Source organism: Drosophila montana, unplaced genomic scaffold, assembly GCF_035044405.1.
Source record: "Drosophila montana isolate Dmon_TW-CO22-7 unplaced genomic scaffold, ASM3504440v1 contig_2241_1, whole genome shotgun sequence".
Lineage (NCBI taxonomy): Eukaryota > Metazoa > Arthropoda > Insecta > Diptera > Drosophilidae > Drosophila > Drosophila montana.
In genome coordinates, this window is record NW_026997131.1 from 1 (window position 1) to 143,140 (window position 143,140).

Consider the following 143,140-nt stretch of genomic DNA (forward strand, 5'->3'; position numbering starts at 1 on the left):
TTTGTTGATGGTGGCCAACCATGGAAGATTTTCCTTTTTAGTTTTACGCATTAAACAATATTAACCTATCCTTATGTACTTTTTGTTTTTTATTCTTCTTATTCTTTATAACTATGTTATTGTTGGGTTCTATTTCTATGACCTCAAATGGTCCTATACATACTGGGTCTAATTTATGACCTGTTTAATTTCTTAGTAATACTTTATCATCTATGCTTAATTCTATATCGTTTACTTTGCTGTCATATATAAGTTTTTTTTCTGCTTTTTTTGTTCAAGCATTATTCTAGCTCTTTTATATGCTACTTCTAATCTATATTTTGACACCATAGCGTAATCATCTGAATTATATAAGGGTTCAATGTGTTCATTTACTGTTAAATGCCCTTTTATACCCTGAACCCATTAAAAATGGGTAAAAAGGGTATAATGTATTTGTGCAAATGTATGTAACAGGCAGAAGGAAGCATCTCCGACCCCATCAACTATATATATTCTTGATCAGCATCAATAGCTGAGTCGATCTAGCCATGTACGTCTGTCTGATGGTCCGTCTGTCCGTCCGTCCGTATGTATGAACGAAAGGATATCAGAACCTATAAGAGCTAGAGACTTTTAGATGTAGGTCCTCTTAGTGCTCGCGCAGATTAAGTTTGTTTCCGATATTCGATACCCCGTTTCCAAGTAATCGATAGAAATCGTTATCGAAATCCTGTTTTTTAAAACAATTTTGGTAAATAATAAGAGCTGGAGTCACCAAACTTGACATGTACCTCCTAGAATGGTATATATATATCGAGTATCTTTCATTTTATAGCTATCGCCACCTCCCCGCTACCACCACAAAGCTATAAATCATGTCAGTAAACCAACTTGTATTGCCTACCTAATTAAGCCACAATTTTAATGCAATTGCCATTTTGAGAATATACGAATATTTTATAGTACAATCAGATCTACTACTAAAAACTTCATCAAGATCGGTTAAGAAACACGGAAGAAAATGTGTTTTGTCCTGCAAACACGTGCAGCAGCAAGCGCAAATTCCAAGAATTGCTGTTTACATGAACACACACACATTCATGCGCGTCTGCTTTGAATTCTATTAACAGCATTGCAATTGCGATTGTATTGTTTTCTGTGCTGCTATTTAAATTAGTTTTTTTCTCATTAAGACTTAATTATTGGTGTGGCTGTTGGGTAGAGGCGGCGGCAGGTAGTGCATTCTGCTGTGAGTTCGAGACCTACCGAGGAGATCATTCAAGCCTTGCTCTGATTTTGGTAGTGGGCCGATCGTGTCTACTATTACTCTATCAAAGGCCATTAGTGGTGTCTATGTCAGTGTTAGAGGAGTTCGAGTGTGTGTTGACACTTTTGATGTTTGGCATTTCGGGCATTTTTTTACATAATTTGTGATATCACTCGTCATATTTTTCCAATAATAATAGCGTTTTATTTTAGCAATGGTTTTCGTTGTTCTCGTAGACAGTATTTCTTCGATTTCTTTATTATTTTTTAATGTGGTCACCTGCCTGAGTAGTGCTACTCTTAGTATTTTCATTGTTTCATTGCCCATTTCTTTAAAAAGATCTATTGAAACGTATTCGAAGATTTCTTCGCACGGTTCCATTTTAAGTTGTTTGATACTTTATATACCGGCTTCTTTTTCAAGCCTTAGGAAAAATTGATCTATATCAAAGACTTCATTTGTATAGAGATCAACAACATTAATTCTTGTCTTTGCTCTTGAGATATTCTACAGTAAAGTCATACTCTTCTAATTCTAGTCTTATTCTCGTTAATTTTGAACTTGGATTTAAAATTGAAAACAGATATGTCAATGGTCTATAGTCTGTTTTAATTTTGAGATGTTGACCATATATATATGGTCGAAAATGCGTTATTGCCCAGTGGATTGCTCCCAACTCTTGTTCGGTTGTACTTTTATTGCTATTTCCCTTTGTAAATGAACGAGAAGCTTTTGCTACGGGCAATTGTTTATCTCCATAAGTTTAAATTAAAACTGCTCCGCAGGCTAGTTTACTGGCATCTGTTATGATGCAAAATTCTTCGCTAAAATCTGGGTATTTTAGTAAAGTAGGTTTTATAAGAGCTTTTTTTAAATAGTCGACAGCTTTTTGGCATTCATCGGACCACTCAAGCCTTAAAGTCTTTTTACATAATCTTGTTATGTGACGTGAATAATCTGCAACGTTTTTTATAAAACGTCTGTAATAATTGCAAAATGCAACGAATCTTCTAGAGCTGTCGGCGTCTGTAATGACCGGGTAATTTTCAATGACATTGTATTTTTTGTCATCTGGTAAAATACCTTGATCAGTACACTTACGACCTAGAAAAGTCACTTGCACAGTGCCTGAAAAATGAACAATTTTCTGGATGTAATTTAAGGTTGTGTTTCCTACACAAGTCAAAAAGCTTGTTATGTTTTTGTTCATGTGGTTTTTGTTACAACCGATGACGATTAAGTCAACCATGTACAAGAAAGCTTGTGAAGGATGTAATCCAGAAATACCGATGGTCATCATTCTTAGAAAAGAATTAGGCGCTATTATTAGACCATATGGTAATCTTGTAAAATGATAGGAGCCATTGCTCGTTGAAAAAGACGTTATGTTTTTAGAATTTTCTTCTTATTCTATTTGGTAAAAACCGGACATTAAATCTAAGCATGAGAAATAGTTTACTCTGCCCAGTTGGTCAAGAATATCATTTATTCTTGCAAGTGGAAATTTATCAGAGAGTAATTTTTTATTTATTTGACGATAGTCTATAACTAATCGCCATCTCTTGGTATCGGAACCTGGGACAAGAAGTATAGGGCAAGAAACATACCTGCTCGTTCACTTTTGGCCTCCATTCTCTTCGACGCAAATTGTAGTTCCTCCCCTGGTCCTGGGAAGCATGCTGAAGGTTGTGCCGGACGATGTTAAACAACTCCCTCAGACGCCCGGCCTTTTCCCTTGGCGTTTGCTGAACAGTGGTGGACCCAGGCGTAACCTCGTCGTCGCTGCGGGGAGACGAGGCTCGGGTCCTTGCACCAAGAAGGCGGGCGAAAATCTGGTCGAGTCGGCCACGGACGTGTTAACCGCCAACGCTATTGCGGGTAGCATCTCGTCCCACGAGCTCTGATGTTCTTAAATGAACTGGGCAATCATCGTCTTGACCGTCCGGTTCGTCCGCTCGGTGGGGTTTTCCTGAGGGCAATACGGCGCCGTGTATTGCACCTCTACGCCGATAGAAGTCAAGAAAGCCTTGGATGTCCGGCTTGTGAACTGCACTCCGGTGGAACTGGTTCCACTCACTTGCTAAACGCATCGTGGAATACTAGCTGCATAGTGTTCCCGTGCTCGAGCATGGTAGGGGGCCCATAGGATGGACCACGGTTCCGTCACTTGGCGCGTCAGCATTCGTCCTGTCGTCCTCACCTGTTCTACTTTAAACTTTTGACACACCTCGCAGCACCTCACATGTCGTGCGGCGTTCCGGAACATTCCTGGCCAATAGTACCTGAAACTTTGCAGAAGTGCCTCTGTCTGTTGCACGCAGTTCATATGTCAAAACCAGCTGGATCGGACTACTATATCATATAGCTGCCATAGGAATGATCGGTCGAAAAGTGGGTTCTTGTATGAAAAACATTTATTAGTTTTACTATGCTCCTCATATATATGCAAAATCCCATTAAGATTAAACTACTATATCATGTAGCTGCCATAGAAACAGTCAGTCAAAAATTTAGTTCTTGGATACAAATTTTTTCTCATTTTCAAGATATGACCAAGATTGACCAAACTCGGCTTTTATAAGTTTTACTGTACTCCTCATATATAAGCAAAATCCTATCGACATCGGACATCTATATCATAAAGCTGCCATAGGAACGATCGCTCGAAAATTAAGTTGTAGTATGGAAAACATTTTTGTTTATCAAGATATCGTCACCAACCTCGGAATTTATTAGTTTTACTATGCTCCCTCCATTTAAGCAAAATCTTTTTAAATCGGACTACTATATCATATAGCTGCCATAGGAACGATCGGTCGAAATTAAGTTGTTGTATGGAAAACTTATTTGTTTTTCAAGATATCTTAAAAATACTCGGCAATAACTATTTTCCCTGTGCTTCTTAGATACGGGCAAATCAGATGAGCATTATGAGCGTGCCGAAGATAGCCCTTCTTTCTTGTTATTATATTGACTTCATGGTATTTCCTTAAATCTAATCAATGATTTTCATCGTATTTCCTTAAATCTAATAAATAATAATGGAAATTAAATCATAACATTTTATTAATCTATTAAGCAATAATGGCCATTGTAACCCTGCGTCACTATATATCTAAGGAACAGATAAAACATGTTAAATCAGTTGTATGCCATTAAATAGGTTATTATTATTTGTGTAACGCATATAAGGAGACATATCCGACCCCATATACATATATATATATGTCCATCTGTCCGGCGGTCTGTAACTAACCTCTTAGTTTTAAAGCTATCGTCTTGAAATCTTGCATAGGTCCGTCTCTCTATTGCAGGTTTATGTCGTAAAAGTAGGGTCTTGTATTTAAAACTTTTTTTCTTATCACGATATTTTAGCCAATCTTGGCATTTATAAGTTTATTCTCATATATACGCGAAATCTTATTAACATCGAACCACTATATCATATAGCTGCTATAGAAAAGATGGGTGGAATAGTCTTAATCTTATATGGCAAGATATTCTGTTTTCAAAAATAGTTAAAAAAATTCAGCATTTTCAACCTGCACTATTCTCTCATATCTGCAAAAAGGAAATGGCGACAAGAGTATTAATTATTCGTGGTCCCGAAGATATCTTAACTCTTTCGTTAATATTAATTTTGGGATTGATATACTTATTTTTATTTTTATGTATATATGAAAGCATATGGATGATATTACAGACTGGCAAGTGTTATGCACTAGAAAAAATATGCGTTGTAAAAGTAAACGAGCAGGAATCAACCGGCTAAGAAATACACGGCTAATTGGAGCAAAGGAATTACCCCCTCCATATCCAAATGGTTGGTATGGAATTCTTGAATCATCGAAACTTAAAGCTGGAGAATCAACACATATATCTTGTTTGGGAGAACATCTTATAATCTATCGATCTCAAGGAAATAAAATTTATATTTTGGATGCGTATTGCCCACACTTAGGGGCTAATTTGGGCATTGGCGGTCGAGTTGTTGGGGATGATATCGAATGTCCCTTTCACCAATGGAGTTTTAGAGGGAGTGACGGAGTGTGTACCAATATTCCGTATAGTACTTGTGGTAAGTCAATTACAGAAAAAGTGTTACTACTCTAGAACAAGTGCATGTTATTTATTTAAACATTTCAGTTCCGCAGGCTACAAAAATAAAGAAATGGACCTCTACAGAAGTAAATGGATTTGTATTTGTTTGGTATAGTGTCGAAGGATCAGAAATTCCCTGGACTATTCCAAAATCAGTCGAAGTTGAAAGCAACAAATTGATATACCACGGGCGGAATGAGTTTTATGTAAACTGTCATATTCAAGAAATACCAGAAAATGGTGCTGATCTGGCACATTTCGGAGCGATTCACAATGATAATATTGTAGCTAAATACCGCAATCAAAAATTAAATATTTTTCGCAGCCTTGGATATCATCAATGGAAAGCAAGGTATATTTTACAATGGAACAATACTTTTAGTCGAAAGCTTTAAACTTCTTTCGCACCGTACTAAAAATGAAATAAGTTCTAGAAGGTTTTTAATGGAAATGCATTCTTGTTCTAGTTGTTCTTATCGTTGGTTTTATATTTTAACCATGAAGCTGGGTTATATGAGGTTTTTAGGGTGTTAAAATTCTGTGTAAGCAGTTAATCGAATTTTGAAAGAACTATAGTGCTCACAGAAAGAAGAATGGAACGTTTCCAAATTACACTGCTGGATTTTATTAAATGACTAGTTAACCAACTCCAAAATAAAATGATCAGGATAAAGTTAAGCACTTTCCTGACTTTTGTATCCATTTAATGAAAAAGCGATATAAATAGCATTACTCAGAAAATAAAAAAAAAAACGAGAAAGTAAGGATATCTTCGTCTCGCCGAACATTTAATACCTTTCCCTTTTGCACATATGTGAGAATAGTACAGCTCGCAAATGACTATTATCCATATATCTTTCAAAACAGAATATTTTGCCTTATAAGATCAAATATCTTTCAAAACAGAATATTTTGCCGTATAAGATCTTTTTGTTCGACCGATCTTTCTAAAGCAGCTATATGAGAAGTGATACAATGTTGAGAGTATTTTGCGTATTTAGGGTATTTATTTAGTGGAACTAATAAACCCCAAGTTTGTTCAAGATTTAATATCCTTGCATATCGTACTTTTTTATAATACTCATAATGCTTTGCCCGTATCTAAAAAGCAGAGGGAAAATAATTAATGCCGAGTATGGCTAGGATATCTTGAAAAACAAAAAGTTTTTCAAACAAGAACCTCATCTTCGACCGATGGTCCCGAGTGTCGAGTAAGACCAAGATATCTAGAAAAACAAAAAATTTTTCAATAGACAGCTTAATTTTCGCCGGACCGTTCCTATGGCAGCTATATGATATAGTGGTCCAATGTAAAAAAGATTTTGCATAAATATAGGGAACATAGTATTACTTTTAAATGTAGGAGTTGGAAATAAAACTAGGAGTGGTCGAATTTAAAATGAGTTAAATTAAATAGGCGAGTACAATTTTGACATTATACTCATATTACATTACACTCAGCACATGCAACCCTGCTATGGCTATATCGATAAAAATAGAAGAAGAAGTATCAAGTTTAAGCTAGACCACTAACCAAATAGCATATAGACTGAACAAACAGTACTAATGACGGGGACAAGCGTTTTCCAAAGCAGTTTCCTATAGAGTGAGCGAGTAAAAAGACAGCGATGCCGTTCTACGACACAGGTCATATGTATTCTTACTATCTAGCTGTGAGAGCATGCGGGTATGTCTCGAACCCGAACAAAAACGAAGGCGACTTTGGACCAGCCGCACGGAAAACGCTTGTCCCCGTCATTAGTACTGTTTGTCCAGTCTATATGCTATTTGGTTGGTGGCTAGACAGAGTCAATGTGAAGATGTGTTCGCTGTTGCTCGTTGTCTTTTGAAATACATATTGGAAAATGTAAAATAATTATAAGTTTACGTTTATTCACTAATATCTTTAAATAAAATAATAAGAACAAAAAGAACTCAAGTGCTTGTTAAATTCATAAATTTTTAACCGATCGTTCCTATGGCAGACGGAGGGTCGGACTGACAGAAAACACGAGGCCAGCAAAAACAAGTTTTTATACCCTTGCAGAGGGTATTATAATTTTGTCGGGAAATGTGTAACGCATAGAAGAAGACATCTCCGACCCCATAAAGTATATATGTATATTCATGATCAGTATCAACAGGCGAGTCGATATAGCCATGTCCGTCTGTCTGTTTCTATGCGAACTAGTCTCTCAGTTTTAAAGCTATCTTTATGAAACTTTGCAGCTTTAAAGCTATCTTTCTGTTGCACGCAGTATATACGTCGGAACCAGCTGGATCGTACCATATAGCTGCCATAAGAACGATCGTCGAAAATTATGTTGTTGTATGGAAAATTTTTTTGTTTTTCAAAATATCTTGAATAAACTCGGCATTTATTAGTTTTAAAATGCTCCCTCCATTAATGCAAAATCTATTAAAATCGGACTACTATATCACATAGCTGCCATAGGAACGATCGGTCAAAAATTATGTTGTATGGAATACTTTTTTTGTTTTTCAAGATATCTTTAACATACTCGGCATTTCCTACATTTCCTGTGCTGCTTAAATACGGACAAAGCACTATGAGCATTAAGAAAAGGTTAGATAGGCAAGGGTTTTAAGTCTTCGGCGTGCTGAAGATAGCCCTTCATTCTCGTTTTATAAATGTTTATTGTATTGAATCAAAAATAGCATACATTTTTACTACCGCACTGCTTGCCACCGCGTCTAGTCTACAGCCACACCAATAAGTAAGTCTTAATGAGAAGAAACGGATTAAAATAGAAGCACAGAAATCAATACAATGCTGTTAATAGAATTCAAAGATGTGTGTGTGTGTGTCTACATGTATACAGAAATTCTTGCAAATTGAGCTAGCTTTCGCAAGCACGAGGCCAGCCAAAACTCATTTTCTTTAATAACTTTTGTGCTTCTTAACCGATCTTGATGAAATTTACAACAGTAGATCTAGTTGTATTCTCAATATGACAATTGCATTAAAATTGAGCCTTCAATGAGTGGGCAATACAAATTGCTGGTTTTAGGGGTGGTGGCGATAGCTATAAAATGAAAGATGCTTGATATATATATATACTATTTTAGAAGCTACATGTCAAGTTTGGTGACTCTAGTTCTTTAAACCTAGAGATTCGCACACAAAACAGGATTTCGATATCCATGTTGATCAATTACTTGAAAACAGGGCAAGCTATCGATTATCGGAAATAAATGCGATCTGCGCATTGCCTAGGAGGACCTACAGTTCAGTTCAAGTCTCCAGCTCTTATAGGTTCTGGGATCCGTGGGTTCATACATACGGACGGACGGACAGACAGACTGACATGGCTAGATCGACTCGGCTGTTGATGCTGATCAATAATATATATACTTTATGAGGTTGGACACGCATCCTTCTGCCTGTTACAAACATTTGCACAAATACATTATATTCATTTTAAACGGGTTTAGGGTAAAAAAAATAGCTTAAGTTGCGACTGATCGCTAACGCAGCTATTTGATATAGATGTGCGATCCGGCCGGTTCCAACATATGTACTGCCTGCAGCATAAAATGGCCCTATTAAGGTTTAACGAAGATTTTAAAAGTGAGAGACTAGTTTAAATAGATTTATATAGGTGGACGGACGGACTATCTGTCTACCTACTGTCTATCTACTGTCTATATCAACTCGGCTGTTGATGCTGAGCAAGAATTTATATTTTATGGTGTCGAAGATGTCTCCTTTCATGCGTTTCATGATAACATTTTAAATCCCAATAAAAGGGTTTAAAAATAAATACCATTTGCTAGGTTCGAGCTCGCGTCCCCATCAACATAACGTACTACTACTATCGCCCAACGCCTTACCTCTTAAATAAAATTGTAACACACACATAGCACAGTGTATTATATAATAATATATCACAATTGAGATTATATTATTAGATTTAGAAAAAGAAAAAATACCCTTGGAAGGGACGTAACAACATTGGCTACAGGAATTGGTACATTGACCACTTGACCACTATTCTTGAAGCGGAATAGTAAACTTTCGTTCATTAAACCTTTGAGCCGAGTTAACGTATCAAATTCTACCAAAGATCTTTGAAAATTAATTTAAAACTGATAATAAACAAAAAAGTTGAGAATTGTTTGCCAAATTTCCACAGTGTCGGATGGGATTTCCAAAACTTTTTATAGCCTGAACCATGTCCGTCTGTCCGTCCGTCCGTCCGTCCGTCCGCCCGTATGTATGAACGCAAGGATCTCAGAACCTATGAGAGCTAAAGACTCGAAATTTTAGCTGTAGGTCCTCCTAGTGCCCGCGCAGATCGAGTTTATTTCCGATTTTCGATAACTTTTTGATAATACACGAATACTCTATAGTACAATAAGATGTACTTTTGAAAATTTCATCAAGATCTGTTAAGAAACACAGAAATGATTAAAGAAAACGTGTTTTGACTTTTTTCCTATCAGCGGCAGCAAGCGCAAATTCCAAGAAATTCTGTATACATGTACACACACAAATTCATGCGCTTCTGCTTTGAATTCTATCAACAGCATTGCAATTGCGATTGTATTGTTTTCTCGGCTGCTATTTTAATTCGTTTTTTCTCATTAAGACTCAATTAATGGTGTGGCTGTTGACTAGAGGCGGCAGCAAGTAATGCGGTCAGTTACGAGTTCGAATCCTGCCGAGGGAATTTTTTTTTTAAATTAATTTATCTTTATTACTACTAAAGCAAACGAGCGAGTAGCGCGAGCTGCATTTGGGGTTGGAATAAGAGGGTTCAGGGTATCCCCTATTCGGGAGCTCCCGACTAGAACCCTTTACTTGTTTTATTTGTTTTACTATGCTTCTTACAATAAGTTGGGATAGGAAGTAGCATCTGGGCAAGTTTTTGCTTCCCAGTTCAGTTTAGAGCCGTAGTCTTCCACCCAGTCGTTTTCGTAAGCGTCTCCAAACATACATTTTAGTATGCTCCTTACATATTAGTAAAATCTTGTCAACATCGTTCAAATATATCATATGGCTGGCACAGGAACAATAAGTAAAAGATATACGCTTCACGCAATGGAGAAAAAATAGAACTGCATTAGTATTGAAGGTGGGATGTTACAGAAGCTTAAGGAATATCAATCAGGATATACCAATTGTATTTTTTGACACCAGAAGTATTGCCTCTTCCATGGAGAGGAGGTAAACGATTCCATATGGTAGGAAAAAAAGTAGGTTTAAAGTGTGCTGCAGCAGACTACCTACTCATACTATATAAGCACACTTCTTAAATATACAAGCGGGTCCACCATCGAGACCGAGTGCGTACATTTTCCATTAAGGGCAGTAAATTTATGTTCCTGCAAAGCTAGCCTCATTTGAGTCATTTTTGAATCAACCATTCAAAATTAGAATGTAATTGGACAATTGTTCTGTTTAGAGAACAAAGAATCTCCCATATATGTATGTGTATTCGAAAAAGATTTGAATCCAATGAGCCCATTTTAAAATTCTTTAGTACATAATAATATGCACGAAAAACTGGAAAATTAGTTTTGTAATATTTAGTTGTGTCTATTATTTGTGTTGTCTTTTCTAATAATTATGGACGATACTAAGTTATTCAGTCTTATTCACAGCCCTCATATAAATAAGCACATAATGGTAACCCACTTAATTCATTAACTAGGATTTTAGGTTCCTTCTTAATGCAGGGTGATTGTCTATTATATATAGAACTGCTACATCAAGAATTATGAATAATAATATACCTTCTTGCGTCTTATTGCAATAATTTCATGTTTTAGAATATTTAAGGTCTTTTTAAAAATCCGGGGCCTCTATCAAGCTTGCCTATTTTCTTTTTTGGTAGAAGGTGGCCTGGATACCTTGTTCAATGCCTAAAACTGTTGAGCGTAGAAACGTAGAAACTCGCAAGCACGAGGCCAGCCAAAACTCATTTTCTTTAATAACTTTTGTGCTTCTTAACCGATCTTGATGAAATTTACAACAGTAGATCTAGTTGTATTCTCAATATGACAATTGCATTAAAATTGAGCCTTCAATGAGTGGGCAATACAAATTGCTGGTTTTAGGGGTGGTGGCGATAGCTATAAAATGAAAGATGCTTGATATATATATATACTATTTTAGAAGCTACATGTCAAGTTTGGTGACTCTAGTTCTTTAAACCTAGAGATTCGCACACAAAACAGGATTTCGATATCCATGTTGATCAATTACTTGAAAACAGGGCAAGCTATCGATTATCGGAAATAAATGCGATCTGCGCATTGCCTAGGAGGACCTACAGTTCAGTTCAAGTCTCCAGCTCTTATAGGTTCTGGGATCCGTGGGTTCATACATACGGACGGACGGACAGACAGACTGACATGGCTAGATCGACTCGGCTGTTGATGCTGATCAATAATATATATACTTTATGAGGTTGGACACGCATCCTTCTGCCTGTTACAAACATTTGCACAAATACATTATATTCATTTTAAACGGGTTTAGGGTAAAAAAAATAGCTTAAGTTGCGACTGATCGCTAACGCAGCTATTTGATATAGATGTGCGATCCGGCCGGTTCCAACATATGTACTGCCTGCAGCATAAAATGGCCCTATTAAGGTTTAACGAAGATTTTAAAAGTGAGAGACTAGTTTAAATAGATTTATATAGGTGGACGGACGGACTATCTGTCTACCTACTGTCTATCTACTGTCTATATCAACTCGGCTGTTGATGCTGAGCAAGAATTTATATTTTATGGTGTCGAAGATGTCTCCTTTCATGCGTTTCATGATAACATTTTAAATCCCAATAAAAGGGTTTAAAAATAAATACCATTTGCTAGGTTCGAGCTCGCGTCCCCATCAACATAACGTACTACTACTATCGCCCAACGCCTTACCTCTTAAATAAAATTGTAACACACACATAGCACAGTGTATTATATAATAATATATCACAATTGAGATTATATTATTAGATTTAGAAAAAGAAAAAATACCCTTGGAAGGGACGTAACAACATTGGCTACAGGAATTGGTACATTGACCACTTGACCACTATTCTTGAAGCGGAATAGTAAACTTTCGTTCATTAAACCTTTGAGCCGAGTTAACGTATCAAATTCTACCAAAGATCTTTGAAAATTAATTTAAAACTGATAATAAACAAAAAAGTTGAGAATTGTTTGCCAAATTTCCACAGTGTCGGATGGGATTTCCAAAACTTTTTATAGCCTGAACCATGTCCGTCTGTCCGTCCGTCCGTCCGTCCGTCCGCCCGTATGTATGAACGCAAGGATCTCAGAACCTATGAGAGCTAAAGACTCGAAATTTTAGCTGTAGGTCCTCCTAGTGCCCGCGCAGATCGAGTTTATTTCCGATTTTCGATAACTTTTTGATAATACACGAATACTCTATAGTACAATAAGATGTACTTTTGAAAATTTCATCAAGATCTGTTAAGAAACACAGAAATGATTAAAGAAAACGTGTTTTGACTTTTTTCCTATCAGCGGCAGCAAGCGCAAATTCCAAGAAATTCTGTATACATGTACACACACAAATTCATGCGCTTCTGCTTTGAATTCTATCAACAGCATTGCAATTGCGATTGTATTGTTTTCTCGGCTGCTATTTTAATTCGTTTTTTCTCATTAAGACTCAATTAATGGTGTGGCTGTTGACTAGAGGCGGCAGCAAGTAATGCGGTCAGTTACGAGTTCGAATCCTGCCGAGGGAATTTTTTTTTTAAATTAATTTATCTTTATTACTACTAAAGCAAACGAGCGAGTAGCGCGAGCTGCATTTGGGGTTGGAATAAGAGGGTTCAGGGTATCCCCTATTCGGGAGCTCCCGACTAGAACCCTTTACTTGTTTTATTTGTTTTACTATGCTTCTTACAATAAGTTGGGATAGGAAGTAGCATCTGGGCAAGTTTTTGCTTCCCAGTTCAGTTTAGAGCCGTAGTCTTCCACCCAGTCGTTTTCGTAAGCGTCTCCAAACATACATTTTAGTATGCTCCTTACATATTAGTAAAATCTTGTCAACATCGTTCAAATATATCATATGGCTGGCACAGGAACAATAAGTAAAAGATATACGCTTCACGCAATGGAGAAAAAATAGAACTGCATTAGTATTGAAGGTGGGATGTTACAGAAGCTTAAGGAATATCAATCAGGATATACCAATTGTATTTTTTGACACCAGAAGTATTGCCTCTTCCATGGAGAGGAGGTAAACGATTCCATATGGTAGGAAAAAAAGTAGGTTTAAAGTGTGCTGCAGCAGACTACCTACTCATACTATATAAGCACACTTCTTAAATATACAAGCGGGTCCACCATCGAGACCGAGTGCGTACATTTTCCATTAAGGGCAGTAAATTTATGTTCCTGCAAAGCTAGCCTCATTTGAGTCATTTTTGAATCAACCATTCAAAATTAGAATGTAATTGGACAATTGTTCTGTTTAGAGAACAAAGAATCTCCCATATATGTATGTGTATTCGAAAAAGATTTGAATCCAATGAGCCCATTTTAAAATTCTTTAGTACATAATAATATGCACGAAAAACTGGAAAATTAGTTTTGTAATATTTAGTTGTGTCTATTATTTGTGTTGTCTTTTCTAATAATTATGGACGATACTAAGTTATTCAGTCTTATTCACAGCCCTCATATAAATAAGCACATAATGGTAACCCACTTAATTCATTAACTAGGATTTTAGGTTCCTTCTTAATGCAGGGTGATTGTCTATTATATATAGAACTGCTACATCAAGAATTATGAATAATAATATACCTTCTTGCGTCTTATTGCAATAATTTCATGTTTTAGAATATTTAAGGTCTTTTTAAAAATCCGGGGCCTCTATCAAGCTTGCCTATTTTCTTTTTTGGTAGAAGGTGGCCTGGATACCTTGTTCAATGCCTAAAACTGTTGAGCGTAGAAACGATTTTTTGTGGCTTGCCATAGTCAAGTACCCTTCAGATTGTAGCTAAGAGGTCTGCCATGAACACAAGGTGAGTTCCCGAATTCTCCGAATCGTCCGCTGTCGGGACTATCTGCTTTTTTAGATACAACGGCTGATAGTTTCGCACTGTCACATTTTATTTCAAGCCTTGCATCTCATTTCTTACCGGATGATTTTAAAGGATTTACACCATTTGCACCAATCTTTTGTTAAGTGCTCTGCCAGGAACACTTAATAGTTAAAGAATGCAAGCCAAAGAGATAAATAGAGCTCAAATACAATTCTATTTGTGTGTATGCATATGTGTGTATGCCTGAACATGTATACAGAAATTCTTGTGCTGTGCGCTTGCAGTTATGTGGAATGCCAATATAATCACACGTTTTCTTTAATAACTTCTGTGTTTCTTAACCGATATTCGCACAGACAAGAAGTAAAAAGAGAAAAGATGTACTGTTGTTGTCATGGGTGGGCCATACCCAACTTGCATTCGGGAAACTTTTTCAATGTCTATCCCACGCTACCTGAACTGTGTTTTGTCGGAAAAAGTTTTAAATGCGTTCTGATGAGGATATTTAATACCAGCCTGGTTATCTGAGTATTTTTTTTAATGTTGCTTCTAAGTTCCCTTTCCCGTTGCTAGCTTTAAACATTGGGTAGAATACGTGGAATACGGTTGAATAGTCAGGCAGATAAAATACGATTCGTTCTTTTAGTTCTCTATGTGCAATCCTGCTCCTCTTGACAAGCCCATCTTAGAACCGTCTTTTTAAAAGGAAATCTACCATATCTCTCTCCCATTTTATATATATATGTGGTCTCCAGTTTTCCGTGATGAGTAACTCTGAGACGACGTTGTATTATTTTAATGTTTATTTATATTATTTGGATAATTGTAGCTTTTAATGCTTAACTAGATATAATAATGCTGTACATATGTAATTTCTCTGTAAATTTAATAGACTTTAACGAGTCAATAATGCGTGTGTAGCATACAAGATATCGGCATCGACTGACTCTCTGATCGTTTTCTCTCAGAGCGGACGCTCTGACCGTTTGCTCTCTCTTGTAGCCTTCTGGTCTCTATTGTTGTCGTCGTTCAATAACGGCGACCACTGCGCGTTGCTCGCTTGGCTACTTGCTCTTCTGGAACTTTCCCGAATCCTACATTCGGCCCTCCTGACATGGAATTCGTCCCGAATTCTTTCGTGAAATCTGCTACCGTAGACGTTTTACGAGGACCTTCTCCATCACCTACTTTCTCTACGTCATATCTGCCTTGTTTGTGTATCTTTATCACTTTATACGGACCAAGATATTTTCCCTTCAACTTCTCTAAACTTAGTTTTGTCATCATGGGCACTACAATTTTGTTCATTCGCTCGACTTGTTCGTTACCGCGTGGAACACCGGTGGTTATCAGCAAATGCTGTATCATATGCTTGTCGCAGTAATCTTTGAAAAGATTCGCTGTAAACGCCGCACCTCTGTCTGACACAATCCTATATGGGTTACCAAAATTAATAGCCTGCCGCTCTAAACAAGTTATAATTTCTTCGGCTCCTGTTGGATATAACCAGACATACTTTGAAAATCCATCGATAATAACTAACATGTGAATGTATCTCTTCTTGGTTATTTCCATCGGTCCCACGTGATCAATATGATACGTTACTAATGGCTTATCACCCTTATCTATCGCACTTAGGTATCCTTCTTGTCTGCCAGACTTTGTATTTACCAGAATGCACTCGACGCAACTACCGGCTATCCGAGGAACTTTTTCCTTCAGTTTTGGAATAAAATATGACTTTTCTATCAAGCATTGCGGTTTCTTTGCCGAAAAATGTCCCTGTCTGTGAGCAATTTGGATTATCTCTGTCTCCATTTGAGACGGAACTACAATCAATTCTCGATCTGGATCCTTGAACAAAATCTGATTCGCAATGTAAAACTTCTCGTACCCCTTACTTTCTACCAAATCTCTCACTACTTATGTCCAATCGTCAGCTAACTGCGCTTCCTTTAACCGATGCATCACACTGTCAGTCAGAACGAAGCAAGCTATTCTGCTGAATGCATCCCTACATGTCTCATTTTCGTACCTGAGCGGTGCTCCATTTCGTAATCAAAGTCTTGTAGAAACATCGCCCATCGTGCTACTCTCAACGGCACCTCCTTCTTTTTCATCGTCATGGCGAACGCATTGCAATCGGTTACTATCTTAAATTTCGTTCCCAAGATATAGACTCGCCATTTTGTCAAAGCTCCTATGACTGCAAGTACTTCCAGTTCGTATGATTGATACTTTTCCTCGCTAGGCTTTGTTTAACGACTCATGTACTTTAAAGGATGCAATAAGTGATATTCTGAGTTTTTCTGCAATAATACAGCCCTAAACTTAGATGCATCTGTATGAATATCTGAAGCCAATTTAGGATTATATAACATAAGAACTGGTTTACTAGTTAACGCCATTTTTGACTGTTTGAATGCCAACTGCTAAAGGTCCTTAAATTCAAACTTTGAATTCTTCCTAAGCATGTCTGACAACGGCTTAGCAATTACTGCATATCCCTCGATGAATTTCCTAAAATACGAAGTCAAGCCAAGAAAACGTTGAACACCTTTTTTATCACGGGGTATTGGAAAATTTGCTACTGCCTGCGTTTTCTTCTCACTTGGTTTAATAGTACCGTTGTATCCTAAAAAATTTAACTTCTTCTATAAAATCTGAGATTTGCTCCAATTAATACGCAATCCATTTCTTTCGCCACTTCAAGAACTCTCTGTAACTTTTGTAAGCCTTCCTCAACATCTATGCGTGGGATGACGATATCATCCACGTACACGACTGCATCACCATTGTTTATTAGCTCACGCATAACAGACATAATAAATCTCGTAAATACTGCAGGTGAGTTTGAGATAGCAAATGGTACATACGAAAACTCATACTGCCCTTTCTGCGTTACAAAAGATGTATATTTCTGTGACTGTACCTCTATTGGTACGTGGAAATATCCATTCGTCAAATACAGCGTTGTAAAAATCAGTGCTCCCTGCAACTTCTCAATGACACTGTCCATTTGCACCATCGGAAAGCTATCGCGCACTATCTTCTCATTCAACCTGCGATAATCGCAACATAGCCGCTTTTTATCGTTTTGCTTTGCTACCAGAACAATGGGTGAAGCATATTCGGATGTACTGGGCTTTATAATCTTGTCCGCAAGCCACTCTTCAACTTGATCGTCTACATCTTTCTGCTCACTGAACGCTAAGCGCCTCGGATGCTGCTATACTGGTATCTCATCCGTTAACACTATCTTCATTTCTGCGGTACATATTACGCTTTTCTTCGGATTATACTCGTGTATTCTCACTTTATTTGACTGCGTCTGTGTTAAACCTGACAGGAAAACCTCATCACCTGCCTCACTTTGCTCTGAGCTCAGCATACATAGGCTTTTGAATTCATTAATTAAATCGGCGCATGGGCCCTAGGCTTTCTGTTTACCATACCTCTGATTCCTGAATTCACTTTCACTGGCCCTGCGTACAAACTCTGTTCCATGTTTTGCCACTTTGATATCGATAGTTTCAAGAATCGTTCTTCCCAAACTGAAACTCGACATGCATATCGATTCCATCTATCTGCACTGGGATTGTCAAACTTCCAAATGTTACTATCTGACTCTCGCCAATGCTTGTCAAACATTTCTCATGACCCGATAACTTGTCGACTCTTAATTTTGCAAAAACATTCCGGCGTAGTAAAAACTACATTTGAATGAACAACAGACTTCAGTTCTAGCCCGGAAGGGGTAAACAAGCTTGCTGGATTTATTTTGCCCTCATTCTGAACAAGATTTGTTCCCTTTTCTTTTTTATATACCCGTCCATTTTGCAATGAGCTGATCTATGCCCTGGTTGATTGCAACGGAAACACTTGAATTCAATTTACGAACAGTCCTTGCGTAAATGTGATAGATCACCACACTTGAAACATTTTCTTACTGGTTCCGAATTTTTCCCTGCGACGTTTTCATTTTTGCCGAGCTGGGAGTTATTTTTATCTACTTACTCTAACGGCCCTCGCATCTGTTGGTACCCTTCAATCTGCATCTTCAACTGCCTCATATTTCTGGATTGGTACAATAGAGCTTTATTTGCTCTGGTATACCATCTATGAAATATTCTATTAAGCTTTCCTCTTCCAAATCTATCGGCTTCGCTATCTCCATCTGCGCATACAAATATTCATGCAGTGTTTCGCTCTTCTTCTGCTGACGGTTGCTTAGCCTACGATGTAATTCTGCCGATGATACCCTAACACCAAACTCATCGCACAGTGCAACTTTGTTCGCTGCGTATAAATAATTTGGCCGCACCAACGAGCAACTGCTTTGCATAAATGAACAACTGCAACTGGCTCCACTCTACCGTAAGTGCACATTCCTCAAATTCTTCAATCCACTGATTTATGTCTGGGGTGTTCGACCTAGAGAACTGTGTCACACTATCTTCGACATCCTTCAAAGTGAACCATGACCTAGCCAAACGCGGAGTTTCTATTTGACGGTTCTGACCTACATCACTATCTATTTCTATCCTGATTCGATACGTTATCGTTCACCGTTATAAATGAATCCTCATCTCCCTCAGCACTGTTTCCTTGATCATTATTAACTGGAAGTCCATAGTGAGCAAGCAGCCTATTTTGCAATTCCGCATTTCTACCACTTGCACCAAGGCCTATCTCTGTTAGTTTAATACGCAAATCCGCTACGAGCAATGCCAAGATCTCGTCTCTACTCATTTTACAACTTAATTCTTTAATTTAAATGTATTGAAAATATTTGCTAATTAAATTAAATGCTTCTAAAATGTATCAAACTATATTTAACATAAATGTATATCGAAATACCAATGTTACTTAACAGTATGTTAATGACAAGTATAAAATTAATTTTCGGCAGTCTCCTTAACTTCGTCTCGCCGATATCGCAAAACTCACGAATTATTTTCGTTTTGCCTTTGGTAATTATTTTTTTGTTCTTTCTACTCACGATCACCAATACAAAACTCCAGACCGCTCTTCTCGTCTTGCTTGACCCACCAGATATTGACCACAGCTGCTTGTGTTGAATTCACTCGTTTATTTAACTGCCACCAACAGCTTTTCAATTTCTGCTCTCGTCGTTTCTTCTTCTGATTCCGTTCACATCACCAGCTTTTGAATTTCTGCTCTCGCTGTTTCTTCTCCTGATTTCACAACACCAGATTTTCAATTTCTGCTCTCGTTGTTTCTTCTTCTGATTTCACAGAACCAGCGAGCGGTCTCTCTCGTCTTCGATACACGCCTGTCCTTTCTCCACAGCACGAACGCACCACCCTTTTGCTTACTTTGTCTGTATACACACAAGTTGTCGTGTCTCTTTCGTTAACAAGATTCGTCTCTCTTTGATCGCCTTCTTCATGGTCGTTTGAATCGAATTATCGTGCCTCTTGATGTTGCTTTGGTTCTGCTGAATTTCACAATCCTACTTTTCATCTTTGAAAATCGCAAAAGTTCAGCAGCAGAACTAGTCCACTACAGCACCGCACAATTTACACAATTTTAGCATATGGGTATTAATAATTCAAAAATCTCGGTTGAGCCCCCAAAAATGTGGTCTCCAGTTTTACGTGATGAGTAACTCTGAGACGACGCTGTATTATTTTAATGTTTATTTATATTATTTGGATAATTGTAGCTTATAATGCATTGTAGCTTATAATGCAGTACATATGTAATTTCTGTGTAAACTTAATAGACTTTAACGAGTCACTAATGCGTGTGTAGCCTACGAGAAATCGGCATCGACTGAGTCTCTGATCGTTTTTTCTCAGAGCGGACGCTCTGACCGTTTGCTCTCTCGTGTAGCCTTCTGGGTCTCTATTGTTGTCGTCGTTCAATAACGGCAAGCACTGTGCGTTGCTCGCTCGGCTTCTTGCTCTTCTGGAACTTTCCTAAATCCTACATGAATTTTTTTATTGTGAAGGTCAGTTCTGGAGTCTTGTAATCTGACTGTTCCTGTGCCTTCCTTAGTTAGTGTTGAAGTGTGTGCATAACAATTTTTTTTTCCAAATACAACTGCTTTTAATCTTAAAGCTCTCTGTGCTGCGATGGACCGTTAAAGTCAATTGGAAGTGGGTTCAGTAGTGTGTTAAGAGCTGCTGCGGGCCAGGGTTCAGATGCACAGGTTGTTTTTTGTAATCTCGGTAGTCTCTGGCCATATACTAGGCCAGCGATTCGCACGTGAGAATAGACTTCCTATAATTATAATAGTACCATTATTGGGTTTAAAGCCCAGTTTTTGCCAAAGAGATTACTGGTGAAGTCAAATACGATGTATGTCCTACGTATCCTCTCTAATATGCGATATGCGAAGTCATGTTCTTGGGTCTAGTTGAGCTTTGTATTTTCTTTCTCTTTACTATGAAAACACAGTCTGTTAATATAGTCAGTATGGGCAAGATCCCGAAATACTGGTTATAGTTCTAGCCTTTTTAACATTTAACATTACATTATTGCATTTAATTATTAAGCCTCCACTATTTAAATTTTATTTTATTATGTTCTAAAGGGACTAGCAATAAATATTCAAATATTATTTAAGTTGATTTATTAATAAATTAGTAAATTGTATTCGTGTAAAACTGCCCAACAAACAAATTTGCCATTGGGCAATTTTCTGGTAGTTGCTCTGCAGTGGAATGTAGTTGTAAAGTCGCTTTATAGATCTTGATAATGGAAAAAAACGAGTTTTAAGTGGTGTTTCGCTTTCTTTTCCGATATCTCTTCTCTTAGCGGTTTGATGTGAAGGTGGTGCAGGTCCTGTGAATGTGTTCATTACGTGGGTACCATGGCGCCCCAGGGTATTAGATGTGCTCGCTGGATAATATCGATGTTGCCTTTGCTTGCGTTACCCATAACTCTTCTTTTCTTCTATTGGCTTCTTGCACCAAAACGACTGCTCAGGTGGAGGGCATCTTTATTTGTTATAAGTAAAGATTACTTACGGGCATTTGTTTTCTCTATTCATGTCTGCAATTTTCTGCAAGTCATTTCCTCACAAATACTTGGTGGCGGACTAGTTGCAGTTGCCTTTACTGGGTATCTGAAACGACTATGTATTGCAGTGTCGTCAAATAACGCTGATGTTAGCTGGTAGTCTGAAGAGATGTCCGCCGTGTACAGTATGGAGAGGAATGGCAAGGGAACGCTGCATTAGGGCACTGCAGTTTCAATAATGTCATGCGTCTCACTGTGAAGGCTTATTTGTAGAGACACGATTCTATCAAGTTTTGTGTGTTCTGAGCCAGCAGTAGTTTTCTTAAGTCCGTGCTGCTTAACTCTGTCAGATGCTTGAGCGAAGTTGAGAAACACTTCAGTGCAATATTTTCGATGTTTGAATGCAGTGGAAAGTTGTAATGTGATGCGATTGACTCCAAATTGGGGCGCGCATTTTTATGTATGTGCAGTAAGAGGACTTTTTTAAAAAGCTTTATAATAAAGATAATAATCCTATTGGTATATATGAAGATGGTTGCGTTTTATCTCTTCCTAGCTTAGGAATATTGACATTGATCGACTTTACCCAAGTCTTGCAATTACATTAAGAAGACGGCAGGTGTGTATTACTGCAAACCTAGGGAATTTGTTCATTTTTGGAGTTATTAGATCAACACCAGGTTATTTCCTGATGACTTTCGATGTCTTTTACAATTTCGGACGGCCGCAAGTCATCTGGTTCTAATGGTTCTACGAGTTTTTTACTTGATGGCAGGAGTTGGATGAAACAAATTTTGTGGGGGTGCAGCAAACGCATTTGCTTGCTGGCATAACTGTTTTAATTGGAGCTCTTAGATATTTCCACAATGAATAGCGTGAACAGATATCCTGGTCTTTTGAAGTTTCATTTATTTATGAGGCTTCTCTGCAGCAGCATAACATCGATAGTTTTATGGTAGTTGCATATGTTAAAGTTTGTACCGAGAAACTCTATTTTGTAGCCACAAAGCCATTATGTGGATTTTTACGATAGCGAGCAAGTAAGTAATTTTATTAGCATATTTTGGTTTTAAATCAGTTCTTCCAAAGTTGCTTGTAATAATGTCAAAAACTCTTTCATGCTTTGCTTTAACATCATAACTTCAATGTAAATCAGTTGCAGCTTCTGAGCTGATATGTATGATAATTTATAATAAGTATTTGATCAATTTACGGTTATCTGCCTCTGTTGGGACTAGCACTTTTTATCATGTATGTGACCCGTTTTTAAGGATTACCTTTAATTATTGCAACTAGTTTATTCATTATTGCACTTAAGCTTTGTTCTCGAATGTATATTGGTGTATGCTCTAATTTCTTAGCTCTCCTCCTATTACAAATCTATTAGAGTTGGGTGCCTCAGGTGCTTCGCTATCAACATTGCTACGGTTAATTTTTGGTTGATTAACAGCCTTTTAGCTTTGTGTGCTAAGTTTATCCTTTGCACCCAGCCTAGTCATCTTTTTAATTAGGTTTTGGTTCCTGTTGTTGTATATGGTTGTAATAACCGTTATTGGAACTGGAGTTTGCATTTGATATTGCAAAAGTTGAGAATGCCGTCGATATTGAGTTGTTGGTGACGAAGAACGTTGCAGTCATCGTAGTTGTGGTTGGTGCGACATTTATTTTATTTCTTTGGAGTCAATTTTAATTTAAGAAGTTAAGTCTTATGTTTATTTATTGCAAGCGATATATCTTTCGGCTGATATTTCCTTATTTATAATGGGATGTCCTATCGTTTTTTTCCCGCCGAAAATTAATCTATATATGTTATCTCCGTAAGATTGGTTGAATGCTATCTTTGCTGTCAAAAGAGTTTGCGTATTGTTCTATATATGTAACTCAATTTTTCATGAGTCACAGAAGTCTTTAAAAGTATGATTTTCTTTGGAATGCCATAAGCGGATAAAAAATTTGTCATAGAGCTTACAATACTTATTGTGTGTCTAATCAAAATGTTAAACCCTGTTTCGTATTTGTATGTGCTGATTGTGTATAGATAAGTATAAATTATGTCTAATGGTACATTAGGAATTTGTGAGTGTTGAAATTTAATTTTGTTGGGATGTCAAACCTATTCGAGAACTTGGCAGATTGATTGATTGTCTGCGGATTCTTGTGTTTATTGTAAAGCAATTTTTTTCCTTTTAGGTGAGCTATCATTTCGTCGGAACCCCTGTGGTTAAATTCTTCTTTAATACATTTTTATCCTGAACAAACTGAAAATGGATAATAATGGTTTAATGTAAGTGTATGTAACAGGCAGAGAGATACACAAGTAAGTGGGTGATTGGGCAGACTTCAAATGAGCAATAAGCTATTACAAGTGAACAAGGTTCAATCAGGATTTATTGTGATATCCGTCAGGTTCTTGTCCTGGTGTTTTTGGCTGATGAATACCGACATGCGGATACAGCGGAACAGCCGGGTGCTGCACTCACATGCCAGCTGGTCGGCCTCATATTTCACAGATGTTCTGTCCAACTAACTTGCATTCTTCTTGGGGTGATAGTCTGGCTTATTGCACTATATGTCACTTGTGACACTATTTTTGCGGAGTTTCCCTCTTCGATGAATGTGCTCCCAATTCGATTCATTCGACTGGTTCTTCTAAGCCACTCTGGTTTACTTCCAGACTATCTAACTCTAAAAAATTGTAAGTCTATTTTTTTAAAAAACCTTAAGAAGTCTGGTTCGAGTATTGACTTGGCTAAATTCTCCATAGCCAAATCAAACATATTTTTTCTGATATATTATTTACGAGAATTATCTTACTTGTAAAGGTAACTTGCTCAAAGTATGTATAATGTGCTGTGTTCATGTGTTTCTATATTAATTGTTTTTTTATACCCTGAACCCATTAAAAATGGGTAAAAAGGGTATAATAATTTTGTGCAAATGTATGTAACAGGCAGATGGAAGCATCTCCGACCCCATAAAGTGTATATATTCTTGATCAGCATCAATAGCCGAGTCGATCTAGCCATGTCCGTATGTCTGTCTGTCCGTCCGTCTGTCCGTATGTATGAACGCAAGGATCTCAGAACCTACAAGAGCTAGAGACTTGAAATTAAATTGATGAAATGATATTTAGCTGTAGGTCCTCCTAGTGCCCGTGCAGGTCGAGTTTGTTTCCGATTCGAGTTCTTGCACCGTTTCCAAATAATCGAAAAAAATTCGATATCGAAATCCAAGAATTTCTGTATACATGTACACACACACATTCATGCGCGTCTGCTTTGAATTCTATTAACAACATTGCAATTGCGGTTGTATTGTTCTGTGCTGCTATTTTAGTTGGTTTTTTCGCATTAAAATTCAATTATTGGTGTGGCTCTTGAGTAGAGGCGTCGGCAAGTGGTGTGGTTAGTTGCGAGTTTGAACCCTGCCAAGTGAACTTTTTTTTTTTAATTTTAATTTTTTTTTATTACTACTAAAGCAATCGAGCGCGTAGCGCGAGCTGCATTTGGTGTTGGAATAAGAGGGTTCAGGGTATCCCCTAGTCGGGAGCTCCCGGCTAGAACCTCTTACTTGTGTTATTATCAAAATTTAGCTTTTGATATGACTTCCGAGAAGAGTGTCCGACTGAAGAAAAGGAAACGAGCTCACAGCGCGAACTGCAAGAAGAGGGTTTAGAGTATTGCGGGTCGATTTAAGCCTCTTACATGTTTTTTAAAAATTAATTTCATTGATGTAAAAGGAAATGAGCGTTTAGCGCGACTTGCAGTTACTATTGACAGAAGATGGTTCAAGGTATCCCTTATTCGACCACTCCCGAATAGAGTATTGTTACTTATTAATGAGAGTTTTTATTATTAATATTATTTTATTTCAGTTGGAGCTCATTAGAAGACAGACACATAGCTGAAACAAAATTGAATCATATATTCAAGTTATTTGGAAAAATTCAGTGTTTTCCAATTGATGTTATCGGAAAACAGGTTATTTTTCAGTGATGTTGGAAAAAATCAGATAATATATATATATTTTTGCAGATTGGACCCGCCTACGTTCATCTCGTTTTGCACTCTCCCACATTTGGAAATTTTCAAATATTTCAAACAATTACTCCAGTAGAACCACTTTTACAAAAAGTAGTACACAGATTTTACGCTTCCCGATTCATGGCACCAATTATGAAGTTTTTAATTTTTGGAGAAACCGTTATGGTATGTAAAATATTTTCAAATTTTGAACTACATATTCAAATTACGACTTCTTTTTTTTACATCAAGTTTGAGCGAGATTTGAATATATGGAATCATAAAATGTACCGGAGTAACCCTATGCTTGTAATAGAAGAATCCTCCCTAAAAAAATTTCGGAAATGGTATGCACAGTTCTACACAATAAACAGTAAATCATTTCAATTAGAAACCAATGAAAATTGGTAGCAAACAAAAAAACAATAGTACCGAATATGTCAATATCTAATAAGAAACTTTAAAATTGTTGGATTACCAATGTATTTGTTTTGGTGTAAATAAACATGAAACATGAAAATATAAAAACGGATCCTCAGCTGTTCAACATAAAATGCAACAGCATCACGAATGGAGTAAGCGGGAAAGACTAAAAATAGTCCGTGCCATTGGGAGTTGTCGACTCGTAAGTTATGCCTTGCTTTAGTGGTTGAAATATTCCATTGTTCTCTTTTCTTTTGTTCGCCAAAGCTTACAGACGAGTGCCTTCAAGTGATATACGTTTAGCCGTAGAATTACGATTAAATTAAGAAATAAAAAATAATAATAAATAAAAAACAAGTAAGAGGTTCTAGTCGGGAGCTCCCGACTAGGGGATACCCTGAACCCTCTTCTTCCGACAGGCGATAGGTATAAAATGAAAAATGCTTGATATATATATACTATTCTAGGAGCTACATGTCAAATTTGGTGACTCTAGCTCATATTATTTGCCGAAATTGCTCAAAAAACAGGATTTCGATATCGAATTTTATCGATTACCTGGAAACGGGACAAGTTATCGAATATCGGAAACAAACTCGATCTGCGCGGGCACTAGGAGGACCTACAGCCAAAGTTTCAAGCTCTTATAGGTTCTGAGATCCTCGCGTTCATACATACGGATAGACAAACGGAGAGACGGACGGACGAACAGACAGACGGACATGGCTAGATCGATTCGGCTGTTGACGCTGATCAAGAATATGGGATCAGAGACGCTTCCTTCTGCCTGTTACATCCATTTGCACAAATACATGTTACCCTTTTAACCCATTTTTAATGGGTTCAGGGTATAATAAATAATAACAAGCTACTTCAACACCAATTGAAGCTCGCGATACGCCCTCGTTTTCTTTAGTAGTAAAAAATAAATAAAAATAAATGATAAATAAATAAAAAATTTTTTTTGGCCGGGTTCGAACTCGCAACTGACCGCATTACTTGATGCCGCCTCCACTCAACAGCCACACCAGCCAAAAAATAAGTAGTTCCCTCGGTAGGGTTCGAACTGACTACAAACTGCACTACTTGCCGCCGCCTCTACTCAAGAGCCACACCAATAATTGAGTTTTAATGAAAACATAACCAATTAAAATAGCAGCACAGAAAACAATACAATCGCATTTGAAATGCTGTTGATAGAATTCAAAAGCAGACGCGCATGAATGTGTGTGTGTACATGTATACAGAAATTCTTGGAATTTGCTCTTGCTGCTGGTTACACGTGCGCGCATAACCTTTGTGCTTCTTAACCGATTTTAATGAAATTTTCGACAGTACATTGTACTTTATTGGGCCATAGAATATTTGTGTATTCTCAAAAAGTCACTTGCATATAAATTGGTGGGCAATGCAAGTTGGGTTATTAACTTGATTTATAGCTTCTCGGAGATAGCAGGGGGTGGCGATAGGTATAAAATGAAAGATACTTGATATATGTATACACATATACTACTCTAGAAGCAGCATATCAAGTTTGGTGACTCTAGCTCTTTTTAGTTACCCAATTTGCTTAAAAAACAGGATTTCGATATTGATTTTTATCGATTGCTTGGAAACGGAGTAAGTTATCGATTATCGGAAACAAACTAGTACTGCACATGGACAAGGAGGACCTACAGCTAAATTTGCAAGTCTTTGGCTCTTATAGGTTCTAAGATCCTTGCGTTCATACATACGGACACGCGGACGGACGGACAGACGAACATGGCTAGGTCGATTTGGCTGTTGATTCTGATCAAGAATATATATACATTATATATAAACGCCAGGAAATGTTCGACTTTGTCTAGATGGCGAAAAAGTTAACGAGGTGACGATCAAACAAGGATACTTAATGCCCCTTATTTTTGTCGTTTTAAGTAAATTGCCGAGGGCGAAGTATTTTACAAGCATTGATCTAAAAGACGCTTACTGGCATATTCCCTTAACAACGGGAGCAGGAGAAAACCCCGCTTTCACGGTCATGCCATTTGGATTATCTAATACCCCTCAAACCATGTCGAAACTAGTGGATAATGTCATTACCGCTAAGCTACGTTACGAGATCTTTAGCTTAATGAACGACTAGTCATCTCGGATTCATTCGACAGGCGCATAACAGTGCTGAAACAATTGGTATAACTATCAATGTGAAAAAGAGCAATTAATATCACGGTCATGTAAGAGGGCATGGTACCATCCAAGCAGACCAGCAAGCAAAGATCTTCAAGAAACGGGCTGGTATCCCAAATTTATTAAAAATAATGACGGCATTGCTGAACCCATATCTTTTACACTCAAACAGCTAAGCAATTTTATGTGGTCAGATGAAGCTCAGAAAGAATTTGAGATGTTAAAGCGGGAAATGTGCAAAGCTTCAGTTTTGCATAGTCCTGATTTTCATTGCCATTTAAGATACACGACGATGCCAGTCATACCGGCGTGGGTGGCGTGCTGATGAAAGGATGAAAAAGGAGTCAGTTGGTAATGATGTCACGTAAATTGTAATCAAAGCAATTATTCGACATGTCCCAATCTGAGCTGAGTTCAAGATTAGCAAGGTGGGCTTTCAAATTACAATCATTCAAGTTATAAATATATCCACGCAGTAATTTAGGAAATGTTGGAATATTAGTGGTAGTTGATCATTTAACGAACTATCCATATTTTAAGACTATCCATATTTCTTGTGGAGGGGAATGATATAAGATTCTTTCCAAAGAGATGGAAATATAGAAGATTCAAGGGATAGATTAAAAAGCCTTAGCAATAGGAAAGAGCAACACTCCTTGGGTAGACACCTAGGAATCATCAGGCCCAGGAGAGTAAAAAGATTTTAAAAAATTTAAAGCAAAAAGAAGAGAAGAATGGGAAATAATAGGAGCAGGTATAGAATCAGAGGAAGTAATATTGTAAGGGCAAGAATTATTATTGGGACAGTCGGAAGAGTAAGTTGATTAGAAAAAATTAGCATAGAGGTTAGCAGAATCAGAATCATTGCGAGCTTTATCCGTCCCGAGAGAAGGGGAAGATGTCAAATTTGAGATTTACGCTTCAACTTTACAAAATTATAAAGCTGTCTCGGATTTTTAACTCTCATAGCACTGAGAATTCAGAAAAATAAGTTCGGAATATTTAGACAAGTCAATGCTCGAAAAATACTTATTAAACTTTTTTAAATATTTAGACTTAATATTTTTTAGGTTTGAAGAAGCAATTGTAGAAACAGAGTTTCGAATACAAACATCTAAGATAGAGTTCAGGGTGTTATACAAATATACAATTAATAGCTATATTCATATCAACCGAGTCATATAAAAAAGACCAAGCAGTTGCATGAATACGTTGATTAAGCAAGGAATAGTTTCGTTTGCGAAAGCAACAGCGGAGCATATTAATAGGTGATGAATGAGATATAAGAGGATTGCAATTGAACATTGCAACCTCTTAAGTAGGATGATGTACATCCTTAGGAAAGATAAAGGAGGAGACCTGGACATATTAGCCATGAGGTAGTCGTTAACAAATACAACATCAAGTGTTCTATTCAAATGATTAGAAATCGAATTGATTTGAAAAAACATAGGTCTAGCATGCAATCTATAAGGTTCTGCTGTGCTGAGGGTACTAGATCATTTTCGGCAGTGAATAATGACCAAGAGATGTTCAGTAAATTAAAATCACTCAAAACTATAAATAGGTCAGTTTCAAGTGTATAGAAACAACTTCAATACAATTAATATGTTTTAACGTGAATATCAGAAGAAGGAGGAACAGAGAAGCATGTAATATAAATATCGCTTGACGGAAAAGACACCCTAACTGAGACAATCTCAGCGTCAGTAGTAGTCAGCAGGTTTACAGAATGGTTCAGACTGGAGAGTGGCTTTAACGCCAATTAATACCCCACCACCTCGAGTCGGCCGATCATTTCTATGCATAATGGAATTGTGCGGAAAAGCTTCAAAATCAAATATTGATGAATTTAACCATTTTGCTGAAAATGCAAGTATATTCTAATCGAAGGAAGTGCTAGCCATAAAAAAATGTTGATGCTTAGAAATAAGTTTTCTTACAATCTGATAATAAATATAAACTAGGTCGTAAGTCGAAATTAGTTTTTTGCGGCAGTAACGGTACGTTGTATAGAAGGGACCGGAAGGGTGACACTGAAAGTAATATTTGGACGCTCGCTTAGAGAAGGCAATAATGACAACATTAGGGATAAATCCAAGTTGCTAGCAACGGACAAAAGATGCGTAGGTTATTGGACAGACGGCTAGGGCTAATGCAAAAATTGTGACTTAAGCCGAATTTATATTTGCTAAGCAACTCGAAACTCGAGTCAAAGTTACTCGACAGATACTTAGCCACATTATTAAGTTTTAAGAATTGATTTTTCACAGAATTTTACATTCTGGAGAAATCAATCTGCTTGTCGATGCATTCTGGGCACGACCAAAGCAAGCCGTCGCAGCCCTTCTTGGCAATGGCAGCGACCTAGCCGCAATCACGCCCAGTGAGATCTGCACATTAAGCATGCATCATATTCTCAGCCAGCAATTATCAAATTGCGGCTGGGCAGAATCTTCAGCCTGCTTGAACGTGCAAGGGTTCTTACAGCAGGACATTTTTTATACCGGCGTTAAAAGTTAAACAGAAGTTGCGATAGCGCAGAGCGAAACGAAAAACGGTGCACAAAAATAGAGCAGCAAACGCTCAAAAATATTCGAACACAAACTAATTATTGTTTGCAACAGCAAAAATTTGTGAGAGCGCGATGCACAAGCAAAAATATGCACCAGCGAACACACGCACAAACAAGTGTATGCACAGGGGAGCAAAAAAGAAACTAAAGAATCAAAACAAACACTAATAACAGCACGGAACTGACAGCCGCGTTCATCTGCACAACAGATGGCACTTTGCAAAAGTTATAAAAGCTTTTTATATAAAGCACAAAAGTGCGAAATTTGGAATAAAAAAGCAGAAGCACAAAAATATATAGAAATTTTGGAGCATAAGTAAAACGTCAATCACTCTCGATTGAGTACTCTCTCTGTTTGGGCAGAATATGGTTACAAATGGAAAGATTTATCATCTTTTGCAAAACTTGTAGCAATTAGAAGACCCAACAACTAGTTTTAATCTGGAAGGCTTACACAATATTACACGTGAAGCAGCGAAAAAAGGGATAGGGCAACAAAAGGGTCAAAATGTTAAAACCTGCAACCGTCGGACCCCTAATGTATCTTCCAGTGTTGAGTAACTTTGAAAAGCATTTAGTTCTAAATTTGTTCCAACTTTTGTGAAAGCTAGAATTAGTAAGGTACTCGGCAGAAGCTGTTATGAGATGGAGGATTTACAAATTAAATTGGTGGGAAAGTTAAGCAGTAGATTTTGTTGTTATGTATTCAAGCGGGTATCCCACTTTGCCGTTTTTAGCGCCTAAGTTTGATTTTGGTAGGTGGGATTTGTAACATGTCGCTTGATACCTAAGAGTAGACAGTAAAATATTGTCCCAATAGCGTCTATACGCTTTGCTTGTAAAGTTAACAATAACAAGAGGCTCTAGTCGGGAGTTCCCGACTAGGGGATACCCTAAACTGTCTAATAAGAATAAATCTAAAAAAAAATAGTTCCTTCGGTAGCGTTCGAGCTCGCAACAGACCACACGACTTGCCTCCGCCTCTACTCAGCAGCCGCTCCAAAAATTGACTCTGAATGCAAAAAAAAACCTATTTAAATAGCAGCACAGAAAGCAATACAATCGCAATTGCAATGCTGTTGGTAGAATTCAATGAAGATGCGCGTGAATATGTGTGTGTACACGTATACAGAAATTCTTGCAATTTGCGATAGCTGCCAGCCAAAACACGTTTTAGTAACTTTTGTGTTTCTTAACCTATCTTGATAAAACAGTAGATCTTATTGTGCTAAAGAGTATTTGTGTATTCTCAATAGGTCATCGAAATTGTGGCTAAAATTGGTGGGCAATACATGTTGGTTTATTTTCTTGATTTATAGCTTTTTCATGGTAGCGGGGAGGTGGCGAAAGCTATAAAATGAAAAATGCTTGATATATATATACTATTCTAGAAGAAACATATCCAGTTTGGTGACTCTACCTCTGATAACTTACGAGATTTGCTTAAAAAACAGGATTTCGATATCGATTACTTGGAAACAGGGCAAGTTTTCGATTATCGGAAACAAACGCGTACTGCGCGGCCTCTAGCTCATATAGGTTCTGATATCCTTGCGTTCATACATACATACGAACGGACAGACGGACATGGCTAGATTGCATCGGCTATTGATGCTGCGGAATATATATACTCTATAAGGTCGGAGATGCTTCATGCTGTTACATACATTTGCACATATACAATTTACACTTTTAAAAAACAACGCTAATATTTTAACAAAATAAATAATTAGAATAATATGTATATATATATCTATTGTAACGTAGAGTCACAATACGGAAGCTAAATAGTATTAAAATTATGAAGAAAACTAAATCTAAGGTCACAATTGAATTAAAATGTATAATACTAAGAACAAAAGCTAACTTTAAGATAACAATAATGGAGAAAATGAATATGAATATGACGATACATTAATATTAAGAATGAAACAAACTCTAAGAAAATAACGAATGAGAAACAGAATATGAATGGATCGATTAACATTCAAGCTTTATTAAAGCACTTACCAAAGAACATATAGATGGGACATGCCGTGTTACCAAAGTGGGCACAAAAAATATCGGTGCATCTGGTCCAACGAGCGAGTAAGATATGATGTCTTTTGATCGCTTACACAAAAGGAAACTGCCTTGGCTTACTCTCTTCCATATGATTTGTGCGATAGAACGGCATCGCTGTTTATTTTTATCTCGCTCGCACTTACTCTCAGTGCTCTCAATGCTCTCTTTATGTCTAGGTACCGTTTAAATGTTTGTGTGTGTATATGTCGCTAGTAGTTATCGATAGATCGGTGAGGGCCCTAAGCACCTTAGAGCGACCCAAATTTCGCAGGGGTGGCAACGTCTAGCTCAGGAACCACTGCATTGAGCGAAAAAAAGGTGGGAGTGCATTGACGGTCGGCCGCCCTATTCGCTCGTAGGGTAATAAGCGGAAATATACCCTTTATGGTGCCCTTGGCCGACGACAAACCCATGCCGATGCTGCCTTTGGGTAGCGATGCACTGAAAATGTGAGTGTATGGGTAGGCAAATTAGGGTACAAGTTTCCTTGCTGCCCATAGCAACAGGGAGTAAAATTTGAGAGGCGGTAAAATACGGTCGGGTTGTGCGCAAGGTGCGTTTTTAATTTCGGCCACACAAAAACAAAATTAATACTTTAAAGATTATATCTGTCGAGAACCGACAGTAAACGCCTGTGAAAGTGAGCCAAAAATAATACGTCCATTATAGCCTAGATAATATACCCAACTATATCATTCCGTGGCGGACCATCAAAGAAAAACTTTTTGTCGGGCACCAAAATTTATTAGCACATTTAGTGCCCAGCCCATCCTCATAATTATCAGTGGCTGGTAGCACGACGATGAAAAATAAAAAGGAAATAAAATTTTAATAATACGAGTGCCAGCCATGGAGCCACGCGTAGGACAACATGCTGGCCCACCCACCTCGCAAGCCCGTCATCTGTGGCCCGGCCAATCTCATCGACGAGAGAAGGATCCAAGCATGAGTGCCCGTCGACGACTACCGGCGTCTTTTCGCCCCATCGCGGACACCGAGAGTCGACCAGGAGACGAAACTTTAGTTTTGTCTCTCAGTCTTATGTGTACATACGCATATATACGCATATCTATATATATTACCATTTAAGAAAAACTTAATTGATCTCCGACAGTGAGTGAAAGGCTCCAAAAGTTACTGTGTCTGCAATCTGAAAAAAGAAATAAAAAAAGTAATTTCGATTCCACACCGTCCATACATGTATTTCCATCGCCATTAGCGCCCCAGAGAGCTATTTAGGAAGGCTAATTGTATTTAAGTGATTTAATTCCTACCAATTTTTTTTATATAATGATCTTTCCATATAAAAATTTAAAAATATAAAAATTTTAAATTATAAAAATATAAAAAAGTGAAATGTTTAAAAATTCATTAAAATAGTTTGTTTTTCTTTAAAAATATTTCTTTCTTTTTTTCATTTGGCTGATCAAGCCGTAGTATATATTATTTTATGTATATATATATTTTTTTTTTTGAGTTTGCATTCGAATTCATAAAGAAAATTTAGATGTATTATGTATTCAAATTTTTTAATCTTTCCTTATGAACTTTTTGTTCTTTACCCTTTGTATTTTTTATTATATTATTATTATTTTCTATCAAGCATTATCTTTTTCTATCAAGCTTACTATATGGTCCTAGGTATTTATTTTCTAATTTATGACCTACTTCATTTTTTAAAAGTACTTTATCTCCTATACTTAAATTTAGGTCTAATGTTTTCCTATCATAAAGTTCCTTATTTTGCTGCTTATGTTTATCTATCATTATTTTAGCTCTTTTATAGGCTATTTCTAATCTATATTTAGATTCTGTAGAATAATCATCTTTGGTTATTTGGATGGAACTTAATAGTCAAATTCTACATCCGTTAACACAAGTAAAATATCTCGATTTAGCAATAGTGCTTTATTTATTATATACCAAGAAAGTTAATATTTAGATGCGTGTAAGCTGAAGGTTAGAGAGCTCGAGCTAGAAGAAAGTTGTACGTGCTTTTTTGCAATATGGTGAAATTCAAAATTAGTGAAATTCAAAAAACTTAAAATGTATCAGTTCCTGTGCTGCCAGATCGCCACAGTACCCCCTTCTAGACTTCAAGTTCTGAAACGAACGGGGAGTCTAATTGTGCGGCGATGCCTTGTAGATTGTTGAAGCGGTATAGGTGTGTTGGGAGCATCCTTGGATGCGTCTTGTTGTTGACCTAATGGCGATGTTGCTTCTGCGTTGGTTGTCGTTGATTGTTGCTGTATTTCCATGAAAGCAGGTTTGAGGCGATCAATTGATACTTTGGTATCGTGACCATTGATAAGTATGTTGAAAAATTTGGTTTGTTTTGATTTTACTTCAAATGGTCCGTCATAGGGCGTCTGAAGCGATCCACGTACCGTGTCGTTACGCAGAAAAACATGAGTTGAATCAGCTAATTGCTTAAAGATGAAGGCTTTGATGAGTCGTGGTTGGATGTTTGAATTGGTCGGATTTCGCGCATCATCTCTGTTAGATCCTTGGCGAAATCGGTTTGTGGTTGAAATTGACTGGAGTTATTGAAAAATTCTCCAGGACGACGACGAGTTGTACCGTAAACAAGATGTGCTGCTGTTGTTTGGATGTCGGGCTTATATGCTGAGCGGAGGCCAATTTGGATGGCCAGCCGATCCTGTTGTGACACATTATAGCTGCCTTAATCGTGCGGTGCCAACGTTCGATGATTCCGTTTACCTGTGGACGGTAGGCGGTCGTTCGTAAATGGTCACTGCCGAGGAGGCGCGATAGCTCGTTAAATAACCTGGATTCAAATTGTCTGCCTTGGTCCGTGGTAATGCGTGCTGGAACTCCAAAGCGAGAAATCCATGTAATGATGAGTGCTGCGGCTACTGTTTCAGCTTGGATATCCTCAATGGCGACTGCATCTGGCCATCTGGTATAGCGATCGATAATCGTGAGACAATATCTAAATTGACCAGATTGAGGAAAGGGTCCAATGAGATCTACATTGATGTGTTCAAATCTGCGTGAAGGCAGAGTGTATTGTTGGAGTGGTGAATGAACGTGGCGTGTGACTTTAGATTTTTGGCAAGGGATGCAGTGTTTGACGAAGTGAGCTATATCTTTATGCATACAAGGCAAAACGAAGCGCTGTTTGATGAGTTTAATTGTTGAACCAACTCCTCCATGGGCAATGCCATGTATCTTGCTGATAATATTTTATCGATGTGGCTGCGGTATGAATGGTCGCACTGTAGAAGTAGAAAAATCGCATAAGATTGGAGGACTTGATTGCGGTAAGTTGATAGATTTGATTTGAAGTGAAGTTATGTTGTCATTAAGTAGCTTTTTTAGCTCTGGACAACTTGCTTGTGCAACAGCAATCTTATTGTAGTCGATGATGTTGGCTTCAATAGTTTCGATGCGAGAGAGTGTGTCAGCAGTAATGTTATCGACACCTGCTATGTGTAGAATAGATGTCGTGAATTGTCCGATAAAATCTAGCTGTCGAACCTGCCGTGGAGAAGCTTTTTCAGATTTTTGCGTAAAAGCGTATACCAATGGTTTATGGTCCACACTGACCATCAAACATTTTTCCTTCGAGCATGTAGCGGAAATGCTTGATACTAAGGTAAATTGCAAGAAGCTCTCGATCATAAGTACTGTACTTGCGTTGTGCGTAAGTAAGCTTAACGTTAAAAAATCCCATTGGCTGAGGTTCATTGTTGACGATTTGATGCAGTACAGCGCCAACGGCTGTATCGCTTCCGTCCGTGCTGAGAAATAACTGAGCATCTGGAGCAGGATGTACCAAAAGGGTTGCTGCAGCTAGAGAACGCTTGCATTTCTCTAAATGATTCAGCGTGTCACCTGTTCAAGTTATTGGAGTTGAGCCGTTTTTTTTTGTTACCCGGTATTAATTGTACCAGTGGTGCGTGATGGGTGATTGCTTTTGGCAGGAATCTTCGATAAAAGTTAATCATTGCCAAAAAACGTTTCAGTTCTTTTGCGACTGTGGGCAAGGGAAATTCGATGATGGTTTTCACTTTGTCTGGTAATGGTTTGATGCCACTATGATCGATCAAATGCCCAAGAAACTCGATTGATGTTTGACCGAAACGACATTTGCTAGAGTTGATTTTGAGATGAAAACGTCGAAGTCGTTCAAAAACTTGCCGAAGATGGATTTGGTGTTGCGCCATATTGTCTGATGCAACGGCGATATCATCTATATAGACGAAAACAAAGTCTAAATCCCTCAGTGCGGAATGCATGTACCTTTGGAAGGTTTGTGCAGCGTTGCACAATCCAAATGTCATGTGTGTTAACTCAAATAATCCAAATGGTGTGGTTATTGCAGTCTTTGGGATGTCGCCTGGTTCGATGGGGATCTGTTGATATGCACGGTTAAGATCAATTTTTGAGAATATTTTCTTGCCATGAAAAATATGTGTACAGTCTTGTATGTGTGGAAGTGGATACCTATCCGGAACAGTTTGTGCGTTGAGGGCGCGGTAATCACCACATGGCCGCCATTCGCCTGTTTGCTTGCGGACCATGTGCAACGGCGATGCGTATGCGCTTTTCGATTGTCGGTACACACCTATTTTAAGCAAGAACTCGAATTCCATTTTGGCAGCCTTAAATTTGTATGGAGTGAGTCGACGAGGTCTTGCGAATGTTGGTGGGCCTTTTGTCTCAATGCAGTGAGTTACACTAGATGTTGTGTGCTTCGGTGATAAGGCATTGAGTTGTGTGATGTCCTTGAATTCCTCCAGCAGCCGGGCGAACTCACAGGATGCGTTAAACGTTTTTAACGTTGTTAAAGATCGAAGGCTGCAGACACCTTGACGTGCTATCAAAGTTTGAGCGTCGATTAATTTACCATCTTTAATATTGACAAGAAGTTTATAGTGCTGTAGGAAATCTGATCGAATGATTGGAAATTTTGTATGAGCAATGAGAGTGAGACGGGTTGAGCCATATGTTTTAATGGTAGTGCCGTTAGCAGCAAAAAGAGGGTTTTCGCTGGTGGCTAAAAAACGTCGGTTTATGGCTGCAGAAGGTATGACTGACACATCAGCGCCAGTGTCGATAAGGAACTTTTTACCAGACTTTGTATCTGGAATAAATAGTCGATTAGAGGTTGTGATACTGTGAACGTTTAAACTAAGCTTGGAATAATTTTTTATGGCATGAACAGATTGGCCATCGAAGTGGCCAATTTGATTTTCTTCGACGGTGCTAGTTTTTTTGGTTGTTGGTGTTTGTTCGATTAAAGGAACATGGTGCAATGCAGTGTTGGGCACTGCAGCCATACTTGTTATGATACCAGCAATTTTGATTTGAATCGGCCTGTGCGATCGCCTGTGCATTGCTGCGGTTGGTTTGTAATCGATTGCGACTGCGAGTGCGTCGATTTCCGTTGTTGTTATTGCTGTTGAGCAGCTGACCAAGTTTTGTATTGATCTTTTGAAACATTATGTCCTGGGCATCCAGACGTTTTTCAATCGTACTGATGCGGTTGTCCATTTGATGCTCAGTTGCAGTGTTGTTACGGGAAAGCACTGCGACGTTATCACATGAAGTATAACTTAGTGTATCCATTACGGCGTCAGCGGCTGTTGCAAGTTGCGATAGTGTTGTATTTGGGGAAGTCTCAAGAATACCTGCGATGACAGCGCGAGCTGCAGGAGGTAGGCGTTTAATCCAATAACGACGTACAACTGATTCGTCGTTATTAGCGTTGGTTTGCTGTAGTTGGCTGAGGAGATGGGTTGGACGTCCATCACCAAGTTGAATGCCAGTGGCAAGTTTGTCGAGGCGTGTCATCTCTGACTCAGCGAACTTTGCCAGGATGGCTTGTTTGAGTGTAGTGTATGGATTTGTTTGAGGCTCGTTTTGAACAAGATCGTGAACTTGATCTAAGTATTTGGGATCCGCATATGTGATGACGGCTGCGTACTTCTCGTGTTCCTTTCGTAAGCCTATGCCTTGTAAAAGAAACTAACTTTCTAGCTTTGTAAAAAACATTTCAATGTTTGTAACCGTGTGTAGTTGAGGAAAGGGCATCTTGACGAAAACAGAATTTACATTGTTTGCAGCTTCTGCATTGCTGTTCTCAATGTGAGCGCTAGCATTATTCTCGTCCTCCATTTTGTATTTTAAGCGTCATGTATTTCGTGGAACTGCGCAAAATGTCTATCTTTGTGTGAATATGTCGCAGCAAAGCTATGTATATGAGTGTGTCAATTAGCTTATAATTCTGAATTGAATTGGCGAAAACTTTAGTATGATCTTGAAGTATGCCTGTTGGTGATGTTTGCAATTTAAGTAGGCGCTCCGTCTCTCCTGAGTTGCGCACACTTTGGTTATTGTCGGGGGTCACCAATTTGGTTATTTTGATGGAACTTAATAGTCAAATTCTACATCCGTTAACACAAGTAAAATATTTCAGTTTAAACTTTATTTATTATACACAAAAAAGTGAATATTTAGATGCGTAGATGTCGATAGGTAGAGAGCTCGAGATAGAAGGAGGTTGTACGTGCTTTTCGTAATATGGTGAAATTCAAAGTTAGTGTAACCAAACTTATCAAAGAGAAAAAACTTAAAATGTATCAGTTCCTGTGTTGCCAGATCGCCACAGATTTATACCGGTCCACCATTGAACGTGATGAAGTTTATTTGAAAATTTGTCGATATGTAGAGATGGGTTGGCCAAATTACCAACTGGACAAGTTTTCATAGGTTAAAAATCGAACTGCATTTTGAGAATGGCTTACTTTTTTGTGATAATCGACTCGTAATTCCATCAGAATTACAGGAGAAAGTAGGAACGTGGTTACATGCACCACATTTGGGAATTGAAAAAACTCTTGCACGTGCAAGAGCGCTTTATTATTGGCCTAAGATGAACGGTCAGATAAAGGAGATCGTTAAATCTTGTGACATTTGTGAAAAATTCAAACGAAACAATCAAAAAGAAAAGCTGGTTCAAGAAGAGCTACCTAAGTATCCGTTTCAGGTAATCTCTGCTGACTTGTTTGAATATGCAGGACAGGACTTCTTGTCAGTTATTGATGCATACTCAGGATTTTTAATTGTGGAACATGTAAACAATAAAACGGCAAGTCACATTATTAGCAAGTTGAAGAGTAATTTCAACAAACTGGGATATCCAACTGTAATCAGGGCGGATAATGTGCCATTTAATTCTCGGGAATTTGAAACATTTGCGGCTGATCATAATATTGTTATGAAATTCTCAAGCCCTCGGTACCCACAAAGCAATGGGTTAGCTGAGAAAGGCGTTGCGATTGCTAAGAATATGCTGAAACGTTGCATTGAAGCTAGAGACACAGAAAACTATCAATATAGAATTTTGGAATATAACACAACTACTGTTGCAAGCATGGGACTGGCACCGGCCCAGTTGTTTTTTGGTCGGCTGGTAAATACGAGAATGCCGATTTCGCATTCTCTATTGAGTCGTGATAATTTGAGTGAGAAAACTATCCAAAACAAAATTAAAGAAAAAAATGAAAAGCAAAAATATTATTATGACCGGAATGCAAGAGCACTACCAGTATTGAATTTGGGTGATCTAGTTATCTTTAAGACAAATGGAAAAGAATGGAATTATGGAACAATTGTGTGTAATGTAATGGTCGATCGTATATCATTAAGGACAATTTCGAAAACTATTTTAGACGCAACCGACGGTTCATTGCCAAGACTAAGAATAATGAAATGAATGGGGGAGAAGTAATGTTTGAAGAAAATGTCAAATGTAACGTAGCTGGTCCTGATAATTTGAAACCGATTGAAATAGTACCTCCACTTGGGCGCAACAGACAAGACAACGTTAACAATGGCAGTGAACCAATTATATGTGGATGAACCAGGTCTACCAGTGTTGGATGATAGTAATGTATCATCAGATGAATATCAAACTGCTGGTAGTTCGGATTCAGAAGCGAGTCGGGAAGCGACCAAGAGACACCCGAACCAGTGTTAGTTAATGAACCAGATGTTAGGAAAACTCGTAGTGCTCGCGGTAGTCGTCCACCTCAACGGTATGGTTGGAATTAATATAATGTAACAACCATGTGAGGTCAATAACTTCTTATCACATAGTCAAATAGAACTTTAATTTAAGCCTTAAGATCTTTTAAAAGAAAAATGCGTGTAATAATATTGCTTGTTCAATAGTAAACAAGTATAATCGTCACAAGGTGTCGCTGCTAGTCGATGTGTATGTAGTTATAAGGAATACCCATCAATGCAAGTCACTAGATATATCGAATAGCAAGTTGAGCGTCAACCATCACCAAGAAAAGATGCTGAAGATAACAAGACAATAAACTATGAAATATCATACAGCTTAAATAATTAAAGTCTTTTAATTATAATAATACAACAATTATTACATTAAGTTTTACCAATACTATTAAATTTAATCGAACATATATACATACATTTTTTGTATTCTTTTGTTCACTTTATTGTATTTTATATTTTTCACATTACCGAAAATTCGCCTTTTCTATAATTTAAGATTTTTTTTTGTGTGCGGCCGACTTGCACTTGACTCTGGGATATTTTCTTTTCTTACTTTGTTTGCTCCCAATAACAAAAACCGCTTTAGCTTTCAAAAATGTCCCGAGTCACGCTAAGGATGTGGTGGCTCCGACAATTGCGCAACCATCGATCTATCAATAACTTTCCTTCAGCTGACAATCCAAAACACAGCATATTGTTTGGTGTGGGATTATTTTTTAAATATTATTGCTGCCCGTAACAAGAGGAAACACAAAACTTGCCACGAGCATAGCTGGGGAAAGCCCGGTAGTATAAAATAATACATTTTCTTTATAGAATTTCTGTTGTTATGAAATTTTTCGTCACAATCCGCGTATGGCCGCTTCTATAGTCCGTTTATTTTAATAATATTTCCACAAAAAACTTCTTTCTCGTTAGTACCATGATACAATATTAAATAAAGTAAATATATTTAAAAGCTTGGTGAGTAACAGGAACAGAGAAACAAGCTGTTTATAATCTGATTAGCTATGGCGCTATCTTTCAGAATTACAGAAAAGTTTGATAGGCATTTCACCTTAGTACATTTTCAGGGAACGAATGCTATTCATTAAAGAAGTGAAACACATTGGCAACATCTAACATCTTTAAAAATTGCAGCCTCTGTCCACTGACCACATTTCTTACACATATCTGAAAATGTCAAACTTTTGCAAAATGTGTAAAATGCGGCCTGTACGTTTTTCCATAAGAAAATACATATCACAAATTTTTCAAAAATGTCACAATTTTTAAAAATGTGTAAATTCGCCCCGAACAGTTCGTGTTTTTTGCGATGATTTATCGAGTTTTCTATCGAAGTTGTGAAGAAAGTGAATGTGTTCACTACCATAAACAGCTGATATTGCAACGAAGGTAAGCGGTGACTTTAAATTTGTTACGGTACTGCTTGTTTCTCAGTGGGCCGCGCCGGATGGCTCATCGGTTTCTCTGGGTGTAGTCCCATCCCTGGCCCGCAGTCCGCACAATCGATAACAACAAAGCTACAGCGTCTGTAGCAAAACATATCTAAACAACACTATTCAAAATGAACCACATAATCGATAACAACAAACAATCGGAACTTCTAACAAGTGAACAACACTAACAGCTGTAACAACAAGCAAACGTAAACAATATAGATGAGACGCTCAATATAAATTAACACAAAAACACTTTTTATCCACTTTACTCTTCCAGATCGGGTCCCGGTTCCGGACCCAGCGTATGAGATGATCACCTGATCTCGTCTCCCATATTTTGGCCACTAGACGGCCTGCATCAGCCCGTGTCGGCTGTTATGCCCCCTCTCCCCATCAGTTGAGACTTAGTCGGACATTTCTCTCTTCAATATGTGCGTATAATTGGTTGCATTCCTTATGATTATTAACAATTAATGTTTTTTATTTCTATTTATTTATCAAGGTATCTCCATTCACTTATTCACATTATCATGCACGTGAACATTTCTGCACCAGGTGCGTACAATTGTTGCATATACTTGTGATTATGGACAATGTGTATTAATTTCTAAAATTTCAATTTATATTACAGAATATATTTTATTTACTTTAACAACGATAAATGCAACAGGCGACGAAACACTGCGAGCAAAGTTATTGCCAGTCAACAAAAGAAGAAGAAAAAAGAAACGAGGGGAAAGATAAAAACATCAGTTAATTAATTAATGTAATTATGTTTGTCAAAAGTGCTTATAACACCTTGCCTGCCTAAAGAGCTCTCTGGGTGGGGGCGGTAAGGGCCATCATAATGGTTATTCTGCACATATGGTGTATGAAATATGTATTTATATATGTATAAGCTGGTATAGCTCGTGCAAAATTGATCAAAAATCTAATTATTTCTTTTTTTATATATTTGGCACCAGCAATAATCTTTGGGGCCATTCCTTCACTGTTCACACTTTCGAAAATGTCTTACGTGAAACTAGTATATATTATATATTCTTGACTTACAAACAAAAAAAAACTAAATTTAACAACTACAAAAATCTGCTCTCTTTCAGGGAGCACAATCAGGAGTCTACGTCTGACTCTGCCAACGACTCGGGCGAGGAGGGGCGAAATGGGACAGACTCACTTGGAGGATATGGGCGTGGTCTCGCCTGTGTCCGATTCTTCGCTGTTGGATTCTTCGGTCGTCGGTGGCTCGTCTCTTTAGGGTTGCGCCGAGGCTTGGATGAGGTGCGCCGCTTAGCCAAAACTGGCCGGGTCACAGATAACGGCTTGTGAGACGGGAGAAACAGCTGGTCGTCCTCTGCGTGGCTCCTTGGCTGGTACTTATATTTTATTTTGTTTTCCTTTGGTTATATTACCTTCTGAGCATTAATTGTATGAATAAATTTAGCCGCACGTCACAAGTTTCTTTTCTTTTGATTTACGGCCGCCGATTTAGAGAAAATTAAATGTTTTGCGACAATGTTCATTTATTTAAAATTTTATTTGCGGAAAACTTTTCCAGAAAACATTTTTTTTTATGGGGCCGACATGTAAAAATATAACTTTAAGCTCGCTTCGAGCTGGCACGCCCGCCGTTGACCGCTGATCAAATCGAACTCGCTGCTGTACATTTGGGCACCAACATTGGTGCCGAATTTCGGATCACGCGTTCATTTGTGAGGCGAGCACCGTTGCTGCCCATCTGCACATGTGCATTTTTTTGGGTCAACGGCCCAAATGAAGGCCAAGGGCATATCCAAGGGCATGCGATCCGCTCTCCTTATAGTCTCTATAAGAGCGTATCGGGCGGCCAATAGCAATCGCCGCTTTTGGCTCCGTGGATCGCAAGCCCGGCGTTGCCACCCTTCAATAAATTGGGATCCACTGTGGGCCCAGCTTCACCCCCGAGACTCTGACCCTATGACAAAAAGATATCGGCGTGGCCGATAATATCGCACCCAACCAACTAAGCAAACAATCGATACTGAAAGTTATAATTTTAAATTATAATAATTCCACAGTTTTTAACATTTAAAGTTGGCCAAATCCCGCAGAGTTCATTAAATGGAGCCCTTACTTCGAGGTAGTGTTGTTTGACTTTTAAAAGGTAAATCAAAGCAACTCGATCAGCTGTTTATTTAAAGAAGCGGTACTTTTCCCACTCACAAGTTACCGACAACCGACACTTGCCAATGGAACATCAATATGTGATATTTGAAAATATAACTTTTTTTAGCATAGTGGAAAAAGTCTGCCGTTCTATCGCATAAATCATATGGAAGAGAGTAAGCCAAGCATTTTCCTGTAGTGTAAGCGATCAAAAGACATCATATGTATGTATATCTTACTCGCTCGTTGGACCAGATGCACCGATATATTTTGTGTTCACTTTGGTAACACCTCATGTCCCATCTATATGTTCTTTGGTTAGTGCTATAATTGTATGCGTTGATATTGAATTATTCGATATATAAAATTATTTCGATTCGAGAAAACATCGATTTTTATTAAATCGATGTGTATCGTGCATACCTAATTCAGTTTATTGTAGCGTGTTAAGTAATTTCTTTCATGTAGTTAATTATTTGTTAACTTGTTTGAATAAATGGTGTTGTTTATTTACAGATAACCAGCACTATAATGGAAGAATATGCACGCGAACCATGTCCTTACCGAATTGTGGATGATTGTGGTGGTGCTTTCGCCATGGGTTGTATCGGAGGCGGTGTTTTCCAAGCAATTAAGGGTTTTCGAAACGCTCCATCAGGACTAAGCAAGCGATTGGTATATAATACACATTAAAAGCCATTTTATTAATTTAATTTGTTCTTACGAATGAATCTCCAAAAAGACGCTTACGTATGTATACTTATGTATGTATGTATTTATGTACATTGTACAATGGTTCACTGATTACTTCCTGCAGACGCAATAATTGTAATAATAATTTGTAATATGTAAAAATTGTCGCATATTGCCTATCATCAATATTCTTGCTTTTTCGTGATATTTTTGCTGGTGAAAATCCAAGTCCCTTCAAGCCGATAAATAATACGACATAAGAAACTGGTGCATGTTCAGAACATCAGTGGATAATGTATGATGTTTAAAAAAGTCTTACTTACCATTAGCGTTATTTTCGCGAAACCCGGTGCACTGTTTTCACATAGCAATTCAATTCTGGAGCCACGGAAATCAGTTTATTATTTTTATGGCTAATGTGTTTTTTTTCTTTTGTAATTGAAAAAACACTTAAATCAATCTGCTTACTACGATTCTCGTTGCCGTTCAATATGTACGCAAATTTAGAACCTATCTCAAAGAAACCGGTACAGTATGTGAAGAAATTGTTTTGACCAAGCGAAAAATGCATATCTTCCAGATTAAATATATATATTTAATATAATAATAATATATATGTATATATATAAATATATCAATTTTCAGCATTTAAAAGAAAACGAAATGTTGAAAATTGATTTGTAAAACCATTAAACATTTTTTTGGAATAATGATTAAGTAATGCAATTAAGAATACTTCTTAGGAAGTTAATATGCATAGTTAACTTCCGATTCTATACCGTTGTAGAGGGTATTATAACTTTATCATAAAATGTCTTACGCATACGAAAAATTAAATGAACTTTTTTTGTATACCATCCGATCCATTTTCAGAGATCTTTGTGCAATTTCTCAGTTTTCGGAAAATTCATTTCTCCTTGGTATAAAAGGGAGTCAAAGATTTGGTGGGTGACTTCGCGCTCAAATTCATTTCCAAAGTCCTTTACGAAAATTCAGTTCAGACGTTTACCACACCATTCGCACACACCCAGCTTCCTCTGTGGTATATGCAAATCAAAATTTTTTTCTGATTTTCTGCAAATTATTTTCCAAAGCCTCACATAAAAACTGAGTACGTGGCGAAAAACGGTTATATGGACTTTTTTTTCAACTAAATGTCTTTAAGATCTTAAAAATCTTTTTGAAAATTCACACTTCACTCTTTTTGCAAAATCTACCCACTTGGACGATAAATGTGGGTCAAATATTGAATAGGTGCAAGAATTATCGGGTGCAATCTCAATGGCAAGATCTTTAAAAAAAACCAATTGTGACATATTTTACACTCTTCAGGCCGCCTCAGTGAAAAATGTGGGTCAAAGGTTGTCAGGATTAAGTTTTAGGTTTCGTCGTGAATACGTGCTTCAGTAATTTTGGAAATTCTATTCACAACTGTGGAAATTTGTCGTATCGGTTTTAGGGTATAATGAACGAAAGTTTATTTGCCGGCTTTAAGATTCTCACCATAAGAGCATAATATATGAAAATCGTCGATGCCAATATTTAATAGTCTAAGTTCAAGATAATACTGACAGATTTTACGTTTTCAGTTTTGTTGACAATGACAACCTATTCTTGATTTAAGATCTTTTGACAATGTCTAAATGCAAAGTGAGTAAGTCTAATTTCATAACATGGCGCAGCCTGCCATTTGACGCATAACTTCAAAGATACAAATGAGCGAAGAGAAACAACGATTACTGGGTGTCATTTTGTATCGCTTGGCTTCTAGAGTTCCTACTATATTCCGTCCAGACGCGTCCTTTGACCCGAAGGAATCCCACATCTATACTCCGGCACTGTTCTTCCCCAATGCCAAGTTTCTCAATTTCGTATCTAGCATGCTTGTTTTTATACCCTGAACCCATTAAAATGGGTATAATGTATTTGTGCAAATGTATGTTACAGGCAGAAGGAAGCATCTCCGACCCTATAAAGTATATATATTCTTGATCAGCATCAATAACCGATTCGATCTAGCCATGTCAATTCTGTCTGTCCGTTCCTCCGTCCGTATGTATGAACGCAAGGATATCAGAACCTATAAGAGCTAGAGACTTGAAATGTTAGCGGTAGGTCCTCCTAGTGCCCGCGCAGATCGAGTTTGTTTCCGATATTCGATAACTTGCCCCGTTTCCAAGTAATCGATAAAAATCGATATCGAAATCCTGTTTTTTGAGCAATTTCGGCAAATAATATGAGCTAGAGTCACCAAACTTGACATGTCGCTTCTAGAATAGTATATACATATATATCAAGTATCTTTCATTTTGTACCTATCGCCACCTCCCCGCTACCACCGCATAGCCATAAATCAAGTTAATAATCCAACTTGTATTGCCGACCAATTTAAGCCACAAGTTATAAGCAATTGACTTTTTGAGAATACAAAAATATTCTATGGCATAATAAGATGTACTGTCGATAATTTTATTAAGATCGGTTAAGAAACAAAAGTTATGTGCGCACGTGTTAGCAGCATCAAGCGCAAATTTTAAGAATTTCTGTGTGCATGTACACACACACATTCATGCACGTCTGCTTTGAATTCTATCAACAGCATTGCAATTGCGATTGAATTGTTTTCTGTGCTGCTATTTTAATTGGTTTTCTTCTCAGTGCGTCCCAGTTATTGGTGTGGCTCTTGAATAGAGGCGGCGGCAAGCGGTGCAGTAAGTAGCGAGCTCGAACCCTATGGAGGAGACTATTTTTTTTTTTTGGCTGGTGTGGCTGTTGAGTAGAGGAGGCATCAATGGAACTTTTTTTTTTAATTTATCTTTATTATTACTAAAGCAAACGAGCGCGTAGCGAGAGCTGAATTTAGTGTTGGAGTAAGAGGGTTCAGGGTATCCCCTAGTCAGGAGCTCCCTACTAGAACCTCTTGTTTACTTTTAACACTTTATATGGGGCCAAAAATGTTCCTTTTTATACCCTGAACCGTCCGTCCGTCCGTCCGTCCGTATGTATATAAGGATATCAGAACCTATAAGAGCTAGAGACTTGAAATTTTAGCTGTAGATCCTCCTAATGCCCGCGCAGATGAGAGTTTGTTTCCGATATTCGAAACCTTACCCCGTTTCCAAGTAATGGATAAAAATCGATATCGAAATCAGGTTTTTTGAGCAATTTTGGTAAATAATAAGAGCTGGACTCACCAAATATGACATGTAGCTTCTAGAATAGTATATATATCAAGTATCTTTCATTTTATAGCAATCGCCACCTCTCCTTTACCACCACAAAGCTATAAATCAAGCAAATAAACCAATTTATGCTGCTCACAATATAAGCCTCAATATAAATGCAATTGTCATTTTGAGAATACACGAATATTTTTTCTGGCCTATAATCCCTCACTAAGTTCTCTACTTTGAACCTCAAATCATTGTCCAGGTGAGTTCTATATCTGGTATGGATTCTTCACTAAAATCAGCCATTAGTAACTGGTAAAAGGTATTTATCAAAGCTCGAATTCGAATCTGACGAGATAGTCATATGCCTTTCACTATAATAACTGCTTTTGCTTGTGACTTTTCCTTGAATAATTACCTTCTTGATTGATCGGATCAAAGTTCTTCTCTTCTCGGTGACGCACCACATGGAACCATATCTTTATTGTAACCACGTCCAAACTGGTATCAACTACGAACGAACCTAGTGTATACATTTTCTTGCCTCCTATAGTTATTAACTCTTTTTACTGTGATCTCAAAGCAACTGGGTATAACTGTGTATAAGTACTTCAATTGATGGTACAAATGTCGCTACCCGAATCAAATATTGCCTTTATATGTCGTTCTCCAATTTGTAAATTTATAAAAACTATTTTTTCTATTTCTTTTGGCAAAGCTATTGTACTTGTCCTTTTTTCTCTTTCCGTTTATCCTTTGCCTTACATTGATTTGGCTCCTGTCCAACTTTATTGCATTAAAAACACCTGACACCACTTTTATTGCAGTCTCTCGCTATATGATTGCTGCCTCCACAATTGAAACAACGTCTTTCGTCTTTGGTCTTAAATCCGTGACCCACTCTTTATTTTTCATGGATCTTCAATTTCTCGCGGAATTCGTGGAAATTAGTGGCATAGTACAGACATCCTTTATTTTGTTTGTTTTGAATCAGGAATGCCCTCAATAATATATCACAGAATACCTTTCTCATCCAAATTGGATTGCCTTGCTAGCGTAGCGTATATAAATATTCAGTTAGGGTTTCCGTATGGGTCTTCTTATTCTCTACCACCTCTTGTGCACCTGTTTCGCTGTTAGCTTTTCAATAAATTCATTTGCAGTGCCCCCTTCAAAAAATTCCTATCCTTTAGGTTATGCTGTTCAAAACTAATTTCACAGCTCCTTTGACTAGCTGCCCATCTTAAATGAATTTTTTTAAATCGGTCCCCTGAACTGTTAGGGCATAAGGTTCGAACTCTCAGAGCCACTCATCAATGTCTGGAGAGCCATTTCCAGTAGAACCATCTAAACTATCTGGATTTTTATCAAAATACTAAATTAATCTTTGATGTAAGTCTACTTTAACACCTGTACCTTGCAACTTAAGTTCCTTTTTTATTATATTTAAATTGTTTATTCAGTTACTGTGAGTTGTGTGATTTCATCTTAATATGACAATTTAAATCCAAGTTGCTAACAATATTATTAAAAAAAATAATACAATAGTAGAGTCTGTTAAACGCAATGTTTAAATAATGTTAAACTTGTTAAACTTCTTCATGAGCACACACTCGTCTATGAGAATAGCTTCTCGTCGCTTCTTCTTCGTCAAGTTTCCTACGTCACTCTTAAACACCTGGTTCGTTAAGTCGTCTTCTTCTCTTGTCGTCGTCGTTTGCTCTGTTTTCTGACTCGGTTACACAGAACTGAGTCGTTTTCCTCAGTTCTCGGTATTCTCCTTTTCCTCGGATTTTCGTTTTCTGTCGTATTTTGACACCCAACTGTCACTACACGTCGTCGTCTTCTACTCTTTTCGTTATTTTTAACGAATACCGTTGTTTACGTTTGTGAGTGCGTTGGTTGCTGCGAATTTCGTCGTCATATTGTAGCAACGGTTGTCTCACTGGTTTTCTTTCAGCTTCTCTCACTTCGCTCGCAATTCCTGCCTTCATCGAAAACTTGAAAATTTTACTTATGCGGTCTTTTCACTGTTTCATTACTGCCCATTTGAACAACACTTAATGGTTATTGCCCTTTTTAGCAGGTTTTTTTTGGACGATTCCGATAATTTTAGGGATCGAAGTTCTGAAGTCATTAAATTACACTATGTCCTTTTAGTTTTAATATTAACACATTGGTGTTTATTCACTTCATAAATTTTTGTCTTATTGAACAGTGATACGTTTTCTTATTACACTCAATGAGATCACACGCAGGTCTCTTCACTTCAGATGCTCGAACTCGACTCTATTGTCGTGTGCTCCTGTTACCACCTGCTGTCGAGTAGAGGCAGTGGCTAGTAGCTCGGTAGGGCCGGGTTCAAGTCCTATTCAGAAATATTTTTTTTTTATTCCACTATTTTTTATGATACTTATTTATAATATAATACTAAATCAAATTAGCCCGTACCGCGAGCTGCATTTTCCCTAGTCGGAAACTAGAGCTATTACTTGTTTATACATTTTTTGCTGTAATCAAATTTTTTATATACTTATTCTACCAAAGGCAATATAAATAAAAATATGGGTAACGCCGAACAACGAATGCTGCCATGCAGTTTGAACCACAAGGAAATCGGAACCCTTGCGCTTAACTCAAAGAGCGTAAAATAAAATGTGCTCTTAGCTTCGGGTCAGTGAGGGCCGTTCTGTGTATATACAAATGATACAGGTTGTGTCTACGATAAATCCAGTAATAATGTCGGTAATGGTGTCCTGCTCAACCCATTCTTGTTGGTATCCCGCTGGCTCTCATCGTGAGTCGATGTTCGTCCTCACTTGTTTAGAATGGTGTCCTTGTGCTCAGCAATGAAACAAATGATTTTACGGCAAGTGCGAAGCACTTGGGAAGTAGGAGGCTCAATTCCGGATCGTGTACTGTAACATTCAGGGAATTTGCACACAACATTGTTGCGATCAACGGACGTATTTCCATGGAAAGTGTCCGGTTTCTGGGATAAGATTGGTAATGGGCGGCGCTTCCTGCTCTTAAGCAGCAACCGAAAGTTACGCGTGTCGCAAAACGTCGTTGTGACTGCTAGAGTATTACCTCCATCACATTCCGCTATAATGCTATCTAAGATTTGCAAGACTGTGTGATTATTATTCAATAATGCAGGGGATGATGCTATCTTAAGATTCTTTCATTATTCACTAGTTACAGTTACAGGGACATCTGTGAGTTGTTCATTCAAAATAGACTTCAAATCAGCGTGACCTTAGATGGTTGGATTTTTTATCTTTGCCTTACCTGAATATCTGAACTTCGTGTAAGTCGTATGGTTTATCTGATCCAGTGTTTTGGTGTTAATCATCATTGCCTGTTATTACACTAAGAGTTTTGACTCAGGCCGCTTAATTTGTCGAAGTTAACAAGGGTGCCTGCCACGGTCTTTAACACTGCCTAAAAAGCCAGTACTTGCCATCCTGAGGTGCATTCGTAACGCGGAAAACAAGTTTCTCATGTGTTCGATATCTATGTCTAATAGCTTTCGCATGTGATACTGTAAAAAGAAGTCTGACGTTTCCATTGTTTCATCCATTATACGTAGGACACCTGATATATTAGCTGAGTGCCTAACGAAATCATGTTGGCTTTAAACTAATACTCCATCTACTATGTGAATGTAATTGGAGTGTAAATAGTCGGTAATCCGAGCATTAGTCACTGCGAAATGTATAAGTATAAGCCTCGGGTATTGGAAAACGATAACTTCCTTAACTATTACAAAAACTAAACTAATGTCACGTTCGGTATTTATCTCAAGTTGTCCTTGTGGACCATCTTTGTGTTCAGTCTTGTGATACAAAAATCATATAAATATCTGGCATCGGGTACTTGTATGGAATACCCTTTTCGTTAAGCTCACGAAAATCTATACCCATTCGCTTTTTCTTATTACCCAGCTCATTTGTTTCTTTTTTGTCGAGATTGGATTTTATTATGACTATTGGATTATTATGACTCGTAGATAATGCCGTTCGTTAGAAAGTCTTCTATTACAGAAGTCAAACATTAAATTTTGGTGAAGTTTACATTTTTACATCAATGGTATTGATTTTCCGTGATACATTTCCAAATTTCATTTCATTGATTTTTAACCAGATGACGGCGTCTATCTGCGCTAGCAGATCTAGATCAATGATTCCGCCGGAGGTAGTCAGTGATTTTAACAAAAAGAATGGGCGCTTATGCCAAATATTTATACCATTAACCCGCTGAAAATGGATAAAAAGGGTATAGTATTTTTGTCCAAAGTATAACAGGCAGAAAGAAGCAACCCCACAAAGTAGATATATTCTTAATCAGCATCAATAGCCAAGTCGATCTAGCCATGACCATATGTTTGTCCGTCTCTCCTTATGTATGAACGCAAGGATCTCAGAGCATAATAATCGATAGCCTGTCCCGTTTCCCAGTAATCGATAAATATCAATATCGAAATCTTGTTTTTGGGCCATATATCATAGGTTTTAAGAGCTAAGGTCACTAAATTTGGAATATACTTTGCATGTACGCTATATTTCAATTTCAAGTCTATAGATCTTATATCCGCTGGTAAATTGTGCATTATTTGTTTAAAAAAAGAGGTTGGTTGTGAAAGCACGTTATACCCTCACGGACGTCTTCTTCTCACGCAGAATAGAGATGATTCTGAGTCCACCGTGAAAACTTGTTATGTATATGTTCGCTATACAGTTTTTTAAATCGATGATTTCGGGGCATTAAAGCTGTATGCTTCGAGTCAAATGGGATTTCTGCATTTGTATCAATGAGATTGTTTTCCAAAGTGTCTGATTCCGCTTGGATACCATTGACTGAAAGATACATGCGAAGGATTTGAAAGTATGATGAATAATTGCTTATGGCTTTAGTTAGCATCGATTGTGCTTTGATGCTGTTACTTGATTTTTGGCGCGTAATTAAATGTGTGCAAGAGGTGGTTCACATAACTGTTGCAAATTTTTGACAGCAAGCACTAGAATATCAAGCTACTTCTAACAAATTATTGGCCTGCAGAAGTTCAGCGCAGAAATCTTCGAAGTTTGTATGCTTTTGTAGCTCATCAAATTTATTGGCGACGAAGTATTGACGTATCGATCCGTGCATTTGAAGCACAATTTTAGAATTAGTCGAAAAATTTGCACGTTCGACAAAAGGGTAAATTTATTTACAAATTCTTACCACTGCCTACTAGATAGTAGCGCAGCGCACAGTTCGAGTTTGCGGTAGAAACGAACTAAGATGTCCCCTCCATCATTTCGATGCCTATTCCGTAAGCTTTTTCAAATGCGACAGCGAAACCATGAATTTCACAACGCTTCACAGTAGACATGAGCTTACTGGGCTTGTAAATCCTAAGGAGTCCTAAATTCTGGATGCTGCAGAATGTTTTGAATTCCTCGTATATGTTTGTAACTTTTAAAATTTGTAGAAAAAGACAAAAACATGTTATGCTACTTCGAACGTTTTTATCTTGATCTTAACGATGATTAAAACTTCTTTTGCAGGTTTCTCGATAAGAAAAGAATTAATGCTAATTTTGTACTCTTGCAGCACTTATGGGATTCAGCGATTTGATACAATCCTCTCATTGTAAGAAATGAAAATCCAAGTGTAATTGTGTTTAAATTATATGCTTGAACCTCTTTAATGGAATAAGTTAATATGCTTTAACCGCTTTGATCGAATCTGCCCTTCATGGAATCAAATGGCGACGTCTTTCGCTGAGGCATCAAACACGAAGCGCAGTTTTGTCGACAAGCGCTGTGGTTGAAGAACATATTGATAGAGAATATAGTAGTAAGGTTATATCACGATACGTTTACGTTTTCTAATAATGACATGTGACCTCGTCATAAATTCATTGTACAATGTTTTTATCTGATCACAGAGTTGTATGAATTACCGAGAGTGGCAGGCGATTGCTTAGATGGAACTCTCATATCGTTTACCCTCACACGGTAGTCATATCTTCCTAAATTTCTTTACTAGGATGTGTAGTGGCCGTAATATAAATTCACAATAGAGGAAAGCTTATTTAAAGAAATGTTAAGCTAATGTAGTTAGACACCCTGCTCTAGTTTTTTTATGGCTGCACGTGTGTTCAATAGAAAGAATAGCACAAAGTCGTACGATTGAACCGTAATAGCTCTGCTTATCAGGTGTACAGCAAGCTGCACAATTATCAGTCGATCATTGAGTCGAGAGTACTATTGTCGAACAGACGTCTTAACGTCAAGTTCTTTTCTTATCTAAATAAGTACAGAATATAAGTTCTAGTGGAGTTGAGCCAAGCCGAAGGTACGTTAGATAATTAGTGAAACGCTTAGGCTAAACTATAGGTCCCCATTGCAGGCGGGTACCAGCCATAATAACCTAAGAGGCAAACACTGGGTGACCACAACAGCTCATTTAAGAATTGAGCGGAAAACAGAATAACGGCAGCCCGACGACAAGCTGGTTGCCTGGCCATATAAACCGGAGCCAGCCAAATACCAGGCTGTACTGGCATTAACATAGTTTATTCTCAGGCGCTCCACGCCACCATTTATCGGCATCCGGCATATATTGCTAACAACGTCGCTTCTACGCACATGGCGCGATGAAAGAGACATCCAGCCATCCACTTAATGGTCGGAAGCGAGAACAGTGCAATCCGCCGTTGACAATTGGACGTACCGCTCGACATGTCGGAACTCTCGCACTGAGCGAGATTAACTAGTTCCATCCAAATCTGAGGACCTTCACAGGTCCCCAGGAGCCGTAGCAGCGTACCTTTGCATGATGCTGCCATGAATTGGGTATCGAAATATAAGGGATAGACGTGGTCATTTAATTTTCCAAACGCTAAAAAGTATCAGCAGGCGTCTTTTTAAATAGTTTGATTGAAACTTAAAACAAAATCACAAAATTAAAAGAAAGATATGCTGATGTTAAGGGGCCATGGATGTATATTATTTTTTTATTATTATTTGAAGAAATACTTTTATCTAATATAAATTTTGTTTAAACAGCGGCAACGCAATGTCTACGTCATCTTGGGCCCAACGATCAACGTAAGAACAACAAGTAAATGCTGCGTGAGTAATGTAAATAAGTAGTAGTAACATCATTAATGAAAATGTATAACGTCTAATGACAATTACTTAATACTAGACGGTAAGGTATCTCCCATATAAAAATCATATTCATCGCCAATTCAAAGCTCAGCATCAAGCACAATAAGGCCCTTCTGGCTCAGTAAATTATAAGACCCGAATTTAATTAGAACTTAAGCTAAGTTGAATTTTCACCGCAGGTTTTCGTAAGATTCTTATTTTCACATATGATAGCTACCTTAAAACTGTTTTGGATTTAGCGATTGCAATTCGGAAATACGGATTGATCGACTAAAATAGATCTAGGGTGAGCTTGAGAATTAAGAGCGTCAGTTTCTTTATGTTAGTAATATTTTGATAAGAGTGTTCTCGAATTGTTAAGGATTTACAAGGTGCTGAAGTACTCCGGAAATTGTCCAGCAATTCAGAACACCTTTCACACCAATTTTCAATAGTTTCATTAGCCGAAATAGTCAGGAAATCTATCGGGTTGATTTCGCTCGACAAAAGTATTTTTTTTTTAGTTTAGCAAGATGAAAGACAGACCTCCAATTTTACGACAATTTAAAACACCACCATTTACAAATTAATTTAGTGTTGAGGTCAGATATTTGTATAAGAACCAAATATGCCACTTCAGCATAGTACTGAAGATTTAAGTGCTATCCAAGAGCAGGATTCATTCTGTGGAAGATGCAACGAAGTGTTGTCGGTCACTGACTTAATAGCCAAGGCCCCAAGCAAATTTCATAAGGATTGTATCTTGGACGTAGTGCGAATTACACCTAAGTGCCCAGTTTGTGGAGCCGATTGTACGTCAATGAATTTGACGTACTCAAACAATAACTTGGCCGCCGAATTGAATTCAGCAGCGTCAAGCATAAATGACTCGCTAGGGACGAATGAGATGTCACAGGCACCCAGGGGGGCATCCAAACATTTTAGAGGGAAAGGTCGAGGAGCCAGCCCTAGAAGAGGCATGTCCACCAGGTCAACCAGCCGAGCATATTTAGATCGCGCCCTGGAGGAACCGAGACAAAATAAGAATCTTACTGCGATTTCACAAGTTGATATGGCGAACTTCTTAAACTCAGCGATAGCTAGTCAGCAAGCTGAAAGGCTTGACAAGTTGGCCGCTTTCTTGAGCAAAAACATAGAAGATTGCAATTACCAACCAATAACCCTTTAAGTTTGTTAGTAAGCCTAAACGTTCCACGCGACGTTTAAAATCATTCTGGAAGACAATCCGAGCGAATCGAAAAAAAATAATTTCATCAGTGTTTCTGAAATCTGATGAATGTCTTTATACGAAAGTAGAAATCGAAGATAAAGATTTTATAGCCTTGCTCGATTCAGGAGCAGCAATTAGCTGCGTAGGAGGCATAGCCGCCAAAGAGTTTTTGGCAAGTAACAAAACTAAAAAGTGCGCGGGTGCAATTAGTACCGCGAACGGAACTCCAAGTGACGTATTAGGCAAGCTTGTTACTTCGATTAAGTATCGTCAACAGGCAGAAGAACTCAAACTGTTTATTATTCCTGGTCTAAAGCAAAACGTCTATCTTGGGATAGACTTTTGGCGCAAATTTGGTTTGTTAAAAAAGATTACATCGTCAGAAGTCACCGAGCTAGACGTAGGGACATCTGATAACAACACAGAAGCGCCCAATTATCATATTTCCTCACAAGAACAACAAAAGCGTCTCGATGCTGTAATTGACATATTTCCTTCCTTCACCAAAGAAGGGCTAGGCCAAATTGGTTTAATCAAACATTCTATTGACGTAGGGTCAGCGGTTCCTATAAAACAACGGCATTGGCCAGTTTCGCCAGCTATAGAAAAGCTTATGTTCGCCGAAATAGACAACATGTTGGCAACGAACGTAATAGAAGAGTATCCGAGGCCCTAGTGCAGCAATTGTGTACTAGTAAAGACGGGTGACAAATGTCGGTTATGTCTGGACTCACGCAAATTAAAAAGGGTAACGAGACGCGATGAATATCCCTTACCACACATTGACGGCATCTTGAGTCGTTTACCACCAGCCAGTTTTATAACCGGCTTGCCTATAGGCAAATACCTCTCGATGAAAAGTCACGTCAGTATACCGCCTTCACGATACCAAATCGACCTCTTTACCAGTATAAAATGGTGCCCTTCGGACTATGCAACGCATCGCAAACGCTTTGTCGATTAATGGACCAGGTGATACCTGCCCATCTACGTACTAGGGCTTTCGTTTATTTGGACGACTTGTTAATATTGTCGGACGACTTTAATTCGCACAGGAGATAGCTGTGTGCTTGCGCAAAACAAATTTGACTATCAATGTCGGTAAATCAAAGTTCTGTATGCGGGAAATATCTAGGATTTATAATAGGACAAGGACGCTTAATGACAGACCCTGATAAGATTTAATCCATTGGAGAGTTTCCAATTCCATCCACGGTGAAACAATTGCGTCGGTTCTTAGGTTATAGCTGTGTGCTTGCGCAAAGCAAATTTAACTATCAATGTCGGTAAATCAAAGTTCTGTATGCGGGAAATATCTAGGATTTATAATAGGACAAGGACGCTTAATGACAGACCCTGATAAGATTTAAGCCATTGAAGAGTTTCCAATTCCATCCACGGTGAAACAATTGCGTCGGTTCTTAGGTTTAGCTGGTTTAGTATAGGCGATTCGTCGAGAATTATGCCACCATTAGCTTTCCTCTCACAGAATTGTGCTGGAATAAAAATGCTACACAAGCTTTTGAATCCCTAAAAAACAGTTTAACTGCAGCACCAATTTTAATAGCTCCGGATTTATCCAAACGATTTATCTTGTTGTGTGACGAAAGCACGTACGGCCTCTGGTGTGTGCTTGCACAAGAAAGAGATCGGGTAAATCAAGCTTAACTACCCGACCTAAAAGTCGTAGAAGAATACGTCTATAAAAAGGCAGATTTTAGCAACTGTGATGAGACTCAAGAATTAAATGAGTGGAAGCTATGAGTTTCATCTGCGTTACTCTCAGGGATCTTGCAGCAAGCTCATGACTGACCCAGCTCAGCTCATTGTGGCATGACAAAAACCGGATAGAAACTTAAGATATTTATTTTGGCCACGCATGGTTACACAAATGCGAGCTTACATCTCCAATTGTGACATTTGTCGTTCTATAAATAGCCCGAATATAGTTTTGAAACCCCCGATGGGCAAACCATTGACGTCTGATAGGCCTTTTCAAAAACTATATTTATTTACTATATTTACTATTTACTAAGGCTGGCAACATTGGTTTACTCATCGTCGTAGATCACAACACTAAGTTCCACTTTCTCAACCCGCTTAAGACGTTTACGGCCCTAAAAATTTGCGAGTACCTGGAAAGCACAATCTTTTATACTTTTGGAGTCCCAGAAGTATTATTAACGGATAACGGTACCCAATTTAGGTCTAGCTTCTTTGAAGCTTTCCTAACCAAATATGGCATAACACATCGCTGTACGGCCATATATTCCTCCAAGCGAATGCTAGCGAGAGATTGAATCGGTCGGTGTTGGCAGCTATGCGCGCTTATATTGGTAACGAGCATTCTAATTGGGATGCTAATCTCAGTGCTATAAGCTGAGTCTTACGAGCTACTGTGCAACGAAGCACGGGATACTCGCCCTCGGACAAAACATGATCCTTAACGGAAAAGATTATAGCCTTTTGCGTAATCTCGATCTTATAGACACACTACAATTGGCAAGACAAAAAGCCAGACACAACGTAAATAAAATTCACGCGGTTTAATTTGCGCAGTCGTAATGTTCAATTTATTGTGGGAGATGCAGACTCAGAGAAGTGCCCTAAAAAAGTTTAACTCTAAGTTAGTCCCAGTATTCATCCTTGTCAAAGTGTTAAAGAAACGTAGTCCATATTATTATGAATTAATGGATCCTACAGGCAAGAAACTTAATGTTTTTCATTTAAAGGATATCCAAATGAAGAAGAAAAAAACCATAAGTCTTCAGATAATGCCTCTTCGAACAAATTGTGTTCCATTATCTGGTGGCCGTAGTATAAATTCACAATAGAGGAAGGCTTAAAAAGAAATTTTAAGCTAATGTAGTGAGACACCCTGCTCTATTTTTTTTTTGTTGCTGCACACGTGTTCAATAGAAAGAATAGCACAAAGCGGAGAAAAATCGTACGATTGAACCGTAAAAGCTCTGCTTAGCAGGTGTACAGCAAGCTGCAGAATTATCAGTCGACCATTGAGTCGAGATTACTAGTGCCGAACAGACGTCTCAACTCCAAGTTATTTTCTTATCTAAATAAATTACAGAATATAAGTTCTATTGGAGTTGAGCTAAACCGAAGGTACGTTAGATAATCAGTGAAACGCTTAGGCTAAACTATAGGTGCCAATTACAGACGGGTACCAGCCATAATAACCTAAGAGGCAAACACTGGGTGACCACAACAGCTCATTTAAGAATTGAGCGAAACAGAATAACGGCAGCCCGACGACAAGCTTGGTTGCCTGGCCATATAAACGGGAGCCAGCCAAATACCAGGCTGTACTGGCATTAACATAGTTTATTCTCAGGCGCCCCACGCCACCATTTATCGGCATCCGGTATATAGTGCTAACAACGTTGCTTCTACGCACATGTACCGCTCGACATGTCGGAACTCTCGCACTGAGCGAGATTAACTAGTTCCATCCAAATCTGAGGACCTTCACAGGTCCCCAGGAGCCGTAGCAGCGTGCCTTTGCATGATGTTGCCATGAATCGGGTATCGAAATATAAGGGATAGACGTGGTCATTTAATTTTCCAAACGCTGAAAAGTATCAGCAGGCGTCTTTTTAAATAGTTTAATTGAAACTTAAAACAAAACCACAAACTTAAGAGAAAGATATGCTGATGTTTAGGGGCCATGGATGTATATTATTTTTTTTTGTTGAAGAAATACTTTTATCTAATATAAATTTTGTTTAAACAGCGGCAACGCAATGTCTACGTCATCTTGGGCCCAACGATCAACGTAAGAACAACAAGTAAATGCTGCGTGAGTAATGTAAATAAGTAGTAGTAACATCATTAATGAAAATGTATAACGTCTAATGACAATTACTTAATACTAGACGGTAAGGTATCTCCCATATAAAAATCATATTCATCGCCAATTCAAAGCTCAGCATCAAGCACAATAAGGCCCTTTTGGCTCAGTAAATTATAAGAACCGAATTTAATTAGAACTTAAGCTAACGCATCAATTGTTAAAATTTATAATACCTACGCTAGGACTTAATCATGGAGATCCTAAGTTTTAAGCTTCTATTAATTAAAAAAATGAAGATATTGATTTGGAAATGAAACCATAAAAGTTTATCTTTATGGTCTGTCAAGTAATATTGCTAGATTCATAACGAATGCTTTAAAAGGATAACAGAATCTTTTCTTTTAGAGTCACTTTCCTTTTTGATTGCGTGTCGGCGCCCCAGATCAGCTTTAATTTACCTGTACCGTACCGTACCCGTGTAATTTGGTAAGAAGCTAGACGAGCTAGACCAGAGCATAGCTAGAATGCGCATCTCGAGCCAAATTGCACATTTTCCATTCTAGGGTACGGTTGTCCGAATTATAGGATCGCCGCCTGTACACTACAGATGTTATGTCTTCCAGCATCGTGTGGCATCAGTGGACTCCACTGATGTTACTATGTCCATGATTGCCGCTGATATGTATCCGCAATCTGTGTTTAACAAGCATACCATATTTACGCTTTGAGTGAGAAGAGGATTGCATTAAATATACATTTGTGTTGATAAAAAGATGAATTCTATTTGCCATAAAGAAATGTGTAATTCCATTCTGCTTTATTAAATTTCTCGTGAGATGGCCTTGTGCAAATTCTTTTCAAGGCCAGTAATGCTTTAACAATATGTAAATGATTCTCTGGTTCGAGCTACGTTTATTAACTGTGCGTATTCCAGCGGTTCAACCTTCTGATGAGCTTTTATATAAAAACTCCAACTTCCCTCCAATTATGTACACTAACAAAATTAAATTATAGTAACGAACGGACCAATATCAGTAATTGGAAAAACATCTATATGTTTCAATATCCTTCCTGTTACGCTTGCCAAAAATATTCTTTGCTTTCTCGGCAGAAAAAAATTGTCAATATTTCATTTAATTGTCCGAATGGATTTTTAGTTGAGTTTTATACATATAGAAGAATAAGAAATGTAAACATAAGCTGGGCGTTGCGAGAGTAAAAAACTCACTCAATGTTAATTTAAATATTCAGTTTAATTCAAACGATTTTAAATTAAAGTATAGAAGTAACAAGTAAGCGTTTTGTTATTAGGGGATACCCTAAACCTTCTACCAATACTGAATGCAGTGCAGGCTATGCGCTCGTTTGCCTTAAAAATTATGGAAATACATTTATTTTAATTATTTCGCAATTGCCAGCCGCTTCTCTTGGTTTTCACAGTTAAAGGATGCACAATATGTCCCGAGCTTCGGAATACTTCATTCTGTATTTTTATATCCTGAAATGTATGTAATAGGGAAAAGGAAGCATCTCCGAATCCATATAGTATATATATTCTATGTCAGCATCAATAGCCGAATCGATCTAGCAATTTCTGAATAAACGCGTCCATCTCAGAAGAGCTAGAGCTTTTAACGTTTGAACTTAGGTCCTTCTTGTCCCAGTGCATTACGAGTTTGTTTCCGATAATTGATAACTTAGCCTTGCATGATCCGTCCCTTGTGATGATTACAATAAATATTCTTCTTGAAGACTTCTCTTCCTTGTATAAAGTCATCTAATCAAAAGTAAGAAAAAGACACACAGAAGTAATTTAGGTAAACGTGTGGTTATATTGGCAAGCCACGTGTTTGCGGCAGCTAGCACTTATTGCAAGGATTTCTGAATACATTTACATTAATATACGCATCTTATTGAATTATGTAAACAGAATTTTAATTGCGATTGTATTCTATTCTGTACTGTGCGTATGTGTTGCTGCCAAAACAATAGAGCTTGATAGAACCGGTTTTGTATGGTAAGTTTGTTGGTATTTCTTCGAACGACCTAGTCTCTCAAGTTTTACAAACTTATCAGAAAAATTTATAATTGTGTGCACGCTGGAAGAAGAGGTGCTGGCTGCGTTCAACTTTTCCTTTTAAGTAGGGCTTCAGAAAATGTGCTTTCACACGGAATTTCTTTATCTCGACGTATAATGAATGTTAACTATTCAATTTTCAAGAAAAATAAAATTAGGGTTTTAAAAAAACGTACGGTAATTGTTAATATATTTCAGAAATGAATGGCGTAGTTTGTCTTGTTTCTTATGCAAAATGTATTAAATATGTTTGTTCGTAAATTATATTTTCGATTTTATTTGCGGTTGTTATATTATGTTGAACATAGCGAAGCAGTGGTACGTGCCAGTTGTACCAAAATGATAATTTTGTTTGTTATTACAACGATCAATCAGAACTCAACGAATAGCTAATAGCACTGCCCATCGAGGTCATTGCATGAGATGATGAAATTATAAAGTTATTGAACATTTTAATGGAAAATTATACATAATTTAAAGTGAACAAAAAAAATGTTTTTATATAGATTCAATAAAGAATAGCAGAGCCCTTGTCTTTGTGGTGCACATGGTCTGTGGCCGTAGCAATTACTTGTAAAATTTTCAACCGATTTTCAAATTTTACAAATGACTTCCACCCTTTCTTCTTTTCCACCCACCAAACGAGTCAGCTGCTGATTCATTCCCAAAACTTTCGTAGTAGGCATCATCATATTACCAACATACATACATCTTTGGAGATAACCAGATAAGATACCAAAAATTATCATTATCTTAACCGACGATCGTAATTAGCCGAATGATTGACCGCACACAAAGCACAGACAGCGTGAGATTAAGGAGGATTTGAACACTCCGCCGGAAAAGGACTTTTGCCATATTTGCGTCGTTGTAGTTAACACAACCGATTAAGAAGAACTTCAAATTAATCGTTTGTTGTTAAAAACTTTCTTTGTTATTTTCGTTGCTTGAGAGTTCGACAAATAATAAATCCCTTTAAAGTTGAAAGCCGAATATTTAATATTATCCTGGGTATTAGGTTCTTTACATATATTATCTTTGTACGTAGAATAATGTTATTCACGAATAAATACTCGGAATCCACAATCTTCTTTAGGCTGCAGACTTGCAGTTTCACTATTTTTTCAAGATTTTCAATTAAAAGATTTTTTGAGCCATCGATAATTGTGATCTCAGAGACTATCTAAGCGGGCTGTATTTATAGACGGAATAATAGATGAAAAGGCCATAGTCTTTAAAAAGTGTTGGGGGAAACAAAAAGGGATAGATTTATCCTAATTTTTTTCAATGAAAACTATAAGTAGTTAAGTTGTTAGTAATTCTAATCTGTCGCCATATTCTTTGTGTGATTTTAATAAAAATGTTTCTTATAGATCGGAAGTGTGGCTGCAATAAAAACTCGGTCACCTGTAATAGCGGGAAATTTTGCGATTTGGGGAGGAATGTTTAGTACAATTGACTGCACCTTGGTACATATACGAAAAAAGGAAGACCCATGGAATTCAATTATAAGCGGTGCTGCAACAGGAGGAATCTTAGCAGCTAGAAACGGTAAGTTATTATTAACAAACTTATTAAATACAGGCTGTTTAGTCATTAATTTGTGATGTATTGCTATCTTGCTATCTACCAGAAATAAAAACTTCACTGCAGAGCATAAAATTTGTATATACCCTTTGTATACTTTTCTTATCAAACATGAATGAGTATATTTGGTTTGTGGGAATTTGCTACCCGTCCGTATTCGCAAATATTTTCTTTATTAAAAGCTGTAAACTTGGAAAATACATATCTGTGTATATCTGAGTCAGATAAAATTATAAGTTTATATATATTTTTTACGTGATTTGATACTTTGGAAAAATATTAATTCTTTATTTTCGCAAATGGAATATTGCTTATACATTAATTTTTAGACCCTGAGCCCATTTAAAATGGGTAAGACGGGTATAATGCATGTGTACAAACGTATCTAACAGGCTCAGGGATGCATGCTCGGCCCCATAAAGTATATATTTTTATGATCAGCATCAATAGCCGAGTTGATCTAGCGATGTCTGCGTCTGTCCGTCCGACCGTCTGTCCGGAAGGAGCTAGATGCTTGCTATTCGGAATGTAGATCCTCCTAGTGCCCGCGCAGTGAAGTTTGTTTCCTAAAATCGATAACTTGCCCCGTTTCCAAGCAATCGATGAAAATCGATATGGAAATTCCGTTTTGCAAGGAAATCTCATAGTTTTAAGAGCTAGAGTCACCAAACTTGGCATGTAGCTTCTTGAATAGTATATATATATATATCAAATATATTTTTTTCTTTAAACTATCGTTACCTCTTGCCTCTACACCCTTAGCTATAAATCAAATAAATAAACAAATTTAAACTACACACCAATTTAAGCCACAGTTTAAATGCAATTGTCTTATTGAGAATACATGAATATTCTAGACCACAAAAAGAACTACACTTGAAAATTTCATCAGGATTGGTTAAGAAACAAAAGTTTTAAAGAAAACGTGTGCTTAATGACACGTGAGCGAGGCAGTTAGTATACATGTACACCCACAAATTCATGCGCGTTTTTATTGAATTTTTTCCACAGAATTGCAACTGCGATCTTATTGATTTCTGTGCTGTGTGTATGTGCTTATTATTTTAATTCATTGTTTGTTCGTTCGAATTAAGTTATTGGTAAAGCTGTGGAGTATGAGGTGGTAGCAGATCTTTCGATTTGTTGAAGGTAGTTGCTAGTTCGATTTCGCAATGGTGAACTAAATTTGTTTGTGTCCGGAACCCATTGAGAAGAGGTGAAAAGGGTATAACAGATCTGTAGAAATCTATGTAACGGGCAAAAGGAAGCATAAAGTATATATGAGGGGCGAATTCAAAACATAAATATGGTATTTTTTTATTAAATGCTAGTTAGATACCTTTTCCTAACAATGAATAAAAAAATGTGCATTTACAAATTTAATGCGTATTTATGGTAAACATAAGTTGTTGTAATCAATACTCGTTTTCTTATTCAAACATAAAACATAAGTGAATGCGTTTATTTATTTAAAAACATACATAGCAAATGTGCATATGCACATAAATATACTATCACTTTAAATCCCCGTCATTAATAAAATTGTGTTTTATAAACAATTAATATTTCTATTAATTTAGACTGCCAAAATTATGCGACAATCTAAGAGCAGGTAATTACTAAAATAATATATATTATCTTTAGATCAATGTTGTAAGACATGTGTTTCTAATAATAAATTAGGTAGATCGCACATTTTCATATGTACATCAAATCAATGCATATGTATCTTCATATGTGCTTCTTCAAATGTGCTCAGAAAAAGCAGTAATCGATTTGGTCTGTAGCCTGCGATTGCCGTCACACTTTTGCGTGTTGTCGATTTCCGATTTTTGATTTTTTTACTGATTTTTAATCAAATAAACTATTTTAGCTGGTTTCGGAAACATTGATAATAAATTGTTTGCAATGTTTCCCAATAATTTTAATAAAAATAGGACATTATCGATAAAAATAGTTTTCGGCCAATTTATTTACAGCTGGGGTGGTGAAATAGAACCTCCCTCCACCCGTTGGAACCAATTTTGAATTGCGAGCGTGAATTAGTGTAGATTGTATGTATTTCGTGTATGTATATACGGACGTAGTGTGACAGCGCTTTGCATAAGTGGCTGCTAGAGAAGAGTCTTGTGAGTGGCTTATGGCCGCATCGTGTTAAGTGTTGTATTGGAGCTCCATTTTAGCTTAAATTGCGAGTTTTTTAATGTAATTTTTTTAAAGGACTTTATAAAAAGGACCTTTTTAAAGGACTTTTTTCTACTGAAAACTTTACACAAGTGCAAGGCGAAGTGCTCGAGTTCAAGCGAATAGAAGTTTGTCGCAGCGAATTAGCCAGTATAGTAGTAATACAGGTAATAAGATAGCAGAGCGTAGCCGCAATGCTACCAGAAACAGGGGTCAACGTGCGAATAGTTTTCCAGAGTATAGCATCTCTCCTGCTATTAGGAGTAATTTAGATGGTCTGATAGCTGCATTCAATAGAACAGTTAAGCAGGGTCCCGATCAGGTTTGCCTTGTTGCAAAAGCTTATGGTTTCCACATCAAGTGGACGAAATTTCTCGTGAGGTTATTGAAAGCAAGTGTAGTGCAGAAGAAAGCTCATTCTATATCTATCTTCTATATTTCCCTTTGTCAATAATAAATATAGTTTTTGCAAAATAAGTAGTTGAAGCATTAAATTAGGCAAAAAACCAAAGACTTCTATAATAAATGGCCTTGATTTTCATGTCTGCCAGATTGTTTGAAAGGCTTCACGCCTTTAGAGGAAAGGCTTATTTCCCCACGTCTTACTTTTATGATTATCAAGACTTTTGGGATATGGCCGACAAAATGCCATTAAAGGAGCAGTGGTCAATGTACCAATTCCTGTGGCCAATGTTCTAACGTCCCTTCCGAAGGCATTTAAAGAGAGCGAGGTAGTTCAGATTCATCTCAACCGTAGGATGGAATATAGCCATGATTTCATAGCTGAAACCATTAGGCCCTCTAAAGTTGCTGATGCAATCAAATTTTTAGTCAACATCGACCTTCACAGAAAGTATTAAATTACTGTTAACGAACAGTGGTTTCACTTCAGCTGCACATTGGGAAGCAGAAAGATGAAGGTCATGGCGATGATTAGACGGATTGGTCTTCCAACTTTTTCGGCAGCAGAAACTAAAAGGTTAGAGCTGTTAGTTTTACTTTCTAAGATGTAACAATTAGCTGCTAATTTAAGTTTTGACAATAAAGATCTAATTAGAGCTGACCCTGTTACTTGCGCTAGGTATATAGGCCGGTTTTAAAACTAATGAACTGTCACAGGGCTATAAAATATTATTGTCGAGTTGAGTTTCAGCAAAGAGGCTCCCCTCACATGCTTGGCATGTTTTGGCTGAAAGATGCCTCGAAGGTTGACTTGACTGATGAGTCAACCATTCCGTCTGTAAGTCCTTTACTGATCAGTTAATCACAGCTGAAACAAATATGGATATGGCTCCATTTTTGCTAATAATAAATATGTGCATCGTAGAAATTTTACAAAGATTTAGGGCTTTTCAGAATATCCGTTTGATCGTGAAACCATAGATTTCCAAAACGATTTCAATAGCTTTCTGACCCACGATCAACTTAGCTTAAGTTATTAATGCCATATAAATTCACTCAGGTCGTGTATTAAGAAGTCCAAAATATTTCTAAAGCGATCATTCGCAGCAGTGTATCCAGTGTATATTAGATCCCCATGCTTGCTGCAGTTACGACGTTAATTATATTCACAAGTCCCAGATAGGGATTTTGAAGCTAATACGTGAAGCTATAGCAGATGCAAACTATAAAGCAAAAGTTACAGCATATCGGGTAAGATTATATCCGACCAGGATGCCATTTACTGTTTTTTAGGTATGTCTTTGATCAAAAGCAGTAACGCGGGGATTTTTATCAATACCTCATTAGCAGATCGTAGGGTTCGGTTAAGGAAGTCTAGGAAACAGTTGCGAAACTTACCAGATGACTTAAAAGCAATATTAGAGATAGGACTTATAGACCATTTTGTTCAGCTCCCCGAAGCTTTAGATAGTTTATGTCTAGCTGATTTGGTTGCTTTCTACAGTTTTAGCAAACGGCAAACGGTGCTCCTACACCTAATATTAATACTGATAATAATATTAATAATTATTTTTGAGAACTAGTTATATTGTATGGCCCACGGAAAGATGAAATGTAGAACTAGTATCGAGAGGCTGCGAATCTATTTGTGGCCCAAATCAGGAGTTAGACGAGAGCAACCGCAACCGAAATATAATAGCTTACATAACAGCGAGCTTCAGCATGCTCTTGAAAATGCAGTATTCGCAGAAAATGAGAAAATTGTTGTAAATCAAAAATTAGTAGATTATAGATCCTCAATTAAAGTTTTTGAGAATTAATGGAAATGACGAGAATGTAGATTTAGAATACAACAATGTCCGATTAATAAAACTTCAATCTAAAGTTTCATCTGAAAGATTAGCAGATATGGCCAGGTCACTTAATTTCAAGCAGAAAATATATTTTTCACATATTTTGCGCAAAGTCAAAAACAAATCTGTCTTTAACGAATTTGTTGGAGTTAGTGCGGGTGTCGGAAAGAGCCGACTTATTTCAGCTCTTTTTCAATCTTCGTCCGTAATGTACAATAGTGAGTAATGTACATAGGCCAGAAAGTGTTCCACCTTCTCCAAAAAAACTATTGTGTGCTCCAACAGTTAAAGACTCTTTTGGAATCCTTGGATCAACACTGCATTCCATGTGTTCCCTACCAGTCAATCAATCTGGTTCCTATTTGAGGGTAATGATTTAGTAAATGCCTTGCATTCAAGGTTAATAAACCTTAAACTTAGTTGGTAGGCTCCAAATTGTTTTCCCAGTTTGACTCCAGTTTAAAAAAATTTTTTAAAATACTTCTCCATTTGGTGGTAATTCTGTCATAGTCTTCGGGGATCTACGACAGTTATCACCAATAGGTGACGTTCAATTGGAATCCAACTCTAATGATTCCTTCAGTGCAATTTATGGTTCATTTCTGTGGGACCTTTTCAAATATTTTGAGCTCACAGACATCATGCGACAACGGGAGGACCAATCGCTTGCAATCGGATGTGCCCGACGATGCCATTCATATGTTTGGTACAAATTCTGTGAAAAATAGTTATAACACGATAAAGCTAACGTCAATTCCGACTGATTAATTTATTTCAACCACTGATGATGTTACACATTTAAGTGTGGCTTGAAGACAGTGAATTTTACAAGTCCTTAGCAGATTTAGGACGGCTGAAGCACGGCTTGTGTGTGTCTCTTCTCCTAAAAACCACTGCCAAATATATGATTACGGTCAATGTAGGTACTGGCGATGGATTAGTTAAGGGGGCAACAGGTATATTAATGCAAATAGATTTTGATGCATCCAGCACTCCTATAACTTTATGGATGAAATTTTCAGAAGATACCGTAGGAGTATTTGCTCGCTCAAAGTGTACACATCGTACAGAAACTTTCTGGACCCAAATTCAGAAAATAGTTAAAAGTTTTCAATATAGAAGAAATGAGCAAGTTTCTATTGACCGTAGGCAGTTTCCAGGTGTACCTGCAGGAGGTATAACTATTCACAAAAGTCATGGAGCTACGTATAGCAAAGTGGTGGTCACGCTTGCTCTCGTTTGCAGCGTGCTGCAATATACGTAAATTTTAGTAGAGCAGCAACTGCTTCCGGTTTGTTTATCATATGAGATTTTGTTCCTCCTAAACCTCCAAAAAATGACCATAAGGTCCACAATGAGATAGAGAAGTTACGGACTAGCAAACTACCTCGAACACATTTTGATCACTTAGTTTACAGTTGCGCACTATATATTTTCTTTAATAGTACTGAAAGCATTCAATATGGCAATATTGAAGATATCTTATGATGTTTTGTTTATGCATTAACATGCTCAAACGAAACTATTGACATTCCAGGGTTAACAATTGTTTTCCGCCTTGATTGCAAGGTAATACCTAATGCCTATAATAATACCTATGAGGGGAATCGTCATTTATATTAAGATTTCTATTTTAAACAATATTTCTAATAACTTCACTGGTAGGAAAATATCTGGGTCGTTTTTGAGTATGCCATATTTCGATATACAAAGTCTGTAGGTGTTTTAGTTATTTAAAAAAGTACGTTATATCCAGTAGATTTGTTGAAAACAAAATTTGAGGAGCATCGCTGTTATCGCTGTTTATTTTTATCTCGCTCGCACTTACTCTCAGTGCTCTCAATGCTCTCTTTATGTCTAGGTACCGTTTAAATGTTTGTGTGTGTATGTGTCCTCACAAGCAAAAATGCCCACGAATTCAATTTTTCCCAAATATCTTCCCTTTTGAATGGACGAGTAATATGAAATAATGAAAGGGTTTGCCACGTCGATCCGAAATTCTTGCATTTTAGCTCGTTATTATTGAAGAGCGTTGGCATGTGGGCATTTAAAAGTTTTTGCACTTGATATTCACGCATACTTGCATATTTTGTATATGAATAGAAGCAATTATTCGCATGTGTGCCTGTTGGTCCCTGGCTGCCTGTCCGATGCAAATTTGACAATATTTTGGGATTTCAGAATTTCGAGCTCTACACACACACACACACACACTGACACAAATGTGTGTGAATGGGCTGATCATGGGCTGATCCTAAAAAAAACATGAAATTTTTGGGATAAAAATTTGTAGCTAGTATTAACAATTAATGAACGATATTTTCAGCCAATAAACAAGTGGATTTCGGTCTTCCGGCTGGTTTGGTTTTTCGAAATATTGTCTTAAAACAATAATAACGAATGCTACGAACGCTTTCTTTTGCTCAAAAAGTGTTAGAGCTAGGAAAACATCGCAAACATCGATGATCCAAAAAAAAAATGATTGATAGTTCTCAAAACGATAAGAAAAAAAAATCAATTAAAAAAAATTTAGGTTAGTCATTGACAACCGCAATCTTAATGAATAAACCGATAAGCATCCTACCGGCCATGGATGAAATATAAGACACCCTTGAATATGGTCAATATTATTACAACCATTGATATAACTAAAGGCGTTCACCAAATCCAATACCAAACACCGCATTTTCAAAAAATCATTACGTGTATACTCGTATGCCGTTGGTCTTTCAAAGTTGTATGAGCAATCTGTTGTTAGATTTGATCTGCAAAGATTGATTGATCTACTTAGATGACAAAATAATGAGAAAGGAAATAGAATTTCATGGTCACATAGCCACAATTGAGGGTAATAAACCAAACCCAAATAAAATTGATCGACAACCAAATTTCCCATACAAAAACACAGAAAACAAGTAAGAGGCTTTAGTCGGGAGTTCCCGACTAGGTGATACCCTGAATTCTTTTCTAACAACACCAATTGTAGCTCGCGCTACAAAACTTGTTTGCTTTAGAAATAATAAAAATAAGTTAACAAAAATAAAAAAATGTTCGCTCATAGTACTTGAACTCGTAATAGACTGTACTATTTGCAACCGCCTCTACTCAACAGCCACACCTTAAGGAGAAAAAAAACGGATTAAACTAGCAGCACAGAAATCGATACAATCGCAATTGCAATGCTGTTGATAGAATACAATAAAGACGCGCATGAATGTGTGTGTGTACATTAATACAGAAATTCTTGCGCTTTGCGCTCGCTGCCACTGACACGTGGGCTGCCAATATATATATATGTATAACCACACGTTTTCTTTAATAATTTCTGTGTTTCCTAACGATCCATAGAATATTCGAAAATTCTCAAAAAGTCAATTGCACTAAAATTGTGGCTTAAATTGGATTTATAAATATACGCGCTGCAATTATAATCACTGACAGTAATGACGATTATCAGCAACGATTATCAAGTTCAATTTCGTCCACTATTTGTAGCATTTGTAATGTGCAAGGTGTGGTGTCTTGGGTGAGGTAACCGATGGAGCCACACTGATATAACACATCTCGTTACACGTCACTATGTATTTAACATACAAACATTTTGTTTTGGAAGTTTTTATATTTACATTTTTGTTTATACACATTTCAACTGGGACTTATCCACTTCGCTTTACTCACATAATGCTAATGCAAAATATGATGAGTAAGTCCATTCCGGATCCGGCTGCGCCAGTTACCGTCAAAGGTAGTGACGATGGGTTGAATGTAAGTAGATTCCTTGAGAGCCTTTGTGTAAGGCCGATTTCTGTGCGCAGTTGATTTGTTATGATTCAAAAATCAGAATGTTCTTTATTCTAACTGCTAATATACATTTAAGCTTAGTATATATGTATGTATACATGTAGCTGCAGCAGCAGTAAATGTTTGCCACTGTGGTTGCAGCGGCTGTTCATTTGCACCGGATATTGCAACATTGTAAAGCAATGTTGGGCGGCCAGTCAGCGGTTGCTGGCCAAAGACTTCACAATGTCACTGTTTACAACAGGGGGTAAAGGGACAGAATTTGTACTCCGGTTGACACTTATTGTGCCATGATGATCGAGGGCGCTTCCCGGGAGGGTCAGAGAACGGGATCGCGTTGTACTAGTTCGTTTCGACCTTTTCTACTTTACTTGTTCTGCCTACACTAATAATAAATTATGATGATTTATATGAAGCAGGTAAATTAATTTATAAACCAAAGAAAAAAGCCTCCACCACCGAAATCCGCGAAGGTTTCGCTAGCCCTAGAGGTCTGATGTTGTTGTATTCTTCTCTAAGGAATAAGAATGCGGAGCATGTGTTTTATAGACTGAACATGTCAGTTTTTGATCCAGAGAGAGTTTCCCACGTTTTAAGTGGTATGCCCTCCAATGAGCCGAGAGACTTGATGTTATTTTCTGCATCCTATGTACAAAAAGAAAATTAAGAATCGCATCTAGTAAATCGTGCGTAGAGCGCCCTTAATAATGTTCTGTTGTACTTTGCACTTTATTTTAAGAAGATATGTATTTTTAAAGACAATAAACTAGAGGAGAGTTGGAATAAAATATAAAGTGCCATACCATTAACTATACAATGCTTAAATATGTCAAACAGCAGAATAATCGGAACACGATAAATCGCAACGAGAGAGCCCAAACATCTCGGGGTCTTTTGAGAAGCTTTGCAGGGAGAAAGAGATGCACTCAAAGCCGCAAAGAAATGAGTGAGAGCGAGGGACACTCAGCCGCAGCGACGTTGTGCGCTGAACGAGATGCGGCTTCCTACTGAACGTTCGGCTTTCGAGGCCGGCGTTCGACTGCCACTCTCAGCAGTCTTACTCTATCTGGGCACAGTAAAATGGGCGCAGGCACCCATGGGGCTCAGTCGTTGACGATTTATCGTGTTCCGATTATTCTGCTGTTCGACATATCTATGCATTGTATAGTTAGTGGCCATACCCAATTTTCTATTAATTTTCGACATAATAGTGTGAATAGTTAATGAGACTGTCTATTTTGTTAACTAAGTTATCTAAGGTACCCAGCTAATGCGTTAAAGAAGGTCGGTACTCCAATGAGATTGGTATATTCATTTTGTGCTGCCCATTGAATAAAACTGTTCTTAAATTTTGATTCAAGATTCGTATATGCCACGGCAAAGTCAAGGTTACGCTGGGTACCTCGAGCTTTGGTAAACGCCGACGATATGAAGATCAATGCCACGTCGAAAAGTTCACTTGCACGCAGTGCGGCTATTCCGCTGCTGATTTACATGCATACAACTGGTCTGTGAAGGCCAAGAGTAGGAAGAGGCCTGGCCGTGTGAGTCACCTTAAAGTAGTGCGTAGCCACTTCCGCAACGTCTTCTGCTCAGTCTGGTAAATAGGTTCTTAACTTACAGCGGCAGCAATAACAAATTCGACATCCATATCAGCAACAATAAAAAATTGAATGTTCGTTAAATAAATAAAAATAATCAATAAACATAATTATTTTTCATTACAAAAAACCAATTAGCATTCGGATTTCTTCGCCGCGAAAATCAGGAAATCTGCAATGATACCTTTACGGAACGTAGTGCTATTTCCATAGCTCTGCCTTTTCTGCAGGCATGTTAAGAGGATGGGATCACGCAATGGTGCCTTTTATTATGTAGCGATTTACTAGCTTTATTAACTTAATAAAAAAAGTAATCCTATTTAATCCTTGAGGTTGGTGTAATAGGCTTTTTCGGTTTTTTGTTTTTTAAGTAGCTTAAAAATCATAGACCCCATATTGACTCCTTGCCACAACACACACAAGGTTTTTGGGTGGAGATGGGTCGATAGGTCGAGCTGACACTTCATTATTAATACTGATGATATGTCGAGAAGGACCTTGAGTCTCCAATAGCTTTGCTTCTCGCTAAGCATACGTACTAGAATCTTCCTTAGATCCACGGGCCACACGGAATGCCCGCGCTAAGCATTTGCTGTCACAGGCGATTTAAAACTTAATAAAATAAAAGTTAAACGGGAAATTTGATATTTCGTTCTCTTGTAGGATTCACAGATCACTTATTTCGCTACTAATTGAGGGTTTAAAGACAAATATACAGACTGACGTCACCTAAACTGGTTTCAGTAAGGCTGTTGACCACATCTTACTGCTTCATAAATTATGCCTTCTCGTCTTCCCAGTCAATCTCGTGGACTGGATCTCAGAGTATTTGCGTAACAGAACCCAAAAGTTTCTTTTCGAAAATTCGTCTTTTAAACGTACTCTGGTGACTTCCGGTATTCCTCAAGGTAGTTATCTGGCCCTTTATCTTGGCTTTATACGCATTTCATCAATGAGCTTCCTCGATAGCGTCTCACTTTCGAGTATTAATGTATGCTGATGATGTGAAAATATGCCTTGCATCTTGGTGTTTAGCCAACCTCTTAAATTTAAATTACTCTTAATGTAAGGTAATGACTTTCTATAGAAAGTCTCCTCAATTGGTTTCTTACATCCTTGATAGCTTACCGTGTGTGTCAACAGTACTTGTAATGAAGTTAATGTTAAGACCGTGGTCAATAAGGCCAGAATTGTTTTGGGTTTCATCAAGCGATGGTCGAAGGAATTTGAAGAACCGTACACGACAAAGAACCCTAAGATTTATTGGTACGACCTATACTTGAGTTTGCCTCATGTATCTGGTCACCACAATATTCAATTCATCAAGACAGAATTTAATTCCTTCAGAAACAATTCATGTTGTTTGCCAGCAGACGTCTGATGATTAATCTTCCTTCCATAATTAATCGTAGAACCATGCTTGGTGTAATATTTATTCATAAGTTAATTACGGCTGAAATCGACTCTTCTGTGTTGACTAGCCAATTAAATTTCTCTATATCTACTAGACTAACACGTAATCTTACACCTTTATCGCTTTAATTTTGTTCATCTAACTATGCCTTGCATGAACCGTTCAGGGTTCTCTGTGATGGTTGTAACAAGCATTACCGAGTATTCTGCTCGGAGTCTTCTCTTCCTCGTATAAAGTCTTTTATTCTTAACTATTTAGCAACTCTTAACATATTGCCGTTGTTTGTATTCGTTTTGTACTTCGCGAATCGTGTCGTACGATACACGATTACGCCCCTCGGTCGGTTGGTCGGGAGGAGGGATGGCGCGGAAAACAAAATTTTTTATTTATTTTTTTTTTTTAATTTCTTGTAAAAAAAATGTATTGCCATTTTTTAAATGAAGTGCTCTAATTATCGAAGTTATTAAATAGTGCATTTGGTATTGTACATGAACTGGTGGCTGTAGAGCTTTCGTCGGTTGTGTTATTGTACCTTATAACCATGAATAGTTCAAAATATAAAAGCCTTTAAAAATAAAAATATAATTCCTTTATAAAAAACATCTCTTTCTGTTGCTATACGTTGTTTTATACGGATTTGAAATACATATAGTATTATTTTTATTTTCAGGTATTCCTGCAATGGCTGGAAGTGCCATTATAGGAGGAGTTTTATTGGCTCTTATTGAAGGTGTTGGAATATTATTTACAAGAATATCTGCTGACCAATTCAAAAATCCTTCTCCACCAACTGAAGATCCAGCTGCACTTGGAGATCCAGTAAACAACTTCACGTTTGGCCCTTCCAACAATAAGCATTATCAATAAAAAAAAGGTTTTCCATATTCAAAAAATATATATATTTTTATGCACAAAAACATATTAAAAAAAAACTACAACCTTTTTGTTTATACAGGCAATTACAGTTAATTTCAGTTTAATGATGAACCGCTTGCATTGTAATTAGGTGCTGGTATCTTTGAACCTAGGTTCAACTTGTCAGCAGCCAAGGCCAAATCTCATCTAGAGATCGGTGAACGTGTCACCTCTCTCTTCTATCGCTGTATATAAAACTGTTTGTCCTCACAGGCAGTGGAAAAATCGCGAAAAATGTTTATATTTGTTAACCATGCGGAAAATCCAACCCTCCTTGGTATAAATGGGGATCAAAGTTTTGGTGGGTGACGCGTTGAGTTGAAATTCATTTCCAAAGTTCTTTTCGGAAAAATCGTTTGAGACCTGTTTAAGCGATTTTGGAAATTCCACCCGACATTGTGGTAAAATAGTTGTTTGATAGTTTTTTGTTTACTATCCGATCGGCTTCAAAATCATTTTCAAAGATTTTTGTGATATATCATTTGAGAAGATGCAGTCGTGTAAGGATTCATCCGATTAGCATCAACTTATTTAAAAGCTCCATAGAACTAGACGAATGGGTTTTTCAGCGATTTTGGAAATTCCATCCGCTATTGTGGTAATTTGTCGGAAAATCGACTTCTTTTCTGTTTATCAACTGATCGGCTTCCACTTCATTTTCAGAGATTTTTTTCAAAATTAATTTGAAACGGTTTTTGCGAAATCCTTTACCCCTAGATGAAAAATAGGGGTTATGGATTAAAAGACTAATTCTAACTTTTAGTTCTTTATTCGATGGACTGTTATCATATTTTTAAATAGATAGTACGAGAATATTTAAATTTTACACCTCCGGGAACTGGTTGAAAAATGTACAACTAAAATTCTAGTGTCTATTCTTGGACAGACAGGCGGCGTTCAGAGCCGACACGATTGCATCCAAGTTGTTACTGACTTGGGAAACAATACTCTCACTGTGTGTTGGGTTATAGACATAAAGGGCATGCCGAAAAGAAAATGGAGTAAGAGCATGTAGTCCATTAATCGGCCCTGGGTCTTTCTGGGGACTCTCTGAAGGATAAAAAATAGAGCTACTCAGAATCTGGAAAAAGAAAGAACTAAACAAACTGGGCCAACAGAGTAGGGCACGACAAGCCAAGTGTTTCGGTCGAGGTGCGTACTATGTCAAAATAATAGCGTTGGGTAAATCCAACATTAGAATTAAATAATATGAATACCCTGTTCTTATTAAAATGGCCAGATGTAATATAAATTTAACAGACAGAAGATGTTCCCCATTACAGTCCTATATCCACTTACATACTAGTGTTTTCCTTTTATAAATGTCACTGAATGACTGAATGGCCGTGCGCAGTAAATACGCTATTTAAAAATAACTCAGCTGTTCGTAAATAAAACAAATTAACAGTTGTCATTTCAAAACAAAGTGAATGAGTTTAATTAATGATGGATATACGGTGAATAAATCAAAAGAAAAAGACCTGCAGAAGGAAACGAAAAGACACAGTCACTTGGAGCGCGAGCAGTGTAGAGGGACAATTTGTCAACAGTTTTTATGTCTGCTGAAAATAATCGGAAATAAAATCAGGTATTATGCAATCTAATTTGTCATATATTAAATCTATTAAATTTAATTTAAGAAAAATCAATCCCTTGATCCTTTTTGGCAGTGACCTCCAAAAAATATCTATTGGTATTGCCGATTCCATAGTCACTATGTAATTGATAACAGAACGTAATGACAATACAATGTCGCATGAAGTACCAACTATGATGCGTCTTAGCGTACAAAACCTGATGTTTTAAATTTCGCGGCCGTTTTGCACCAATTGAATATAGGCTTAGTTTGGCGCGCAGTGTATATAGTAGATAATGAATATGTCGACCAGTGTGGTTATATGATTTATTCCAGTAGCTGGTTATTTAGGCTGATGGATCACATTCTAATAATAAACAAGTAAGAGGTTCTAGTCGGGAGCTCCCGACTAGGGGATACCCTGAACTCTCTTATTCCAACACGCTCGTTTGCTTTAGTAGTATTAAAGATAAATTAAAAAAAAGAAAAAAGTTCCCTTTGCAGGGTTCGAACTGACTTACTTCGTAATTGACCTCATTGCTTGCTGTCGGCTCTACTCAACAGCCATCAAAAAAAATAAAAACAGCTTCCTCGGTAGGGTTCGAACTCGTAACTGACTGCGCTACTTTCCTCCGCCTCTATCCAACAGCCACACCCTTCATTGAGTCTTAATGAGAAAAACGAATTTAAATAGCAGCACAGAAAACAGTACAATCGCAAATGCAATGCTGTTGATAGAATTCAAGGCAGACGCGCATGAATGTGTGTACATGTATACAGTAATTCTTGAAATTTGCGCTAGCTGCTGCTAACACGTGCGCACATAACTTTTGTGTTTTTTAACCGATCTCAATGAAATTTTCGACAGTACATCTTATTGTGCCATGGAATAGTTGTGTATTCTCAAAAAGTCAAGTGCATATAAATTGTGGCTTAAATTGGTCGGCAATACAAGTTGGATTATTAACTTGATTTATAGCTTTGCGGTGGTAGCGGGGAGGTGGCGATTGGTATAAAATTAAAGATTCTGATATATATATATACTATTCTAGAAGCTACATGTCAAGTTTGGTGACTCTAGCTTATATTATTTACCAAAATTGCTCGAAAAACAGGATATCGATATCGATTTTTATCGATTGCTTGGAAACGGAGTAAGTGATCGATTATCGGGAACAAGCTTATACTGCGCATGGACTAGGAGGACCTTCGGCTAAAATTTCAAGTCACTAGCTCTTATAGGTTGTATAAATAGACTTTATTGGGTCGGAGAAGTATCCTTCTGCCTGTTACATAGATTTGGTTTAAAAAGGGTATAAAAATGTATTGTTATAATTATATAACTACTCGTTTTAACGTGATGTAAAGATTTCAGCAGGGAACCTATTTTTTATTATCTATAGCATACAAAAGCACAGAATTTATACTGTCAACAAATATTACAGTGTAGTCATAATCTCTACTCTTTATTGCACTTCGTTGAAAATTTATCCATATATGTTGTCGTGTGATTTTTATAATTTTTAAGTTTATGCTTCCTTACAAAGATATCTTTGTTCACTGCTAAACCAATTATTTTTTGATAAATAAAGCCAACCTTTTTTCTGATATTGTGCACTATTTATATATATTGTGCGAAATGCGTCCGCAATGGACGGAGAGGATCAGGCACATCGACGTCATCCACTTTAGTGCGCAAACGTAGCGTGCTGGGTCTGCAACATTGAGGGTGGTATTCCTTTGCGATGCCCAGCATTCAAAATCGTCAAAAAACGCTTGAAGACGCCTGGCTGCTGCTAAGTGCCAGAAATACGGTATAGTTTGCGTATGTTGCTGACAGTGTGCTACGGGTGTCTTAAATGGAAGATCCATGTAATTAAGAACTGGTTTGGACTAGTCTTAGGAACCCGCGAGCCTCCCTGACTTTTACAGGCATGAAGACTGTTGAACGGTGCCACAGCAATTCTTCCTCTAGAAGGCGCTCAGAATGTGGTGGACAAGCTCAACTAGATTTCGGCTTTTCCTGAACTTCAATTGGTCATATAGAAGCGCCTTGTCAAGGGCATCTACAGCCAGGAGACGAAATATCACAATTCTTTCTGTTTGTGGGGGAGGCGTCAAATAAGAAATTTCATCACGGTTATATATACAGTATAATTTGCTTAGCTGCCTCGAGTGCTTTGCACAGACATTAGAGGCAGCTATCCTAAAAAGGCAGTTAACTTAATTTATTTTTTTACAAAAAGTGAATCGATTTCACAGTAATCTCTATTTTTTTAAAGTTGCACTGAATTATTTTTAACAGTACTAAGTTAAATAAATTAGTTTGATAGTTTTCATTACATTTAATTCAATTTCAATACAGTGTATTGTATACATAAATAAAACAAATCAAAAATCAACACATCTAATCATAGATGGCGCAGTTAACTTACATGATATTCATAGAAATTGGCAGAACATTGCAGCCGATCGGAGGCGCTTAACTGCAAAAGGCTGTTAAGTTAGATGCACTTAACGTAATTTATTTCATACAAAATTAGCTCTTATTGCAGAGAAAAGAGAATTTCAGGCAGCTATCTTACCGATGCAGCTAAGTATCGAGGCAGCTAAGCAAATTATACTGTAATAATATATATATATATATATTCCTAATCTGATTCGTAATTTATTGAAAATAGCGGCTGCATGTACGCAACTTCAAATTACAAGTGGCTTTCATTGCATTACATCGGAGCTGTTGAACTGTTGTTGGGCAGCAGTCTTGTGAGCCTATAAAAGTCCGAACAGAGTGGTCCTTATCTTTTTTTTTGCCACCATGACGACCAAGACTCGCTTTCATGGAGCCGAAAATGGCGAACATCATGGATTGAATTGAAATACCGCCACGTCTGCGAGATCACCTTAGCCACCTTGCTAAGGCGTCTTGCAGTTACTTAGCCTCTAAATAGCGATCGCGTTTCATCCTCCTCTTTAGACCGGACAATACAGCGCGGTTCAAAATATAGCCCATACCTATAATAATTCGTGCATTTAAATCTCCTGCAAGCCTACGAAGAGGCTGCCGATTACGAATGCGAATGTGGGCACCTCTAGAGCGCAGATCCGTGATGCAAGTCCATAATAATGGCAATCAGCACCTCCTCACTGAACCTCGGGGAAGGATATATACGTCGAAGTATGCTCGGGTTGCATTTGATGCGAAGTGAGTTTCGATCTTTACACAGGCGACGATCAAAGGACACTGACTGCTCGGTTTTTAACCGCCTGTATAATTCCCTCGAACCACACTCGGCAACAGCGCCGCGTCGCATTTCGCAGCGCTGCACAGGCGACGCATTTTGTAGCTCTGCACAGGCGACGCGCCGCCGTCGAAATATTATCATTCTAAGAAATTAGTATTATTTATACACCAAAATATTCAATTCACCGACACGGCCATTCTGACTCTAACACGACCTCGTGTACAAAAGACCATAATTCAAGTTGCCCTTTTGTTTTATTTATTTTTTATTGCAAACAAAGATTTCCACAACAAAAGCAAATCTTAATTTCTTAATTTATAAAGACTTATTATTCTAATAATTTCACAAAATAGTACCAAGCCTCCTCAAATCATATTTTAACATAATCTTTAACATTCTGTTTGGTTTCTTCTTTTTTTTTTCATATCATTCAAATGCTCCACACGCCATGATCAAAACAAACATCAGTATGTTTTGCTCTTGTGCTTGCATTATATTACATGGTCGACGTACTCTGTCATTTCCTTTGGCCAGCAGTTCAGCATCTTTCACCCTTATTGGTGTTCTTCACGTTCTTCAGTAACTTCAACATTCTCAATATTTTTTTTTTACTTTCAACTCTATTATTATAATCATCACACACATTCAGCTCCTCAGGCACTTCCCCTTCTGGCAATTTTCTTAAATCTTCATGTACATATTTGTAATTTCGTTTATTGGTTCAAAACTTTAAAATGTACCCGTCACCCTCTAAAACCTGTGTTATTTCAAAAGGCCCCTTGAATTTTGGACTTAACTTGGCTTGATGCCTCTTTTTGCTTTTAAGTAATACAAAATCTCCAACTTTGTGTACTTAGAGTAAGTAGTACTACTACTACTTACTTAGTAAAAGTACTAAGTACTTTTGCCTTATTTTTATCAAATCGTTCGTTGTCATAAACTGCAGTAGCTAAAACATTCTTTTCAGGTTGTGCTCTTACTTTTGACAGATCAACCTCGTTTTCTATGTCACTAGGTGGAAGTAATCCTTTCCCAAAAGCATTTTTAGAGGACTTGCCTTTGTCACACGGCTAGTTGTACAATTGATTGCCAACTGCACCTCTCCTAGCACCGCCTGCCAAGACTGCGTTCCAGTTTCAGCCGCCGTTAACATATTTTTCAACGTGCTCATTGTCCGTTCCACTTGGCCATTAGCTCGACTTGCACCGGTGGCAATCAAGTGCAAGTTTATTTTATGATCTGAAAAGAATTGACTAAACTTCGCTCCAGTAAAACACCTTCCCTGGTCAGCTATTATTCGGTTTGGTCCTCCAAACAACGAAGCAGCGGATTGAACAGCATTTATAGAATTCTCAATATCCAATTAAAGGGTATGATATAGACAGACATACTTGGTAAACGCGTCTACTTGAACAATAACTTATTCCTTTTGGTCACTCTTGCCACTCAATTTCCCAGTTATGTCGATGTGGATAGTGTGCCAAAGAAATTTGACTTTCGGGATTGCATGCAGTTCAGCCTGAATTTTTCCTGAAGTTCACTTGGACATTTTGCAAGTGATGCAGTTGTGAATAAATTTTCTGATATATTTTGACATATTCTCAAACCAGTCAAAATCGTAAACTTTATCGAGTGTCTTTTCGAAACCTAAATGCATTATTGACTCGTGTACTTGATTTATAACGGACCATCTGAAAGCACGCGGCACCACTGGTAAACAGCGTGGTCTGCCAATTCTCTGTATTCTCCGGTGAAGAACTTCTGCCCTTAGTTCATAGGTTTTCGCACTATCTTCAGCAAGAGAAAAATCTTTCAATTTACTCACACTTTCGGCTATGTCTGAGTCTCGACGCTGTTCGGCAATAAGCCAATTGCTTGAAATTTCGGCCAAGTTAACTCTCTTCTCTTCAATCGCCTTTACAGCAGAATTAGACTTTAGAAAGATAAGATTTCGCGACAAAAACTCAACATGGGCCATTCTTTTCCCTTCTCTGTATTGAATGTCGAATGTAAATGACTGAAAATAAGCCCACCAGCGCTGCGCTCTAGGGGTCAAATCTTGTTTATTTCTTGACGCCTTAAGTGAGTTACAGTCGGTATAAACCATAAAGTTCCTATCCAACAAAAGGTGTCGAAAATGTTTAATGGCGTTTACAACTGCTAAAGTTTCCAACTCATACGAGTGGTATCTCGACTCTGCAGGTGAAGTAGTTTTGCTATAGTATTCTATTACCTGGGGTTTATTATTAATTTTGTGTAATAAAATTGCACCGTATCCACTGCAACTTGCATCTGTATGCAACTCAATTGGATAATTTTGGTCAAAAAAAACAAGGACTGGTTTATCAGTAAGAGTAGAAATAACCTTCTTCCGTATCTGTTCATGTTCTGTTTTCCAAATAAATTTATTTTTGTCTGAAGTTAAAAAATATAACGGTTTCATCAACTGCGAAAATCCCTTAATACACTACCAGAAATAAGATGCCAATCCAAAAAATTGCCTAAGTGATGTGAGTGACTGTGGAAGCGGTAGAGCAGTCAACGCTTCAATTTTCTGAGGGTTTGGACGAATTTCACCAGCACTAACACTGAAGCCTAAATATTGAACCGATGTTTTCAAGAAAGAACACTTTGTAATATTGAATGAAAACCCCGCCTGTGTCAGAATATTTAGAACAATTTCTAATCTTTCTAACGCCTCACATTGTGTTGCAGCAGTTATCATGATGTCATCCATATAGACGATAACATAAGAATCCAGCCAGGTCCCCGAGCGCCTTCATTACTAAACGTTGAAAAACAGAGGGCGCGTTTTAAGCCCGAATGGCATAGACAAAAATTCATATTGGCCATCTGGCATCACAAACGCTGTATACTTAATAGAATCCGTATTTAAAGGATTTTGATAGTATCCACTGGCCATATCTAAACATGTGAAATAGTTAACTCCTCGAAGTCTATTTATTTGATCCTGTATAAGTGGCAGCGGGTATTTATTTGCGATTGTATTTGAATTTAGCTCTCTTTAGTCAGCACAAAGTCTATCCGAACCATTTTTTTTAAACTAATAATATAGGGCTTGCATAAGGTGAACAGCTTGGTCTTATTATATTGCATTTGAACAGATCATCAATTTTTTCTCGAACTAATAGCCTCTGCCCACTGGCTTAAGAAATGTCACATTTTCAAATTTCACATATTGGTGTCCCACCGGTTGTCGGTAACATGTGAGTGGCAAAAGTACTGCTTATTTAAATAAACAGCTGATCGAGTTGCTTTAATGTACATAAGCGCCGCACATATTTTCTTGCAAAAGTCAAATAATCCGGCCCCGAAGTAGGGCCTCCATTTAATAGTGTGATAAGAATATCTTTATCAGTTTGAAAATAATTACAGCAGCACGTCAGTGCTGGTTAGCTTGGATATTAATAATGATTTTATTCAGTTTTTACCATGAGAGCTTAGCCTATGGATATACATATATTCTTATGCTGTTATTCGTTAACAGCTACAAAGAGAGGGAGAGTGAGTAGCTCGCATATGCGTGTATTAGTGAGCATATATATTGCTCACGGAATGCGCTCAGACGGAGCGTGGGATCTGCAGCGTAAGCATAAACGGTCAGCTAGTGAGGCTAGTGAACCGCGCTGCGTAATCTGAGACCGAGCCAATACATAAGCTGGCTCTGGGCTTGTATACGTTATTATTGTTATTGTATGCAACAAAGTGCTGCATACTTTATATTTGAATACAGGGTATTCTGTACGGGCATATACGCACTACACCTCCCCTTTTAGAGAAATAACGTAACATTATGCATGTGTAGTTATTTAATGAACTTAATTATTAAGGTTTTTATTTTTTTTTTTTTTATAAAAATTAAAAAAATTTTTTTTTTTGTTTTGAATATGACAAGAAATTTAAAAAATGTTGGAATATAAAAATACAAAAGTATTAAAGTTATAAAAATTTTGTTTCAATATACGTTTTATTGTAATATTTCGTTTATTTGCAAAAATTTTTTTTTTTTGAATATAACAAGAAATTTAAAAATTGTTGGAGTATAAAAATACAAAATTATTAAAGGTATAAAAATTTATAATTCGTTTATTTGTAAAAAGTTTTTTTTTTTTTCATTCGGTTGATCAGGCCGTTATATATTTTTTTGGAATTCGAATTCATAAAGAAAATTGGATTATTAAGAATTAAAAATTTTTAATCTATTCTTATGAACTTTTTGTTTTTTATCTTTACTATCTTTAATAAAAATGTTGTCCTTATCTTCTATTTTCTCTACTATATATGGTCCTAAATATACTGGGTCTAATTTGTGCCCTGTTTCGTTTCTTATAAGTACTTTATCTCCTACTTTTAATTCAAAATTTTTTGTTCTTTCATCATATGATGATTTCCTATTAGCCTTGGCTTTTTCTAACATAATTCTAGCTCTTTTGTATGCTATTTGTAATCTAAACTTTATTTCCTTAGAATAGTCATCTAAATTAATTATAAATAGGATCTATGTAATTAGTATTGTTTAAATCTATGAACTGTTTTGGTAGTCTGCCAAATACTAGTTCGTATGGACAATACTCATGCGTTGCTGATGGTGTCGTGTTGAAGCAATAAGTGAAATATTGAATCCAGACATCCCAATCAGATTTGTCTGCAGAGATGTATGAACGAATGTATTCATTGAAAGTTCGATGACTTCGTTCTATTGTCCCAACTGTCTGGTGGTGGTGTGCTGTTGAAGTTATGTTTTTGATACCAAGGTACTTACATAAATCTTCTATAACTGAATTTTTATATTCTGTACCCATGTCCGTAATGAACGTCTTCATTGGACCGTATTTCAGAATAAAATCTTCAAATATAGCTTTAGCTACGACTTTTGCACTTTTGTTTGGAATAGGTATGGCAACTAGATATTTTGTTAAGTCACATATCAGTGTAACTGCATATTCGTTGCCTTGCTCTGATTTTGGTAGTGGACCGATGGTGTCTACTATTACTCTATCAAAAGCATTGATTGGGGTTTCTGTAATTGTTAAAGGAGTTTTTGTATGTGTTGTCACTTTTGATCTTTGGCATTTCGCACAAGTTTTCACATACTTTGTAATAGTCTTGGTCATTTGGGGCCAGTAATAGTATTTCTTAATTTTTAACAAGGACGCGTAATCCCTGTATGGCCTCCCTCTATAGGATCATCATGATATTTCGACAGTATTGCTTTTATTTGACTTTCGTCATTTTTGTCTATTTGTGTCACTTTTGTAAGTAGCGCTACTTTTAATGTATTTAAATATTTATTGCCCATATTTTTAAATTCATTTAATGATACAAATTCGAAAATTTGTTCATTTGGTGACAACTGTAAGTTAGTAATTTTATGTATTCCGGCTTCTGAATTAAGCCTTTGAAAAAATTGACCCAAATCGAATTTTTCATTGGAATGCAAATCATTAACTGAAAATTGTGAAATGATTCGTTTTCCTCTTTTAAGTAAACAATTTATTTTACCGAATTTTAGTTTCACAAATTTCTTTACGTCGTTATTTCTAACGACTTCATAGACATTGGGCTCTTTTAGATCTTTTTGATCTTTTTGCAATTTTATTTTTTCATCTGCGCAGATGTTTTTCTGTCTTTTTGATGATCTTGTTTGAACCATTAATATTTTCCTATTCATGTCAATTAGTGTCTCTATGCTTATGCGGGATAATGCATCCGCTACATGGTTATCTTTCCCCTTGAGGTATTCTACTGTGAATTGGTATTCTTCTAAGTCTAGTCTCATTCTGGTTAATTTTGATGTGGGATTTTTCATCGAAAACAAATATGTTAAGGGTCTATGGTCTGTTTTAACTAAGAAATGCCTTCCATAAACATATGGTCTGAAGTGTTTTATTGCCCAATGGATAGCAGCTAATTCCTGCTCTGTAGTTGATTTATTGCTTTCTCCCTGTGTGAAAGCTCGGGATGCGTATGCAATTGGTAATTGTACACCGTTGTACTCTTGGGATAGTACAGCACCACATGCATGTTTACTTGCATCTGTGGTTATGCAAAATTCTTTGCTGAAGTCAGGGTATTGCAATAATGTTGGCTTCATTAATGCTTTTTTAAGATATTGGAATGATTCTTCACATTCTTGAGTCCATTTGAATTGGACATTTTTCTTGCACAGTCTTGTCAAGTGACGTGAGTATTGTGCGAAGTTATTAATGAATCTTCTATAGTAATTACAAAAAGCGACGAAACGTCGTGCACTATCCGGATCTGTTGGAGTTGGATAATTTTTAATTACATCATATTTTTTATCATCCGGAAGGATGCCATGGTCCGTACATTTATGGCCAAGGTATGTTACCTCGTGCATAAAGAATGAACATTTCTCTGGATTTAGTTTAAGGTTGTGTTTTCTACAAAGCTCGAATATGCTTGTTAGATTTTTGAACATGTGCTTTTCAGAACAACCAATTACAACTAAATCATCCATATAAAGGAATGCTTGCGATGGTTCTAGACCAGAAAATGCAAGTTGCATCATTCTCATAAATGAATTTGGGGCTACTTTAAGGCCGTATGGTAATCGCGTGAAGCGATATGAGCCAGTGCTCGTGGAAAAAGATGTTATATTTCTAGATTTTTCTTCTAGTTCAATTTGATGGAAGCCAGACATTAGGTCTAGACACGAAAAATATTTCGCTCTTCCCAATTGATCTAGGATTTCTTCTATTCTAGGTAATGGATATTTATCTGCTAGAAGTTTTTTATTTACTTGCCTATAATCCACTACTAGACGCCATTTTTTTTCTTTTGAATTTGGGGGTGATTTCTTAGGAACTAAGAGAAGTGGGCTATTATATTCTGATATAGATGGTTCGACTATACCATCTTTAATCAATTTTTCTACTTGTCTGTTTATTTCTGGTTTTTCTGTTTCCGCATTTCTATAGTTTTTAATGTATACTGGAGTTTTGTCTGCTAATCTTAATTTTTGTTTGTAAAAGTTGTTACTCGAAATTGCTTCTGATTCTAAACCAAATATGTCACTGTATTTGGTGCATATTTCAGTAAGTTTTGTTTTCACATGGTCTGGGAATTTTAATTTGTTTAAGACTTCATTAGTTCTACTGGTTTGGTTTTTATTGAACGATTTAATTTCGTAATTTTCTATTGATTCGAATTCAATGCTAGGATTTTCGATATTTATATTATTATTTGTTGTATTTAAGATACGAACTATTGCACTATTGGTTTTTACGATGCTGTTAGCTATAAATACCCCAGGATGAATTTCCTGATTTGGTATTAAAACAGCATCTTCATTTTCTGAAGTGTGATTTTTCTCACTACTTCCGACCTTGCTGGCAATAATATTGAATTGTCGATAACATTGTGTAAGAGTGGCACATGTATTTGGAATTTAAGTGATTGTGGTTTTAGTATTAATTCATCGTTTTGATAATCTAATATGCAATCGAATTTTCGAATGAAGTCAAGTCCCAAGATTCCGTCACACGGTACGGGGAATTCATTATTAACTATTTGGAAGTCATGACTGATTATGAAATAATCGAAGAGTAAATCAATTGTTGCTAGTCCAATTGATTGAATTGTTCCCTGACCAATTCCTGTTATATTTGTTTTGAAGGTTTGATTAATTTCAGAACATATGCTATTATCTTTTAGAATTGATATGCTAGCTCCTGTATCTATTAGTAATGTTAATGGTTTATTATTTTTTTGATTCTCTATTTTAATTATGCTGCTGAGATTTAGATTTATATTAAAAACTTTTATGTATTGTTGCTCAAGGGGGCTTGCTGGTTTTCCGAACTACTTTGTGTTACTCGTACTTGATTATTACTTCTATTATTACCTCTATTTGAGCCGCCTCTGTTCGAGCCACCTCTAGAGTTGTTGTTGTTATTATACCCTTGGCCGCCTCTTTTATAGTTACGGCCTCTATAATTACCTCTTCCGCGGTTTCCACCACGAGGATAGTAATTTTGGTAATATAGAATAGTATTTGTTTGTCCGGTTGCTTCTGTGCAACTATTGACAAATTTGGAAATGGCATCATTCATGTTATTGAATGTGCCTGCCTGCATGATAAGTTTTACCTTATCAATTGAACAATTTTGGGTCATGGCTTTTACAGCTGTTGTAGTGCTGTATTTGTTTGCTAGGGATTGGCTTAGACCTTCACTGATATAGGCTCCTTCAAGGGCCTTTACCAGTTTTTCCACCTCTTGGGTGTATTGGTTAGCCGTTTTATTTTTCTGTTGCAGATTAAGAAGCTTAGCAGATATAACTTCTACCGATTCTCCTTTTACTGCATTTGATAGTTGCGTAATGATTGCAGCAATTGTCTGCTCATTACTTATTAAATTTCTAGCATGGCCTTTTAGCTTAGTTTTTATAAGGCTTATGGCTGTTGGCTCATGTGTGCCTTTTAATGTTTCTAAAAGATTCAAAGAATCTAGAAAACTTTGTAGATTTTCCGGCTTACCGTCAAACTCTGGTATCAGAGCTGTGGCTAGCTTGATAAATTCTACAACTGTTTGTGCCATGTTTACTAATTTTGTGTCTTCTACTGGGTCGTTTGTCAGTAGTGACTTATCAAATGTTACCGGCGTGTTTAATGCCGATGGTAAATAAAGCTGGAGATTATACTTTTCGTTCAAGCTTACCAGGTTATCCCTTAGACGTTGTAAAACGTCTGAAGTTTGGACTCTGTGTAAACTTGTGAGTTTATGCTGCCACTCCTTAATTAAACTCCTGATTTCATTGTATTCATATACAAGAATCTCAGTGTGTTTAATTATGGTCGGTTGCAAAACTGGTGCGCTCTTATTTAGGCACTTATACGATTTATTGAAATTTTCCCTATGTTGCTTTATCTTTTCTACTATTTGAGACCAGTCCATGTAAACTTCCGCTACTTAAATATTTTATTTAAGCAGTGGCTTAGACCTTGTCTAAGTCGTTGGCTCGACTCATGTAACGCTTCCTCAGTGATTTTTTGTGAAGAAGATAAATCTTCAGAAGGATGTTCACTGAGGCTATTACAATGAGTATTATTAGCAGTATGTTTGTTAACTGCAAATGGGGAGTGGTGTCTACGACTTCTACTACGTTAACTACATTGGCAGTGTTATCAGCTGCCTTTGATTGTTTTCCTCCCATAATGTATATATATATACTTTTGCTTTTTTGATTTGAAAACTACCTATGCAGACGTACTAAGACAATGGTTGTCTGCCCTAGAATCGGATGCTCGTCAATAATTGTCTTTATTTTGACGTAAGGTAGTGTAGACAAGATTATTCCGCTCTCTATTTTAGAACATGAATAGAGTGGACTTGTCACTGTGCCGAATGTTTCTATATATTCGGATTCGAACTCATATACTGATATGAATTCTCTATGCCTTTGCAAAATTTGTATGGCTCGCATACGAAAGTCAGTATAATCGTTATATACTTTGTTAATAGTGTCCTCAATCATGCTAATTCTTGATCAAAAAAATTTTGAATTACCTAAAAATGAACGAATTATTACTTCTCAATTTCCTTTTTTTCAATTTTAAATTCTTGTATATTCTCAAAGTTAATTTAGTCTTTTGTATTTATGTACAGTTAGACATATATATATATATATATATATTTTTTTTTTTTTTAACTGATATGATATGAATCTATTTTAATTTTTTAGTTTCTGTCATAATTCATTATAGACTGATTTACGAAAGGAAAAATTTGAGTTAGTTAGGGCATACGGTTGGCTGACAATTTTTATTTATACAATTAATAGTCCAACCGTATGTGTTAGTAAAAGCCTAACAGATTTTAGTATTTTTCAAGCAGCGCTTTCGCGCATCGGCTTGAATTAGAATTTATATTTAAAGGCAATTTAGGCATTGGCAGTTTTGCAGCCCTTATTGCGTTGCTTCGCACCAGTACGAAGTTGTTTCTCGATGATTTCGAGATTCTTTAGTTGTTCCTTTTTCTCCTGGGGCGTTGTCGCTGTCTTGATGAGATCCTGTAGGAGTCTTCTCTGTTGGAGCAGTTTGATCCTTCTTCCGCTTCGTTTAGTTTTCTTCGTTTCTTTCTTCTGTTGTCGTGCCCGGTACTCAGCTATTGTGAGTGGGCGTGGTCCATCGTTGGGGTACACCTCTAAAGCCTCTTGCAGGCTGGGTGCATCCCTTTGCTCAACAGGAGCAGCTTCTTCCAGTCCAACGTTGCTCATTTACTTCCTGCGTTGGTGCAAAGGGCGGATTGCCTTTCACACTTTTGGTATCTGCTGCTGCTGTCCGGGGCCTATGGGCTCAGGCGGTGCCGGTGCTGGTCATCGCACAGGCTGTCTTTGGTTTGCACGTTTGTCTCCTCTGTTAATTTTCTTTTGTTGTTGATAAATTTTTGTTTTTTTTTTTTAAATATTTTGTGGGCGTGGCTTTGCGTTTTTGCACTGCTTTCAATTTGCCCTCGAATTGAATTTTACATCAAGTATTTGTTGTTCCTTCATTTTATATACTTTTTTGTTTAAATATTTTTTTTGTTTAAGCTTTTTTGTTACTTTTCATAGTTGAATTGATTTTCTTTTTACGATCTTAGCTGACAATTTTGTTGCTTCGTTTTCTGTTTAACACACATTTATTTTTTTTGACACGAACGGCAAACCACTGTCACGGTCGCCATGTGATAAGAATATCTTTATCAGTTTGAAAATAATTACAGCAGCACGTCAGTGCTGGTTAGCTTGGATATTAATAATGATTTTTATTCAGTTTTTACCATGAGAGCTTAGCCTATGGATATACATATATTCTTATGCTGTTATTCGTTAACAGCTACAAAGAGAGGGAGAGTGAGTAGCTCGCATATGCGTGTATTAGTGAGCATATATATTGCTCACGGAATGCGCTCAGACGGAGCGTGGGATCTGCAGCGTAAGCATAAACGGTCAGCTAGTGAGGCTAGTGAACCGCGCTGCGTAATCTGAGACCGAGCCAATACATAAGCTGGCTCTGGGCTTGTATACGTTATTATTGTTATTGTATGCAACAAAGTGCTGCATACTTTATATTTGAATACAGGGTATTCTGTACGGGCATATACGCACTACAATAGACTCTTTGCGGGATTTGGCCAACATTAAATGTTAAAATCTGTGGGATAATTAAAATTTAAAATTATAATTTATAGTTCCCGCTTGCGTTCGTTGCAATATCAGCTGTTTATGGTAATGAGCACATTCAATCTCGATTGATCATCGCAAAATACACGAAATGTTCGGGGCGAATTTACACATTTTTTAAAAATGTGACATTTCGGTTGATTTTTAAAAATGTGACATTTTTGAAAAATGCGTGAAATGTGTTTTCTTATGGGGAAACGTACAGGCCGCATTTTACACATTTTGCAAAAATGTGACATTTTCAGAAATGTGAATAATTTTCATTTCGCCGACTCTAACTTTACTACATGGAATACCTTTTATTAATCTAATTGAGTAATTTGCCAACAATGAATTAAGTTTTATTTTATCTTGTCCCTCAAGGTCAGTATCAATATCGGTTGGTTCGCTACCGGTACATACATTAATTTTTTAGCTCTTGTAATTGTAAAATAATTTAGTATTTCACGGCCAATGACAATATCATTTTGCATGTCATCATCGCCTATTACATGAAACAAAATCTCAATAAAATTATCATCAATTTTTACGTTACTTAAAATTTGTACAGTACTACATATTCCATTACTGCCTATGCCTTTAAACATAACAATTATATTCAATCTTTTACCAGAGAATTTAGTACTTAGCTTTTCTTTTATCAGTGAACATTCCGCTCCGGAATCAAAGGTGACGTTAAAAATTTGGTTTCTATGATTCATGTATCCCTTAGGTACTGCAAGGCTGCACTGCTCCACTTGCTTTTCTCGGATGAATGTCTTCTTATCAGCTTCCTTCCGTTAACATTGGGTAGTTATGTGACCTCGGTATCCGCACTTCCAGCAGGTTACACTTGATTTTCCACGTTGATGTTCATCTTGTCTGCCATGTTGTTCTTTGTCATTCGCAAGGTGATGTTGTTTTCTGAGTCTGCATTCAAACATTTTATGGCCCAATTTTCCATAAAAATGACATTCTATTAATGATTGCTTTTGCCGTTTAGAATAAATTTCAGATTGTTGCTCCACGAAGCCACTTTTCCTTTTATTAAAAGTGAACGATTTTAATTCGGACTGTAAATCGCCTTTGGCTCGAACATTTGATGTTAAACTTAAACGCTGCAGTCGGTTATCAATACTTGCTAGCAATGCATGAGTCATTTCGTCATTTCGTCGTTAGTTCTGTAACCATGCGGCTTGCATGGATTACGAGACACTCGCCATCAGTCAGTCTCTTTGTCAGCATATTTAGAAGCATGGCGGCTGCCATGCGAGCCAGGTTGTAACAGCGTAACACACTTGCGACAGCCATTGCGAAGCGCACTGCCTTTTAATGGGGTTTCTTTTAAAATAATTTCAACAGTAGTACACTACGATGAGGCGATGGCGCCGGCCTCGTCTAGGTCGAATTTGGGAAGTTACACCGATTTGCTTTGCTCTGCATCAGGTGCCGATGTTTGTATGGCCCGCACGAGTTCGATTAAATTTTTTTTTTTAATTCCATGATGGTACGCCATGGCCCATCTACTGTTGAAGGTAGAGGGCCAGATCCCACTTCTATGCTCGGGTTCCATTTGAGCGAAGTGAGTTTCGATCTTTACACAGGCGACGATTAGAGGACACTGACTGCTCGTTTTCTAACCGCAGCGCTGCACAGGCGACGCATTTTGTAGCTCTGCACAGGCGCGCCGCCGTCTCCTTGCTCAAACGGTACTTTGCAAAGCGAAGGAACCGAAAGACTCATGTCGCCAAGACGCAAAACAAAAGATGATGAAATAGTTCGAGTTCATGCGAAATATTATCATTCTAAGAAATTAGTATTCTTTATACACCAAAATATTCCATTCACCGACATATACATATATATGCATATTACAGCTTTAAATATTATGGTCTAATGTTGGAGCACACAGGTACAAACTTATATGATATAGTATATATACATTGTAGAGAAGCTACTGGCCGGGCACGACTCCCAGTCTTACCACGTCCAGCGAGTTACAAGGCATTTATAAATTCGCTGGGAAAGAGGGTTTAAGGGGGAGGGGAAGTGGGTATTTTGACCGAACCATGCCTAGCTCTACTTCTACAAGCCTACACTATCGGGCCGTGGCCTCGCACCAGCTATTACTTTGGGCCGTGGCCCCGCACCAACTACACTATCGGGCCGTGGCCCCGCACCAACTACACTATCGGGCCGTGGCCTCGTACCAACTACACTACCGGGCCGCGGCCTCGCACCAACTGCACTATCGGGCCGTGGCCTCGTACCAACTGCACTATCGGGCCGTGGCCAACTCCACTATCTAACCGCTAACCAGTAATACCCACTCCTGGGCTACAGTCCCACACCACATGCTCCCACTCTAGGTTAGGTTTAACATCGGCTAATTCCGATGTTAGAATAAACAGGGTTACCGGAGAATAAAGAACTAGCAAGTTTTTTTCGATAATCACGGCATATGCAATTTTATTCATTTATTGTTTAACACTATCCTATTGCATCTCATGAATTAAGGCGCTGCCGCACTGTTTTGGAGCCCTATGCGCTTGCCTCGGCCGCTCAACTTCGCTGCGAGCTTTCGCAACCTCGCCTCGGAGCTTTCGCTCTTCGCCGCCGAATTGAAGTTGCGCTCTCGAAGACGGTGTTGAGCGACCGATCGACGCACGGTTGCTGCGGCGGCCGGCGGTTAAATTCAAACTTGAGCTAGACCCTTGTTGGCTAAGTGGCTTCTTGCACTTAATTTACCTATTCTAATAATACCCACGATATAAACTTAACGGCTCCTTGCCTCTTTAATTAATAATAATATTGGCGGTTCCTTGCCTCTTAATTTAATAATATCATTAATTAATTATTATATTGGCGGCTCCTTGCCTCTTAACTTAGTAATGTCAACTTAATCAACTACAACAATAACGGCTCCTTGCCTTTTCTAAACTATGATCTTAACCTAATACAATTAATACTTTTAAACTAAGAAAACTGATTAGTCGCCCCGCCAACGGTTCCTTGCCGTGATTTTGGCCATAAAGACGACGGCTCCTTGCCGTGGATCCAAAACTGTGGGGGGCTGCACTTAGTAGCCACCTCACAACATATGCATTGAATATATAATAAAACGAGCGGGTATTTCTTTCCTTATTTTGGTGGAACTCAATTCCTTTTTGCTTATTAATATCTCACGGAATTCTCGTGTACAGTTCTTCTTCAATAACTCTGTTTAAAACTGGAATGTCAAAGTGGAACTGATATACGTCCAAGTCCAATTGAAATTGCAATTAAGGATCTTACTGATTCGATCCGAACCACCGGAGAAAATGTTTCGTTCTAGTCTTTATTTCTCGTTGCATACAGCCTTTTGCAACTAATTATGCTTTGCGATGATCAACTTCGCCACTTGACTTATGTTTTGCAAGCCCATTTGGTGTCGATTAGGTTTTAGGTTTCTTGACGCTTTACAATATGCTGATCCTCGGGTGTATATTCGACGATGCACTGCTGGTCGGCGAACTCTGCCTCTGTGTTCACTGCCAAATAGGTGTGAAATAATGCAGCGGCACCTGAGTATAGTTTTGGCTTTAGGGTCAAACAGTATGTACCCTAGCAGCTAAAATTTGATTATTCCACAATTTAAATAGTTTTTGTAGACATATTGTTTTGTATTCTTTGTTAGTCTAAGCTTTGTTGCAAGCATAAGCATTGCCATTAAAAAAATGGATATAGTTAAAACATAAACAAAAGTCAGTGACGCGAACGAATGTAGTATGATCAGCCACTTGACGGTTGCCTGTCCTACGGCATTACCGCTAACCATACCTCCCACAGGCGAATGCCCGGGATGAACAAGAAGTACATAGCTAATCGCGCACTAATACTTGAATATAACGATCTTTGGTGCTTCTGAGCGAATGTTAAGTAGTTGTCAAATATTAATTGTCATTACAACTTGATTTCCCTTAGTCGTTGTCGTTTCCCCCTCTTAATATCACTCCCAACCCCTGTAAATTAACCAGTTGTTCGGTAACAAGCGCTATAAAAGCTGTATACGCATACATACACACGTACATAGCAAGTGAGCTGCAGTTCGCTTATTTTCGTTCCGCTTTGTGCAAAGCGGGGCTGTGCAATGGTTTTTGCACGCACTTTCGTTAGTGCGTTTCGGTCAAGAGATGCTCGCTCCCCTACTCTTTATTGATCAGGTATATCAGTTTTTTGAAGTCGTTTGGAACGTACACGTCTAAAATTAATTTGATAGAGATGTTATAAATAGTAAATTCGACTTTTAGTTTAAATTAAAATTATCAAATCGAATTTAGAGTCAAATATGGCAACTAAAGAATGTTTTGATTAAAAGCATAATACGTTTATTTATTCAGATAGTAAAGAGTTAATTACAGAGTAAGAATTTAGATTAGAAAAGCTGGCCTCACATATAGATACAGCATTAAAATATCAGACTCGATAAAAACTTTTGACCCAGATGATGATTATCGTGGCGAGCGAAAATAGCTATGTATAAGGAAAAAAGCTCGTTTTTAAGTCCGTTAAAAAGTCTAAGTCCTGACACGTCTTCTTCATCTGGCACTTCCCAAGTTTAGTGGAAAATACTCCGAGTTTATGAATTTTATTAGTCTGTTTGAAACTGTTGTCCATAACGATCATGCGATTGCAAGTACATATATAGAAATTCAAACTTCTCATGTCTCTCTGTTGAAGCTCTAGGCACTGTTCGAGCGTTTTAAGTCACCGAGAACAATTGTTTGAAAGGATTGGACAGCCTAAAAAGTGTATACGACAATGAATGTCTTATATTTAATACAAATATTTTGGATGTCTAGCCTGCCAAAAATAGCGTAACATTCTGCTGCATCATTGAGATGTATGATTGATACTGTCTTCGCCATCTATAAATCGCTCCTGCCAATAGGTTATGACACAAAGATTTCTTATGCAATTTTTATTCAACTCGTTATGTACAAAGTTGACCCAATGACCAGACAAAAATAGGAGGAACAACTCGATTATGCAATCATACAGTTATGGAGTGTTTGCAAAACAACCTTAAATTGTAGGTATCAGCAGCTGTCTGCTGAAGAATAAGTTAAAGTTTCGTCCGATGGCTTCACATCAGAGTCAAAGACTGTTTCCAAAAATAATAATCGAGGTTTGTTTTCGTGTTCTGTGGCTAGTGTATGTAACGATATGGTGACCCCCAAATGTTTATATTGCGGTTCTGAAGGCCATTAGATACTGAATTGCTCAGCACATGCCGCATTATCAGTACTGCAGCGGTTTGAGTTCGCTAAGGTGGCTCCTTTATGCATTAATTGCCTTCGGAAGCGAATTACTGTTGCCAGACGTAAGGCTCTGCCGTTTCCAACACTCGAGCGCCACCGCCCCATGACTCCTCAGGCGAGCACAACGATTGCAGCTGCGTAGAGAAGAGGCTAGTATCAGCTTACATGGGAATGCTCAATGCAACACTCATGTAAGAAAGGAGATTCATACAGTGGTGAAGTCGCGAGTCAATTGCAGCGAGTTCTCGTTAGGTCTATAGATTTTGAAGAACATTTTGGGCAACCAGCCGCACCTTACGGTCAATGTCAGTGGTTGGAAAATCCCGGAGAACCAGCAATTGGCTGATCCATACTCTCAAAAGCCACAGAAGATCGACATGCCCATGGGAGCTGAGACGTTCTTTGAACTTTCTTATGTCGGTCAGATCAGACAAGGTCCGAATTGTCCGAATCTGCAAAACCCACTTGTTGGCTGGATTGTCTCATGGCGTTACACGCCGTTGTAGTGTACAGGCGGCGATCCTAGAATTCGGACAATCGTACCCAAGAAGTTAATATGTACAATTCGGCTCGAGTGGCGCATTCTAGCTATGCTCTGGTCTAGCTCGTCGGATTGGTCGGGGTTCTTCTTACCAAACTGCACGGGTACGCAGACACACTTAATAATATTAATGCGCGGACAGAAATAATTATATAAGACAATCAAAATATCTAAATGAAAGCTGATCAAGTGCGCCGACAAGCAAGCAAAAAGGAAAATGATTAACACGGTTATTACGCTCCATTAAGGGAATTAGGTGTTATGATCCCTCTTCTCTACCCTGCCAACCATGACAATCGCTGAAACATAAACGTTGCCCCAAAACAAAAGGTCCCGTAACCCTTTCAAAGCATGTGTTCACAATCTAGCAAAACTACTCTTAAGACCATATTAAATAAACTTTTATCGTTTCAGTGCCAATTCAGTATCTTAACTTTAATTGATAGAAGCTTAAAACTAAGATCATGACGACTAAGTTACTAATGTAGGTGTTATCCAACGTAAATCCCACAATTGACGTCCTTTCAGCTACCTTAAAATTATTTCTTCATGTAAGTCCGTTCGTCTAGCTTAGGTCCTAATCAATTTCAGGTCTTATACTTTACTGAGCCAGAAGGGCCTTAATGTGCTTGGTGCCGAGCTTTAAATCGGCAATGACCAAAGTGGTGGCGGCGGAGCCGGATGGGGGAATCATTTTTATATGTGAGATACCTTATTGTCTAATACTTAGTAAGTGTCATCTGACATTACCAGGGTTCTTTAAAGATGTTACGACTACTTATTTACATTACTCACGCAGCATTTACTTGTTGTTCTTACGTTGATCGTTGGGCCCAAGATGACGTAGACATTGCGTTGTAGCTGTTCAAACAAAATCTATATTACTTAAAGGCATATCCACAAATAAAAATAATATACATCCATGGCTCCTAAGCGTCAGCATAGCTTCATTTTCATTTTCATTTTTTTTATTTTTTATTAGTTTTAAGCAACGATTTATAAAGACGCCAGCTGATACTTTTTAGCGTCTGGAAATATTAAATGACCATTCCTATCCCTTTTATATTGATACCCGATCTATGGCATCACCATCCGAAGACACGCTGCCGCGCCTTAAGGGGTGGCCCTTGGTGGCTGGGAATGTCCTCTGCGATGCAGCTAGGTAATCTCACTCAGTGTGAGTGTGATGATAGGTCCAGCGGCCAGTCCAACAGTCAGCTATACGCGACGGATTGCACTGGTCTCGCTACCGATCGTAGAGTGGATGGCTGTATGTATCTTTAATCGCGCAGTGTGCGTAGAGCGACCTTGTTAGTACTAGTGGTGGCGCGTGCACTAGAGGATAACTCTGCTAACGTCGATGCAGTCCGGCGTTTGCTGGCTGCGAGTCAAATGGCCAGACAGCCGAGCTTGCGGCCGGGCTGTCGCTTTCCTGTTAAACCGCTGAATTCCACGAATGAGCTGTTGCGGTCGCCCAGTGTTTGATTCTTATGTTATTATGGCTGGTACCCGCCTGCAATAGGGACCTATATTTTAGACTAAGCATTCCACTGACTATCTAACGTACCTTCGATCTAGCTTAATACCACTAGAACTTTTAATCCGCACTTTATTCTTGGTCCATATTATATTATGTAATATATACGTGGAACCGTCTGTATTCTTTCGCGCGTGGAGAAGCACGTTTTTTTTACTTCTTTATTTAGATAAGAAAGGGAACTTAATGTTGAGACGTCCGTTCGGCACTAGTACTCTCGACTCAATGATCGATTGATAAATTCTGCAGCTTGCTGTACACCTGCTAAGCAGAGCTTTTACGGTGCAATAGTACGATTGTGCTCTCCACTTTGTTCTATTCTTTGCTAGTGAATATGTGTGTTACCAAAAAAAAAAATAGAGCAGGGTGTCTCAGTACATAGGCTTAAAATTCCTTTTAATAAGCTTTCCCCTATTTTGAATTTATATTACGGTCACTACACCGTCAAGACATGAGAAGACTCATGCTGTCCATCTGAGTTGCCAAGAAGAGTATTATAACTCGATAGACAAAACATTGCAGAAATTTTGGTCATTTGAAGAGTTGCCTGCAGCCAAAAAGGTCCGAACAGTTGAACAGCAGCTATGTGGGAGCCACTTTCTAAAACGGACATTTAAATCAGATCCCAATCAGCTTGGTAACTTCTTTGAGGTTGCTAAGCGTTGTTTTTTGTCGCTTGAAAGGCGCTTGTCTCAGGTCCCGAGCTTAAGCGTATGTACTTGGAATTCATGGAGGAATATTTAACTTTAAGTCACATGTCTGAAATAGATGATCAGATTCCAAGTACTCCACTCTACTTCATTCCGCATCAGTGTGCCTTAAGACCACAAAGCACATCGACGAAGTTACGCGTAGTTTTCGACGCGTCCTTTCGGACATCGTCTCAAATTGCGTTGAATGACCTTCTAATGGTTGGACCGACCATTCAAGAGAAGCTATATTAGACTCTGCTTCGATTTAGACTCCATAAATATGCAATGACATCTGACATCAAAAAGCTGTTTAGGCAGGTCATGGTGCATGAAACAGATCGAGATTTCGTAGCACTTAGTGTGGAGAAAGAACCCATCTGACTCTTTGAGTTCCTTCAGGTTAAACACTGTAACCTACGGTACTGCGCCTGCCACGCTCTTGGCAATACGGTGTTTAACAAAGCTAAGCTAGATGAGCGAGTCATCACACCCTAAAGCTGCTGACGGTATCAGGCACGACTTTTATGTCGATGATTTACTGACTGGTGCTGCATGTGTAGAGAACCTTCTGACAATTAAGTCTGCAGTGAACTGTTCTGAGTTCTCCTCAACAAACGCAGCCAAGCCGATAACGACCTCAGAGTCTGACACAACCAAAACACTTGGCGTGTTGTGGTTGCCGAATAAAGATGCCTTTTAATTCAAGCTAGACGATTCATTCATAGGTCTTAGAGCTCTGGCTTGAGAAGTTAGACTGGGATGAATCTATCCTTCAGAGTTTGGATAATTCGTGGCAGCAACTGAAATCTACTTTGATTCAGCTGCAACGAATGAAGATACCACGATATGTGTTTACAGAGCCAACTTCAACGATCGAGATACACGCGTATATATACGCAGCCATACTGCAGAAGGTTGTCGTATTTCGTTGTTGACATCCAAATCTAAATTAGCTTCCCTCAAGGCCAAGACTCTTCTCCGACTCTTCTCTGCGCGAAAAAAAGAGAAATCTCATAAGATTAACGATTGAACGGACGGTTCTTTGGTCTGGTTCTGAAGTCACGCTTCATTGGATTCGGGCACATCCGTCGTCCTTGGCAACATTTGTGTAGAATCGAGTGGCTGAAATTCAAGAATGGACAGAGAACGTTGAATGGCGCCATGTACCTACAGAGCAAAAGCCAGCAGATATCGTTTTAAGAGGCTGCGATGTTGATGAGCTACTTCATTTTTGGGCGGTTAACCAGCATTTGATGACAGATGAGATGCGTACCCTAGAAATATGCAAAACAGCTGTTGGACTAGCAGCTATGGCACGCGCGTGGGTCATTGAGATCATGCATTCGTAACTTTAAATGCAAACCTCGTCTGCTAACACAGATTATGCGAAATTTACCAGCAGACCGACTTCGATCGCTCCGCCCATTGTCCGTGGCGTTGGTTTTTATGACCCCATTAGCACGATCTTTCGAATGCTTATAAGTCGCCAATTTCGGGAGTTGCGAGCTTGAATCGAGGAAGAGGCGGACGCATCAAAAAGCGGATGCGAATTTGCGTTCATGCCGCCTAGATCTCCGCACTTCGGGGGTCTGTGGGAGGCAAGTGTGAAGTCTGCAGAGCCCCTACTCTTACGGACGGTAGGCAGCCTGTTGCTAACGGCTGAAGAGCTGCAGACGACTCTAGTCGCAGTGGAAGCCGTACTTAATTCCAGTCCCTTGGGAGCAATAAGCGAGGATCCAAGCGACGGCGAGGCTCTAACGCCAGGCCACCTACTGTTGGGAGGCCCATTGAGGGCTCTGTCGGCAGAGAGGACCCCGGACCAGCAGGGTCTCAGCTGCTAGGATCAATGGCGAGCTGTTTCGTTGCTCAAACAACAACTCAACAACACCAAGCGCGGACCAAGTGGCACTATCGCCTGCCAATCGTCGTCGTGGGAGAGCTGGTAGTCGTCCCCGAGGACAATCTGTAACCCCATTAGTGGTTGATCCGTCGTTAGGATGGCAGAACTGAGCACGGCCAGTGGGGAAATTTTCAAATGAAGTCCCCAGGCGCTTAGGGCGGAGCGAGAGCGCAATAAACAATATCACTCGCTCTGGGAGCGAATTCGCCTTGCTTCGCCGCCGTAGCTTAATTTAGGCTTAAGAAGTTCAATGTCAGATGTCATGTTAAACTAAACCAACAAACACGAAGCGCATGAAATCTACGTCTAAAGCCACCAATACTGTAAATAATTATATAAAATCATATAATTTTTCAGAAACTTTAATTACCAACACAATGTTATATCATACACAGACAATTTATGTCAATAATAATGTAACCAAATTAGAGCCGTTGGCCTATATATAAGCGAAAGATATAATACTAAAACATACAACGAATTATGGTATTTTTCAAATTAATAATACTGTGATTTACTTATAAATATAAAGGCATTCCCAACAAAATAATTGTAAAATACGTAACTGAAAAAGAGTCACCACAAAATGAAAATATTGTAAACACGATAGAAAAGATAAATATATCAAAAAAATGAAGAAATCACATTAGAAAATAACCCTATGTTGTACCCTAAGGACAGGGTACAACAGGGCCTGAGGACAGGCGTATTTCTTAAGGATGGGGAAGTGACATATGCACTACGCCTTGGCGCCCACTATATACCACTTACGCCTTTGCACATATATCAACTCACTTTATATTCCACTAGGGAATGCCATAAACATATAATAGTTCTTAAATAAAAAGTATAAACATAAAAACCCGCCATCATTTCATAGGTAGGAAATCAGCTAACGCAGCTCAAATGCAGGCTGAGGCGATACTACCAACTAATCAAATCAAGCTCTATCGAGACCTTATGCTCACGATACATTGGGAGTTATCTCTCACATAACCGTCGTTTTCCTATGGAAGCTATATGATATAGTGGTTTGATTTTGTTAGGATTTTGCATAAATATGAGGAGCACAGTAAAACTAATAAATGTCGAGTGTGGTCAAGATATCTTGATAAACAAAAAAGTTGTTCATATTAGAACCTACTTTTGGACCGATGTAAACAAGATTTTGTTTAAATGTAGGAAGCATAGTGAGACCTATAAATGCTGAGTTTGGTAAAGATGTCTAGAAAAACCGATCGTTCCTATAGCAGCTACATGATGTAGTGGTCCGAAGTTGTTAGGAATTTGCATATAAATGAGGACCACAGTAAAACTAATAAGTGCTAAGTTTGGTCAAGATATTGATAAGCTATATGATTTATATGATCTACGACAGCTATATGGTCCGATTTAGCTGGTTCCGCCATATGTACTGCGTGTAAAAGAAAGAGGGACTTCAGCAAAGTTTCATGAGGATAGCTTTGAAACTGAGAGACTAGTTCGCATAGAAACAGACAGACAGACGGACAGACGGACATGGCTATCACGACGATAATTTAGTCTTAAGAAGTTTATAGTAGTCAGTTGTCGAATTATACAAAACCGATCAGCACGCAAGTTCGCAAAACGTCTAATAGGCTAATGGGACGCGATTTGTGACTGCTAGGGTAATACATCCATCACATTCCGATGAGATGCTGTCTGACATCGGTACGACATTCTGATTATATTCTCCGTGAATTTTTGGGTTTATTTACATATGAATATAACCTTTGGCTATTTAATAAATATAATGCTATGGGACTGTGTTTATTTAAGATACTTTCATTAAGCTAGTTACAGTTACAGGGGCATTTGTGAGTTGTTCATTTGGAATAGACTTCAAATCAGTGTGATCTAATATGGTTGGATTTATTATCTTTGGCTTAGCAAAAGATATAGTGAGCATGAGGTTCTGAACTTCGGTAATTAGCATTGTGTTCCTGGCCAAAAGTGCTTCGTAAAGATGACCGGTGTCAATCTGATCTTTTTTGTTTGGTTAAATGATTTGGGTTATGGCTTTAGAGATACTGCTTATCTGATCCAGTGTTTTGCTGTAGACCACCTCCTGCCTGTTATTTGACTCTATGAGTTGTGACTCGAACCACCTAATTTTTTCCAAATCGGAGTTATCGGGGGTGCCTACCACGATTTTTAGAGCTGTACTCACAAAGTCTAAGCTAATCGCTATCCTGTGGTGCACAACTAGTTTCTCGTGAGTTCGATATATATGGCTAACAAGTCTGGCATTCTTATTACTACTTAGGAAATCCGAAATATTAGCTGAGTACCCCACGAAATCATGTTGGCTTTAAGCTAATACGTCGCCGTATACTACTATGTAGTCGGAGTGTGAAGAGTCGGTAATCCGAGCAGTATTCCCTGCGAGAATTAGTCACGGCCATAGGCCTAAAGGGAAAGAAAACATAACTTCATAAATCTAATCTGTTCTTGCCAACCTGGTTCGGGATTTCACAGTATGACCATTGCTTTTTGATTAGTGACAAATGAATTGTGCGGTTATACTCGACCGCGGCTGGCAAAATTATCTCAGATATATTGTCGATTCCGCTTTCTATTTTTAAACACCTGTGGAAATGCTCCACCTGTCCGTTTGATGTGCTGTGTAACGGAGGTGTGTTCTCTATTGTAACCCCATAATTGTTTAAACACATCGACCGTATCGTCACTGAGTTGAGAGAGGCATGGGTTTCGCATTATATAACACGGGAAAAGGGAAATGTGTTCATTATTTGGTAAAAGGTGCTTTCACGTCCTCTGTGGTACGGGACGCAATCTGTTGAACGACGGCGAACTTAGATAATTTGTCTACGCATGTCAAGAAATACCTCTTATCGGTTGAGAAAATATTGATATGGAGTCTTTCCCCAGTGTGAAGTGGGGTTGGTTTTTCGCCCAGCTCTTGTTTGTTCCGGTGCCTGTTACACTTAGCTTTTGAACAAACCAGAAACAGAAAAAATTTCATTTGCTAACTTTGTCATTTGTGGAAAATAGTAATCGGACATGACCTTTTTCACATCCTCTTGAGCAGCGCTGTGCGCCCGGTTGTGTTCCGTCGTGAGAATCTCACGCCTCTCGTTACTGTCGAAAATGTCCAACACGATGTTTTTGATGTAGCGGAATTTCGTTTCTGGTAGCTCCGAACCAGATTATCTGGAAGGAATGCCAGTGTGGGAAGGTCGCAATATAGTGCGTTTACCATGTTTGAGTTAGCTTTCACTTCATGTAGCACTGACTCTTTGTCAGTGAACTGTATTCTATGGCACTTCTTGTTGCCGAGCAGACTGAAGTTGCGTTAAAGGGGAAAGCGGGCTTCTTCTAAAAATTATTTGAGTTCTGAAACAGTTACAGCTTTTCCGTTGATTCGAACCTGCATCGGACGCGTCACATTGGTTTTCTAACGCGTTAACGATTACCATTGAACTCAACAATATGATCTTTCCAGTGCTTAGATTTTACTTTGAGTTTTTTTTCTGAGACGCAAATGTTAAGGGTCGGTGGTCAGTGTCAATGTTTATATATTTTTTTCCGTATAAGTAATGATGGAGCTTTGCTGAGGCCAAAATATTGCGTATTTCGTTTCGCTGTCGTTTAATGTTCTAGATATCAGGGCGCTTATTTTGAGAAAGAACTGCTCCTTTCCTATTATTTGACACGTCGGTCGTAAAGCCAAGATATTATGGAAGTTCGAACAAGATTTCCGACTTTGATTACCTTTATCGGTGTCCATTGTTGTGCCTTCGTCAATCACAACAAAACATTAGAAATCCACGTAACTCTTTAAAATCTTCGACTTTTCATGAGCCATTCGTATATTTCTATCGATCAGGATTTTTTAGACCCAGTCGACGTGATCTGTCTCATTTTCAGAGAAAATAAGCACTTCGTCAACATAAACATAGCATGTCTTGCCGATTTGTTCGCGCAGAGCGTCATCAATAGCTCTCTTAAATATGCTACCTGCGTTTTGAGTACAAATGGAAGTGGACAGAGCTCATATTCTGCATTCTGCAAGCAGAATTTGATGATAGCCGGAATTTAGATACAGTGTTGTGAAACATCTGGCTTTCTCCAGATTTGCTAAAATCATGTAAATATCTGGCATCGGGGACTAGTCTGGAATAGTCATTTCGTTTAGTTAACGGAAGTCTATAACCATCCGTCTTGTAACCAAACTGTTCCCTTTTTGTTGTATATATTGGATTATTTTATGGGGATCCAGACTCTTTGATATGCCGTTCGTTAGAAAGTTTTCTATTGCACAAGTCTCGAAGTCGGCAACTTCCATTGGGTAGAGATATAGCCTTTAATATATGGGCTGGTTATCCGTGGCTCGGATAGTGGCTACTACAGATGTGTTATATGGCAGTGTCTCGTGAGAAACTTCGAAATCTTTTCTGATACATTTCCAAATTTTATTCCGTTAGCTGACGACAACGTCTATCTGCTTTAACAGATCTAGACTGATAATACCGTCGAAGGTTGTTAGTGAGTTTAACAAGAACAATGGGCTGCTTATGCCAAATATTTTTAACGAGCATTTTTGTGTAATATTATTTGATCCGTGAATGGAATGGATCGTGAAGGTTGAATCCACAGGGACTACGTTTTTTATCCTTGGGAGGGCTTGTTGTAATTTTTGGACGCACCCGTGTCGATTAAGAAATTCATCTTGACACTCGCTACATTTTGCTGTACGAACGGCAGCAGGGACTTTCCTTCGTACTCGGGCTCATCTTCTATTTCTTGTGCGATCTATGATGCCATATTGTCGTAAGCCTTGGAATATTGAGCTCCTTTTTAAGCAACATGGCTTACCCTTTGGCTCCCTTGGAGACCCGCTCTGAAGTATTTGCTCTTTTTTAAGCCCGCGGATTTACGTTCTGCCTCCCCGAACCTTGCTGTTGCTGATAGGCAGTGGGTTGCCTTTTCTTTTAGGTTTCTAACATAATTCTCTATGAAGTGGTAACTCTCATGGCTTATTACAATCTCCTGGGCTAATACCGGCACGGTCGGAAAATCGGGGGGATGCGTCGCAAACAGCACATCAGACAGGTTTCGTCTAAGCCCGAATAAAATACCATAATATCATTCGCTAAAGCAGCGTCGTACGACATATTGACCTTATATGTCAATAAAGTGAGCTTTTCTCCACCTAGCATCGATGATTTTGCTTCTGAGTATGATGATCGCCTGATAGTGGCGAGAACTACCGTCGTACGGCTTGTAATTATCGTACGCGGCTATTGCTGACAATCGCCAGGATGCGTATGTCTATGCTTGCCTTCGATTTCTGCTTCTGCTATTACTTTATAGTTTTTGGGGGTTCGTCGTATCTAATACCCCCAATAGATTGAGCCTTTCGAAAGTCTAGAATTTCAGGCAATGCGATGTGGGTGCTTCTGAGCTGTCCTGTCAAATCGTTTATTTGGTGGCTAATTTTTCTCTAAATGTTTTAATCTCGCTTTTCATTCTGCGCTATTGCACTAGACACTGAATCCTCGACTATCGCATGTAATTACTCTGCGGTTATGTCAGGAATTTTTTCTGAGGACGTCTTTTCAGTACTGAGCCAAGCAGTTGTCCGCTGCCCGGTTTAGGTTTATGTGTGCGTTCCACTTGTCGTGGTTTTCGTTTTTATTTATTTTATTTTTATTATTATTCGTAGCGGTTCAGTTTTGTAAGGTAATTATTTGACAAATTATATATGTATCACTTCACTTTTTCTTTGATGTGTAGCCCATTTGTGGGACTTAAATTTTTATTTTTACGCTTGGGTCGGTTTTTTTTTAACACAGTTGTGTGCCAATTAATCATCAATCGAAACTAAAACTAAAGGCAGTTGATTCTGGTAATTGAGTCACCGCACACACTGCGCCATCGCGTCCAGGGTGTAGTTCTGACACTGTTTCTAGTCACCATTGTCCAGGCTGTATGATTCTCGTAGCTGACCTTCATATTGAGATTTCCTGCATCAAGGTGGGGCATTCAGTCTGCCAGCGGCACCAAAACGTGTTGTGTACTATAAGAATCCACTTCCAATGGTTGGTCAGCGACAGCTTGACCAGTGCTTCGTTAAATGGCTCCACTAGCGGCCAACCAAAAAGTGGCCAGGAGTTAATGCTTCTAACTCATTCGGGTACGATGATAACGTATACAGCAGGTTCGGATTTATCAGCGCCTCCACTGCACTGTCCCATAACCCTCCAAAATGAGGTGAGCGCGGTGGGATAAAATGAAATTTTATACCTTACTGACTGCACGTGTTGTTGATGTGACCTTGGCTCGTCTGGTCAAAGATTTTGCCCAGCTTCCGTAAAGTGGCGTTGTCGCAAAAAAAGTTGGAGCTTAGGCCACGTCTGGCAACGAACTATTTAGGTGGCGCTATGAAGGCGTTGGCACTCTAGTCTGACATGATCTCCATTTATATGGCGTGCCTTCGTCAGGAAGCATACGACCACAGTGAGAGCACCTTGGCTGGGCGCTTTCCCTATGTGTTAAAATACATCCAAATTGGTCCTCCGAAGTCTAGTCCTGCTCGTTGAAAGGGATAGATACTGCCTTGCATTCCGTCTTCTGGCAGCCTAAAACAGGTCGAAAGCAGATAATACAACCGCATTGCGAGCCAATTTCCTGCAATTGGTGATTCAATAAGAAGGCGCATAGATTGAGCCTCGGAAGGTAATTTATTCCTTAGGTGTACATTTTTAGTGCATTTACGACTATAAGATCTTTATTAGTAAAAATATGGTGCTTCACATTAACTGGAAAATCGGCTTTGAACAATCGTCCACCTATGCGTATAATACAAATTCCTTCCTCTTCTTGAATTAAGGGATTGAATTGAATTGAATTGAATTTTTGAAGACCTAATAGGTTTTTTATCTCTTAATCTAATGAGTCCCTCACCCAGTTTTAAATTTGGCAAATTGTCAATTATATTTCGAATGTCTCCAGCTATTTCTTATGCAGTTACCAATCCTGGTGTTGCTTTACTTTTGTATTTCATTTTCTGATTTATGAGCTTCAGCTCCTCTCGGTATCACAACTCACAACTCTTGTTCAAATATCATTTCCAGAATCAGTATAGGACTCAAGAATCCCAATGGATCAAACACTGGAGCTAATTCTGATAGCACTGGTTGCTTCGTATTATTTGTAGAGCATTTGACATTAAACGAAAGTTGAAATTGGTCGCTTTGACTCTCCCAAATATAAGTGCCTCTTTACTTTTGATAATATAAGGCTCTAAGTCGTTCGCATTACTGAGGGCTTCAAGACAATTACTACGCCAGTTCTAAAAGCTCACTCACTTACTGTTTCAATTGTACAAGGTAGGCTTTGGTGCACAACCTAACATGTCATCCATATAGAAACTACATCTAATCGCTTTCATTTCCAGTGGATACTGTTCGCCATATTTTTCTGCTAGATGAACAAGCAGTGCACATACAACGCAATGGGGCATAAAGTACAAAATGTCTTTTACTTTAGTTTTTCCAAATGGCCCAAATGTTTGTATTTTTCAATATACTCGGAATACTGTTTCTTTAGAGTGCGATTGCGATTAAAGTTCTATTATAAATTTAGAAATCAACTGGTATGTATCCCTTAGTATTTTCTTGGGACCTTAAATGGAAGCGCTACAGTTAAATGGTCATCTTCAGATTGCCTAATATAAGAAACGAAGCTGGCTGCGGTATATCTTCGCATCTTCAAAATCGTTGCACTACTTCTTGCAGCTCATTAGAGACACACTGCTACCAGGTGTGGAGTCGCCCACGACTACGCAATCAAATACTGAATTCTAAAGAGTAGGCTATTATATCGGAACCGCTAGTATCACTTCCATGGATGGTTGCCAATTAGAGCTTAGAGCGGATCTTGTTGAATTATATTGCGTAGTTTCGGTTAACACACAAAAATTGTCTATAGCTGTAAACCTTGTCACTCTAAATTTGAAAGTGCCATTCACCTCACCAATAATCTGAGATGTTGTATTAGCAATCTGACTGATTCGTTTTAACTGCAGCCAAATGTGCGAACAATTAAAGTGCACGCACGGAATACAGGATCAACGTCAAGTCAATGTCAGGCAGGTTGCCTGCTATGTCGCGATGTATGTATGTCGGCGTTGGTGAATGCCCTTGGTGAATTAAGCTTAATTCCAATTAGTTTTACAGTAGAGCTTTTCCCGAATGTGCACCTTATTCTTAGGTCCTTGCGCGGGCGCCAAATGTTCGGACAATTATCTTTCCCATTGAAAATACCCATCAGCTCCGCTATAATTGGTCGACTGATTACAGTTCACTGTACAGTACTTCGATCGACAATCTCGAAAGTTATTCAATTCAATTAAGCAAAAGTACGAAGCGTAAATGTTCTTCGAAAACGAAACGACTCACGGTATCATTGACCAGCTATGCTGAATGCAGGCTGGCTACTGTTGCTCGTGTTCGTATAGCTTTTAGGGAGGAAAGCCAGTCGTTTCAAGAGCGATAAGCCAGGTGGAATTTTGTGTCGTATTCATATGTATAGGCGTTACTATTGTCTTAGGTTTTACCTTATGTATGTATGTAATCGCTCCTGTCAATAGGTGATGACACAAAGATTTCTTACGCAATTTTCATTCAACTCGTTATGATCAAAAGTTGACCCAATGACCAGACGAAAATAGGAGGAACAACTTGATTATGCAATCATACGGTTATGGAGTGTTTGCAAAACAACCTTGAATTGTAGTTATCAGCAGCTGTCTGCTGAAAAATAAGTTAAAGTTTCGTCCGATGGCTTCACATCAGAGTCAAAGGCTGTTTCCAAAAATAATAATCGAGGTTCGTTTTCGTGTTCTGTGGCTAATGTATGTAACGATAAGGTAACCCCCAAATGTTTGTATTGCGGTTCCGAAGGCCATTTGCGTCGTTTTTTGTCGCTTGAAAGAGGCTTGTCTCAAGTCCCGACCTTAAGCGTATGTACTTGGAATTCATGGAGGAATATTTAACTTAAGGTCACATATAAATAGATGATCGGATTCCAAGTACTCCGCTCTACTTCATTCCGCATCAGCGTGCCTTAAGACCACAAAGCACATCGACACAGTTACGCGTAGTTTTCGATCAAATTGCGTTGAATGACCTTCTAATGGTTGGACCGACCATTCAAGAGGAGCTATATTAGACTCGGCTTCGATTTAGACTCCACAAATATGCATTTACAACTGACATCAAAAAGCTGTTTAGGGAGGTAATGGTGCATGAAACAGATCGAGGCTTCTAGCTCGTAGTCTAGAGAAAGAACCCATCTGACTCTTTGAGGTCCTTCAGGTTAAACACTGTAACCTACGGTACTGCGCCTGCCACGCTCTTGGCAATACGGTGTTTAGCAAAGCTAAGCGAGATGAGCGAGTCATCACACCCTAAAGCTGCTGACGGTATCAGGCACGACTTTTATGTCGATGATTTACTGACTGGTGCTACATGTGTAGAGAACCTTCTGACAATTAAGTCTGCAGTGAACTGTTCTGAGTTCTCCTCAACAAACGCAGCCAAGCCGATAACGACCTCAGAGTCTGACACAACCAAAACACTTGGCGTGTTGTGGTTGCCGAATAAAGATGCCTTTTAATTCAAGCTAGACGATTCATTCATAGGTCTTAGAGCTCTGGCTTCAGAAGTTAGACTGGGATGAATCTATCCTTCAGAGTTTGGATAATTCGTGGCAGCAACTGAAATCTACTTTGATTCAGCTGCAACGAATGAAGATACCACGATATGTGTTTACAGAGCCAACTTCAACGATCGAGATACACGCGTATATATACGCAGCCATACTGCAGAAGGTTGTCGTATTTCGTTGTTGACATTCAAATCTAAATTAGCTTTACGGTTCTTTGGTCTGGTTCTGAAGTCACGCTTCATTGGATTCGGGCACATCCGTCGTCCTTGGCAACATTTGTGTAGAATCGAGTGGCTGAATTTCAAGAATGGACAGAGGACGTTGAATGGCGCCATGTACCTACAGAGCAAAAGCCAGCAGATATCGTTTTAAGAGGCTGCGATGTTGATGAACTACTTCATTTTTGAAGGAACCAAGAGAATCATGGCCGGTTAACCAGCAGTTGATGACAGATGAGATGCGTACCCTAGGAATACGCAAAACAGCTGTTGGACTAGCAGGTATGGTAGACAAACCAGATATCTTGGAAACTATTGATTGTTTCTCATCGCATGCCAGGATGCTGAAGAAGTTTGCTAATGTGTTCCGCTTTATTCAAAAATGTAAAAATTTAGAAGTAAAATTTGAGAGTATCCCTACGTCGCGCGAAAGGAAAGAAGCTTTCGAGAAAATAGTTGAGGTCATCCAACGAGTTTTATTTAATGGTGACATAGACAGAGTTCGAAAAGGAACGCGCGTGGGTCATAGCCTGCAGCATTTCAATAATTTTCTATATGAGTATAATGGATCTTGATTCTCATTTCGTTGTTGCGAGTAGGGAGACGACTTGCAAATACTCCTCTTTCATATGATGCCAAGTTTCCGCTATTACTGAATAAAAGCTCGCAAATCGCTAGAAGCTTTATAAGATAAATGTAAACCTCGTCGTCTAACACAATTAATGCTAAATTTACCAGCAGATCGACTCCGAGCGATACGCCCGTTTTCTATCCGTGGCGTTGGTTTTATATGACTTATCCACTAATACATTTTTAATGGCATTTCAAAGTCGGCCGTCGAGGGGTCCCACAGACTGCCTATTGCGACAACGCGGCGAACTTCGTCTGAGCAAGTCGCTAGTTTCGGGAGTTGCGAGTTTGAATCAAGGAAGAGGCGGACGCATCAAAAAGCGGATACGATTTTGCGTTCATACCGCCAAGAGCTCCGCACTTCGGGGGTCTGTGGGAAGTACAAGTGTGAAGTCTGCAAAGCCCCTACTCTTACGGACGGTAGGCAGCCTGTCGCTAACGGCCGAAGAGCTGCAGACGACTCTAGTCGCAGTGAAAGCCGTACTTAATTTCAGGCCCTTGGGAGCAACAAGCGAGGATCCAAGCGACGGCGAGGCTCTAACGCCAGGCCAGCTACTGTTGGGAGGCCCATTGAGGGCTCTGTCGGCAGAGGGGACCCCGGACCAGCAGGGTCTCACCTGCTTGAATCGATGGCAAGCTGTTTCGTTGCTCAAACAACAACTCAACAACACCAATCGAGGACCAAGTGGCACTATCGCCTGCCAATCGTCTTCGTGGGAGAGCTAGTAGTCGGCCCCGAGGACAATCTGTAACCCCAGTAGTGGTTGATCCGCAGGGGGACGGGGGTTCCCGCAGGAGAGAACGACGTCGTTAGGGGGGCAGAACTGAGCACGGCCAGTGGTGAAATTTTCAAATGAAGCCCCCAGGTGCTTCGTGATGGACGGTGTTGTAGCAGACGTGCTCAATGAATAATACAATTTATTAAAAAGTTGATGTCTAGTGTATGTTTGGCTTAGGGGAAGCGAGAGCGCAATAAACAATATCACTCGCTCTGGGAGCGAATTCGCCTTGCTTCGCCGCCGTAGCTTAATTTAGGCTTAAGAAGTACAATGTCAGATGTCATGTTAAACTAAACCAACAAACACGACGCGCATGAAATCTACGTCTTTTAAAGCCACCAATATTGTAAATAATTATATATAATCATATAATTTTCCAGACACTTTAATTACCAACACAATGTTATATCATACACAGACAATTTATGTCAATAATAATGTAACCAAATTAGAGCCGTTGGCCTATATCCCATGCCCTTTTACTCATGTATGCGGACGACGTGAAACTTATTCTATCATACACCAATCCCCTACATCATTCTCGTCTTCAAGACGATTTGAACGCTATGCATGTATTACATGTTTTAAAATAAAGCCACAGTTTTCAAGTCAACAAATGGGAAATTTGCCAGCGGTGCGTGTGCGGCCTTCAAGAGCTTTCTCATCTGTCGGAGTTGACTATACTGGACCTATTAACATTTCGCCATCAAAGGGAAGAGGACGTGTAAAACAAAAGGGATACGCTGCCGTGTTTATATGTTTGGTGACCACGGTCATACATTTAGAGCCAGTTGGAGATTTAACGTCATATGCGTTTTAGGAGCCTTACATCGATTCATAGGCAGACGTGGTCTATGTCCAGATATTTATAGTGATTGTGGTACAAACTTTGTTGGAGCCAACAAAAAACTTCAAGCTGACAGGGCGGCATACTTTTCGTACATTTCAAGATTGATCACGTTAAAATTACTGAATAAGGGAATCACTTGTCATTTCAACCCTCCATCAGCTCCACACTTCGGTGGATCATGGGAAGCCGGAGTTAAGTCCATGAAGTATCATCTCAAGAGATCGAGTGTTTACCTTTTAGGAAATTGCGGCCGTGTTAGCACAAATTGAGTCCTGTCTTAATTCAAGGCCTCTATGTCCTATTTCGAATGATCCTGAGGATTTGATGGTGTTAACCCCCGGTCACTTTCTCAATGGTGATGCGCTCTTGTCGCCTTCTACACCTGAAATACCTCAATTGAGTTTAATGCATTGGTGGAGAAACTGTCAATACTATTCACAACAATTTTGGAAAAAGTGGAGTTCTGAATATTTGACACGGTTGCAGAGAAGACCAAAATGGTTGCAGATGAAGAGAAATCTAGATGTTGAATGCATGGTGTTAATAAAGGATACACGATTTCCTTCGCATCGATGGCCTTTGGGTCGAATTACAAGCACTCATGCTGGTGCAGGTGGATTAGTTAGAGTTGTGACTCTAAAAACAAGCAGAGGTGTTATCAAACGGCCAGTAACAAAGCTCTTTCCATTTTCCATACAAGAGAATTGGCTTGATAATGACACCCTTACCACCTAACCCTTACGTAAATGTTAAATTGTACTCTTCTATTTTCAGTTTAAGTTAAGGTACCAAGCCCGAGACTCTGAACGCTAGTGGACGTGAATTTGATGATGGATGCTGCAATCATCAAAAGGCGGAGAATGTTTGGCCTGCAGCTATCCCGCAAGAGCAATCGCAACGGCCGAAGAGCGTATATTATAAGAGAGCGCATGAAAAGAGTGAGTAACGATAATGCATCTGTGCCTAGAACAGCCGCATTGAGTGATGTCTTATTACTCAATGAATCGCGCGCTATCACGGTTGAGTGGAATTTAGTGGTTCTCTCAAGAGCTTCAAGTCCTGCTACCTTAAGTTATCTTAATTTCTTGTATTTTGTAATTCTATTGAGCTTTGAATTTGCTAGCCTAGTAACAGCGGAATTTGCGACACATGTGGAAGTCTGTGAGCGTCAGTCCAAGTCACCGGACGAATACTCTGCGTAGGTCAATTTAATTAATATAAAAGTTGGGTTAAATTCAATAAAAGTTGAAGTCTTTTAAAATGAATAACCCCGCTCGTGAACTGGGACCCTTTTTCTAAACCTCAACATTCGCAATAATCGTGCAAAAACCACGCCGCAGGCCGCAACATATCTACGGGCAGCTTGGGGCTCCGCACATGGCGCAGCCGATATTCAACATATACACTGTCTCCAGTGTCCTTATTTCCTCACTGGAGAGATTTGAAATAGCCTAATCAATGTAATCAATGCCTACTCAAAAATGACTGACCCAGATATTTTCCTACCGCTTAAGCAATTAGATATATTGTTTAAAACTGCATTCTTAATATAAACGACGATTCCCCTCTTAGGTCGTAGTGCATAAGGTATTGCCTCTTCTTTACGAAGTCACTAATTGCTGAGAAGCCCTGGGTGTTTCGATGTTATCAGCATCATCTATATATCCAGCTGCTTTTGGAGATCCAGTTAACAACTTCACGTTTGACCCATCCAACAATAAGCACTATGAAAAAAAAAGATTTTACGTATTTGAAGAAAAATTTATTTTTTGCACAATAGCATAATAGAACAAGAAAGAATGCTCTAGTCGTAGGTGCCCGACTAGAAAAATCGTGAACCCAAGTATAATACCACAAAAATACTTTTAAATATGAGTATAGGGTATATATTTCCTTATTTATATTCATAAAATAATTCTTAAATGTAAATTATACATATTTTAATTATATAGACCTATATATAGAAACTTAGTTTATCCTATCCTGAACACTTAGAGAGATACGACTGTGGTAACTATACACTGTCTTCAGTGTCCTTATTTCCTCACTGGAGAGATTTGCAATAGCCTAATCAATGTGCGTGTCACAATTGGTAGTAGGCGTTTTTAAGTCTAGTTGACACTTAAATCCCTTCCTGAGCAATTCATCGTAAAGGCTCCTACATCTATCAAATTTACTCAAGCATAAATTAAAATCTTCTAAAATTTTGCAACTGTCCCTTAGTAATGAATGTTGTTGAAATAAATCCTCAAATACTGTTTAAAACAAACCTAGCGGATATGACGGACTTTTATAAATAACTAAAAAGCTTACCGACTTATGACGAAATATGGAATACTCAAACACGACTGACCCAGATGCTTTCCTACCGCTTAAGCATTTTATATAAATTACGATTCCCCACTAAGCTCGTGGCTCATTAGGTATTACCTCGCAATCAAGACGGACAACAATGGTGAGCCCTGGAATGTCAATAGTTCCGTTTGAGTATGTAAATGCCTATACAAAACATAGAAATGACGACTGAATCGGAAATATTTTCAGCTTTATCGTGTTGTAATATATATCTGTTCCCGCATTTGTACCAAATAGATGAATGGTATTATCGGGCACATCCGATTTTTGACAAATGTGGAATCGGACAAGACTAATATCATAGTGTTTTCCGATACCATATTATTTAAAGCAGAAGCAAGCGATTGGTCTTCCCGTTGTTGCATCATTTCTGTGAGGACTACCTCTAACCAATTCGTAGAAAAGGGATTTGTTTTTGAAATTGTGCAAAACATGTGAAAAATATGTTTTTTGCTTTAAATTAAGTGACCTGACTAAATCTGCCTATCTTTCAACTGTAATGATAGCCGGAAGTTTTATTAATCGAACATTGTTGTCTTCTAAATCTAAATTCTCGTCATTTCCTTTAATGTTTAAGATATTTAGTTGAGGATTTATTTCTGGCAATCCTAGTACTCGAAATCTATTATCTATAACTTCTTGATTTTCAACATTTTCCTCTTTTTCTGCGTGTACTGCATTTTCAACAGCATGCTTAAGCTCATTATCATCTAAGCTATTATATTTCCTTAGATCGCTCGCGATTAACTTCTGAGTTTGGCCACAACCCGATTCGCAGTCTCTCGTTACTTGTTCTACATTTTCATCCCTCCATGGACATACAACATAACTAGTTCTCGGAAATAATTGCTCCTATTAGTATAATATTAAATATCCTCTACCTAATTAAACTAGGCGTTTAGTTCGATTTTACGAAGCCACTACCATTGCAAAGTGCGTAAACTAATTGCTGGGAAGCACTGTTTGTTTCGATGTCATCAGCAAATTCTATATATTGGGATGTACCACAAGGCCGTTTGCTAAAACTGTTAAAAGAAGCAAATTCAGCTAGGCATAAACTATCTAAAGCGTCGGGGCGTTTAACATAAGTCTATAAGTCCTATCTCCAATATTTCTAAGTCTCGCAATTGTTCCCTAGACTTCCTTACCCAAACCCGATGCTCTGGTAATGAGGTATTGAAAAAAACCCAAGCGTACCTATTTTGGACAATGGCATACCTAAACAGCAGTAGACAGCTAACTGGGTGGATATTTCCGAAATAAACTTTTGCCCTATATTCTGTCAGTTTTGCTTTATAGTGTTGTGAGTTGATTGAAAACACTCATTTGTTTATCGATTTAAAGTTTTTATTTAAGGCGTCTTCTGACGTTGCTGGGCTTCCACCAACTGACTGTCTTTGGATTATGAATTTATGCTTAAGTCTAACAATGGGTTTTTTGTATATATGCCTCTGTCGCTGAGTACAGCAGCAGAGCGGGAGCATGTAGTGAACGTTTACATATATGCATATACTTAAGGCATACACATTGAAAATATACAAAACGCAAGGCAAAGGCATGGTATGTGGCAGAATATGCAGACGTTGCATATCCCACGCTATGGTCAGGCCACTCATAAGTGGACGATCATATTTTGAACGTACTTTGAGTTGTTGTTATGTTATAGCAACAAAGTGTCACTATATTTATTATTGTTTGCAATACCCTCACATTGGTTGGGTATGTTGAATATTGATGTAGCTCATACTACACCTCCATTTTTAAAGAAATAACGTAATATATGTAGTTATTTAAAAGTTATGGTTATTTATAAAAATTTTGTATATTTAATTTTAAATTATAACAATTGAATAATGAAGAAATGAATTTTAAATAATTTGGAAAGTATAATTTTTAAATTGAAATTATAATAAGTGAATAGTTTATTAAAGAATATATAATTTTAATAAATGAATCTTAAATTAAAAAGAATATTTTTATTTTTTCTTTTAATTTTTGTTTTTATTTGAGGTGGCCAGCCATTCTTTCATGAAAGATTTTCCTTTTTAGTTTTACGCATTAAACAATATTAACCTATCCTTATGTACCTTTTGTTTTTTATTCTTTTTATTCTTTATAACTATGTTATTGTTGGGTTCTATTTCTATGACTTATGACCTATTTCATTTCTTAATAATACTTTATCACCTATGTTTAATTCTATATCGCTTACTTTGCTGTCATATATATGTTTATTTTTCTGCTGGTTTTGTTCAAGCATTATTCTAGCTCTTTTATATGCTACTTCTAATCTATATTTTGACTCCTTAGCGTAATCATCTGCATTATATAAGAGGTCAATGTGTTCATTTACCCTATTAAATGAATTATTAATGTATTGGTTTTTATTAAAAATTAGTTCGTATGGACAGTAGTTATGCGTTGTGGATGAGGTTGTATTAAAACAATATACGAAGTATTGTAATTAAACATCCCAATCAGTTTTATCAACTGATATATAGGAACGAATGAATTCGTTGAATGTTCTATGGCTTCGCTCCACTGTCCCTAACGACTGGCGGTGGCGTGCTGTTGAAGTTATATTTTTGTTACCAAGGTATTTACATAAATCTTCTATAACTGAATTTGTATATTCTGTTCCCATGTCTGTAATGAACGTCTTCATTGGACCATATTTCAGAATAAAATCTTCAAATATAGCTTTAGCTACAGTTTTAGCACTTTTGTTTGGCACAGGTATTTTGTTAAGTCACATATCAGTGTAAATGCGTATTCATTACCTTGCTCTGATTTTGGTAGTGGACCGATCGTGTCTACTATTACTCTATCAAAGGCTGACTCTGTCAGTGTTAGAGGAGTTCGAGTGTGCGTTGACACTTTTGATGTTTGTCATTTGAGGTTTTTTTTGACATAATTTGTGATATCACGTGCCATATTTTTCCAATAAAAATAGCGTTTTAGTTTAGCAATGGTTTTCGTTGTTCACGTATGCCCTCCTTGAATTGGATTACCGTGGTATGTAGACAGTATTTCTTCGATTTCTCTATTATTTTTTAATGTGGTCACCAGCTGGAGCAGCGCCACTCTTAGATTTTTCAATGTTTTATTGCCCATTTTTTTAAAGAGATCTATTGAAACGTGTTCAAAGATTTCTTCGCACAGTGCCATTTTAAGTTCTTTGATACTATATATACCGGCTTCTTTTTCAAGCCATTGGAAAAATTGATCTAGATCAAAGACTCCGTTGGTATAGAGATCAACTACATTAATTCTTGCAGTAATCTTTTTCCCATGTTTTAAAAACATTTGTCCAAGTTTATATGCAAGGTCACTACTTTTTTAACGTTGTCCTTTCCCTTGAGATATTCTAGTCATACTCTTCTAAGTCTAGTCTCATTCTCGTTAATTTTTAACTTTACCATTGAAAACATATATGTCAATGGTCTATGGTCTGTTTTAATTTTGAAATGTTGACCATATATATATGGTCGAAAATGCGTTATTGCCCAGGGGATTGCTGCCAACTCTTGTTCGGTTGTACTTTTATTGCTTTCACCTTTTGTAAATGAACGAGAAGCATATGCTACGAGCAATTGTTTATCTCCATAAATTTGAGATAAAACTGCTCCGCAGGCTAGTTTACTGGCATCTGTTAAGATGCAAAACTCTTTGCTAAAATCTGGGTATATTTGCAAAGTAGCTCATAAGAGCTTTTTTTAAATAATCAAAAGCTTTTTGGAATTCATCGGACCACTCAAACTTTACATTCTTTTGTAAAGTAGCTTCTTGGCCGGGGTGATGACTCAGTCTTACCCAGGTCCACTTTACAAGAAATTTGTAGTTTGCCGAGATGCGAAGCTGAAAAGGGAGGTATGGAGCCGTAGGGATGACTCCGCCACGGAGTGGTTACTAATTCTGTTAAGGAAAAATGGAAGCCGCCGGGATCGCTCCGCTGCGGTTAGGTTAGAGTCGGCCTGCGTGATGGGTGCTGCTGGGATCGCTCCGCTGCAAGACGAAAGCCTACGAATGTACATTTTCTACACAGACAACGCAAACACTGTTATATTTTTGTGTACGTTCACTTCCGTTTTTTATTTGTTTCTTAACTTTCCTAGCCTTGCTGCACCGTCAATTCTGGGTGATTCCCACCTACCCTGGCAGCTAACTCGCGGTCCCTAAACTCTGTCCTTCGTTATGTATGCACGTCCGATACTCACGCTTGTCGGTTCCAAAGAGTAGTTGCTGATCGGCGGCAGCAGCTCACGACCCTCTTTTCGCCCTTTTTGCCCTGCGGCGAAAATCCTCTCTCTGAGCTTGGCTCTCTTTTATAGCCCACTGGCTTAAGAAATGTCGCATTTTCAAATTTCACATATTGGTGTCCCACCGGTTGTCGGTAACATGTGAGTGGCAAAAGTACCGCTTATTTAAATAAACAGCTGATCGAGTTGCTTTAATTTACATAAGCGCCGCACAGATTTCCTTCCTAACGTCAAATGATACGGCCCCGAAGTAGGGGCTCCGTTTAATTGACTCTTTGCGGGATTTGGCCAACTTTAAATGTTAAAAACTGTGGGATTATTAAAATTTAAAATTACAATTTAAAGTTACCGCTTGCATTCGTTGCAATATCAGCTGGTTTATGTTCACATTTTTTACAACATCAATAGAAAACTCGATAATTCAACTCGATTTTCAGAAATTTGTTCAGTGGGCAGAGGCTATTACTCCTAAAAATCTCAACAGAGTTGCAAGTGATTCGATTGCGCTTGCAATCGGGCTCTCTTTATATAGTAAACATACTCTTAACCGATAAGTGACTTCATTTACTTCATTTTTCTTACTCTTAGCCTATGGTTACAATATGGTTATTATTTACTTCATTTTTCTTACTCTTAGCCTATCTTTATGTTTATATCTTCGGGCGCGGCCTCACTGTGACTCCGCGTCACACCCCCCCCCCCCCTTTGTTGACGGCAGGTGATTATCACCTTGTGGGCGTCGGTGATGGTCACCCTAAACGAGGAGTTACCGTCGCGTACGCAAAACGGTTTCGGCGTATGCGCGGAAGCCTCTAACATTTCGTTCTCCCCACCTTAGCGTCAATCACGGCCTGTCTATTATCCTAATACCCCCCCCTCTGGTGCAGCTTATCACGACTTATCTTACAGCTAGTTAAACCTACCATTACAAATTTTCTCTCTTAAACTACCTTTTGCCTGGTCAGTCGTCTCCAGACCCTTCGGCCTCGTTGTAGTCATCTCCAGGTGGTCCATGATAGGCCTTCAGCTGGGCAATGTTCGCTACACGCCCCTTCCGTTCGCCATCGCGCGCCAAACGCACGATATTGGGTGACACGAACCTAACGACCCGAAAGGGGCCGTCGAACTTCGGTGCTAGTTTTGCCGCGAATCCGTCGGCAGCCTTTGACAACTGGTGTTGGCGTCCACTTTTGGCCGCCATTCCCGTCGTCGCAGATTGTAATGTCTTCCCTGGTTCTGGGAAGCACGCTGCAAGTTATGACATACGATGTCGAACACCTCCCTCAGACGCTGGGCCTTTTCTCCGGGCGTTTGCTGAACAATGGCGGGCCCAGGCGTAACCTCGTCGTATTAAGCGGCGGGGAGACGAGGTTCGCGACCCTGTACCAAGAAAGCGGGAGAAAATCCGGTCGAGTCCGCCACACTTGTATTCACCGCCAACGCTATCTCGGGTAGGACCTCGTCCCACGAGCTCTGGTGTCCTTCAATGAACTAGGCGATCATCGTCTTGACCGTCCGGTTCGTCCGCTCGGTACGGTTTTCCTAGGGGCAGTATGGCGCCGTGTATTGCACCTCTACGCCGATCGAAGTCAAGAAGGCCTCGAATGTTCGGCTTGTAAACTGCACTCCGTTGTCGCACACAAATTTCCGGGGGACTTCGAATCGGCAAAGTATCCGTTCCCGGAACGCCCTATGTAAATTTTCCGCCGTCGCTCGCCTCAAAGGGACTAGTTCAACCCACTTGCTAAACGCATCGTGGAATACCAGCAACATGGTGTTACCGTGCTTCGAGCGTGGTAGCGGCCCCACGAAATCTGCGCATAATATGGACAATGGTTCCGTCACCTGGCGCGTCAGCATTCGTCCTGCAGGTCTCACCTGTTCCACCTTGAACTTCTGACATACCTCGCAGCACCTCACATGTCGTGCGGCGTCCCGGAACATCCCTGGCCAGTAGTACCTCTGTGCTAGTCGGGATATCGTCTTCCTCACCCCTTGATGCCCTGCCGTCGGGGCATTGTGGCACTCCTGCAGGACTCTCTGCCTCTGGTTACTGGCGACGCACAATTTCCATGGCACGTAGTCCTCGTCGTCAGCTCTGTGTCTCAGGTGGCGATAAAGTTGGCCGCTCTCGACAGCATAGTCCGGATACTTTGCGGGCTCCTTGGCGAGTCTCTCCAGCATACACTCGGTCCATCCACATGGGTGCTGTTCCTCCACGGCCTGACGACATGCCTCCAGTGGCTGCCGGGATAGTGCGTCGGCTACCACGTTCAACTTCCCCCGTCGGTACTGCACGTCGAACTGGAACTGCTGCGTCGATACCACGATGCCATCCTAAGGCACTGACGCAGCTCCTTGCAGTTCGATGGGGCCGTCAGCCTCTGGATCGCGAGCAACTTTGAGGGGTCCGTCCGTATTCCTTCGCCGCTCACTACGTGTCCTAAATATACCAACTCCTCCCGGAAGAAATGGCATTTCTCTATATTGAGCTTTAGGTTCGCTTCCCTCAGTCGTCGGAACACCTCTCTCAGGTTGGCTAAGTGCTGTTCCTTGTTGGCGCCTATGACGTGGGGCTCCATTTCCGGCCCTATCACCGAATCCAGTGCTCTCTGGAACGTGGCGCAGGCCGAGTGCAGACCAAAAGGGCATCACCTTCCACTGGTATAGTCCCCGTCCTGGGACTGTGCACGCGGTATACTGCCAGCTCCCTTTCTCCATGGGGATCTGCCAGTATCCTTGCTTCAGATCCAGCGTCGATATGTAGCGCACGTGCCGTAGGCGCTCTAAAATGTGGTTTATCCGGGGTACCGGGTATGCGTCCGGGATCGAATGTGCGTTGAGCTGCCTATAGTCGATGCACATTCGCCATTCCCCTGTCTTCTTTTTCATCAGCACGATCGGCGCACTGTACGGGCTTCGGGACGGCTCGATGGCTCCCGTCCGAAGCAATTCCTCCACTTGCTTGTCGATGACTTGTTGCATCGCTGGGTTCCTCGGGTAGTACCTCTGCTTGATGGGCTCGTTGTCCTTCATTACGATCCGATGGCTAGCTATGTGGGACACTCCTTTCAGCCCCTCGAATCGCGCCAATTCCGCCTGTGAAAGCTCCCGCAGACTCGGCTCCAGGTCTGCCGGCCAGCCGTCCTCCCCGTTGGGACTCCCATCTCCAGACCCTTTACCACTGCTAGCCTTGTGACTAGCTCCTGCGGCCGTATTTTCCCCTGCGACTAGTTTTCCTGCTAGAACGATTTCTTCCGACGCGTGAGGTTGATTCTCCTGCCCGTTGGAACCAGCTACCCTCCCCATCTTCACGCTCTTAGGCGCTGTTCCACCCGTGGCTCCCGAATGCTGACTTCCGTAGTCATCTGCCCTTTTTTCCCTACGCCCTTTCGGATCCTCTTTACGGTTCTGCTTCTGATCCTTTCCTGGCGCTCTAGACACCTCGTTGTCCGACCGTACCACCGCTTGCACCCTGGACATACCCTTATCGTCCGACCGCGCCTTCACTGGCACCCTGGACATCTCTTTATCATCCCACCGCACCTTCACTGGCACCCTGGACATACCTCGATCATTCGATCGGTAGCTAGTCGCCCCTTTCCTAATTTCCCGACTCTCCGGCGTCCCTAGCGTCATCTCGCTGTCCCCGCAACGAATCGTCGTACCTATCGCTCGCAGAAAATCCATACCTAGGATCACTTGGTCTAGCATCGGTGTCATGATTAGTAGTGGCACGTTTATCGTACGCCCCGCTAAACTTACTCCCGCGTGCAGCATCCGCGCGACGTCTTATCTTGACCCGTCCGCCAGCCGTATCCTCGTTTGTACTTCCCTAATTTCCACGTCCTTCGCTACCTTCGCCGCGCAGGCACCACTGATGAACGATCGAGTGGCGCCGGTGTCGATTGTCGCCGCGTAGTCCTCTCCACCGATCTTGATCGTCGCGACGATACAACCCCCTCGACTCGCAAAACATCTACTGCCTCCGGGCTCCGCTGACGTCGCTGTCCATCCGCTCCCGGTCCGGATGGTGCCTCTGCCCGTTTCCCTGAGCCGGTCGTCTACAGCATGCCTGGCTGCTCACCCCCCTGGTTCCTCATTGCGCACAAAAGACTACCTGCGGGTTGGGACATTCCCTCCTAAAATGCCCCTCTTGCCCGCATCGAAAACATATCGGGCGTCTCCTGGCTGTTCCCCCGGTTTCTTGGCCAATCATTCGGTTAGCGGGCTCTTCCCTTGGCACCGGCAATACTGACGATGAACTACCCTGAACGGGTTGTTTAAGCCTGTTGCCGCCTGTCCTTGCCCCTCGCCTAGATACGTGCCCATGCTATTAGCTAATCGAGATCGTGAACCCGGGGGATACTGTTGACTTTGCTGTTTTATACCCTCATAATCGACCGCTAATTGTATGAGCTTCGACAGCGACGTGAAATCTTGTCTCCGCACATATAATTTATACTCTGGGGCTGCGTTGTCGTATATTCTCGCTAATTCTCGCTCCGGACCATAGCCAGCGTGGTGCATCACCGCCCTGATGTCCACCACATACTGCTTGAATCCCTCGCCCTCTCGTTGACGGCGAGCCCGGATTTCGTCTTCCAACAATTCAAAATATCGCGGAGGCAAAAATAAATCCAAAAATCCCTCCTTAAACTCGTTCCATGACACCTCTCTTAGCCCACTTGTCATAACCCAACGAGCGGCTTCGCCGATCATGACCTCGTTCATTGCCCGGGGCAACCTATCGGTGTCAATCTCATAAGACAGGGCCCGATCTTCGATGGCCTCTACGAAGGATAGTGGATCAGCCTGCCCACCGAAGCGTATACCCCACTTCCTGACCTGTTCCGGAACGATGCAGTTCCCCCTATACAACACGAGGCGTCCCCGATTCCTTCGTCCTGTCGCTCGCATCACGGGCCTTGTAGTTCGAGATCGCCGGGACTTCGAGCAAGCCGGGGGTGTTCGAACGTGGGCCAGAGTCTGACTCTGACTTCGAACGTCTATCCCATTCGATTGGGTCAGGTTCGAGCTGGGCCTTGTGCTCCGAGGTCCTCGGGTGATTGGCCTCCAACTCGGCTAGCCGAGCCCATGTTTTGGCGGAATGCGAACCCCCGGACACGACGCTTGCCAAACGACGACGCAAGTCTTCAACCCGCCCCAACTCGCTCAGCCAGAACTCACGAGTAATCGCCTCCAGTTCCTCGTTCCGTCGCGAATGGATCCACCGTACGCCAACCCCTGGATTCTGACAATCACCCTTTTGCTGCGGTTCCCTTTTCCTCTTCTGGTTCACGTGACTCCGTTCGGATATCCAGTCTTCCTCGACCACTTCGTTTAAATTACTTCCTTCTGATTTTGCGGATTTATTTTTATTGTATTTGTTTTATTTCCGCTCATTTAAATCACGTTTATTTTTAATATATTTTATTTCAATTTATTTTATTTCAAATTATTTTATTTTTATTTATTTTATTTTAATAAATTTTATTTTAATTAATTTTATTTTAATTAATTTTATCGTAATTAATTTTATTTTAATTAATTTTATTGTAATTAATTTTATTTGAATTATTTCAATTTGTTTTGTTAATGTTTTGTTAACGTTCACTCTTGCTGCTCGCTTTGTCTTAAATGTTCACCATATTTATTTTTTCCACAGCTTAGTTTGTTCACAAAAAAAAAATTATTCGCCACTACAGCTCCAATGTTTATATTGGGCCGAATTCACTTTATTGTTCACTTTTTTTTCCCGTCGCGCTTACTGATCGCGCAAATTTCGACGCGTACCGAGCGATTTGCCCCACGGTGGGTCTTCGCAGCTGTCCCGTTGATGCGCGCTCTGCCGACTCTCGGCTTATGCGTGTGAGCGTGTGCTTGTATGCGTGCACACACGCTAGCACGCTCGCCGCAAACTCGCTCGCTCAGCGAGAAGTTTTATGGCTGTCCGTTAGTTTTCGAGTCTCTGCTTTGTCTTTTCTAGTTGTCCCTACTTGTCTGCCTGCACGTGTGCGTTTGTTGCTGACACCCCTGTGGGACTTTCTATGCTTCCTTTTCCTATACCGCAGGCAGCTAACTTCTCAGTTATTTTTACCGTTTTGGTTTTAACTCACCCTGGAGGCACTTTCATGCTTTTAGGCCGCGTTAGCGCCACGCCCCTAAACACCTAGGGTCCCTGCTCGGGCGCCACTTGTAAAGTAGCTTCTTGACCGGGGTGATGACTCAGTCTTACCCAGGTCCACTCTACAAGAAATTTGTAGTTTGCCGAGACGCGAAGCTGAAAAGGGAGGTATGGAGCCGTAGGGATGACTCCGCCACGGAGTGGTTACTAATTCTGTTAAGGAAAAAGGGAAGCCGCCGGGATCGCTCCGCTGCGGTTAGGTTAGAGTCGGCCTGCGTGATGGGTGCTGCTGGGATCGCTCCGCTGCAAGACGAAAGCCTACGAATGTACAATTTCTACACAGACAACGCAAACACTGTTATATTTTTGTGTACGTTCACTTCCGTTTTTTATGTTTCTTAACTTTCCTAGCCTTGCTACACCGTCAATTCTGGGTGATTCCTACCTAACCTGGCAGCTAACTCGCGGTCCCTAAACTCTGTCCTTCGTTATGTATGCACGTCCGATACTCACGCTTGTCTGTTCCAAAGTGTAGTTGCTGATCGGCGGCAGCAGCTCACGACCCTCTTTTCGCCCTTTTTGCCCTACGGCGAAAATCCTCTCTCTGAGCTTGGCTCTCTTTTACTCCTAAAAATCTCAACAGAGTTGCAAGTGATTCGATTGCGCTTGCAATCGGGCTCTCTTAATTTAGTAAACATACTCTTAACCGATAAGTGACTTCATTTACTTCATTTTTCTTACTCTTAGCCTATGGTTACAATATGGTTATTATTTACTTCATTTTTCTTACTCTTAGCCTATGGTTATGTTTATATCTTCGGGTGCGGCCTCACTGTGACACCTCACTGTAACTCCGCGTGCCATTAACACAGACGCGCCTGCCCATGGAGTATAGGGGGCACTGCATCGTTCCGGAACAGGTCAGGAAGTGGGGTATACGCTTCGGTGGGCAGGCTGATCCACTATCCTTCGTAGAGGCCATCGAAGATCGGGCCCTGTCTTATGAGATTGACACCGATAGGTTGCCCCGGGCAATGAACGAGGTCATGATCGGCGAAGCCGCTCGTTGGGTTATGACAAGTGGGCTAAGAGAGGTGTCATGGAACGAGTTTAAGGAGGGATTTTTGGATTTATTTTTGCCGCCGCGATATTTTGAATTGTTGGAAGACGAAATCCGGGCTCGCCGTCAACGAGAGGGCGAGGGATTCAAGCAGTATGTGGTGGACATCAGGGCGGTGATGCACCACGCTGGCTATGGTCCGGAGCGAGAATTAGCGAGAATATACGACAACGCAGCCCCAGAGTATAAATTATATGTGCGGAGACAAGATTTCACGTCGCTGTCGAAGCTCATACAATTAGCGGTCGATTATGAGGGTATAAAACAGCAAAGTCAACAGTATCCCCCGGGTTCACGATCTCGATTAGGTAATAGCATGGGCACGTATCTAGGCGAGGGGCAAGGACAGGCGTCAGAATTGCCGGTGCCAAGGGAAGAGCCCGCTAACCGAATGATTGGCCAAGAAACCGGGGGAGACGCCCGATGTGTTTTCGATGCGGGCAAGAGGGGCATTTTAGGAGGGAATGTCCCAACCCGCAGGTAGTCTTTTGTGCGCAATGCGGAACCAGGGGGGTGAGCAGCCAGGCATGCTGTAGACGACCGGCTCAGGGAAACGGGCAGAGGCACCATCCGGACCGGAAGCGGATGGACAGCGACGTCAGCGGAGCCCGGAGGCAGTAGATGTTTTGCGAGTCGAGGGGGGTCGTATCGTCGCGACGATAAAGATCGGTGGAGAGGACTACGCGGCGACAATCGACACCGGCGCCACTCGATCGGTCATCAGTGGTGCCTGCGCGGCGAAGGTAGCGAAGGACGTGGAAATTAGGGAAGTACAAACGAGGATACGGCTGGCGGACGGGTCAAGGTTAGACGTCGCGCGGATGATGCACGCGGGAGTAAGTTTAGCGGGGCGTACGATAAACGTGCCGCTACTAATCATGACACCGATGCTAGACCAAGTGATCCTAGGTATGGAATTTCTGCGAGCGATAGGTACGACGATTCGTTGCGGGGACAGCGAGATGACGCTAGGGACGCCGGATAGTCGGCAAATTAGAAAAGGGGCGACTAGCTACCCTGTGGAGCCGATCCCGAAGGCAAGGTTAGGGATTCGGCAGGAGGTAGCGGTCCGTCCCGCGGAGAGAATCCCGGAGGCACGATGGAATGATCGAGGTATGTCCAGGGTGCCAGTTAAGGTGCGGTCGGACGATAAAGAGATGTCCAGGGTGCCAGTGAAGGCGCGGTCGGACGATAAGGGTATGTCCAGGGTGCAAGCGGAGGTACGGTCGGACAACGAGGTGTCTAGAGCGCCAGGAAAGGATCAGAAGCAGAACCGTAAAGAGGATCCGAAAGGGCGTAGGGAAAAAGGGCAGATGACTACGGAAGTCAGCATTCGGGAGCCACGGGTGGAACAGCGCCTAAGAGCGTGAAGATGGGGAGGGTAGCTGGTTCCAACGGGCAGGAGAATCAACCTCACGGCGAAGGAATACGGACGGACCCCTCAAAGGTGCTCGCGATCCAGAGGCTGACGGCCCCATCGAACTGCAAGGAGCTGCGTCAGTGCCTTAGGATGGCATCGTGGTATCGACGCAGCAGTTCCAGTTCGACGTGCAGTACCGACGGGGGAAGTTGAACGTGGTAGCCGACGCACTATCCCGGCAGCCACTGGAGGCATGTCGTCAGGCCATGGAGGAACAGCACCCATGTGGATGGACCGCGTGTATGCTGGAGAGACTCGCCAAGGAGCCCGCAAAGTATCCGGAGCGGCCAACTTTATCGCCACCTGAGACACAGAGCTGACGACGAGGACTACGTGCCATGGAAATTGTGCGTCGCCAGTAACCAGAGGCAGAGAGTCCTGCAGGAGTGCCACAATGCCCCGACGGCAGGGCATCAAGGGGTGAGGAAGACGATATCCCGACTAGCACAGAGGTACTACTGGCCAGGGATGTTCCGGGACGCCGCACGACATGTGAGGTGCTGCGAGGTATGTCAGAAGTTCAAGGTGGAACAGGTGAGACCTGCAGGACGAATGCTGACGCGCCAGGTGACGGAACCATTGTCCATATTATGCGCAGATTTCGTGGGGCCGCAACCACGCTCGAAGCACGGTAACACCATGTTGCTGGTATTCCACGATGCGTTTAGCAAGTGGGTGGAACTGGTCCCTTTGAGGCGAGCGACGGCGGAAAATTTACAGAGGGCGTTCCGGGAAAGGATACTTTGCCGATTCGGAATCCCCCGGAAATTTGTGTGCGACAACGGAGTGCAGTTTACAAGCCGAACATTCAAGGCCTTCTTGACTTCGATCGGCGTAGAGGTGCAATACACGGCGCCATACTGCCCCTAGGAAAACCGTACCGAGCGGACGAACCGGACGGTCAAGACGATGATCGCCCAGTTCATCGATGGACACCAGAGCTCGTGGGACGAGGTCCTACCCGAGATAGCGTTGGCGGTGAATACAAGTGTGGCGGACTTGACCGGATTTTCTCCCGCTTTCTTGGTACAGGGTCGCGAACCTCGTCTCCCCACCGCTTAATACGACGAGGTTACGCCTGGGCCCGCCATTGTTCAGCAAACGCCCGGAGAAAAGGCCCAGCGTCTGAGGGAGGTGTTCGACATCGTATGTCATAACTTGCAGCGTGCTTCCCAGAACCAGGGAAGACATTACAATCTGCGACGACGGGAATGGCGGCCAAAAGTGGACGCCAACACCAGTTGTCAAAGGCTGCCGACGGATTCGCGGCAAAACTAGCACCGAAGTTCGACGGCCCCTTTCGGGTCGTTAGGTTCGTGTCACCCAATATCGTGCGTTTGGCGCGCGATGGCGAACGGAAGGGGCGTGTAGCGAACATTGCCCAGCTGAAGGCCTATCATGGACCACCTGGAGATGACTACAACGAGGCCGAAGGGTCTGGAGACGACTGACCAGGCAAAAGGTAGTTTAAGAGAGAAAATTTGTAATGGTAGGTTTAACTAGCTGTAAGATAAGTCGTGATAAGCTGCACCAGAGGGTGGGTATTAGGATAATAGACAGGCCGTGGTTGACGCTAAGGGGGGAAGAACGAAATGTTAGAGGCTTCCGCGCATACGCCGAAACCGTTTTGCGTACGCGACGGTAACTCCTCGTTTAGGGTGACCATCACCGACGCCCACAAGGTGATAATCACCTGCCGTCAACAAAGGGGGGGGGGTGTGACGCGGAGTCACAGTGAGGCCGCGCCCGAAGATATAAACATAAACATAGGCTAAGAGTAAGAAAAATAAAGTAAATAATAACCATATTGTAACCATAGGCTAAGAGTACGGTAAGAAAAATGAAGTAAATGAAGTCACTTATCGGTTAAGAGTATGTTTACTATATTAAGTCACAGTGAGGCCGCGCCCGAAGATATAAACATAAACATAGGCTAAGAGTAAGAAAAATGAAGTAAATAATAACAATATTGTAACCATAGGCTAAGAGTAAGAAAAATGAAGTAAATGAAGTCACTTATTGGTTAAGAGTATGTTTACTAAATTAAGAGAGCCCGATTGCAAGCGCAATCGAATCACTTGCAACTCTGTTGAGATTTTTAGGAGTAATAGCCTCTGCCCACTGAACACATTTCTGAAAATGTCACATTTTTGCAAAATGTTTAAAATGCGGCCTGTACGTTTCCCCATAAGAAAACACATTTCACACATTTTTCAAAAATGTCACATTTTTGAATAATGTGTAAGTTCGCCCCGAACAGTTCGTGTTTTTTGCGATGATTTATCGAGTTTTCTATCGATGTTGTAAAAAATGTGAACATAAACCAGCTGATATTGCGACGAAGACAAGCGGTAACTTTAAAATATAATTTTAAATTTTAATAATCCCACAGTTTTTAACATTTAAAGTTGGCCAAATCCCGCAAAGAGTCAATTAAACGGAGCCCCTACTTCGGGGCCGTATTATTTGACTTTAGGAAGGAAATCTGTGCGGCGCTTATGTAAATTAATAAATAAGCGGTACTTTTGCCACTCACATGTTACCGACAACCGGTGGGACACCAATATGTGAAATTTGAAAATGTGACATTTCTTAAGCCAGTGTGCTATAAAAGAGAGCCAAGCTCAGAGAGAGGATTTTCGCCGCAGGGCAAAAAGGGCGAAAAGAGGGTCGTAAGCTGCTGCCGCCGATCAGCAACTACACTTTGGAACCGACAAGCGTGAGTATCGGACGTGCATACATAACGAAGGACAGAGTTTAGGGACCGCGAGTTAGCTGCCAGGTTAGGTAGGAATCACCCAGAATTGACGGTGCAGCAAGGCTAGGAAAGTTAAGAAACAAATAAAAAACGGAAGTGAACGTACACAAAAATATAACAGTGTTTGCGTTGTCTGTGTAGAAATTGTACATTCGTAGGCTTTCGTCTTGCAGCGGAGCGATCCCAGCAGCACCCATCACGTAGGCCGACTCTAACCTAACCGCAGCGGAGCGATCCCGGCGGCTTCCCTTTTTCCTTAACAGAATTAGTAACCACTCTGTGGCGGAGTCATCCCTACGGCTCCATACCTCCCTTTTCAGCTTCGCGTCTCGCAAACTACAAATTTCTTGTAGAGTGGACCTGGGTAAGACTCAGTCATCACCCCGGCCAAGAAGCTACTTTACAAGTGGCGCCCGAGCAGGGCGCCGTATTATGTGACGTGAATAATCTGCAAAGTTTTTATAAAACGGCTGTAATAATTGCAAAATGGAACGAATCTTCTAGCGCTATTGGCGTCCGTTGGTACTGGATAATTTTCAATGACATCATATTTTTTGTCATCTGGTAAAATACCTTAATCAGTACACCTGTGACCTAGAAAAGTCACTTCGTGCATGAAAAATGAACATTTTTCTGGATGTAATTTAAGGTTGTGTTTCCTACACAAGTTAAAAACGTTTGTTAAGTTTTTGATCATGTGGTTTTCGGAACAACCGATGACAATTAAGTCAACCATGTACAAGAAAGCTTGTGAAGGATCTAATCCAGAAAAAGCGATGGTCATCATTCTTTGAAAAGAATTAGGCGCTATTTTTAGACCATATGGTAATCATGTAAAACGATAGGAGCCATTGCTCGTTGAAAAAGACGTTATGTTTCTAGAATTTTCTTCTTATTTTATTTGGTGAAAACCGGACATTAAATCTAAGCATGAGAAATATTTTGCTCTGCCCAGTTGGTCAAGAAGATCATCTATTCTTGGAAGTGGAAATTTATCGGAGAGTAATTTTTTATTTATTTGACGATAGTCTATAACTAATCGCCATCTCTTGGTATCGGAATCTGGTACTCCTTCTTTTGGGAAAAGAAGTATGGAGCTGTTATATTCCGATACAGATGGTTCTAAAATTTTATCCGAGATGAGTTTTTCGAGTTGATTATTAACTTCTTCTTTATGAGTATGAGGAATTCTTTAATTTTTAATGTACACTGGCTCAGTATCTTTTAGTCTTAGTTCCTGAATTCGGTTTCGAGTCCGAATATGTCTGTGTACTTGGTGCAGAGATCTTTTAATTTTGTTTTAAATAATGGGGGAAAGTTATTTTTTAGTTTTTCCATCACCGTTTCTTAGCGATCTTTGCTAATTTCATGGACAGTTTCATAGTCACTTTGCTTTTCTATTTTAATGTCGTTAAGATCTATTATTTTTACTGAACTAGTGGTGTTTAGTATTCGGACAAAAGTTTGTTGATTATTGGAAATTGTATTTCCGATGAAGATTCCATTATCATTTTCTTGATTTGGGATGAAAATATTGTTTTCTGGTGAAGATATTTTAATCTGACGGACTACTTCAGAACGAGCGGAAAATATTGTGGCATTATTATCACAAGTGTGAATTATTTGTAAATTAATTGGGGAATTTAAATTATTAGGCAGATGTGATTCTCTAATATGTTTGAAATCTATTTGGCAATTATACTTTTTAAAGAAGTCTATACCAATAATGCCATCGCTAGGTATTGGGAAATATTGTCCGACTATGTGAAAGTCGTTTGGAATGACATATTTGTCGGTAGATAATTCTACGAATGAAAAAACTGAACCTTCACCGATTTCAGATATTTGAATTGATATGTTTGAATTAATGTTTTCAATTGTATCAACATGTTCTTTTTATAGGGTTATGTCTGCACCAGTATCTAGCAATAGAGTAAATGCTTTACCTGTTTTTTCATTATTTATTTTAATAAAGATACTGAGGTTTAGATCGACAGTGTGTACTTTGGTGCTTTTTGGTGATAATCTTAAGGGGTATGCTGGTTTTCCGAGTTAGTCTGTAATGTACCACAGAGGCAGAGGTAGAGGTAAAAATTACCAAAATACCCAAAGAGGTAGACCAAATGTTCGCGGTAACTATAACCAAAATTACCAAAATCATAACAACAACAATAGAGGACATTATAGAGGTAATGACCGTGGTCATAACCGAGGAAGGAATAATTCCAACCGAGGTAACAACCAAAACAATGACAATGGCGACTTTAATGGCCATAATAATGTCGAGTTACTCAGACTAACTTGAAAGTGACGAAGTTTCCTGCTTCTAAGATAATAGGAAGATTATCATGTTCGCAATTTTTGGTCATAGCAGAAATTGATTCTTTGGTTAAGAATTTTTCTGCGTTGTCAGGGTCTAGGCCATCATCAATATATTCTGACTTGAGTTACTTTCGCAAGTTGTCCATTTCAACAGTATATTGTGAAGCTGTGTTTCCTTTTTGTTTGATATTAAACAGTTTCGCCTTTAGTACGTCAGGGGATTCACCTTTGGCGTTACCTTTCAATTTCTGGATTATAGCAGAAATTGTTCATTCATCTTGCACTTTGTACAAAATGGGACCAGTTATCTTTGATTTGATAACTTCGACGGCTAGGTCTTCTTGATCACTTTTTGTTCGTTCAACTATGCGCAAGGATGTTAAAAAACGATTTACTGACTGTTTTGAACCGTCAAATTCAGGGATTGATAATGAAACTTGTGTAGTATGTATATGCCCTAAAAGAACACCCTATATGAAAATATAAAGTATGCGGCACTTTGTTGCATACAATAACAATCATGCATTATATGTATACGCCCAGAGCCACTTTATATATTGGCTCTGGCTCATATTACGCAGCGCGGTTCACTACCCTCACTAGCTGAACGTATATGCTTACGCTGCATATCCCACGCTCCGTCTGAACGCATTTCATGAGCAACATATATATGCTCACTAACACAGGCATATGCAAGCTACTCACTCTCCCTCTCTTTGTAGCTGTTAACCAATAACAGCATAAGTACATATATGTATCCATAGGCTAAGCGCAAAACCTTAAAGGAAAATAAATTCATTATTAACATGAAAGCGAAATGCTGCTTCTACTGTTTTGAATATCAATATCTCAAAGGAATACAAACTACATTTCTACGACCGTGACATGGTCACGAATCCCTGCCTGGAGGCAGAAGAAGGAAGGAAAAAAGTCAACAACAACTATTACATTCCATTTTGAATGAGCAACAAGAACGTGAAACACAACAGCAGCAACAAATTACGGAAATATTCTGAGTGAGTAAGGTGGTTACAAAAGTGTGTCGCAAATGTCCATACGCATCACATTAGATGAGTATGGGACAAGAAGATTAACAGCCAGTGCCCCGGCCGTTTATCAAAATCAAAGTGAAAAGAAAAAACCAAGAAATCGAGGCGGCATACAGATGCGTATAAAAAAACACAAAGCTGAGATATGCAAGCCATTATATAAAAAAATAGACTAGCAAGAGAGCTAGATTTCCTCACTGAAGAGGCAAAGCGACTAAAAGCACACAAAACACATACTCCTCAATATATTAAAACCATTAATAATAATACAAAAATTCTACCGCCTCAGAAAGCTGCCCAGACCAACAAAGAAGTGCCCAGAAGACTGCGAGGGACCACTTTTCACCCCGGCCTGTGCGATGACCTGCACCGGCAACGCTGACCGTAACCAGGCAGCCACATAAGACGGCGAATTAAATTAAATTAAATTAAACTTAAAATTAAAAATTTGTATACAATTGTAATGACGCCCACTATGTTGTGTGCGTCAAGGCAGAGTGCAACCTAAACAGTTGCACGAAATATTGGAGAGGATCACTGCGTTGATCGAAATAGGTAAAAAGACCAAACGAAACAATATATACAAACAAACAAAGGGCTCAGGTGAGTCTAAGGTTAAAAAATCAGCCGCAAAAGTTATTAATAACATTAAATAACGTGTTTTACTTGTGTACCAAGATTTTTATATATTTTTGCGCTTTAATCCTGCTTGTAATTCTAAATTTTGAAGTTTTTGTGCTTTTTTTAAAAAGCTCTAATTACTTGTGCAAAGTACACGCGGCGTTAGTTCCGTGTTGTTGTTATTGTCTGTTTTGATTCTTTTGCTTACACTTGGTTGTGCGTGTGTTCGCTGCTGCATATTTCTGATTGTGCGCGCTCTCACAAACTTTTTCTGTTGCCTTTTGCTCCAAACAATTTGTATGTGTACAAATATTTCTTTGAGCGTTTGCTTGCTCTATTTTTGTGCACTGTTTTTCGTTTCATTCTGCGCTCTCGCAACTTCTACTTATCTTTTAACGCCGGTAGAAAATATGTCGTGCTGTAAGAAACCTTGCACGTTCAAGCAGGCTGATGATTCTGCACCGTTGCAATTTATTAATTGCTGGCTGTGTGAGAATATGATGCATGCTAAATGTGCAGGTCTCACTGGGCGTGATTGCGACAAGATCGCTGCAATTGCCAAGAAGGGCTGCGGCGGCTTGGTCGTTGGTCGTGCCCCAAATTGCATTGACAAGCAAATTGATTTCTCTAGAATGTATAATTCTGTGAGAAATCTATTCTTAAAACTTAATAATGTGGCTAAGCAGCTCTCGAGTAGCTTTGACTCGAGTTTTGAGTTGCTTACCAATTACAAATTCGAGTCTCCACCTAATCGCCGGTTAGAACCTAAATTTTTGCCCTTGCCCTCTCCGTCTATCCAAACACATACGCCTATTTTGTCCCTGCCTAGCAACTTGGATTTATCTCCTAGCGATTGCCCAATTACTACCCCTGTTGTATCCCCTGTAGTAGTCCCAGTAGTCCCTGCAGTTGAACCAGTCCTAACAATAACTTGTTACGGAACTGCTTGTTTCTCGGTGGGCCGCGCTGGCTGGCTCATCGGTTCTCTGGGTGTAGACCCATCCCTGGCCCGCAGTCCGCACAATCGATATCAACAAAACTACAGCGTCTGTAGCAAAACATACCTATACAACACTATTCAAAATGAGCCACATAATCGATAACAACAAACAATCGGAACTTCTAACAAATGAACAACACTAACAGCTGTATCAACAAGCAAATGTAAACAACAAATTGATACGCTCAATATAAATTAACAAAAAAAACCCTATTTATCCACTTAACTCTTCCAGATCGGGTCCCTGTTTCGGACCCAGCGTACCCGCCCTACCTGAGACGATCACTTGATCTCGTCTCCCTCATTTTGGCCACTAGATGGCCTGCTTCAGCCCGTGTCGGCTGTTATGGCGCCTCTCCCCATCAAGTTAAACTTAGCCGGACATTTCTCTCTTCAGTAGGTGCGTATAATTGGTTGCATTCCTTATAATTATTAACAATTAATGTTTCTTATTTCTTTCTATTTTACAAGGTATCTCCATTCAGTTAATTACGTTATCATGCACGTGAACATTTCTTCCCCAGGTGCGTATTATTGTTGCATATACTTATGATTATGGACAATGTGTATTAGTTTCTAAAATTTCATTTATCTTACAGAATGCATTTTATTTAATTTAACAACCTTAAATGGAACAGGCGACGAAACACTGCAAAGTTATTGCTAGTCGCCGCAAAAAGAAAAAACAAGAATGCAATTATGAGGCAATCGTTGCACCGATTTAGGAACAGTGTAGCCACGCAAATACTTGTAACTGGGTATGTCACGATAATCAGTCGTGCGACAGGTAGGTGATATATATATATTAAATCGCTTAATTCTTCCTTACCCTACCTGAAGAGCTCTCTGGGGGTGGTAAGGGACGCTAGAAAGGGGTAATTCAAGTTAGGTATGTATGTGAGTATTGTTCGCGCAAGTACCAAATTTTTAATTTTTATATTTTATAGGCGGATATGCATAACCTTTGGAGTTTTCCCTCACTGTTCGCACTCTAAAGTGGAGCTTGGCGTAAGTGCCTATGTATGTGTAAATAATTTACAAGCAAAAATAACAGTTTTAACAATTACAAAAAATCTGCTCTCTTTCAGGGAGCACAATCAGGAGTCAACGTCTGACTCTGCGAGGAGGGTCGTGGTCTCGCCTGTGGCCGATTCTTCGCTGTTGGAGCGCGGTCGCTGGTGGCTCGTCTCGCCGTCTTTATGGTTGCGCCGAGGCTTGACTGACGGGCACCGCTGATATCCACTGACGTACGCCACTGAGCCAAATCCTGGCCCTTGGGGTGACTTCGTGGGCCTCTCTGTTGCGAGAGCTGGTCCCGTTGTTGCCGGAGCCGTTTATTTTGTTAATAGTCTTATGATTTTTGTTTGTTCGTCTCGTGTCGCACGTAAGTTTTAAGTTTTTCCAAATTGGGTTTATTTTGACACAATGTTAAAATTTAGATTTTATTAACAAACGGCACAAAATGTAATTTATTGTTTAATTTTAAATTGCGGAAAACTTTTCTAGAAAATTTTATTTTATGGGGCCGACATGTAAAAATATAACTTTAAGCTCGCTTCGAGCTGGCACGTCCGCCGTTGACCGCTGATCAAATCGAACTCTCTGCTGTACATTTGGGCAGCAACATCGGTGCCGCATTTCGGCACACGCATACATTTGCGAGGCGGGCACCGTTGCTGCCCATCTCCACAGCTGCATTTTTTTTTGGGTCAACGGCCCAAATGAAGGCCAAGGGCATATTCAAGGGCAGGCGATCCGCTCTCCCTATAGTCTCTTCAAAAGCGAATCGGGCGGCCTATAGCAACCGCCCCTTTTGGCGCCGTGGATCGCAAACCCGGCGTTGCCACCCTTCAATAAATTGGGCTACGCTGTGGGCCCAGATTCCCACCCCAAACTCTGACCCTATGACAAAAAGATATCGTGGCCGATAATATCGCACGCAACCAACTAAGCAAACAATCGATGCTGCCGATAACGTCAAAAGCAACATCACCACGCAGATTATTGTAAAAGTGAACCCCACCGTTACAATAAAATCTGCGTGCGCATTTCCTTTACTGTTTCGCCCAGCCGGCTAATTAGAATGCCCAACGTAGGCCACACCCACAACCCTGAGTTACAACCTTATGTCCTTCGCATGGAACACTCCCAACACTCCCACTGCTTTCAAGAAAGTGAATTTCGAAAAATAGTTGACTACCACGAAGATCCAAGCGTGCCCTTGCTTCGAACGTGGGTACTTTCCCAGGAAGTCAATATACAGTTTTTGGAATGGTCGCTCGGTCATTTCCTCTTTTCCTAGACCCACTTGCATGCGAAAGTTCGGTGCCTTGACCTTCTTGCATGTCACGCACTGTTTTACCCAATCCCTTATCTGACTAGCCATGCCAGGCCAGTGAAACTGCCAACGTCAAGTCTCGAGTCTCGTCAAGTTTTCACGACACCCCCATGACCAACCGTATCATCTTCATGAGCCTTCGCTATTAAGCCGGCTGTCGACGACCTTGGTACCCACAATTTCCACACGGTGCCTTCTAACTCGACTTCCAAGTCAACGAACCCCATGCGCTTAAAAAGCAAATCCCCCTCAACTTTCAGATCTGGTAGTTTGTCTTGATTCGCTCTTACTTGATCGAGCAACGCCTGATATTCCGCGGACTCGAACTCGGTGGTCTCAAATTCGAGAAGGCCTTCTGAAACCTTTCCCACTGCTTCGACCCTGCGCGATAGAGTGTCGGCTACCACGTTCTCACTCCCTTTACGGTGCTCGATGTTAAAGTCTCCCGTTTAGGTCATTCATGGACATCAGCCATTTTACGCTGGCGTGGTCAGTGATGCATGTGAAGGGCATCCCTTTTATGTTGGTTCTGAACTTTTTTATGGCGATTACCGACGCTAAGCACTCATTTTCAGTGATGGAATAGTTCCGTTGGTGTTTGTTCAACTTGGCTGAAAAGAAGGCTATGGGTCGATCCTGATCCTCAGAGTCTTTTTGAAACAACACCGCTCCACTCCGAACTGAGACGCATCGCACTGCACGAAGAAGGGCTTGGAAAAAGTCAATGGCCAGGTTAAATGCTCGCCAGAAATCGATCCCAAAATAGGCTCGCTGCTTAAGGTACGGGCAGATAAACAACGTTATATTTTTATGCTGCCCCCTGTACGAGATTGGGAGTTCTACCGTACCTATGATCGATTTATCCTCGCCTTCAACAGTTGTGACTACCGAAACGTAAGGTTGCAGCGTAACCCCTAATTCTTCTATTAGTTCTCGACATCCTTTTCCCAGCAGACTGACCGAGGCTCCTGTGTCTAACAAACCTTTCATTTGGATCCCCGCGAATACGCGAGGGTCTAGGCTTTCCTCCCGTTTCACAGCCTCAATGACCTGTTGCCTCGTCATCCTGCGTCTGCGGAAGCGCGCTCTAGCCTTCACCCTTCTTCGGGTGGCTAGCGTCATCCCACCCAGCTGTCGCTCACAAAAAATTATATTTTGGGCCGACATGTATGCTCGAACGCGTTCTTCATATGGTAAGCCTCTTAATGTTCTTCCTATGTTCATTTCCTTACAAATATTCTTATCCTGGTCCTTATGGTTTATATCCGTCTCCTTTTCAATGACTATTGGCTTTGGTAGGTGTTCCTCAATTGTTTTTCCACGGTCGCCGTCTTCGAACGCGTCTGTCCTGCCATCATCGCGATTCCTCTGGGGTTTCCCGGACAATTCTCGCATTGTGAGCGGAATGTATCCGGCTTTCCGCATCTACAGCAGAATATCTTTCGCTCTTTAGACAGGCACTGTCTAAAGACATGGTCGAACTGCGTAAAGTTCCAGCACACTAGTCGGGATGATGTCCTGCCTTGCACTAAGGCCAGTTCTCTAGGCGGCGTTTCCGCACGATGTGGGTGATCTTCAACCTCGTGAAGAGTCGGTTTTGGTCCTTGCGAATAACGCGACTGCTGCACTTACCCGGTCTGGCCTCTGCGACCAATGTGCCTCTCCACTTCTATGCACTCTTGGCGCAGCTCATCCACGGTGAGTACATCCATGGCGTAGATGTATTTTGCCAGGCTTTTCTTCAAACCACGCTTTATGATCTTCACCAGTTCTCGGTCACTTAGCGGCTTCTGGAATCGTGCGGCGAGCTGACGCATGTGATGGATGTAATCATCCACCCCTTCGCTGGTCTGAGAAGACAAATCCTAACACGGGCTAACTTGTCTACGCCTAATCTGGACAGTGGACAACATTTAAGCATTCGTCAAATGCTCAGTTCATTAGTTTGACTGACGAACGGCATTTAAGGAATGCCACCTTGAAGTCTATTTGGCTTCTGTCGCACTTCTGGGAACCTTTAGGGCATGCTGTGTGACAGGTGCGGCGCAGGATCGAATCTACATCGTCCTGGGTCACCTGTCTCCGAAGCTTATATAACTCCTGTTAGCATACGTCCAACATTAACACAACATGAGACAAAAACTAATAATTGAATAAATAACATCTGACAAAACTACCCTAATATTACATTTTATCACGAGATGCCTTTGTCATTGCGGCTACCACCAGGCTACGATAAACGGTCGCGAACTTTTCGCCAACATGCGAACGTAGCTTACCGCCATTAACCACGACAAGAAAAACTTCTCGTGTTTATAGATATTATGATAATCTCTACTTCCGTAATGCTTCTCGGATTCCACTACACGCTGCGCGATTATGAGCCACCTACTCGTGCCACATAAGACTTCAGCGGTGTGGATCCTAAAGCCAAGGGAGACTCTTGCTGTACCTTCACTGATATTTTATTTACCTTTTTTTTTTATTTCTACACCGACTTCGAAGAAGCCGAGTGCTTCTTCAATTTGGGCACCATATTGTTACGGAACTGCTTGCTTCTCGGTGGGCCGCGCCGGCTGGCTCATCGGTTCTCTGGGTGTAGTCCCATCCCTGGCCCGCAGTCCGCACAATCGATATCAACAAAACTACAGCGTCTGTAGCAAAACATACCTATACAATACTATTCAAAACGAGCCACATTATCGATAACAACAAACAATCGGAACTTCTAACAAATGAACAACACTAACAGCTGTAACAACAAGCAAATGTAAACAACAAATTGAGACGCTCAATATAAATTAACAAAAAAAACCCTATTTATCCACCTAACTCTTCCAGATCGGGTCCCGGTTTCGGACTCAGCGTACCCGCCCTACCTGAGACGATCACTTGATCTCGTCTCCCTCATTTTGGCCACTAGATGGCCTGCTTCAGCCCGTGTCGGCTGTTATGGCGCCTCTCCCCATCAAGTTAAACTTAGCCGGACATTTCTCTCTTCAGTAGGTGCGTATAATTGGTTGCATTCCTTATAATTATTAACAATTAATGTTTCTTATTTCTTTCTATTTTACAAGGTATCTCCATTCAGTTAATTACGTTATCATGCACGTGAACATTTCTTCACCAGGTGCGTATTATTGTTGCATATACTTATGATTATGGACAATGTGTATTAGTTTCTAAAATTTCATTTATCTTACAGAATGCATTTTATTTAATTTAACAACCTTAAATGGAACAGGCGACGAAACACTGCAAAGTTATTGCTAGTCGCCGCAAAAAGAAAAAACAAGAATGCAATTATGAGGCAATCGTGTCACCTATTTAGGAACAGTGTAGCCACGCAAATACTTATAACCGGGTATGTCACGATAATCAGTCGTGCAACAGGTGATATAGGTGATATATATATATTAAATCGCTTAATTC

At 39.4% G+C, this 143,140-nt stretch overlaps 3 protein-coding genes and 2 long non-coding RNA genes across 9 annotated transcripts; 4 read left to right on the forward strand and 1 right to left on the reverse strand.

The window, feature by feature from the left end:
• The first annotated feature begins 4,981 nt into the window (after positions 1-4,981).
• nvd (neverland) lies at positions 4,982-37,062 on the forward strand. Its single transcript, XM_064681322.1, has 3 exons — positions 4,982-5,327; positions 5,396-5,702; positions 36,999-37,062. Exons 1-3 carry the CDS (start codon positions 4,982-4,984, stop codon positions 37,060-37,062), a joined length of 717 nt encoding a protein of 238 aa, XP_064537392.1.
• An 820-nt stretch (positions 37,063-37,882) lies between these two features.
• LOC135427724 (uncharacterized) lies at positions 37,883-38,470 on the reverse strand. The gene has a single exon (XM_064681323.1). It carries the CDS (start codon positions 38,468-38,470, stop codon positions 37,883-37,885), a length of 588 nt encoding a protein of 195 aa, XP_064537393.1.
• A 3,790-nt stretch (positions 38,471-42,260) lies between these two features.
• On the forward strand, positions 42,261-43,601 carry LOC135427721 (uncharacterized). 3 transcript variants are annotated; one of them, XR_010436121.1, is made up of 6 exons: positions 42,261-42,350; positions 42,422-42,575; positions 42,647-42,699; positions 42,776-42,910; positions 43,110-43,171; positions 43,248-43,601. It is a non-coding gene; the product is annotated as an uncharacterized LOC135427721 (long non-coding RNA). The 3 variants fall into 3 exon arrangements; XR_010436120.1 differs by having other exon boundaries at positions 43,110-43,162; XR_010436119.1 differs by lacking the exon at positions 43,110-43,171 and having other exon boundaries at positions 42,262-42,350.
• Positions 43,602-44,616: 1,015 nt separating this feature from the next.
• LOC135427719 (mitochondrial import inner membrane translocase subunit Tim17-B) lies at positions 44,617-76,202 on the forward strand. Of its 3 annotated transcripts, XM_064681319.1 has the most exons (5): positions 55,125-55,145; positions 55,211-55,276; positions 60,274-60,339; positions 63,784-63,961; positions 75,923-76,202. In XM_064681319.1, exons 1-5 carry the CDS (start codon positions 55,140-55,142, stop codon positions 76,117-76,119), a joined length of 513 nt encoding a protein of 170 aa, XP_064537389.1. In that variant the 5' UTR covers positions 55,125-55,139; the 3' UTR covers positions 76,120-76,202. The 3 variants fall into 3 exon arrangements, with proteins under 3 accessions (XP_064537388.1, XP_064537389.1, XP_064537390.1); XM_064681318.1 differs by lacking the exons at positions 55,125-55,145; positions 55,211-55,276; positions 60,274-60,339 and adding exons at positions 44,617-44,739; positions 44,806-44,964; XM_064681320.1 differs by lacking the exons at positions 55,125-55,145; positions 55,211-55,276 and adding an exon at positions 60,193-60,213.
• A 66,351-nt stretch (positions 76,203-142,553) lies between these two features.
• Positions 142,554-143,094, forward strand: LOC135427722 (uncharacterized). Its single transcript, XR_010436122.1, has 3 exons — positions 142,554-142,714; positions 142,786-142,838; positions 142,914-143,094. It is a non-coding gene; the product is annotated as an uncharacterized LOC135427722 (long non-coding RNA).
• Positions 143,095-143,140: the final 46 nt, after the last annotated feature.

Bases quoted from the DNA above. Each gene is read 5' to 3' on its own strand.
- nvd (XM_064681322.1), top strand. From the start codon at position 4,982: ATGCGTTGTAAAAGTAAACGAGCAGGAATCAACCGGCTAAGAAATACA. The intron at 5,328-5,395 runs GTAAGTCAATTA...TAAACATTTCAG, and splicing joins TATTCCGTATAGTACTTGTG to TTCCGCAGGCTACAAAAATA. The intron at 5,703-36,998 runs GTATATTTTACA...TGGTTATTGCAG, and splicing joins TATCATCAATGGAAAGCAAG to TCTTTGGGATGTCGCCTGGT.
- LOC135427724 (XM_064681323.1), bottom strand. From the start codon at position 38,470: ATGACACGCCTCGACAAACTTGCCACTGGCATTCAACTTGGTGATGGA.
- LOC135427719 (XM_064681318.1), top strand. From the start codon at position 44,821: ATGGAAGAATATGCACGCGAACCATGTCCTTACCGAATTGTGGATGAT. The intron at 44,965-63,783 runs GTATATAATACA...TGTTTCTTATAG, and splicing joins CAGGACTAAGCAAGCGATTG to ATCGGAAGTGTGGCTGCAAT. The intron at 63,962-75,922 runs GTAAGTTATTAT...TTTTATTTTCAG, and splicing joins AATCTTAGCAGCTAGAAACG to GTATTCCTGCAATGGCTGGA.